Source organism: Kogia breviceps, chromosome 4 (assembly GCF_026419965.1).
Source record: "Kogia breviceps isolate mKogBre1 chromosome 4, mKogBre1 haplotype 1, whole genome shotgun sequence".
Classification (NCBI taxonomy): Eukaryota; Metazoa; Chordata; class Mammalia; order Artiodactyla; family Physeteridae; genus Kogia; species Kogia breviceps.
This window is the reverse complement of record NC_081313.1, coordinates 86,868,535-87,012,713: the sequence shown is the minus strand read 5'-3', so window position 1 is coordinate 87,012,713 and position 144,179 is coordinate 86,868,535.

Sequence of the window (144,179 nt, the reverse complement as noted above, 5' to 3'; positions counted from 1 at the left end):
TTGGTCTCCTGCAGTTTGAAAACGATATACCAAAATGTATATTTTATGGTACTTTTCCTGCTTGGTTACCCCAGAGCTTCCTGGATCTGTGGTCTGGCCTATTAATTTTCTAAAGTTCTTGGTCATTATGAAAATATTTATTTTGCTCTATTCTTCATTCTTCTCCTGGTATTCTGAATACACATATGTTATACCATTTGAATTTCTCCCACAGTTCTTGAATATTCTTTTCTGATTTTTTTTCATTCCTTTTTCTCTTTTCATTTCAGTTTGGAAAGTTTTATTAATCTATATTCAAGCTCACTGATTCTTTCCTCAGCTGTGTCCAGTCTACCGATGAATCCATCAAAGGCATTTTTCATTTCTGCTACAGTGTTTTTGATTCTACCATTTCCTTTTGATTCTTCCATAGAGTTCTCATCTCTATGCTAGAATCAGAGAAAAAGCCCCTCTCCCAGGTGGAATAAGGCTCTGGTAAAGTCTTTCTCATTGGAGAGTAGGCATTTGTTATGGAGAACACTTTGGGCATATTTCATAATGGTTACTCTACCTCTCCCTGCCCTGCCAGAGCCAAGAGAACATCTTTCTTGGCTCCTCACTTTGAGAATCTGGTGGGGCTTCTGCAGTAGAAGTGTGAGCCCCTCCTAAGATTGCAGCCTCAAGGAGTTTCTCAAACTAGTTTTCTCTCAGGTTCTAGCAATTCATCAAAATTACCATTTAGTGTTCCTATCATGTTATGGCTTTTGCTCTAGGAAAGCCAACTTCAGTTGTGACTCCCTGAACTTGTCTGTCTCTCCAGATTTGTGATGGCAGCTTGTCCTGTTGCCTCATTTCTGCCAGGGGTCTAAGAAAAAAGTTGTTGATTTTCAATTTTTTTATCTTTTTTCTTGTTTTTAAGGGTGGGAGTGATGACTTCCAAGCTCTTTCATGTCATAACTGAAACCAGGAGTTCTAATTTTCTATTCTTATGCTACCTTGTCATTCTTTGCTTTCAGGGCTATACTGTTCTGAAAAATCAAGATGAAAAGAATTCCTTCCTCTGCTATTTTCTGAAATATTTTGTGTGAGAGTGATTTCATCTTCCTTAAATGCTTAATAGAAATTGCCAAAATAAGCCAGGATTTCTTTTTGAAAATATTTTTGATTATAAATTCAATTTCTTTTATAGTTGGGCTTGTCAGACCTATTTCCTCTTTTGTCAGTTTTTTAAAAATTCAAACTGCTTTTAAGTCTCTTTTTTTCCAAGAAATGTTTTCACTTTATTGTCTAATTTACTAGCATAAAGTTGCTTACAATATTCCATTATATGAATATTTTGTAGTAATAGCCACTAATTCAATTCTGCTATTGCTAATTTTATTTTTTCTTCATTAATCTTCACATATGGTTTCTTTTAAAGAACCAACTTTTGGATCTGCTAATTTTCTCCATGTTTGTCAGTCATGGATTTCTGTTCTTTATTGCTTCCTTTTTTATACTTGCTTTGGGTATAATTTGATGTTTTTTTAACCTTCTTAAGGTGGTAAGTTAAATGATTCACTTTATAACTTTATTATTTTCTGATATTGGCACTTAAAGTTATAAATGTCCCTTTGAGAAATGCTTAATTGTATCTCATAAACTTTGATGTTTTACTTTCATTATTATTCAAATTTCCTTCTGATTTTTGACACCTACTGTTTATTTAGAAATGTATTGTTTAATTTCCTAATATTTGAGAATTTTCTAGATATCATTTCTATTCATTTCTAATTAAATTCTTTGTGGTCAGAGAACATACTCCATAGGATTTGAGTCTTTTGAAGTCTACTGAGATTTTTTGTCTATCTAGGTACATGCTTTACCTTGGTGAGTGTTCTATTGGCATTTGACAAAAATTTGTTTTTTGCAGTCTTATGTTAATGTCAATTAGCTCATAATGGTTGATGTTTTTCCCATCTTCTGTATTTGTACTGTTTTTGTGTATTTGTTCTGTTAGTAAATATGAAAGATGTGTTTAACATTCCAACTATGATTATAGACTTATCTTTTTCTCTCTTTAGTTCCATCAGTTTTGTTTCATACTTTTCAATGATTTCTCATTAGGTGCATATTTAAACTTGTTTTGTATTCTGCTGGTTGACCTGTTATTGCTATACAACATATCTCTTTATTTCTTGTAACACTTGTTGTCTTGAATTATACCTTGTCTGATAGTAAATATAGCCATAACAGTCTTTTTAATGTTTATTGCTGTATGGTATATATCTTCCATCTTTTTACTTTCAATCTCTGTGCCTGTTTTTAACGTATGCATCTTGTAGAGAGCATATGGTTGGAATTTGCTTTCTGAAAGCATATAATGTTTGCCTTTTGAGTACTTAGTCCATTTACTTTTAATATAATTATTGTTATGGCTAGGTTAAAGTCTATTATTTTAACCCATGTATTCTTTGTATCATTTGTTTTTTGTTCCTCTGTTCCTTTTTTTGTTGTCTACTTTGGGTTTAATTGAATATTTCTAGTGTTTCATTTATTTTCTCTCATACTTTTTAGTTGTACCTTTTTATATTATTTTAGTGATTTCTCTACTAAATAAAATAATATCTCACTCTCATTAGAGTCTATTTAGAATATTTTATCATTGCACAATTTGCACATCACACATCACAGATGTAAAAATCTTACAGCAGTATACTCACAGACTTCTTTTGTTCTAATTTGTCAAATATTTTCATTTTACATCAGTTATAAAGCACCTTACAATTATATTATTTTTGCTTTAATTTTTCATTTGTTTTTAAAGAGAAATTCGTAGACTAAAAAGATAATTTATTTGCTCATATGTTAAGGATGTCTTTGGCTCCAGTATTTTCTGAAAAGAAGTCAGTTTTATGCATATTCATGGTCCTCTACATGCACTGTGTTGATTTTCTTTGCCTGCTTTCATTTCATTGCCTGCCTTCTTCATGTCTGATGTATGGCAGTTTTACTATCATGTGTCTAGGCATAGTTTTCTTTGAATTTATTCTGGTTTAATGAGCTTCTTAGATCTGTAATTTTACTTTTTAAATTTTTTCATCAAATTGAGACAACTTCAACGATTTTATATCTTCATATATTTATTTCATGCCTTTTTATCTCTCTTGTCTCTTTGGGGGACCCTATTTGCAGATGTTCAACTGCTTGATATTTCCCTATAGGTCACTGAAGAACTGATCATTTTTCTTCTTCTTCTATGTATTATTCAGATTGTATGATTTCAGTGAAAGCATTTTGAAGTTTTCTGCCCCTTTCTGCCATCTCCAATCTGACATCGAGCTTATCAAAGTGAAAATTTTCATTTTAGATATTCTAATTTTTTATTCTAGATTTCAATTTGGTTCTTTTTTGTACTTTCCTTGCTCATCTGAGATTTCCTATCTCTTCACTCATTAAGGCCATATTTTCCTTTAAGTTTTTAACATCTTTATAGTAACTAACACTATCTTTTAATTCTAATATTTGGATCATCCTGGAGTCTTTTTCTATTCACTGCTTTATTTCTTTATGATGGGTCATATTTTTCTGCCTTTTCAACATGCTTATTAATTTTGTATTGTTTTTGGAAGTTTGCAGGTGATATATCATAAATAGTATAGATTATGTAGTCTATTTTTTTGTGTGTGTGTGTGGTACGTGGGCCTCTCACTGTTGTGGCCTCTCCCATTGTGGAGCACAGCCTCCAGACGCGCAGGCTCAGTGGCCATGGCTCACGGGCCCAGCCACTCCGCAGCATGTGGGATATTCCTGGGCCAGGGCATGAACCCGTGTTCCCTGCACTGGCAGGCAGATTCTCAACCACTGTGCCACCAGGGAAGCCCTGTAGCCATTTTTTAAATAGTGCTGAGTTTTGTTCTGGCAGTTTGACAATTTACCAGGGAGCTCCTAGATCCTATCAAGGCTTGGCTTAGGCTTTGTTAGGGTATGGTCCTTATTACTCTTAAGATATTAATTTTCTAGTGTTTTAGCTGAATGCCCAGGGTGCTGATGAGCTCTTTCAACTCTGGCTGGGTTAGAACTTAAGACTTCCACACTGTGTAACCTCCAGTATCTTTGTTTCACTCCCAATCCTTGTAAGCACCACTCTCTGCCAGACCTCTGAGTCTTACTCTCTAAAATCTAAAGTGAAGCCGTTGATCCAAGGGCCTTACAGAGATTATTGAGACCACTCTTTTACCAAGCAACCTTCTCTCTAACACTTTGCCCTGCAAATTCCAGCTGCTTTCTGCAGCTCTAAATTCTGGACTTTGCCTCCTCAGCCAAGTGGGACTGCCCTGTTTGGTCTTCAATTCCTTATTCTGGCTTAGGGAATTTGTCCCTAGACAAAAGCCTAGGTGATCAAGCAACTCACCTCATGTTATCCTTTTTTCAGAAGGAATTCCTGTGCTGCCTACTGTCAAATGCCAAAAAACCGTCACTTCATGTATTTTGTTCAGTTTTATGGTTACTTAACATGTTTGGACAAGTCTGGAACAAGTTAATCTTTTATATTTGGAAGTAAAAGTCCCACACTGTTATCTTTTAAAGAGGAGAATAACTTCTGGTAGGTGGTAATTCCAATCTTGTACAAGGGGATGCACTGATATTATATTTATTGCTGCTAAGCATTGCGGTACCTGAGACAACAAAGCAATGACACCTCACTGTCCTCAAATAAAGGTAGAGGTAGAGGAAGAAAAATCTCTAGTTTGGTACTATGACATATACTCTCAAAAGTGGTCCCTGACTTTGATATCTATTGTCTCAGTTTTTTGGTTAGAGCATCTAAATACAAAATGCAGACAATGAGGAGGTAAATCCAGAATGCCTATTTGGTAGGTGAGTAAATATCTGTAATTAATTTTTCCTTCATATTAAAAAAATTAAAGGCAAAACTTGAAATGGTGTAATTTAACATTATATGTTTCAACATATGATAGGAGATATAAAATGTCTAAAGTTGTGTGATATTAACATTTGCCCATTTTATTTGATTTTAAAGCTTATCTATCACCTTTTACATTATGAATAATAGTTGAAAGGATGTGGTTAAGCTAATAATAAGAGAATTTAAAATTTGGGCTTTCTTTCTTTTATTAGTTTCTAGTTTTTAGATTTCTTTTTACCTAACTGGAGATTTTCCACATGAAATATATTTCATAGTAGTTTTTATATAGTCAACAGAGTTGAAAAGACATGTGTTAAACAGAATTTTACATGGCAAAGTATTTGGCATGGATCAGATTACAGTGGCCATTTTTGAACAGAAAAAAACCCATGTTATCTCATTTCATTTTAAGTGAAGACTGAAGCAACTGGGTCCCATCCTTTTTCATTCACCCTGCAGACCCAAGAGCACTGTTTTTTAGCTGTCACTCTTAGCATTTCGTTGGGTTTTTTTGTTTGTTTTTTATTTATTTTTTAACTTACTCCATTCCTTCAAAATGTTTCTACACATTTTCTTCTTATTAATTGCACTATGTGTATATTGGAGACTGAGAATTCTCTTATCTTCTTGCCTAATATTAAACAACAAAAAAGTTTTGCCTTTAATATTAAATTTTCTTAACTGACATCCCACTTGAAAAAGAATTCCCTCTCTATTTATGTGTCCTGTGAAATTATTTGCTAATCCAATTCCTCCCTCATCTTGAGACTATGTTTCCAAAAATCCCTACAGCTGGAGATCTAGTAGAAGTTCTCTGTGCTTTGTGTGATAGTAAAACTTTGAGTCTTGTGTAGTCTGAGGAAACCATAATAGCTCATAGTAATAGTTTTTACTTTCACCAAAGTAAACCAATGAAAATGTCCTGTTTCACTGTATTTTACTTAGTAATAAAGTGTCATGTACTACTAATATATATAAATCACTTGTTTGCTAGAAACAATGGTCCTTCTCATCCTTAACCCAATCATCTGTAATTGTGTACACATTTATTCCAGTTAATGTGTGCACTAAGGAGTGTTTCTTTCTATGTTTGATACTCCATACAAATGGCTGACTTCTTTACAACTTTATAACTCCCTCTGTTCAAGTCCTCTGTGGTCCCAGTGAGCCAGAGTGACTCTTTATTGTCACATGAAAAAGTATTTTCATGTATTAACATGATCTTCCACTCATTTTCACATCCTATTTTCTGTTCCACCCTGAGTTCCTTCCCTTTTAAATTCTCTCCAGAAAAAAAAATACTTATGATTCACACATACATGATTTTCACGTAAGGATAATATGAGCTTCAGAAGGATTTGATATACTTATTTGTTCCCTTTGCTTAAAGAACTTAGAAAAACATTATGTTTTGGAATAACTCTTCAAATTTATTATTACATTGAGCATACGATAGATGATCAATGAGTTCTTGTTTTATGAGTAAGTTAAGGTTTTAGCAACTCATTTACACTGTCCATGCACTTCTAATTCAACATTTGATTTCTTTCCAGTTGTGTTTTAATAACTGCAATTATTTTCCCTAGTTCATATGCAAATCATGGTTTTTCTGGAGACTTTTCATGTGTAGAATTTGTTCTTGAAATTTAGAAAACTTTAGATATTAAAAATTGATAAAAAATGCAAGCAGCCAAGTAAAGTGGCAAAATGTAAATTAAACACTGCAATGAAGACTTCTACCAATTAATTTTTCAGAATTTATGGTTATTAATCTTGTGAAACAGAAGTTGTTTAATGATATACTGTTAGACCTGGAGGACTCCCAAAATTTAGAAGCAAGTTAAATAATTTCCCTACCTGAAACTAGTCATAACAAAAGACTAAGAAAAAAATTTTAGATCAGCTATTTGTACAGTCCTTATAGAAAATGTACCATCTGGTTACAAAACATGGGCTGAACTTACTAGGAAGTCTACTGAACCTCCAAAACTGAGTACCAATCTCTAGTATATGGTGGCTTTATCAAAGTGCAGCTACCCTGTGAAGCTAGCTTAAAATAACCTGGGAACTCTTCAAATCACTTTAAAGATGTTACCTTCATAACATTTTAGCTACTCGTAATCCTAATGGGTAGGTTTGTCAGTGAGAGGTTGACACTGGTCATTACTACAAAATTACTTAATTGAAATGATGCTGAATGGTTTTATGGGAGCTGATGTGTTCTCAGCTCCAAACTCACATACTTAATGGCCTACTCCACATGTATATCTAGCTTTTCACATTCAAAACTCTATAAGTACAAAACTGAACTCACAGTATATTCCTTGTCCCAAATCTGCACCTCCTGTGGTCTTCTCCACTTGTTTCTGTTCTCAAACATCTACATCATCCACAACTCTTTTCTTTCCCTACACCCCAAGTCCAACCAAACTGCAAAGCCTCTTGACCCTATCTATCTTCTATATGTCTAGGATCTGGTGTCTCCACTGCTACCACCATGATCTAAGTTACATCATTGTTGCCTAGGTTACTGAAATAATCTCCTATTTCTTAAATAAAGTTACTTATGGCTACTATCGTCTGCTCATTGTGCCTAGAACTTTACCTACATGATTTTGACTAGTCTTGATAATTGCATTAAAAGATGATTACTAGCCCTCTTTTATATATTAGGGAGCTGATACTTTAAAAAATATTTTCCCTAAGACCACATGTCACAGAGCTAGTATTTCAACCAAATTTATTTAATTCCAAACCTGGATTTACAACACCTCTATGATGTTTAATCTTTGTGGCAATCTTAGTTCTAGTAACTACAAAACTAAAGCAAAGTTAAGACAAAAACTAAAGGATGAGAATCTTTTTATTATAATACTTGTGAGATCTAGAAGGTAAACAAAAAACCCCCCTAAAACTCTAAAGCAATTCTGATACAATTAAAATGGCAATTTGGGGTAGAATCATTAGGGTAATTGTTCTACTTCTTTAATTCTGACTGTGCACATGGCAGGCACAGTGAGAGGTCTGTGATTTTACCCTACTTGCAAGCTAAAACGTTTGCCTACCAGAGTTTCATAAAGGCTTGCAGAAGACATGAGAATCCTCAGTCAGGGGTTATAGTAAATCATTTATCCTTTAGGCCCAGCCTGGGAGAAATCTTTCTCATATTAGTATACTAGGATATTTTAATAGCACATAAATATCTGTGGTTTAAATGCAATAAGGGCCCTAACTTCAGACTATATTTCAAAGTTACAGTAATCAAAATAGTATTTCTTACTAATAGTACAAAAACAGACACATAGATCAATGGAACAGAATAGAGAAATAAACCCATGCATTTATGGTCAAATTAATCTATGACAAAGGAGGCAAGAATATATAATGGAGAAAAGACAGTCTCTTCAACAAGTAAGTGGTGCTGAGAAAACTGGATAGCTATACTGGACAGAATAAAATTAGAACACTTTCTTACGCCATATACAAAAATAAATTCAAAATAGATTAAAGACCTACATGTAAGACCAGAAACCATAAAACTCCTCCTGGAAGAAAACACAGGCAGAAAACTCTTTGACATAAATCGTAGCAATATTTTTGGATCTGTCACCTAAGGCAATGGAAACGAAAGCAAAAATAAACAAATGGGACGTAAAATTAAACTTAAAAGCTTTTGAACAGCAAGGAAACCATTGACAAAATGAAAAGTAAACCTACTGAATGTGAGAAAATATTTGCAAATGATATGACTGACAAGGGGTTAAAACCCCAAAATATACAAACAGCTCATACAACTCAGTATCAAAAAAACCCAAAGAACCCAATTTTAAAAATGGGCAGAAGATCTAAATAGACATTTTTCCAAAGAAGACATAAATAGCCAACAAGCACATAATAAGATGCTCAACATGGATAAACATCATAGAAATGCAAGTCAAAACCACAATGAGATATCACCTCACACCTGTCAGAATAGCTATCATCAAAAAGACCACAAATAACCATTGGTGGTGAGGATATGGAGAAAAGGGAACTCTTATGCACTGCTGGTGGGAATGTAAATTGGTGCAGCCACTATGGCAAACAGTATGGAGGTTCCTTTAAAAAGCTAAAACTACCATATGATACAGCAATTCCACTCTGTGATATGTATCCGAAGAAAACAAAAACACAAAATCGAAAAGATACATGCATCCCAATGTTCACAGCAGAATTACTGACTATAGTCAAGATATGGAAGCAACATAAGTATCCATCAACAGATGAACAGATAAATATGTACACAATGGAATACTACTCAGCGACAAAGGTAATGAAATTTTGCCATTTGCAACAACATGGATGAGCCTGGAGGGTATTATGCTTGATGAAATAAGTCAGCCAGAGAAAGACAAATACTGTGTGCTATCACTTCTAAGTATAATCTAAAAAATAAAACAAACAGATGAATATAACAAAACAGAAACACAGAAAAAGAGAACAAACTAGTTGTTACCAGTGGGGAGAAGGAAAGGGGAGGAGCAAGATAGAGGTAGGTGATTAAGATGTACAAAATACTATGTATAAAACAAGCTACAAGGATACATTGTACAGCACAGGGAATGAAGCCAATATTTTATACTAATTTTAAATGGAGTATAATCTATAAAAATATTAAATCACTATGTTGTACACCTGAAATTAATATAATATTGTAAATCACATATACCTCAATAAAATTTTTTTTCAAATAAAATTAGTTACCATTGTGGGGGAAAAAAAAGACTAAAAAGTTAAATGCAGTAAGTACAATCTAATGTTAGTTTCACAGCTACACTGATCAGAACTAAGGGTAGAAGAGCATTTCATAGTTTTTACAGGTTTACAAACTCACTAAGATTCTTTGTGCTCAATTGAGTCCTCGGCAGAACTTCCCAAGGGAGAACTTCAAAATAACTGAGGGTGATAAGAAAATCAGCATGTCTGAGCTAACGATTCCAAGCATTGAAATTTTAATTTTCTCCTATTTAATAATAATTTGCTTGTTATGTAGTATACTAATAACTATTCTACTTTATAGTATTCTTTAAACACAGTTTAACTTCAGATGAATTTAACATAAATTCTATTGTTTGTGTAGATTTCAGTGTGCACGGAATAAAGAAAGAGGTGAAAACACCTCCAGTTGAGCTAAATATTAACTAACTCCAAAAGAGGCATCTTATACTACAAAGCTACAGTAATCAAGACAGTATGGTACTGGCACAAAAACAGAAATATAGATCAACTGAACAGGATAGAAAGCCCAGAGGTAAACCCATGCACATATGGTCACCTTATTTTTTTTTTTTTCATTTTTTGCGTTACGCAGGCCTCTCACTGTTGTGGCCTCTCCCGTTGTGGAGCACAGGCTCCGGACACGCAGGCTCAGCGGCCATGGCTCACAGGCCCAGCCGCTCCGCGGCATGTGGGATCTTCCCAGACGGGGGCACAAATCCATGTCCCCTGCATCAGCAGGCAGACTCTCAATCACTGCGTCACCAGGGAAGCCCCGGTCACCTTATTTTTGACAAAGGAGGCAAGAATATATAATGGAGAAAAGACAACCTCTTCAATAAGTGGTGCTGCAAAAACTGGACAGCTACAAGTAAAAGAATGAAATTAGAACACTCCCTAACACCATATACCAAAATAAACTCAAAATGGATTAAAGACCTAAATGTAAGGCCAGACACTATAAATCTCTTAGAGGAAAGCATAGGCAGAACACTCTATGACATAAATCACAGCAAGATCCTTTTTGACTCACCTCCTAGAGAAATGGAAATAAAAAGAAAAATAAACAAATGGGACCTAATGAAACTTTAAAGTTTTGCACAGTAAAGGAAACCATAAACAAGACAAAAGACAACCCTCAGAATGGGAGAAAATATTTGCAAACTAAACAACTGACAAAGGATTAATCTCCAAAATTTACAAGCAGCTCATGCAGTTCAATATTTAAAAAGCAAACAATCCAATCCAAAAATGGGAAGAAGACCTGAACAGACATTTCTCCAAAGAAGATATACATATTGCCAACAAACACATGAAAGGATGCTCAAAATCACTAATCATAAGAGAAATGCAAATCAAAATTACAATGAGCTATCACCTCAAACCAGTCAGAATGGCCATCATCAAAAATCTACAAACAATAAATGCTAGAGAGGGTGTGGAGAAAAGGGAATCCTCTTGCACTGTTGGTGGGAATGTAAATTGATACAGCCACTACGGAGAACAGTATGGAGGTTCCTTAAAAAACTAAAATCAGAACTACCACATGACCCAGCAATTCCACTATTGGGCATATACCCTGAGAAAACCATAATTCATAACAGTCATGTACCACAATGTTCACTGCAGCTCTATTTACCATAGCCAGGACATGGAAACAACCTAAGTGTCCATCGACAGATGAATGCATAAAGAAGATACGGCACATATATACAGTGGAATATTACTCAGCCATAAAATGAAACGAAATTGAATTATTTGTAGTGAGGTGGATGGACCTAGAGACTGTCATACAGAGTGAAGTAAGTCAGAAAGAGAAAAACAAATACTGTATGCTAACACATATATATGGAATCTAAAAAAAAAAGGTTCTATAGAACCTAGGGGTAGGACAGGTATAAAGACGCAGACTTAGAAAATGGACGTGAGGATATGGGGAGTGGGAAAGGTAAGCTGGGACGAAGTGAGAGAGTGGCATGGACATATATACACTACCAAATGTAAAATAGATAACTAGTGGGAAGCAGCTGCATAGCACAGGGAGATCAGCTTGGTAGTTTGTGACCACCTAGAGGGGTGGGATAGGGAGGATGGGAGCGAGACACAAGAGGGAGGAAATATGGGGATATATGTATATGTATAGCTGATTCACTTTGTTATAAAGCAGAAACTAACACACCATTGTAAAGCAATTATATTCCAATAAAGATGTTTAAAAAAAAAGGCATCTTTCTGGCACCTAGTAATATGGAATTAAGTATTTTAGAAAGATTTAAATTCAGTGTGCATGGTTGACACTTTTTAATGCTGACATCACTTTAAATAAAATGTTTTTCCTCCCCAACGATTTTTGATTATTTCTTATTTTTAAATGTATTCTTAAATTTGCTTGACAAGCAAAGATATGTTGCTCAATATTGAGAGAATTTAAAGTAATGTCCTTGTATACCTAACATACAAAGCATAAAGGATATCTAACACAGGCTTTGGGCAGGACAGGGGCAGGAGGAGAATGAGTAATGGGAGAGGAGAATATCAACTGATGGCTGTCATTTTTTTTTTTTTTTGCTAGTGAAGTTGACACAGCCCTAAGCAGATTTGGTTATCATCGCTTCAACAAAACATTTTATCCAAAGGATAATTCCAAAGCCACATTTAGGATAAATTTATTGAGTCCAACTTTTATAGACAAAACTGAAGCAGAATTTTGAAAAATTTCAATGAAAAGGTTCATTATGTGGATCTTGATTGCCATGATGTTAATCAATTCAAGAACTGTGATAAAACTTGCAACGGGATTGGCAGGCCAGCAAGAATCCTCACCCCATTTCCTACGTATAACATTAGTCTTTATGAATTGAAACAATTCCAATTTTCATTTTATGTTTTAATTAAGGAGTGTGCATCTGAAAGTCTAAGATATTAATTAGGTGATTCAAAAGGTTTTCCACAAATGATTTCTATTTTTATGCCCCACAATGTCTGATGTGACACTGTTGGACGAATGTAATTTTTATTGATTTTTTAATTGATGTATAGTTAATTTACAGTGACGTTGTGTTAGTTTCTGCTGTGCAGCAAAGTGATTCAGTTATACATATACATACATTATTTTTATATTCATTTCCACTATGGTTTCTCACAGGGTACTGAATATAGTTTCCTGTGCTATACAGCAGGACCTTGTTCTTTATCAAGAATGTAATTTTTAAATAGTGAATTTAGAAAGATTTTTCATCCTGAACCAAAACTTATGGTCTTACATTCTAAACATGGTAAGTGAAATCTATGCATTGAGCACACTGAACTATATATCATGTTAGTGACTGATCTCCATTCAATGTGTAGTCTTTCCTCTCTTTATCTCTCTTACTTACCATTAATTTAGTTTTTAAAAAACAAGAATGTAAGCATTAGTTCCATTTTAGCTTTTTCTTCAAAAGTGTATAAGCAGGATTCAAATCTGTAAATAATCTGTGCTTTCTATGCTGTTGAATTTGAAAATGTTTATTCTGTGTCTGAAAAATAGCTAATGTAGACATTCTTTGAAGATATTCTATAATTCTCTCTTTGATCTCCCAGATTGCCCAATGACAGATCATTTTTACTATCTGACAGGCTGCTATTCTTGCTGATGACTGTTCCAACTCTCCAGAAACAAAAATCCACTGTTTTCTACTTAAAAGTTCACCTGTATTATGTTTTATCTTCCATGTCCCTCTCTTTTTATGTTTGTTTGATCTGGTGGTAGTTGTCACAGTTCAGTTTATCAAACAGAATACCTTATAAGTGCTCTTTTATCTGGTCTTTATATATAGAGAGAGATATATATTAAACTGATTATTTTTTATTTTATGTATCACATATTATTTTGTTAGAGTATATCTCCTCTGAATAATACTTTAAAATTTTTAAAAAATATTTTATGTCTCCAGTGAAAAGTTATAATCATTTTGTTAAATTTTCTTAAAAATATCACAAGGAGACCATGAGTAGAATAGCATTATGCTTATGAATTAATTAAGAATTAATCATACTTTATAATACTTAGTCTTATAATTTGGAATTTTTAAAGAATATCTAATAAAGAAGATCTCACAAACCAATGAATAAATGAAATGAAATGAATTGGAAAAACTTGGAAAATTTTTGGAAAAATCAGCTGTGGGAAAACTTACATCTTTAATTCAAACATTCACATATTCCAGCTGAATTAAAGATTTAAATAATAAAAACATGTCTTGCAAGAAAAAAATTTGAAAAAAAAGGTAGATGTTAATTTTATAAACTCTCTAAAGTGGGAGACAATCTCTAAGAAGGTAAGTGCTAGAACTAGTGAAGGAAAATGTTAGTAGTTCTGAGTAACATAAAAATTAAAATACTCCTTAAATGTCATTAAGTGAATAACAAAGCCAAATTGGAAAAATACATGCAGCAAATACAAGAAAACAGAAATGTAGTATAAATATTACATAGAGAATTTATTCAAACTGATAAATAATATAATCACACTAGATAAATGGGCCAAAAGTATGAACAGATAGTTCATGATTAAAATAAATTTATTGATAATTGTTTTATGGGCTAGTATATGGTCTAACCTAAAAAATATTTAATTTGTGCTGGAAAAGAATATATATTCTGGTGTTGTCAGATATAGTGTTCTATAGTATTGGTTAGGCTGTTCAAATTGTTGCTCTAGTTGTTAAAATCTTCCATATATTTACTGATTTTATGTTTAGTAGTTTTATCAATTATTGAGAATGTGGCATTAAAATCTACAAATATAGTTGTTGAATTGTCTATCTCTCCTTTCAATATGTCAGTTTTTATTTCATGGACTTTTGGGTCACTGTTATTAGGTGCATATACATTTATAACAGTTATTTCTTTCTAATATCCCTTTATCATTATAAAGTAACTCCATTTATTTCTAATAATGTTCTTTGCCTTAATATTCATTTTGTATGGTATTATTATAGCTACACCAGTCTATACAGATCTGTTTGCTTGGTATATGTTTTTCCATCCTTTTACTTTTATCCTATTTGCGCCTTAGAAACTAAGGTATGTCTCCTGTAAATAGCATAAAGTTGAGTCTTAATTTTTATTCAGTTTAACAATCTACTTTTTGATTGGAGTATTCATTCCATTCACATTTAATGTAATTATTGCAAAAACTGATGACATTTTTAGCTTAGTAATTAAACTGTGTTGTACCTAGATATGGCTCTCTTTATGCTTTTACTACTTAGAGTTTTTGGAGCTTATTGATTCTTTTCATTAATTTTTTTCCTCAAATAGCCATTACTTCTTTGACTATTTTTTTCTACCTTTTTCTTTCTGTCTGTGACATCCATTGTACAAATATTATTATGCTAGCTGTCTCACAGTTCAATGAAGAACTTTACTTCTTCAATCTTTTCCTCCTTGTTCTTCAGACTGGATCATTTCAACTAATTTATTTTCAAGTTCATTGACTTTTCCTTCTGTCATTTAAAGTCTACTTTTGAGCACATATAGTGGGGGATGGGAGCAAGTCCAGATGGGAAGGCCTCAGACTTTCACCATTTTTTCTTGGAGGTCCTGCAATTCTTCATGAATAAGCATCTCTCCATTTGCTGCTTGGTCACTTTTCAGAGTTCTGAAAGGGTTGTTTTTGACAACACTACCCAGTTTTATAATTATTTGGGGGGGGAAGATTCGTTGACAACTTTATGTCACCATAGTCATTAAGTCCTGCCCCCCAAATCATTAAATTAAATTTCTTAACATGTATTTTTAAAATAGTTCAACTCCATTATCTAAGAAAGGTAAATTAAAGTAATAATAAGATATTGATTTGCCTGGAAAATTAGCAAAGATTGAACACTTGTGTACACTGAATCTGGCAAGAATTCAGGGATACAGCATTCCCATGTGTTTCTGATCATACTGTAACATCAAATTTTTAAATTTATTTTCTTTTATTGAGTATGTTTCCCTGAACCTAAATTTATAAAATGTTTTAAAATCATTGCTTAGATTGAAAAAACTATTAATATGAGCACATTATAACATTCAAAGAATAATTTAATAGAGTATATGGCTAAAAGTAAGTCTTTCTCCCAGGCTTTCACATCCTGTCCCTGGAGGCAAACATGGTTATGTCTTTCTTGTGAATATTTCCAGGGCTATTCCTGTATATGCAAGCTCAAGTGTCTATAATATAAGCTTTCAAAAAAAATACAGACACTTGAATATTGAATACACAATGTCCTCCAACTAGTGTTTATTATTAACAAAATATCTTTATTATCATGACCAATCAATATATGAAGATATTCTGTAACAAAATCCTTTACAATTTTCGTATCGGTAAAGTTATAGAATTTTAGTTTGTTTTTTTAACCAGTTTCTACTTTTTCATACTTAAGAAAATTCTACAATGAACATTTATTGATTTTGTAATTGTAAAATAGACTTTATTATAAAATATGCATGTTTTGACTCATTAATTTTACTTTCATAAATGTATTCTAGAAAATGATTACAAATGAAAAAATTATTATGTATAAACTAGTTTATCAGTGAATAAATATTAAAATAAGAGTTTTAACTAAACTCTAAATTTACTGACTATGTACAATACGGCTCATTCATTTGAAAGATATTTAAGCAGTTATCAAAATAATAATAGCTAACATCTTATTAAATACTATTATTCCATGCCAGGCACTGTTCTAAAAACTTTAAATCTATTACCATTTTTCACTGTAAGAATAATTCTGTGAGATAGGGGCTTTCTTCAATTTATAAATGAGAAAACTGGAGCATAGAAAAGTTAACTTGCCCAATGAAAAGTTTATAATGATATGCAAAAATACTTATGTTGTCTTAGGTCAGATTCCCCAGAGAAGGCATTTTGAAATTATGCAGGAAGAGGGGGGCAACCACGAGGATAAATACCAGAAGGGAAGCAGAGGAAATAGAGTTAAAATGTGATGCAGATGTTGTGTGGTCACAATAAAAGTCTCAGCAGAACCTGCAGGGAGCTCTGGAGCTGTGGTGGCCCTTCAGAAATGTCCTGAATTGAAGTAATGTGGCTGGGCCTTTATACCCCTGCAGTGAACATGAACTGTCATTAGTGGATGGGTGTGACAGGGTAAAAGGTGTGATTTTGGCAAGCCTGCTTTCTCTGGCTGAGGGGATCTCCCTGAGAGTGCCTCAACTGAGCTATGCCACCTGTCAACCCTCCTAGCGTTTGAGGAAACTAGTGCCTTAGTCCTGAAGGGGGATCTAGGTGGTACACACAGCAGCTGTTGCACATGAAATGAAAAATCACTGTAAATCCTTATAGGGTTAAAAATAAAAAATATTTATACATGTAAAATTTTTTTTTTTTTTTGCAGTATGAGGGCCTCTCACTGCTGTGGCCTCTCCCGTTGCTGATCGCAGGCTCTGGATGCGCAGGCTCAGCAGCCATGGCTCAAGGGCCCAGCCGCTCCGTGGCATGTGGGATCTTCCCGAACCAGGGCACAAACCCATGTCCCCCTGCATCGGCAGGCGGACTCTCAACCACTGCGCCACCAGGGAAGCCCTACATGTATAATTTTTAACCCTATATGGACATACTATGAATACACACATACACAGACATATGTATGCTTACAATGGCAAGAAAATATGCTTTCATTATGGGAAACAAAATTTTTTTCTAATTTAAATTACCTCTTTTATAAGGACAAATACTTTAAAATAAATGGTTACTCTCAAAACTTTTGTCAGCTTGGTAAATTGAAAACATCCCAGGTGTGTAAGATTTTTCTAATGTACATATTGGAGTATATAAGATGAAAGTGATATCAATGGAAAGAAACCCAGGGTTTAAAAAGACTATTAATTCCATATTTGATTAAGAAGTATAGCTACCGTTATAGGTCAAGTATAAGAATATTATAAGAATGTGTGTGCTCTTGAAAGTTTCATATAATAAAATATAACTTTCTCACTACTGTTGGGAAGTTCTGTAATTAAAATAACTCCTTTCAGTCAAAAAACTTCAAAGATAAAATCCATTCACAGTTAGGCAATATGAAGTATTTGACCATATGTAATTTGCTTGAGTTATTCTAATAGATTTTAAATTTCAGCTTTTCATTTCTTAATTTTTGCATTCTCTTTTCCATGGAAAAAGTAAAGAGTCGAGAAAGAAGAGGAATAAAAGGAACCTGGAGTCAGGAGGATAAAATCCTCTAGATTGATGATAGAAATGGCTGCCTCCAGATGTGTCAAGAGTACAATTTAGCACATCTTCTGGGCAGGTTTCAGTATTCCTGACCAGCACCAAGGTGCCAACTGCTGACTGCCTCTGGCTATTGCAGAGATGATTTCCACAAATATAAACTGGTCTTTTACAATTTTCTCATCTTTGCTCTGAGAGCTCTCTCTCGTGTGCTCTGCTCTTAGGAGACCCAATATTAAGTTGATACAGTCACTTTAGGCACTCTTTTCCTGTATTCTTTTTGGTGTTTTTAAAGCCAACTCTTCCTTCTAATGCAATTTAATTTCTCCATATAGTTGCTCTTGCTGGACACCTTTGGGAATCCAGGAAAGCAGCTAGGGCTTATTGATTTGACCCATCAGGATAATGCTTAAGCAGTAGCTTGAAGGGTCATACATGGTTAGAACACGAAAGTATCAAAAGTTACATTCCTGGGTACTAATTTTTATATTTTGCAGACATCCAGCATATAATTGTTTATGGAATTTTTATGTTTAGAAATTTCTCCACTTTAGGAATTTTGAAGGGGCAAATCTTCAAGCTCATAGGAGCTGAAAATACTACAGCACAGACATTTGACCTGAGCTCTGTTAAGCAGACTCACCTATGTCAGACTTGGACTCAGGAGGTAACGTCACAGGTAAAAATGGACTGAGAGCTTGTTGTTTCTCATTGGTGGTGACAGTAGTGGTGTAGGTTGAATGGAATTCCAGGGGTAGAGTGGTATCAGGGTGGTATTAGAGGGGCTTGCTGTGGTCATTATTGCTTCCCCTTTGGGATACAGAGTAGGATGACTCTTGCTGGCTTCTTCATCATTACATAGAGAAAGGTGACTGGTCTTGACCAATGACATGAGCAGAAGCGATAGTGTCAGTTCTGGCTCAGGTGTTTAATAGCTGGCAGGAGACGCTCTGGAGCACTTTCCCTCTGCCACAGTGAATAGCAAAACTCCAGATGTTGGCTTCTATCAGCCTGGGTCCCGGAGTGGGGACAAGGCAGAGCAGAGCCGCCTGTGACCTGTGATGGGCAAGTAGTGTGGATGGGAAACAGCCTTTGCATCATGACTGATGTAGTGGCCACAACAGCAGTGTTCCTGGTATAAAAGTGGCAGCTGAGCTGATTGGTGTTTGGCTAGAATCCTTAACCAAGAAGTTTTTAAGCAGGATTTTGGGCTAATTAAAAAAAAAAAAAGTCTTTAGCCTGATTCTTCATCCTTTTCAACATTTCTGTGAACTACCTGGCATCTTCCATAGACACCTTTTTGTCTCAGACAGTAAGATCCAGCACAACTCTGCCCAATCCAACTCCTAAACCGCTTCATTTCCTTCAGGATCCTGCTATGAATTTCTCGTCCATAAATTTGTAAAAACTATTTGGAAGCTACTGATTTTTAAAATCTAAACTTCCTCTCAAGAGTAACAAATTTTAAAAATTTGCTAAGTTTATAAAATTTGTGCAGGCTATTTTTCCCTAAATTTATCACTTTCAAGCTCCAAGGGTTTAACTTAATTCTGTACAGTAACATTTGATAAATAAATAAGCATTCACCCCTGCTTTCCGTAAGCATGCTATTAACCTCAGGAATATCCTTTCCTACTCTTTGCTGTCCAGATTAAGCCAGCTTGATCTCATTAAACTGACCATTTCAGATGGCTCCCAGGGGATTCTAGGACTGTGTTAGCCACTGAAGATCTAGTCCCTCCAATGTTCCCACTCCACCACTGCCAGCCAGGAGTGTGCAAACTGTGCAGAAGTGTGCAGCATGCCTTCTCACTGTGCCATGCTCTCTTACTCTGTTAAGTGAAGTCTGAATTGCATAACCTCTCATGTCTCTTCATACTCTAAGTTTTAGGATATCTTTCTCTCCTAAGTAACAACTGGTAGCTTAGAACTCATCTTAGCATAGTTTAGTGGGCTTCTATTCTGTAATTTTACCTTTGTTCATTTTGAAGTGCAGGTGGTTCCTTGGGCCTTGAGTGCTCCCTCAATGGAGCAGTTCCTTATTTTTGGCACTACTGACATTTGGGGCCAGGTAGTTTTTGGTTGCAGAGAAAGGGGCTTGTGTATGTTAGGATGTGTAGCAGCATCCTACCTCTACTCGCTAGATGCCAGAAGCATGCCCAAGTTGTGATGACCAAAACTGTCTCAAGACATGGCTAAACATCTCTTGGGGGGTCAAAATTACCCTAGATGAAGATCAGTGCATAAGAGTATCTACATTTGCACGGTTTCTCCATTTCACTTTCAAAAGAGCCATTTAATTTTTAAACTTGAGAATTTCATTGTTATGCCTCTTCTAGAAAATTCATAAAAATATTAATGTTACTTCCAAGTATAGGAAATAGCAATTCTATCCCTCATTTCAATTACCACTAGGCTTTTATCATTGTAGAGAGGTAGTCCTGGGCTATATACAAACATTTACAATTTTTTAAATTAATTAATTTATTTTTTTAAATTTATTATTATTTTTTTTTGTGGTACGCGGGCCTCTCACTGTTGTGGCCTCTCCCATTGCGGAGCACAGGCTCCGGACGCCCAGGCTCAGCGGCCATGGCCCACGGGCCCAGCCGCTCCGTGGCATGTGGGATCCTCCCAGATCGGGGCATGAACCCGTCCCCTGCATCGGCAGGCGGATTCTCAACCACTGCGCCACCAGGGAAGCCCCCTACAATTTTTAAAACTGGAATATCATGTTACTCTGTCTCCATTTCAAACACTCACTGTAAACTCTTTTACAGAATTTTAGCACTATCAAACTAGTTTATATTTCAGCTAACAAGGGTGAGTTAAGTCTTTTCTTTCCTTAAAAGAATACAGTATTCCAGAGGTTTAAAATGTTTTTAAGTGTCTTCTCTGTAGAGAGTAAGGAGAATTAAGCTTTTATTATTCTGTGTATTTAGTTGTCACACCATTGCTGGTGATAAAATCTCTGTGGTCAGAAGAACTTATTATTTTTCCCTGTTCTTATTCTTACACCCTTTAACCTGGTGGCCACTGATGTTCAAAGTGAAATAGCTAGCAGGGGCCCAGAGTGAGAGCTGACAGATTTGTGTGTGTGTGTGTGTGTGTGTGTCTGTGTCTGTGTCTGTGTTGCGTATATGTGATCCGTTCCCATACATCTTGCCATTCAGTGCTTTCTGGGGTTTTTTGGTGCATGAGACAGATGTCCACCCTGATAATCTTTACTGATAACCCTGTGACTGGAAATTGACTTGCTACCTATGATAAAGTGAAAACGAGGCTGGGTCAGATAAAGAGGAAATGAAACAGAGTCTGTAGAGAAGAAAATGAGCACGAAGTCAATAGGTGAGAAAGAAGGCTGTGGCACAGTGATTCAGGATTATTTGATCAATGCAGGGAAAAATGCAGGGGGAAATAGCAAGCCACCCAGTTGTTTAGTACTCTATTTACAAATCAGTCAGATAGCTGTCTGGGAAATGATTAGCTTTTTCAGCATTGAGTAGGTAATGCTATAGTGAGAAAAGCAGGAGATGTGAGGGAACCAACTCAGGTCACAAGATGGCTGTATGGGTAGATGCTGTTTGGACCAGCAATTTACTCATAATAAAAATAGTGTGAAATTATGATTTTAACATTATTAGTATCAGCACTACCCTTGAATATTATATACAGTCTGCATTCTTTTTAGAATAAACAGTACATTGAAGGGAGAGCAAAGGCAAAAGACAAAAGAGGCAGGGCTTCCTTGAAAGTACAAGCATAGGTTTAAAAATTAATGAGAAGGCAGATGCCAGAAGAAAGAGGAAGCTTGAACGGCTGGTTATTCTGAAGCAGACAGACCCCTGTGATCAGGCCTGCCTATCACTAATAGTAGCCTCTCTGAATCTTCTTAGAGTCTCTTCACTATTATCTTTTGAAAGTGGTATCTGCATTTTTTCAAGTCCGGCTCGGGAATACGTTTTAACTCAATTTATTTTTTTGCTATGTCAAACTTAAAAAGAGCTGCTTTGTTTTGGTTTCTCATGAGTTTTGAAATATTTTCATCATATGCCTGAAGATATGTTTTACACAGCAGGTGTTAAAGATCCAGTAAGGTCTGTTGGACAAATGATTCATAAATATGTGTTTGTAGGCTGTACAATAGTTGAATAGAACCACACAGATGGAGCCACCCTATTCTATTGAGGAAGTGGTATGTGTTTTTGTAAAAACTGTGATACACATGGTTTTTAGCCAAGGAGCCAGACTCTGAGAAAGTTTTTGGAATAATATACTTATGTTGTACTGATTTGTTCAGTGGGAGTGTGATGTAAATATACCCTTATTACATATTACAGAAAGGCCTGGAGGGTCTTAATAAAAGAAACTTGAGACATCTCAGGGGAACTATGATAAGAATATAGATAAAATGAATGCTACTGATGGAAAAGATATTATCTGGTATTTTTAAAGTGATGGAGATTAAGAAGTAAGCTTGAATACTTGGGTGAAAGGTAAGTTTTACACCAAACAGATGATGACTAAAGACCAGATTTTGATTCCAACACATTCCATTTTGTACAAATGTCACACTGGTGAGCAGGAGACATAACTGTTTTCTGAAGGCATGGGAGATGGGGTTATCCAGGGCCTTTCTCAATCATGTTTTAGCTAAAAACTAGTAACTGAAATGACAGGATTTTAGTACTCATACATTTCATCCTGTGAAGCAGCTTTCTAATTTTGATGGTGTATTTAAAAAGCATGAAAGACCTTGCTCCACCATTTACATGCAAACACCCTTTTACCTGTTACCACATTTCCCAGTGTGTCTCATCATCATGTAGGCATTCACAGTGATGGGAGATTACTGAAGAGACCCACAGAGCCTGATTTGAGAAGAATGCTAGGAGGAGCAGTTCAGATTTTATTCTACATGCACAGGGGACCCATCAAGAAGAGGAATAGCAGGATCACAGTTGGGTTTCGAGAAGACGATATCAGCAGAACTAAGAAGACGGGCTTTGAGGAGACAGAATAAGCGCAGTGACAGTGAAATTTCTTAGTGGTGTTCTTCCTGGCTGTGGTTAGCTAGCTGTGCACACAAGTTCACTGAACGACTGACAAAAGCATGCCATGGGTGCCACTAGGCTGTTCAGTGCATTTGCTTAGGATCTCTTTGCTCATTGTATATCTGGGCAACCCAAATTTAAATTCTTAGTTTCTGCTTCTTGCCTTTAGATTGTCTGTATCCCAATTTCAAGGGCTTTGGATAATTCTTTTCCCCAGAAGACTTTGAACTTTTCCTCTCTTAGAAGGCTACCCACCATGAAGAACCCCTTGCCTGTCACTTGGATTGTTCTTCAGCCTCAAATTCCCATGTGGTGGATAGAATTTGGATGGTTATAATGATCTTTATATTCTGGCTGAGAGGTAATGCAGGTTACAGCAGAGAGTTAAGAACTAAGGTGGATATTAGAGTCAGAGCGACTATATTTGGTGACTAATTTAGTATGACGGGTAAAATAAGTAGAAGGCAGATTTGTGATTGTGACCCTGAAGAATCTAGAGGACTATGTGGGAGCTTTAACCAAGACTGGAAGACACAAGAGCAGCAGGGTTTTTAAAAAGTGAGTTAAATATTTGACGTGTTAAGTTTGAGACACCTGGGACATATTTTGGTTGAATTGTGAGTTGTGAATGGCAGTTCTTATGGAAGACTACATTTAGATACACAGATATGCAAGTGATTTTTAGAGACGAAAGCTGAAACAAGTGGAGTGCTGATATTTGCCATAGGAAGAGGAGAGGAGGAAGACAGAAGACCAATGAGGGATACTCAAGTTTTATTCACCCTTAATTGGTTATCAGAGGGACAGAAATCAGCGAAGAAAATTGAAGGAGGATTCAGAGAACCATGAGGAAAGGCAGGAGTGTGGAGAGAAGGAGAGTGGAATGTCATATATCCTTATTCTTCTTCATAAAAAGGGTATAAAGTCTACTGTAGAGGGAGCCAACAATGAAATACATTGGCATGGCATTTTTCTGAATAACTTATTGTTTGATGGCTTTCTTTGGTTAATTGCACTTCTTCTTGGTTAACTGTGTTCTGTTCACTTGAAAGTAAAGACCAATAAAAGAATAAAGCACAGTTCCCACTGAGCACAGGTGAAGGAAAGCCTTTGATTAGTGACTATAACTCGAGCTTAAGTGTTTGTCACTACTTTTGACTTGCTTGCTGGATTCATAATTTACATGAAAATAGCGAATAGGTGTGCAGCTGTTGGGTTCCTCAGCTGGCTACTTGGTGTTTTTGGAAGCTTCATGTCAGCGAATTCTGGAAATGCTTCTTCTAGCCTCCTGACTTGTAACTTCCCACTTCAGCTCTCTATGTAATTACTTCCCTGTGACCATGTTGCTCTTTATGGTTTAAATGGTCCAAATTAGCTGATTCATATTTTGGCTGGTACTGGTGGGATTTAAATTATTAGTGATATATTTCTGTTCAGTAGGTCTTTATGTGAAAGTGATGAAATATTTAAAGAAGTTCATATGCTCTTATCTTTTGAACATAAAAGAAATACATATGTATAGGTGTGTGTGAGAGAGAGAGGGGAGGGAGAGCGCACGCGAGCGGGGGTTGGGGGAGGGTGGGAGGAGGAGTGAGAGCAGAGAACACTCCTGATGGGTTTTCAATTCAATCCTTTTGGGACTAAGACAAATTGATCAACCACCTGAGTGTTCTGATGACCTTTTAATCAGATTTTTCTTTATTTCTTCATGCTTAGTTTTATTCATTACTTCTATCCTGGAAAAGTTAATATGATTTCCAGAGGGTCTGATTTAGAAAACTGATGAATATTAGACCTTACGGGAATTATACTCAATAGTAGATGAACTTTTATCTGTTTAATATTTTTCCTTTATATATAAGAATAAGGAAACAGGGTTTGTTACTATAAATAACAAAACATTCGCATACTACCAAGAGATTACTCCCATTCTTCAAAAAAGCATCCCCAGATTTGCATGACATGTACAATTATTAGTACCAACTCTAGTTTAACAATGCTTTATGTACCAAACTATTTGATGTGGATGAAAATTATGTACCCATAAAACTACGTATTGGTCAGAGATCTTTCCATGTGTGATTAATAATCCTGCTAATTAACATCACTAATATTTTAGAATTGAAAATAATGTAAATAATCTCAACATACATGTGAAGGCAAATATATTCATGTCTTTGTAATAATGGTTCTATATAGTGTAAGACGTGGGGTAAGAGAAAAAGAATCAATGATGAAAAGAGAGTATTTGCTTGAGCAACTGGAAAAATGATATTTCTACCTAACGAAATGGGGAAATATGGTGGAGGAGAGGTTGGGGTGAGAAAAATCTGGAGTTCAGTATTGGACATTTAAATTTTGTAATAGTTATTAAATGGACATGTGAAGTTCAGCTTCATAAAAGTATGGATAGTTACATTATTTACTGTGGGATTTCCATTGCCTTGATGCAATTATTTCTTGAATAAATGACTGAACAGGGCTCAGGATAGAAGACCAGCTTGAGACATAAATTTTGCCACTGTCAGCATATAGGTTGTATTTAAAGTTGAGTCTGGAAGAGATCACTAAGGGTGAGACAATAACTAGAGAAGAGAAGAGATGCTAAGAAGTCAAGTGTCTGTGTACTGGAGCATGCTGAATTCTGGAAAATGAGGAGAATCTCTGTCTCTATCTCCATCTCTATATTTGTATGTACATCTATATCTACAGTCATATCCATGTTGTTATCTGTAGCTCTATATCTATCTGTATATCTATATCTACATCCATATCCATTTTATATCCATTTCCATTTCTAAATATATCTTTATAGACATAGATACACACATGAACATATATCTCACAATGTATATTAAAGGGAATACTCCCAATCTTTGGCTGTTTGTATTTTCAATTTAGTAATACTCCTTGAAGACTTTTCTATGTCATCATATCCTGCTCCAACTTATTCTCTTCTAGTAGCTGCATAGCATTGAACTGTTGCAAAATTCAATAGTTCCCTACTGACTGACATTCAGTTTGTTTCTATTTAGTTTATTGCCATTGCTTACAGTGTTCCAGGGCACATCCTTGTCTCTACATCAGTGCACACTTAGAGGTGTCTATCTGAAGGACATATCCCAATAGATGAATTTCTGGATAAAAATATATGCATTTTAAAGTTTGATAGACATTGTCAAATGCTTTACAGCAAGGTAGCCCTCTCACTAATAGTTTATGAGATTTTTAAAAAAGGTTATTCATAAGTTGAGTGATTATTGTGCCAAGTGATTCATTTGTGTAAAGTCAAAATAGTAACTGACACAGGTCACAGGGAATAAAGTTTTGACTGATACTAGGAGGACGGGGATTCTTCCATAGTCACAAGACGCTGGAATACCTGTCTGATTATGACTTCTGGTTCCATAGATGTCCAAACCATAGAAGAGTTTTTTACTTTTGATGTGGTAACCGTTTTATTCTAAAAAATTTTACTGTGATAAATATAAGCCAAACTCCCAAGTAAGCAGTTAGAATTTAAATGCAAGATGTACTAGTGATAACTGATTAGCTATTTGGACAAAAGTAAATTCACATATTCACACTTTATCACCTAAACCAACTTCAAATGAATGGGAGTGCTAAATATTAAAGATCATGTCATCAAAAGGATGAACATCTACCACCACTATCACCACCACAGCAAGAGCAGCAACAAAACCAAGCAATCTAGGAATGAATATTTAACTATAATATTAAGAGGAAAGAACTTTCAAAACCCCCAAAAGATAGAAAAAAAAAACCCATAAATTTTAGTAAAGGTAGAAAAAACTGATTCATTTTAGTAAAAATGAATATTTTTGCCTAAAATAGCCAAATTAAAACATTCAATACTTTAGAAAAGTATATGAGAAAATATAAAAAGGTTAATATTGGTATAAATATATCAAATCAAATAGATTATTAATAAAGAATTATACTATTAAACAAACCAACATTAAGGTTTAAGAAAATGGGTCAATGCATGAAAAACTGTGTTAAAGAGAAATAAGAACTATAAACACATATCTGGAATAATAATGTTCAATTTCACTAGAAACCAAATAAACACAAATTAAAATGATATACTACATTTAATCTATGAATTATAAAAAGATACTGAGAAAACCATGTGGCTGGCAAGAGTGAAGTGAATTGGACATTTTAATGAATTGTTAGTATCCATTGCAGAACGCAATATAGTACTAGAGACCACACTTATAGTTGTTATTATCTTTTGATCCACATATACATTATTTTCTCTCTCCTGAGAAAATAACATATATATAAAATAAAATTTAATCATTAAAATTATTAACATCAGCAGTATTATTCAAACAAAAAATTTTTATTCTACCTAAATATTCAATGATAAGGAAATAGATACCTATGAATACACATATGATGGACTATCATGCAGAATTTGGTATTGCTTAAGGGAAACAATAATAAGGACATGGCTAGTACGTAGTAAGTAAAAAAAAGACACAAAATCCAATAAAGGTTATGATTAGACCTTTATGAAGAAACATTCACTGATAGATTTAAAAAATAAAAGGAAATAAACCAAAATTTTTACAGTGGTTACGTTTGGTTGGTGGATCTTTAGGTGGTTATTTTCTAAATACATACTTCTATATATATTTGAAATGCTCTTCAGTTGGAACATACAAATTTATAGTGAAACTGTAATTTCATGAAATGAAAAATATTTTTGTTCTGCATTATAAAAATTCATTCTGATGTTTCTTTTTTTGACTTAAGAGAAATAAATAAATTTTAACTTCTGGATTTTGAGGCTTTTTCTTAAATTCCAAATGATAGGAATCTAAGCCTTACTTGAGTGAGGAATTACATACCCGAAAGCAGCAGTCTCTGTGTCATTAATTTTGCCTCCTAAAGGATTTTTCAGAGTTTCCCAGTCTTCAAAACACTCCCCTCCATCCTATTTGAGAAAGATAAACTCTGTGTTGTACCCGTATTGTGATAAGTGCCAACTTTAGCAACAGGCAGTGACTCCCTACACCCCTTCATGAACCTGTGCAAGCACATTCATTTTGAGGTTCCCAAGAGTGTAAATCTTGCTCAGTGCTTTGAATTTGCAGAGAATCTATCACCAGGGCTTGCAGACCAAACATCTGTAAGTACTGTGCCCTAGCAAAGGGAACAGAGAAAGAAAATTGAGGGTCTGAATAAGTTGCCCATGGTAGAGTAGTTGAAAATTGATACTCAAAATTCCCACTAAGTGATTTCCATATCTTAAAAATTTTTCAAATTACCATGATACACTGAAGTCTTTAGATTTATTCTATTTTATGACCACTGAGTTAGCAGAATTAAAACTCAGGAACATGAATGATGGCGTGACTGACAGTAAAGTTTCCCTTGAGGGCAACTCAAAGTAGGAGTAGATGTGCATTCCAAAGACAGGGCTTTTCTTCACCCAGCTCCAAGGTCAAAGTCTTAGCATTTTTAATAGACTGTCTCAGACTTGAATTGTGAGTAAAAATAGAGATTAATCAGTAACTTAGTGTAAATGTGCATATACATTATATGTATGTATATAGGACACAAATACCCATATTTGTACACATATATATTAAATGCAAGGCATGTTACACACTCCTTTTAGTAAATTTAAAAATTATATTTGAGCCTGTTAAATGGTAGAATGTAGTGGGTTATTTCCTGACCCAACATCAGCTCTCTCAGTTGTTATCTAATTAAACTAATTAGGAAACACCGTATTTGCTCAACTACAAACTACAGAGCTAGTAGTCTTTAATCTTCAAAGTAGTTTGCTATGTTAATTTATTCTTATATTCAGGTGTATATTTTTTATTTTTATACTAACCTCTTGAATATTTTCTACATGTCTCATTGTGAAGAATAAAAAACTATCTAATGCATTAACAAGGTAATATTTCTCACATAGGTGTTCTAACTTTTGGCACTGATTCTTCAAGGTAACAGCGGAAGTCTCACAAGACACACTTGGTTTGCCATCATCTGGAATAACTGAGCAGCTTATAAATACATTTCCCTGGAGACCTCATCAGGTTATGTATTTTTAAAAGAGACACCTATAACTACCGGCAAGTCATAGGCAGTCTCCAGCATCGCAGCTCTTCCAACTGGCCTGAGTTTTGCTGCCTCTATTTGTACATCTTCACATGAGAAACACTCTAGGAAATAAAAACTGTTCTTTCCTTCATTGTGCATGTGGAATGCGATGCAATTTACCACCTAACAGATGTCATAGCTAAGTACCCAGGATCATGTCATGATTCATTCATCTTAAGACAATCTGCTTCAGAAATGCATGGCTTTTTATAAATTGAGAGAATTTGGCTTTTGAGTAATTCTATAAAATGCTATTTATAACTTTCATTTTTTTCTTAAAACACAATTACAGGCTTCAGATTGTTTTCAGGTTAGCTGCCATTTTTTGGTTTGACTTTGAATATCTCTGCCACTAAAAAATAATAAAAAACATCAATTTATTTTTTACCAGAATGGTTATTGAGGTAACTCTGGATATTATCCTAAAATTGAGGTTTTAATGTCTAGGCAAATCTGGAGAAACATTATTTCTCTACCCTCATAAAGCAGACAAAAAATTCATGCCAAGTGATATTTTACATAATATTGTCATTAAACATGGTCTATTTTTAGCAGAAGAAGCAGACGGTAATAAGTCAAATAGGGATGAACAATTATCTGAATCTGGGAAGATACACTTGCAAATGAGTAACCGAAATTATTATTAAAAGTAGAAATATGACATCAAGATTAGTAGAGTAAAAGCTTGAAAGAAATGTTTAACTACTGGGAGTAATTATCAAAGGCTTTTTTTGTAAAACAATATGTTACGTAGTCTCCTATTTTTGGAGGCTTATTTTTTCTATGCTAGAATAAAGAACTCATAGATCCTTTGCTGCAGCTGTTTCGGTCTTGATTAACCTAAGTACTGTAACCATAAAAGGAAAACTAGCTTAATTAAAAAATGTTAAAGCAGAATAGAATACATTTACAATAATTTCCCTTATCTTTTTGGCTAAATGTAAGAAAGAACATCATCCTTTCTTTTAGAGGGAGCAAATCAATATCTGTGCCTTTGCAATTACCCTCGAGGCACAACGTTACAGAGATGGGTACACAAACAAAGGAATCATGGGTTAAAACCATATCCCTCAGCATTAAAAAAAAAGAACTATTTAAGTCTTGCTACATTTATTTGTGTTCTCCTCCAATCAAATACTATCATTGCAACTTCCAACCTTAATCCCATAAAAACGTTTTTCCCAAATGTGTAAGTTTTTTATTACTTCATTCTGTTTTTAATTTCCCCTCAAAGGGATCCAAACTGATTTCCTTATTACCTTGAGGTGCATATGTCTCATTGGGTTGATGTTTAGCTTGTTTATAAAATATATTTATCCTTTTAATATTTACACAGCTCTTGAGAAGTATGAGGTAATGCCACAGCAGGAAAGTTTCCTAGTTGGGAATTCTGTGTTTTCCTCTCCTGTGAATATAGAAATTGATTTCCTATGTGCATTTGTAGAAGCCCTATGGGAGATAGTTTTCTGATGATTGTGCTATCAGTATCCGTAATGATAAGGTATAATGGAAGAGAAAACATAGTTTAAACCAGAACAGGTGGATATTTAAAATTTTGATTGTATGTTGGTAAAAGTTTCCATTTTGATAAGTTTAAGAATACATCTAAAAATTTTCAACAGTCACAACAGGAAAAGCAAGAGTATTAGGCAGAGTTTTGTAGTATTAATCATAAAGATCTATGATTCTAATATTATTGCCTTACCTTCCTCAGCAATTATCTCAATTTCTTTACCATATAACCAACCTAGTTTCATGGTGGTTGCTTTGCATCATGGCTGAGACAGATGACAATCCTGACATTAGTTATTTTTCAGTGGGAATTCCCCAAGAAAAACTGAATTATTTGTTATGTTCAGTTCTGCCTTGTGTTTAATTTTAAAGGATTTTTTTTTACTATTCCATGTGAAAATAATAAAACATTTAAAAATAATGCCCAGTAATTCTGTTTACAGAATAAAATCAAGCACCACCCACTGCTTAGCTCCCCACAGTCCATATTAAAGGCTAAACAAAACCTACCACACAGAATTAAGGGAAGGAATTGGACCAAACTGGATTGAATGATAGGAGAGTATTTTATTTCTTTGGCTTAAGTATATCATGTGAATATAAAGATATCCATACTCCAAATATAAAGTTAAAATTATACGTTGCTTTGCAGATCCTTCAGGAATTGATAGAAGAGGCATTTTGGTTAAAACATTTTCTAATTCTTTTCCTTTTGGCTAAATTCAGATCTATAAAGTGCGTATGTTTTAAAGAACAATTGCTTTATTGTTTTTAGAAACATATGAAGGGAACCTCAATTTTTTTTACATTGTGGGACTAGTTTATAGATTCTGTTTCTTCTACACAGGTGCCTGCTATCCAGTTGCCTTCTTCAGAAGAAGGAGCTTCTTGGTATGAGCAAAAGTACTTAAGACAACGCAACTGCAAGTTGTCTTGAGTTGCCCTTGAATTGACTGAAAAAGAGACTTGATTTCAGGAATCTAGAGAGTATGAGAAGCTATCTTCTAAGGGACATATTTTGTTCAAAATTGATGACAAAGAATAGTTGCACCTGAGGTACTTGCTGAGGGAGGAGAATCTATAACCCCTGCCAAGTTATACCTAGCAAAAGACTTAGCAAGGGAGAAACAATACATATGACATTTATTCAGTCCACCCTTTGACAGATCAGGCAGTTTTCTAGTCCCCAATTCACACTCCTTCAGAGGACAGACAAATAATGTAAATGAGTGAAACATGGCAGGTGAGGCATGAGTGTTTGGAATTAACACTTGAGTTTCTAACAAAGAGAGAAAGAAAACGTACATGACATTTTCTCTGATGAAATGCACGTGCCAGACGCATACATACACAAAACTATCTGGCTCTACTGATTGGTCCCAATATGTGGCAAGTCCCAGCTTTTCCACTTTCTAGCTGTTTGACAGAGCAAGTTCCTTAAATTCTCTGTACATCAGTTTCCTCATCTGAAAATGGGAATTATAACAGTACCTATCTCATGGAATTACTCTGAAGAATAAATGATCTGATACATTTAGAGTGCTTCAAACAGTACCTGGTACATACCAAGGGTTTTATAAGCATTGTTATACATGTTTGTTCTGTGCCTCTATCTCAATTTCCCTCTGTTTTTACACATACACAGTACATACACACACATACTCTCAAACATATTCATTAATAAAAATATTATTAAAAATGGATTTGGAGGATAAGAGAGAAGCTCCAAAGACTGGATAATTCATATTTGTCCTTCAAGAACCACTCTCTGCGCTCCTTCCCCCTTTTCTGTCTTCTCTGTGCCCCAGAGGGCTGACCTCCATGAATGGCACAAACTGGCTCCCATGCCCTCAGGCTTCTAGGCAAACTTGCCTAAGGGGAGCTAACCACTGGCGACTGGACACGGTCAGGGAAATGATGTCAGGGTATTTATTTCTCTGCTTCCTCCCTGTTGGAATACTGCTGATTGGCTGTGTTCCTCTGCAAAAGGAGCTGTAGCTACTTTCATGGTTCATGACTCTCTCATTTTCCCCTTTAGACCTAGGAGGTGACCACTCCTACTCTTGCTAGTCCCGGCATGTTTATTCATACCTCACTGTGCATGCTTACGCTTGTCAATAACCTTCAACAAGCCTGTTGATTGTACCATCTCTTCCTTGCCTGGATCCTGACAGATACAAATTCTTATTTAAAATGTCTTGGGCTTCCCCGGTGGCACAGTGGTTGAGAATCCGCCTGCCAATGCAGGGGACACGGGTTCATGCCCCGGTCCGGGAAGATCCCACATGCCGCGGAACGGCTGGGCCCGTGAGCCATGGCCGCTGAGCCTGCGCGTCCGGAGCCTGTGCTCCGCAAAGGGAGAGGCCACAACAGTGAGAGGCCCGCGTACCATAAAAAAAAAAAAAAAACAAATAAATAAATTAATTAATTAAATGTCTTAATGTCTTCTCTCTTCTTTTCCTAAATCCTGCTAAAATGATAGAAGACAAAAAAATTATAATGAATCCACAGAAAGCCTGGATACCCAATGGGAGTGGTAGCAACAGAAAATACAATGAGTAAATTGACATTGAGAGTGAAAAATCAACTGAACTAAGGACCATGCCTGGCCACATAGGAGACCTTCAAAACAACTGATTCTTCCCCTGCCTCCTGGACAAACAAAAGCCTAGAATAATCTACACTAGAGAAAGCAGAAACTAGTTGAAGTAGTGGCTAATGGGATGGCCTGAAGTTACTAAGAGGGCAACACATTTGAAACAGTCCTATCCTTGGGATGGGTTCCCCAAGAACAAGCTGTGAGAATAGTTCTCTGAAGAGAATGTTTTAACCTAAGAGACATCCAGAATGCCTTTTGCAGGCCAAAGAAACAGGATCATTTCCAAGGTTACAAGTGGAATAAAGAGACATTTGCTTGGAATGGCTCTGACGACATTGTGCCTACAGGCTAAACTGTAGAAAAGACAGCCTTTGAAAAATAACAAGTCAACATAAAAATTATAGCTTTCTTGTTCCTAGTTATCAGGAAACCTAAACTCACATTGTTATTACACAGTCGAAAAGAGAATAAATGTTAAAAATACACTATTCAGATAAATATAAAATGATCTGGAAATTCAGTTCATGTGAAACTATAAAACTGGATTTGTCTCTATTTGAGCATTTATATGACATACATGTATATGTGAAAACAAAATACTGGAAAAAATGACTTTCTAGATTCATTGAAACTTTATAACACTGTCAGAGTCAAGAATGTTTTTCTTAATATAAATGCATAGTGCTCAAAGAGAGGGTAATAAAGAAGGGTGTGTGCGTGTGCACGCGTGCGTGCGTGCATGCACACACATTCTCCTCTAGGCAAGTCTGTACTGCTGAAAAGCAAAGAAATGGTGTCCACATGGTATGTTCCTTCCCTTCATTATTAGCAACCTACTTTGTATTATACTTTCCTCTGGAAAGAATGTACACAATATAAATGTTCAGTTTTATAGCTGCTTACATTCTAAGCAGATGAAATGAGGAAAAGTAACATTTTCCCTTTCATTTTCTTACATAGTAAATATGAGATATTTAATGCTACTAAAAGTGAGTCTCTTTCCAATAGTAACAACAGCAACTTATAACTACCAACAACACAACCAAAACACACCCCAGAACATTTTGTCATTTTAAAATAACTTAGATCCTGTTTATTTTTGTGGTTTGACCATCAATTCACTATAAATAGCTGAAAAACTCCTGAACATCTAAACACTTTTTAAACATGGTTTGAAGTAGCAGAATTATTATGAAATACATTTAAAACTAACTAAATCATGGTTTCCTAACTTCTTCTCCAGCTAAAGCAAAACAAATCAAAGCAAAACAAAAACAAAAACAAAGGGACATAAAAGGAAAAGAAAGAAGAATCAAAAGTGGTTAAGAGAAATAAACTTATAATGCTTTAGTGTCTGAGTCATGTGGTCTATATCAATCATACAAATGCACTTTAGACAATGTAGGCTATATACACATTCATGAGAAGTTTCTACAAAAGTATAGTTTGGTGGATGTTTACTTCATTGGATAACAGAAGCTTAGCTCTCATCTGAACCCCTACAAGTGACTCTCAGGGCATCAACAATAATATTCCCAAGACTTTTTCTAGACATGAAGATGAGCATATTATTTTTTATCCTTGATGGACATAATTCCACTATTATCCTCAAGGGGGTTCTGGTAACAGGTTTCCTGAATCTGGAATATCTAACTCATTAGGGACTCCTAAAGATGGCTTTCTTGGCACAGGCTCTGAGTAAAGTTCATATTTATTGGGTCCCAAATATCCACTGATGTTTTTAAGCTCAGAATAAAGAATTAGAATTTTAACATCCTAGATCACGAAGTTAACTAACTTTCTGGGTTAAATGGACAAAAAATTTCAAAATAATGTGAACATTTGATTTTATTTAACTTAATTTCCATTAAGAAACATTTTTTATTTTTTGAAAAGAAAATATTTTTTTCTGTGGTAAAGTATACATAACAATACAGCTCAGTGGAATTAGGTGCATTCACATTGTTGTGCAACCATCACTACGATCCCTCTCCAGAACTTTCTCATCTTCCGAAACTGAAACTCCATACCCATTAAACAATTCCCCATTGCTCAATTTTCCCAGCCCCTGGTAACCACCATTCTACTGTCTGTTTCTAAGAATTTGACTACTCTAGGTACCTCATATAAGTGGAATCATATTTGTCCTTTTGTGTCTAGCTTATTTCACTTAAAATAATATCTTCAAGGTTCATTCATGTAGTAGCATGTGTCAGAATTTCATTGCTTTTTAAGGCTGAATAATATTCCATGGAATATTCCATGCACATACATTTTTAAAAATCCATTCCTATATCAATAGACATAGAGTTAGTTCCACCTCTGAGCTATTGAGAATAACGCTGCTATGAACACTGGTGCAAATATCTGTTTGAGTCCCTGCTTTCATTAGTTTTGTGTATATACTTGAAAGTGGAATTGCTGGATCAATTGCTGGTAACTCTGTTTAATTTTCTGAAGAACTGTCATACTGGTTTCCACAGAGGCTGCACCATTTCACATATCCTCCAACAATGCACAAGGATTTCAATTTCTCAACATCTTGTCAATATTGGTTATTTTGGTTTTTTGATAATAGCCATCTTAATGGGTGTGAAGTGATCTCTCATTGTGGTTTTGATTTGTATTTCTCTAACGATTGGATATGTTGAACATCCAAAAAGAAAATAATTTTAAAGTTTGTTTTTTATTTCCAGTCAACACTAGAACCAGAGAGTTGAAATTTCTTTCTAAAATCCTTTGGGTCAATCTAATATCATTATATATTTTTTAAAGGAAAACTTAAAAATCACTGCATATTAAATTAAAATTTTAATTAAATTCATTTTATAAATAAAAACACATCACAACTATTCCTTTGAGTGAAACAATGGAAAAATATTTTCTACAACCTGTAAATTGCTAAATTTACTATCTCATTTCGAGATTATGTGAGTAGCAGATTCTCATTAGGTAAAAACGTATTCTAAAAGAAGAAGAAAATGTTTATATCAAAAGAAACAAACAAGCTATCAAACTATTGTATTGACTAAAGCAACAGTTGGACTGAGTATCAAGAAATGCCAAAGAAACAGAGTGTAAATATTTAAATTTAAATTTAAAAAAAATCTTCTTTAAGGGACAAAAGCAATTTAAAGAAGCTATGAGTTTGTGCTCTCATTTTAGAAATCTTTATTAATCTTGTAGATAAATAATGGGGAACATGGTTGGAAGGAACATGAAAAAGGATGGTTAAAGCCAAGAATATGGTCTATTTGGAAAACAGATGGCTTGTAAAAATCAAGTTTATGAACGAAGGTTTGTGGAAATTTTGCTGGTTGGATTTAAGAAGGGTTTTCCCCCACTCTGAGTATTTCAATTTGATCAGAGAAAGCTTTGTGGTGATATTTCTGAAGCTAGTGACTCTGATGCTGCCAGACAAAGAGTTTCAATGGTTTTCTCTGAAAAGTAGTTTCATACTTCCTTTTCCAAGACAGTAAATTACCCAAACAAAAGTAACATGTGTAGTTTGCTGGAGGCCATAAAAAGAAAGAGAGAAATGTGTTTGCGCAGCAACAAAAGACTGTGGCTTTATTGGCAGCACCATCAAAGCAAGTCCATTCGCTTGCCAAGGCAGTGTGACTCCACTGCAAGATATGTCGAGTCTGTTAGAAAAATAATTCTCCTGGAGCACCCACTTGCGGGACTGTAACTCTTTCTTCAAGTCCCCTGATTGAGAAGGAAGATTTTCTATGATAGTGCATAGCTACTTTTGTCTTTTGGTTTTCATCCTTTCATAAATTACAATGATTTTATAATTTTGATTCTCATCAGTCGGTAATTTTTCTATCAAACCACTGAAAAGATTTACTCTGGAATCCCTCTCCTAACTGTCTGATTAACAATCACTTCTGATCTTAATGAGTTGGAATCACTTAAGATGTGATTCCTAGAATTATTTTGAACTGTTTCAATCTACTGACTGGAAGTGTTCTTATTTTGGGAATCAATAGGGAATATTCCAAGTAAGAGAAATTTCACTTCTGTCTTATGATATAATATATACTAAATATATGAATATAGGGCAATACAAATCCACAAAATCTAATTTACTTTTAATCGAAAGATTTTTGCTCTATTTCTTAAGTTCTCTTTTAAAGACAGTGAGGGATTTCAACTAAAACCCTTTTGCTTATGAAGATAAACCTTTACCACTGCAAATCACTGAACATCTTGTTATCTGGTTGAGCCTGCAGCCAGCTGGAATGACACAAACAAGCAAAGAAAAAAAAATTACAGAACCCTGATTCACATTATAAAGGTCTTGATTTTGAAGTTTAATATAGTGGTTTAGATATTGTAAATAATTCTGTGCTGTAATTTGTTCAGTGTAATTCAGTGTCTTCTAACTTTTTTTTAAACATTATTCACTTTAGTGAATAATGTAGAAATGATCATGGTTAAGTGGAATTCACAAGACTAATACACTCTTAGATTTGGGAATTAACAATAGGCTTCAGTTTGTATATGATTTTATTTAACATATTCATATAGGAATATTTTAAGAAATGCTAGAATAGTTTTTATGATTTTGATGTGTTTATATTTGCTGTCAGGTAATAACATGCCACATTTGCTAGCATTTACTGGCTTAAATTGCTGCATCTGATTTATAAAATCTGGATAGAATACAAAACATTATGTTTGCCATGATGTTTGGTGCTACTGAATTCTATCACTGGGAGATGACATCATAAAACAATTGTGGAAATCACTCTTAAAAGCATAAAGACAGAACTAGAACTCTTGGGCCGGAAAGGACATCAGGTAGTCAGTTAGTCCTTTCCCCTTATCTAGGCCACTGGCCTCCTGGGCCAGGAGGGGAACATGAGCCATTTGAAGTGCAAGAAAAATGTTAGCCCTATTCATAGTTATTTTATTTCATCCTTAGAAAAAACCCACATTCATATTATTTTAAAAATATATCAATACATAATATGGTATCAATATCTGTAATCAGCTTATAAAAATATACATATCTTACAAAAGCACTAAATAAAAATGTTTGGAGACCACTTCCTTAGGCAATACTGAAATCAAATAATCCTGGCAAAAGACTGAGGAGAGTGTATTGAAGATGTGTTTTATAGACCCTGTACCATATTTCAAAGGTTACATGAAGCAGGTACTTAATAAACAGAATTGAATAGTTTTCCAAGGCTTAAATTATGCTTTTTGATTATCTACTTGACAAATGAGTTGGACAATTAAGTACTTTCTTCATATTCTCAATTATTTGTGTTTCAAAAACTACTTCAGTTTTCTGAGAATGTAGACAAGCTTATCTTTAAGAGGAAGCAATTGAGGGAGAGAGAGAGAATGTGTATGTGTTTAGTAAAAAATATTCACCAGATTAGAAAATATTTTTCTTCTGGAATTTTTTGTTGCTATATCTCATATCTGAGATTTTCACATTTAAACATAGTTAGAGAAGCAACAAACATTTTAAAGTTTATGTAAATATTGTGAAAATTAAAGATATATCTATGATTCTAGATCATCTAATTACATACAAACAATACACCCAAGTTTATTTTCTATTGAAGTTGCTTTGATAATAAGCAAAATATGTTGGTTCTTGTCATCAAAATTCAGTTTAACAGATTACTGCTGTTTTATTTTAGGTGCTCTGGTTCAGTAATTCACCTTGCTTTTTTCACCATCTAGGAATTATTCCCAGTGCAGTTATTGGCACAACATATTGTTTTTTACCTTATACAGAAGACTGGTTACTTAATACTGTAACACTGAGAGAGTAAAAACAGCAGCAACACATTAACAATGTGTCAGATACCTTAATTGACTACTACATTTAATCCTTACAAGAACCCTATAAGGTGGTTTTATTATTAATCTTGTTTTATATATAAGGAAACTGAAATTCAGAGGGTTAAGTACTTTCTCACATTGCTGGTAATGTGAAAATCAGATGTGAACCTCATCTTTAATGGCTCCAAAGTCTATTAGAGAGAAGCCCTTTCCTATGGCTACCGTGAAGGCCTTGGCATTAGCCGTATGTTTCATGTATACATACTACTGGTAATAAGGCTGAGCATGTAAGATGATTGTTCCTGAAAAAACAGTTTGAATTGCACATTCAAGGCAGTGATTCAGTGTATCATCTATTTAAAAAGCCAGATTTTATGGTTTAAACCAGTCCAATGCTCTAAGTTGAAGTAAAATTAATTCAAGTAACATTCTCTACTACTACTACTGCTACTACTTTTCCTCCTCCTCTTCCTTCCCTCCTCCCTCTTCCTCCCCTCCCCTCCCCACCCTCCTCCTCCACCTCATTATTATTATTACTATTATTATTGATTGATTGCAATAACATTTACAGCTTTCTTTTTCCTTTCCCCTACTTCAAATGTGATTTCCTAGCGCTGCAGGTAAAATTCTGGAAAGCTGAAGTTTGAACTTTTCAAAAGAAAAAGTTTTTCAAAACTAGATTTTAAGGAATCAGTCTTTGAGAGCAAAAACAACTTACTAATTAACTAATTAACTTAATTTCTTGGACACCCACTATAAGTACTAAAATAACTGCTTTGGGTTCATGGATAAATTATACTTTCTTCTCCTTCAAAGACAGATGTGTGCATAATTAATTACAATAACATATCACAATTCTATAACAATCGAGGCATTCACCAGATGCCATGGGTATACTGAGAAATGAGTAATGAAGAATTCCAGGGGAAATGAGAGAGGAAGGCAGATGAACTTGTCTTAAAAGAATTTTACAAAGTAGACCAGACAAGGAGGAAAGATATTTATTACACATTTTTTACTAATTTAGTTCTAATATTATATGATAGAATGATTACAGAATAAGCTTCTATTTTAACGAATGAAGAGGATTTGGGGAATTGCTATTTGAATATGTTTCACCTCTATTTATTGCTCAACTTCAATCAATGTCTCCCAAGGCAAGTGGTTTCTGGGATAGTGGACAGCTGAGTATAAGTCAGACAAAGGAGACTTAGTAGGAAGAAGCAGTCAATGACTTTCTCTCTCATGGGTCAGGCAATAACCTGGAGACTAGGACCAGAAAACCTCAAGTCAAGAGTTGGTATACAGTAGATTCTGTGAAGAGCTTGGCCTTCAGAGTTTAGAAGACACAAAGGTTAGAGTTAACAGACCCGCAGGAGTTGGCCTGGTCTTGCTGGTTGACAAGAATCTGAGGAATTGCTGAGTAGTTAGGCTGTTTTTACCCTATTCCTGAGGCAAAGAATATGTGAGAAAACTGGAAAGCAGGAAAATTTCCATCTCAATGCCTTGAGGGAAGGGCAACCTGCCTGCTGCTACAATCCCTGCCTATGGTGGCAGAGAAGGTTTTGCCTTCCTTCTCTTTTGGGAGTGTTATGACTTAGAATACTGCAACGGCCAGACCTGAGCCACAGTGAGCTGGAGAAGTCTGCCCAGAAATTAAAGAGAAGATAGGCAAAAGTGGTACCCAATGAAAAAGACTTGTATAACAAAAAGTAAGAATATGTATGAAGATATAGATACATTGCAGAAAGGACTTTTTGGAAATAGAAGCTTTCATTTTCAAAATCAAAGTTAACAGATGAAGTGAAGTCAAGTTTATTCACTGCTGAGACCTTAATTAGTCACCTAGAAGATGAAGGGAAGTAACAGCTTAAAGCACAGAGTGGAAATATAAAGAGATTAAAATCATAAGGAAACTAGACAATACATTTGGAGGATATATATTAAATATTTAACATATTAATACTAAGAATTACAGAAGGAATCAAGCACTATATGGAGAAACAATAATAAATAACATAAAATATCTCTTAAGGCCAATGAAGGACAGGAGATTGAATAATGACAGCACACACTGGGTTCCAGACAGATTTAATGAGGAAAAAGCATATACTTAGGTATATTCTAATAAAGTTTCAAAAATCCAATAATTAAAAAAAAAATTTCTAAGTTGCCTGAAATAAAGAACATGTTATTTGAAGAAAAAAAGAACTAAAAACATAATTCTGGTAGGCACCACTACAAACTAGAAAGACAGTTAATATCTAATGTCTATGAAATACTGAGAGATAAGAATAGTAACCCTAAAATCTTATAACTAGCCAAAATAGCACTTACCTTTCAGAGTCAAAAATAGGTATTTGTATTACAAAAGAATGAAAGTGTACTCTAGGTTTTATCTTGTTGGCTTTTGAGAAAAGTGTTTCTATGAAGAAACAGAGTATCTTGGCAGGAAAAATAATTCCCATATCCTTTTCTAATAATAGTACAGAAATATGCATCTTAACATACATACCAGGAAAAAATGTCTCAAAGTATTGAAAGGTAGAGTTCCCTAATTAACTAGGAGAATAAGAGAATCAAGTTTAATTTAATCAAGAAAAGAACAAATAACATAAACATACACACAAAATAAAAAGGAAGGAATAAAATAAAGTGTACTTTTTTCATCAAATGTGAATAGGCTAAATGCTCTTACTAAAAATGGTGACTCTAATACTAGGTTAAAAAAGCAAGGCCCTAAAAAACACTAAAATACTAAAGAAATATAGAAATTAAAGAGAAGGGTTAAAAAAATCATGTAAATATACACAAAAGAATAGAGAATTGATGATATTAACAGATGAGGTGGAATTTCATGAGCTAAAATTTAAACAGACTAAGAATGGATATAGTGTCATGAAACATCTCTTTCAAAACTGAATAGAGGAGCTTCCCTGGTGGCGCAGTGGCTAAGAATCTGCCTGCCAACGCAGGGGACATGGGTTCGAGCCCTGGTCTGGGAAGATCTCACATGCCACAGAGCAACTAAACCCGTGTACCACAACTACTGAGCCTGCGCGCCTAGAGCCCATGCTCCACAACAAGAGAAGTCACTGCAATGTGACTTCTAGTGCTCATGCACTGCAATGAAGAGTAGCCCCCGCTCGCTGCAACTAGAGAAAGCCTGTGCACAGCAATGAAGACCCAACACAGTGAAATATAAAATTAATTAATTAATTAAAACTGAATAGATACAGTAGAAAAAATATGGAATTATATAGAAAATTTGAATAGTACGATCAATATACTCATTTTAATAGTAACTCACATTGTTCAAAAGAAAATATAGACCTTTATTTGTCCATGAAACATTTCAAATACTGATCATATACTTGGCCATTAAGAAAACCTCAACAAGTAGAAGCACGTGAAATCACATCTACTGAAGATCACATCCTTTAATGAAATAAAGCAATAAATGCAAAAAACTCAATTGGAGATTTAAAAAAATACTCCTAGATTATTCTTAAATCAAAGAGGAAACAAAAATTGACATTACTAACTCTAGAAAGCAGGGACTATAAACCTCACGTTATTGTCTCACAAGATTTAAATGCGAAGAAAATATATCCTCTTTATCACATTCCACATTAAAAATGACAACAATATCAACAATAATGAAATAACAAATGCTTATCTTAAGGAATTGAAAAAATGGAAAAATTAGCCAAAAGGAAACAGAAAGAGAAAACTGATGAATCTGAAATTGCTAAAGTACAAAAAAATACTGGTAGCAATAAAATTCATCAAAAAGCTGGTCTTATGAAATGATAAATTAGAAATCAATCAAATTTTTTCAATTATAAAACTGATGAAAGAAAAAAGAGACAGAGGAAAATTATACAAAATTTGTTGTGGGAATGAAGTAGAATGATAGGAAAAATGAAAATAATTGTAGAAAAAAACTGCAATTCTTTGGACAAAATTTTGAGGGAACAAATAATTTTTTATAAAAAATATAGATTATAATCAAAGCAACTCAAAAGGAATACTAAGACCACTTTCTACAGAAGGGCTTAAATAGGTGAACACAGAGCAACCACTGAAAAACTTAACAAGACCAGAAGGATTCATAGATGAATTAGATCTAGCTTTTTATCAGTTTAACTTGCCATGCTATTTAACTGATGCATGCATGGAAAAAACGAAAAACTTTCTTACTAATTTTTTAGAGCTGGTATAAATTTAATCCCAAACCTGATAAAGATTATATAGAACAAATAGTCTAATCCCACTTAAATATAATCATGAAAATAGTCCAAATTAAATGGTAAAGAGAATCCAACAATATGGGAAAACAATAATGCACTTAAATGAGATATGATTTATTCTGGGAATACAGGGTGATTAAATATCAGGAATCTAGCAGCATAATCCACTACACAAACAAATTAAGAAACAACATCATCACAGAAGTAGATGAAAACAATTTGCTTAAACTTGGCAGCCAGTTTTTCAAAACCATTAGGTTAAATGGTAACAAAAGAAACCTACTTAAAGGTAATAAAGGGGGCTTCCCTAGTGACACAGTGGTTAAGAATCCGCCTGCCAATGCAGGAGACACCGGTTCAAGTCCTGGTCTGGGAAGATCCCACATGCCACGGAGCAACTAAGCCCATGCGCCACAACTACCGAGTCTGCGCTCTAGAGCCCGCAAGCCACAACTGCTGAGCCCATGCACCACAACTACTGAGCCTGCGTGCCACAACTATGGAAGCCCGCACGCCTAGAGCCCGTGCGCCCAACAAGAGAAGTCACCACAATGAGAAGCCTGCACACCACAATGAAGAGTAGCCCCCACTCGCCGCAATCAAAGAAAAGCCCGTGTGCAGCAACAAAGACCCAATGCAGCCAAAAATAAAATAAATAAATTTATAAAGGTAATAAAGATCATGAAATCTGGACCAAGATGGCAGAGTAGGAGGATGTGGAGCTCACCTCATCCAACAAACATACCAAAAATACATCTACATGTGTCACAATTCTCACGGAAAACTGATTGGAAACTGGCAGAGGAACTCCTATGCAACCAAAGCTGCAAGAAAGATCTCCATGTAACCAGGTAGGATGAAAAAAAAAGGCATCAGGTCATGATCTCTGCCCCTGGGAGGGAACTGTAAGGAGGAGAAGGTCTGCATGGTTGAGCAGGTTGAGCCACAACTGAATACCTCAGTCCTGGGGTCCTGCAAGGAGGAGATGGGCCCCCTTGCCTGCTGGAAAATGCTCTGAGACAGATAGAAGGGCTGGAGAAGCCTAGACCCTACTCCCAAGGAGTGCGCCCACACTGGCTTGCTGACAGTCAGGGTGGAGAGAGACTTGCACTGTCGACTGCCTCCTCCCTGCACTTTCCAATCTGAAAGGGTAAACACCCCAGCCCCACTAATTCCACACCACAGCCTGGTATAAGTTCTGGGAAGACTTGATCCAACTGTGCAGAGACAGACTGGGGTACACAGGGAAAGCTGCAGAGGCCACTGTTATAACATGCAAGGGGCGGTAGGTGTAGCTGCAGAATAAACTGTCAGTGTGCACGAGGGTAGAGTCACAAGAGTACATAGTGGCTAAGTGCTCAATCTCAGGCAAACAAGCCCTGGAAGAGGACTCAATCTAGCTACACAGAGACAGCCCGCAGGGCCCAGGGTATAGTCCAGGTGGGGTGGTGATGACCCATGTCACTTAGGAGTGTGCGGTGGAGTGGTTCATCTTCCAGCAATGCATCCTGGCTCCACCCACTCCACACCACAGCTTAGCAGTAGATCTAGGACAGACAGGTCCTAGGAGAAGTCTGCCACAGAGGCAACCCCGATCTCAGGTGGCAGCTCATCAACCTCAATGCTTGCAGCCACAACGCTGACTCTCAGCCATGGCCTGCTCCACAGCATAGCCTTACACTAGATCTGAGACAAATACAGAGAAAGGGGTGCAATCTTGGGCTGCTTCTAAGCAGAACTGGCAGATGCCTACACAGGCAACCCATAGGTCCTCTATGATCACATGGGACTAGCTTACTTCAGCAATCATCTCTTTTCAGGCAGGGCATGCACTCAAAGCCAGAAGAGCCTGACTAAACGCAACTCTCAGGGCTTCTACGCCAAAAACTGGGAAGCAGACTCCACCTTGACAGGGCAGTGACAGAGCAGAGAGGAAGTGCCGCCTCATGTCCATCACAGGATCTAGATACTACAACACCAACCATATCCCCTATCAATGGGAAAATGGTCAGCACACTCTGAGGAAAGATGTGCCCGGCATCCATACCAAAACTAGCCCTCAAACCAAAAACACTGGACACACACTGTCTACATAAAAAAACCCCGTCAAGACCAGAGTAGATAACTGTATCTCCTAAATTTATAGAGGCTGAGAAAGTTAAGTAAAATGAGAAGTCAGAGGAACTACTCACAGTTAAAAGAACAAGAGAAATCTGGTAAAAGAGCAAATAATGAAACAGACCTCACTAGTCTACTAGACCCCCCAAGTTCAAAAATAAGGTAATAAAAATGCTGACTTAATTAAGACAAATTATTGATAGAAATGCAGATCACTGTAACAAGGAACCAGAAACCATAAAGATGAACCAATCAAAAATAGACAAATTGCTGAGATAAAAACCAATCTAGAAGCAATAAATAGCAGACTAAATAACACAGAAGAAGGAATAAGTGATCTGGAAGATAGAATAATGGAAATCACCCAATCAGCACAGCAGAAAGACAAATTAAAAAAAGAAAAGAAAAGAAAGCAACATATGAGATATATAGGATAATATAAAGTGTGCCAGCTTATGCATATTAGGAATTCCAGAAGGAGAAGAGACAAGGGGAGCAAAAATGTATTTGAAGAAATTATGGCTGAAAACTTCCCAAACCTAAAGAAGGAAACAGATATCCAGGTAAAAGAAGCATAAAGGGTCACAAACAAACAGACCTACTCCAAGACATACCATAATTAAAATGGCAAAAGTTAAAAATAAAGGAGTCTAAAGGCAACAGGAGAAGAACAAACAGTCAGTTACAGGGGAGACCCATAAGGCTATCAGCTGATTTCTCTGCAGAAACTTTGCAGGCCAGAATGGAGTGCCGGCCAGAATGGAGTGCCATGATATAGTCAAAGTCTTGAAAGGCAAAAACCTGCAACCTAGGATACTCTACCCAGTAAGATTATCATTTAGAATAGATGGAGAGAGAAAGAATTTCTCAGATAAGCAAAAACTAAAATAATTCAGCAATACTAAACTCACCCTAAAAGAAATAATTAAAGACCTTCTCTAAATAGAAAAGCAAGAATCTACAGGAAAGGGAAAAAATCACAATAGGAAAGGCAAACATATAAAAGGATTGAAGATCACCTAAATAAGCCAGTAAGTAGATTAAGAAACAACAACAAAAAATAAAAGTGATTATAACTACAATTAACAGTTAAAAGATGAGCAAGAAGATGTAAAACAGGACAACAAAATCATAAAATGTGGGGGAGGAGTATATAAAAAATGTAGATCTTTTACAATGTGTTTGAACTTGAATGATGATAAGTTTAAAGCAAGTAGATATAGTTATGAGTCAAAATACTTGGACTCCATGGTAACCACAAATTAAAAATATGCAAAAGATTTACAAAAGCCAAAAAGAAAGGAACTCAAGTATACTATAAAAGAAGATCATCAAAACACACAAGGAGAAACAAAAAGAATAACAAATAAAGAAGAACTACAAAAACAACTGGAAAACAAGGATTAAAATGGCAACAATTACATACCTATCAATAATTACCTTAAATGTCAATGGACTAAATGCTCTGATCAAAAGACAGAGAGTAGATTGACAAAAACAAGAATGTACAATATGCTGCCTACAAGAGATTCACATCAGGGCAAAAGACACACTTAGGCTTAAAGTGAGGGATGGAAGAAGATACTTCATGCAAATGGAAACTACAAGAAAGTGTGGGTAGCAATACTTATATAAGACAAAATAGACTCTAAAACAAAAGCCTTGAAGAAAGACAAAGGAAGGCATTATATAATGATGAAGGGATCAATACAAGATGAGGATATTACACTCCTTAACATATACACACTCAATATAGGAGAACCTAGATATATGAAACAAATACTAAGAGACATAAAGGGAGAAACTGACAATAACACTATAATAGTAGGAGAATTTAACATCCCATTGACATCAATGGATGGATCACCCAAACAGAAAATCAATAAAGCAACAGAAGTTCTAAACGACACAATAAACCATTTGGACTTAATTGATAGGTATAGGATACTACATCCAAAAAACCTAGAATGCAAATTATTTTCAAGCACACAAGGAACATTTTCTAGGACAGACCAAATACTAGGTTACCAAACGTACCTCAACAAATTTAAGAGGACAGAAATTATTTCAAGCATCTTTTTTGACCACAATGGTATGAAACCAGAAATCAATCACAAACAGAAAAATGGGAAAAGAACAAACATACGGAAACTAAACAACATGCTACTAAAACATCAATGGGTCAACAATAAAATCAAAGAAGAAATCAGAAAATACCTCAAGACAAACTAAAATGAAAATACAATCATACAAAATTTATGGAGTGCAGCAAAAGCAGTTCTAAGAGGAAAGCTCAGAGTGATACAGGCCTTCCTCAAGAAACGAGAAAAATCTCAAATAAAGAACCAAGCCTACCACATAAAAAAATTATTTAAAGAACAAACAAAACCCAAAGTCAGCAGAAGGAAGGAAATAATAAAGATTAGAGAAGAAATAAAACAGAGATTAAAAGACACAAAAGGAAAGATCAATAAAACCGAGGGCTGGATTTTTTAAAAGATAAAATCCACAAAGCTCTAGCCAGGATAACCAAGTAGAAAAGAAAGAGGGCCCAAATAAACAAAATCAGAAGTGAAAGAGGAGAAATAACTGATACCACAGAAATACAAAAAAATCATGAGAAAACTAGAACAGTTATATGCCAACAAATTGGACAACCAAAAAGAAACGGACAAGTTTCTAGACATACAACCTGCCAAAACTGAGTAAAGAAGAAACAAATAATTTGAACAGACTGATCACTAGAAGTGAAATAGAATCTGTAATGAAAAAACTCCCTGCAAAAAAAAGTGCAGGACTGGATGGCTTCGTTGAAGAATTCTACCAAACATACAAAGAAACACTTACACCTATCCTTCTCAAACTATTCCAAAAGATGAACAGGAGCAAACACTCCCAAATTCTTTCTATGAAGCCAACATCACCCTGATACCAAAGTGAAGACACTATAAAAAAAAGATCACAGGCCAATATCTATGATGCATATAGATGCAAAATTCCTCCACAAAATATTAGCAAACCAAATCCAAAAATACATAAAAAGGATCATACACCATGATCAAGCTGGATTCATTCCAGGGTCCAAGGATGGCTCAATATAGGCAAATCAATCAATGTGATACACCACATTAACAAACGGAAAGACAAAAACTAAATGATCACCTCAATAGACACACAAAAAAATAACTGACAAAATTAAATATCCACTCATGATAAAAACTCTCACCATCAACACTGTGAAAATGACTATACTAACCAAAGCAATCTACAGATTCAATGCAATCCCTATCAAACTACCACTGGCATTTTTCACAGAGACAGAACAAAAAAATTGCACAATTTACGGAAACACAAAAGACCCCGAACAGCCAAAGCAATCTTGAGAGAGAAAAATGGAGCTGGAGGAATCAGGCTCCCTGACTTCAGACTATACTACAAAGCTGCAGTAATCAAGATAGTACGGTACTGGCACAAAAATAGAAATATAGATCAATGGAATAGGATAGAAAGCCCAGAGATAAAACCACACACATATGGCTAACTTAGTTTTGATAAAGGAGCCAAGAATATACAATGGAGAAAAGACAGCTTCTTCAATAAGTGGTGCTGCAAAAACTGGATAGCTACATGTAAAAGATTGAAATTAGAACACTTCCTAACACCATAGACCAAATTAAACTAAAAATGGATTAAAGACCTAAATGTAAGGCCAGACACTATAAATCTTAGAGGAAAGCATAGGCAGAACGCTCTATCACATAAATCACAGCAAGATCCTTTTTGACCCACCTCCTAGAGAAATGGAAATAAAAACAAAAATAAACAAATGGGACCTAATGAAACTTAAAAGCTTTTGCACAGCAAAGGAAACCCTAAACAAGACCAAAAGACAGCCCTCACAATGGGAGAAAATATTTGCAAACAAAGCAACTGACAAAGGATTAATCTCCAAAATATACAAGCCCCTCATGCAGCTCAATAACAAAAAAACAAACAACTCAATCCAAAAATGCGCAGAAGACTTAAACAGACATTTCTCCCAAGAAGATATACAGATTGCCAACAAACACATGAAAGGATGCTCAACATCACTAATCATTAGAGAAATGCAAATCAAAATTACAATGAGGTATCACCTCACACTGGTCAGAATGGCTATTACCAAAAAATCTACAAGCAATAAATGCTGGAGAGGGTGTGGAGAAAAGGGACCCACTTACACTGTTGGTGGGAATGTAAATTGATACAGCCACTATGGAGAACAGTATGGAGGTTCGTTAAAAAACTAAAAATAGAACTACCATATGACCCAGCAATCCCACTACTGGTCACATACCCTGAGAAACCCATAATTCAGAAAGAGTCATGTACCACACTGTTCACTGCAGCTCTATTTACAATAGCCAGGACATGGAAGCAACCTAAGTGTCCATTGACAGTGAATGGATAAAGAAGATGTGGCACATATATACAATGGAATATTACTCAGCCATAAAAAGAAACAAAATTGAGTTATTTGTAGTGAGATGGATGGACCTAGAGTGTGTCATACAGAGTGGTGTAAGTCAGAAAGAGAAAAACAAATACTGTATGCTAACACATATATATGGAATCTAAAAAAAAAAAAAAGTTTCAGAAGATCCTAGGGGCAGGACTGGAATAACGATGCAGATGTACAGAATGGACTTGAGGACACAGGGAGTGGGAAGGGTAAGCTGGGACGAAGTGAGAGAGTAGCATGGACATACATGCACTACTAAATGTAAAATAGATAGCTACTGGGAATAAGCTGCATATCACAGGGAGATCAGCTCAGTGCTTTGTGACCACCTAGAGCAGTGGGATAGGGAAGCTGAAAGGGAGATGCAAGAGGGAGGGGATATGGAGATATATGTATACATATAGCTGATTGACTCTGACATACAGCAGAAACTAACACAACAATGTAAAGCAATTATACTCCAATAAAGATAAAAAAGAATCTTACTAAAGTGGATATAGAGGGAACATATCTCAACACAATAAAAGCTATTTACAATAAACCCACAGCCAACTTAATACACCATGGTGAAAAGTTGAAACTGTTCCCACTAAATTCACGAATGAGACAACAATTCCCACTCTTACCACTTCTATTCACAATAGTGTTAGTAGTCCTAGCACAGCAATCAGACAAAGAAAAAAGAAGTAAAAGGTATCTGAATGGGAAGGGAAGAGGTAAAACTATCACTATTTGCAGATGACATGGTACTCTCTATATATAGAGAGATAGAGAATACTAAAATCTCCATACAAAAACTATCAAAACTAATAAATGAAATCCATAAAGTACAAGGATACAAGTTGAATAAACAGAAATCTGTTGTATTACCCTACCCTAATATTAAATATTATAAAGAGAAAGTAAAATAGCAATCTTGTTTTAAATAGAGTCAAAAAAAAAAAAAAAACCTAGAAAGAAACTCAACCAAGGAGTTGAAAGACTTATATGCCAAAAACTATATAACATTGATAAAGGAAACTGAATATGATTAAAAGAAATAGAAAGACATCCCATGTTCTTGGATTGGAAGAATTAATCTGGTTAAAATGTCCATACTACCCAAAGCAATTTACAGGTTTAATGTAATCTCTATCAAAATATCCATGACATCTTTCACAGAACTAGAACAAATAATCTTAAATTTTATATGGAAACACAAAAGGCCTAGAATTGCCAAAGTAATCCTGAGGAAAAAGAAAAAAGCTGGAGGCATAATCCATTCAGACTCCAGACTACACTATAAACCTACAGGAATCAAAACAGCATGGTGGTGGCACACAAAAAAAACCCCAGAAATCAAAGGAACAGAACAGAGAACCCAGAGATTAACTGACACACCTACCATCAATTAATCTACAACAAAGATGGCAAGAATATACAATGGAGAAAAGACAGTCTCTTCAACAATTGGTGCTGGGAAAGCTGGATAGCTACCTGTAAATCAGTGACGTTAGAACACTCCCTCATGCCATGTACAAAACTTAACTCAAAGTGGTTTAAAGACCTAAATATAAAACACGACACCATAAAACCCCTAAAAGAGAATATAGGAAAAACTTTCTCTGACATGAATTGTAGCAATATTTTTTACATCAGTTTCCAAAGGAAAAATAAATGAAAGCAAATATAAACAAATGGGACCAATGAGACATAAAAGCTTTTGCACAGCAAAGGAAACCATCGACAAAATGAAAGGACAACCTAAAGAATGGGAGAAAATATTTGCAAAGGATGTGACTGACAAGGGGTTAATGTCCAAAATATACAAACAGCTCATACAACTTAACATTGAAAAAAACAAATAACCCAATCAGAAATTGGGCAGAAGACCTAAATAGACATTTCTCCAAAGGAGGCATCCAGATGGTCAACAGACACATAAAAAGATGCTCAGCATCACTAATTATTAGAGAAATACAAATCAAAAGTACAATGAGGTATCACCTCACACTGGTCAGACTGGCTATCACCAAAAAATCTATAAACAATAAATGCTGGAGAGGGTGTGGAGAAAAGGGAACCCTCTCGCACTGTTGGTAGGAATGTAAATTGATACAGCCACTATGGAAAACTGTATGAAGGTTCCTCAAAAAACTAAAAATAGAGCTACCATATGATCTGGCAATCCTACTCCTGGGTAAATATCTGGAAAAAATGTAAACTCTTATTTGAAGACACATGCACTCCAATTTTCTCAGCAGCTATATTTACAATAGCCAAGACATGGAAAGAACCCAAGTGTCCCTCAACAGACAAATGGATTAAGAAAATGTGGTATATATACACAATGGAATATTACTTAGCCATAAAAAAGAATGAAATATTGCCATTTGCAGCAGCATCAATGGACCTAGAAAATATTATACTTACTGAAGTGTAAGAAAAAAGAAAGAACCTGGAGGTATAGGAAAGACAAATACTATATGACATCATTTATACATGGAATCTAAAAATAATACAAATGAATCTATACACAAAACAGAAACAGATTCACAGACATAGAGAACAAACTTATGGTTACCAAAGGGGAAAGTGAGGAAGGGACAAATTAGGAATATGGGGTTAACAGATATAAACTACAATACACAAAATAGATAAGCAACAAGGATTTACTGTATAGTACAGGGAATTACACTCAATATCTTGTAATAACCTATAATGGAATATAATCAGAAAAAAATCACTATGCTGTACATGTAAAGCTAATACAATAGTGTAAATCAAGCATACTTCAATTAAAAAATTACTGCATTTAGGCAACTCTTGAAAATCTACTACAAAATTATATTTGTAAACCCCAAGAGGGAAGGAATATGAAATAGCAGTTTATAGGAGACCAAACCAAACGGCTTGCAATTATAAGAAAAAGCTGTAAACTAACTAGTATTCAGGGAAATTTAATAATGGGATTGGGCTTATATTCACTACTTGAAGAAAAATAAAAGACCAGTAACTACCTTTGGTGCAGTGATATGAGTAAAGAATTATGGACAGAAATGTGGAATGTTTTACCATTTTGGACAGCAGTCTAGAAACACTACTCAAATCTATTTCTGTCCATCCATGATCGATCGACTATCTATCATCTATGTATCTATGTATCTATCTATCTATCTAGTTGTAACAATTCCACTCCTAACTATCTATCTATCTATCTATCTATCTATCTATCTATCTATCTATCTACCTATCTATCTATCTATCTATCTATCTAGTTGTAACAATCCCACTCCTGGAAATCTATACCATTGGGGGAATAAAACATGTGTATGGATGTATCCAAAAGGAAATGAACTTATTTTTGAATTCATCTTCACAACAAAACACGGAAACATATTAAGTCATGGGGGAACAAATGATCATACATCAAGACCCGGGTCTCTTATGCAGCCATGCCATAGAATGACATAGAACCACATGGGTTGATTTCAAATGATCTCATGAGGTGCTTTTCAGGGGAGAAAGCAAGATGGAGAAAAGTATATATACCATATCCCATTTTTGAAAGAAACCATGACCAACCTCATACATATGTTTATATATATGTATACGTACATGTATATTCATATATAATTATATGGTATGAAAACAGTATGAAAGTATACATATGTAGTAGTTCATATTCTGTACCTTATAGGGAAGGAAAGCAAGGAGGAAATAAGTGTGGGAAAAAAGAAAAATGCTGTAATAAGAAAGTCATAACATATATAATTCCATTTCTGTGTTAATGTGAAACCACATTTATGTACGTATATGGAATGTTTAAGAAAATTAGTAAAAACAAAGAGAGAAAGTTGGGAAAGATGTCTATGTTATGAGTGCCATAAATGAAGGATAAAACATGTTATGAGCATTTAAATTTCATCTTATAGGTTCTTTATCACATATATTTTGTTACTTATTTTTACTCATAGTGTTGGCAGAAATACCTTTAAAATACTATATTTACTCCTATGGATATTTAAAGGAAATTAGCATGTCCTGGGGCCCTGCTAAAACTCCATCTTCGGAACCCATACTATAGGAATAGACCTCAAGAATGCTTGAAATCCAGACCCATTAAAAATGGGAGATGGTAAATTGAAGAACATTTCTCAAAAATACAACAAACTAGGGCTTCCCTGCTGGCGCAGTGGTTGAGTCTGCCTGCCGATGCAGGGGACACGGCTTCGTGCCCGGGTCTGGGAAGATCCCACATGCCGTGAGGTGGCTAGGCTCGTGAGCCATAGTCACTGAGCCTGCACGTCCGGAGCCTGTGCTCCACAACGGGAGAGGCCACAACACTGAGAGGCCCGTGTACTAAAAAAAACAAAACAAAACAAAAAACCAACAAACTAGTGAATACAACAAAAAAGAAGCAGAATCACAGACATAGAGAATACACTCACTAGTGGTTACCAGGGGGCAAGAAAGAGAGGGGTGGGAGGGGAAAAACAGGGGTGGGGGAGCAGAAGGCACAAACTGTTGGGTGTAAGATAGGCTCAAGGATGTATTGTACAACATGGGGGGTACAGCCAATGTTTGTAATAACTGTAAATGGAAAGTAACCTTTAAAAATTGTGCTAGGGCTTCCCTGGTGGTGCAGTGGTTGAGAATCTGCCCGCCGATGCAGGGGACACAGGTTCATGCCCTGGTCCGGGAAGATCCCACATGCCGCGGAGTGGCTGGGCCCGTGAGCCATAGCCGCTGAGCCTGTGCGTCCAGAGCCTGTGCGTCCAGAGCCTGTGCTCTGCAATGGCAGAGGCCACAACAGTGAGAGGCCCGCGTACCGAAAAAAAAAAAAAAGAAAAAAAAAAAATTGTGCTGAAATAAAATTGAAAAATAAAAACAAAGAAAAAGAACACTTACTTGGATTCTTTTATTCAGGAAACAGTCAGGAATGCACTGTGGTTGTTATTAGTCACTTTTCATTTCGTGAGCAAGCAGGCACATAGACTGGGTCTCTGTAAGAGCTGAAAGGAGTCAGGAGGTTATTAAGCCCCTTAAGAATGGAAGGAAACAAGTTTTTCAGAAGAACCAGATGGAATTTTAATCTGAAATCACATTGGCAGATGGGCTCCCAAAGGGCATGGAAGTTTGTCCCTCCAATTTGAAATATGCTCCTAGTCTCCCAGCTCTGATTATTTGTCTGTATAAAAACCTAGTATTATTTCCTTACCTACATTAGTAGAACTTGTATCCTTTGCCTGCGTCTGCTCATGTCTTACCCTTGTGTCATCATTGCATATGTTAGAAAACTGTCTTCATTCATTTATTCAATATCTTTTGAATGCCTACCATGGGCCAGACACTACACTGTATGTGTAAACTTGTATTAGGGCAGTTTTTTTGTTACTTAGTACATCTATTCTCTGGAAAAACTACAAGACTTCCTTGTCTACCTTTGTATAATAGCTTCCTATAAAGAGTTCCTACAATAGCTGTGCTAGAGAAACTGCTACTTATTGTAGTATGGTGGAGTGCCTTACACTGAATTCTGTACAACAGTAAATACTATAGAAAGGTTCTAGTGCATTTGATGATATCTGGCCAGCTTACTCATAATAACTCTGACTTCACTGTGGAAGAAGGGTCTTCTAAGCAAGGCATAAAATCCAACTGATTTTTATGAAATAAGATGCTATGAAGAAGAAATGCATTAAGTATTCCATATCACAATAATTCCACTTTGTAAGCTAAATGGCTTTTGGAACATTGTTGAAAATGCTGTCACCATTCTGAGCATACATAAAAGAGCAAGATAAGGCCAATAATTTAAAAGTCAACGCTATTCCTATTCAGAGATTTCTTTCCTCAATTAATAAAGCATCTCTCCTCTGTGTCAGTTAAAAATAAAATCCAGAATAGCTTTATATGATATGATCAAAGAGCAATATGTAAGTTATGTTGATCCTACAAAGTTTCTTTATTGAATTCTGTGCTTGCTGCTATCTAACTTCCATTTAAGATACCTTATAAAATCTACTATGTATATTTTAAATGATACATTTTTGCTTGGGCCGAATTTATTATATTGTTTTAAAATTAGTTTATTTCAGAAAGCCTGCTTAAATTTTGAAAAACATTTCTAAAATAATGGTATATGAATGCAGACAGGAAAAGCAAGCCATCAGATTTCTGAGATAGAAATGTAGCTCTTTAAATCAGACAATAAATTGCAATGAGTTTGGTTAGTTACAAAAATGCCTGCAGCATTGGTTCTTAATCTTATTTCTGCCCTACACTCCTGAAAAATATAGTATACGCCTATCAATAATAGGGACATGGTGACAGTGATTATGTGATTTGGAGGAGGAGTAGAGTAGACTGAAAACCACCAGCCAACATATCAACCAACCAATCATCCCACATGAAAGAAATGATTTGTAAATTCTCTCCTGGTGGCTATATCTGAAAGTAGTTAAAACTATGGGGAAAATTCTTGAATCTAGCAATTTTTGTTTTTATTTCTGATGATCCTAAGTGAAGTGATAAACTGGTTTTGAACCTGGCATCTACATGTTCAGTGAGTATATAGTTAAACAAGAAATGAAAGAGATGCTTTTTAAAATCCTTTATTTCCCATTATGGCAAAGCAGTACATATTGCTTTGTCATTGAATATTTCCATGTTAAATGGAACTTCTCACAGGGTTTTATAAAAGCTATCTGGTAATATCTAGCATAATTAACATATATGCATATTTTTAACTTTGTATTCATTTCTGAAAATCTGTCTCATTAAAGTAAGCCCCTTAATATATCTAAAACAGAGAGGTCCATGGATGATCCTTTTAAAGTTATTTGGGAAAAACAGAAACACCCCAAATGAACATTATTTAGAAATAAAAGATTGTGTTTCTAAACTATGACATATTATTCAGCTATTAAAAAGAATCAATTATATTTAAACCAACTTACTTAGGTTTCCTCAAGACATTTTTAAAGAGAAAAAGCAATGACATAAAGAAATATCTGACAATTTTTGTGAAACCAACAGTTGCAAAATCCCCACATATCACTACAAATGATTACATATTGAGAAAAATATGCAAAAGATAAGTTCAAAACAAAACCTCCATGTGTACGATTCTATTTATGTAAAATTCTTTCTTTCCATCTATCTATCTACCTACCTACCCACCCACCCAACTAGTACAGTCATACAAGAAAGCTGAGTCACCAGAATGTTAATGTTGGTTATCAGAGTGGCACAATTGCAGTATACATTTTACTTGTTTTAACTTTTATGTGTTGTTTGACCTTTTTACATTGTTTATATTATTTGGATTTTTTTAACTTACCAAGGATAAATAAAAGTATATCCATTCTGAAAATCAAATGCTTAGGGAGAATTCCTTCCTGGCTTTCAAGGATAATAAAAATCTCCAATCTACTGACAAACCAAACACCAATCAATGAACAAAACCAATTATCTACCTATTAACTAACCAGTTTAAAAAAAAAAGAAACATAAGTATGTTTATCTTTAAGAAATATTTGTGTTTTGAAAACATGTTTTTCCAAACTAATGTTGGTCTATTTTTTTCTTTGAAGGTCATTTTGTTTTAAATATGAAAGAGGGAGAAATAACTAAATAATAGCTGCTTAAGCTATTTCCTAAAAGCTGTTCTCAACACAGAAAGAAAGAAGGGTCAGGCCAATTGTTCTCATAACTCCCTTTCCCTAGGTTTGAAGTTGAGGGAAGAAATTTACTTTTTCCCCTTAAAAATCACTTGAGAGGGGAACTAGGATCCCATGTGCCGTGCAGCACGGCCAAAAAACAAGCAAACAAACAACAACAACAACAACAAAAATTGCTTCAGGAAGTCCCTCTAAGCCAACCTGTATGGTATAGTCCCATTTTATTTAACCTCTCCTCACTGATGAGCATTGTTTTATGCTAGTAGGGGAAGATTTTTCTCTTCAGCTTTGTTAGACTGTAGAACAAATGAATATCTTAGTTATGATGATGGGATTGTTTGAAGGCTCTGACTCAGACCCACCACCCAATCCAGGGTCCTTCAAGCAATATGCAGAAGGTACCACACAGTACAGTGGAACTCCCTGTGTACTGAAATCAAGCAGGATGCATTTCACATCCCTGTGCCACCTCTCACAAGCTGTGAAACTTGGTAAGTTATTTACTGTTCCAGAGTTTCTGTTTCTTCACCTGTCAAGTGGGCACAGCAACTCTTAGTGTTAGAGGTGTAGAAAAGACTCAACGAACTGTATTTATAAGCACTCAGCCCAGTGCCTGGATGATATTTCATAATTACTCAATAAATGATAACCACTATTGTTATTATTTTATATGTTTCTGTATCTTTTCAGAGTGTGTTGGTGCCACAAAAATGATTGCTTCTATGGGTATGGGTATGGGTATGAGCATTATTTATATCAAAGGAGGACTATCCTTATTTTTTTAGCTACTTAAGTTCCATGCATCATAATATATTAAAACAATATTCTATTTTCCATGAACTAGGAGGAGTGGAGGAAGCAGAATTGATTCAGGATGATGAAATAATTATATTTAAATGCATTCTCTACCTCTATGCCATGTGATCTTAGCTGGCTCTTGCTCTTCCTTTTATAATATACATAAATATATTATATATATATAAATAATATATATTTATATATTATATATATACTTTTTTAACCAAGGATCCAGTGAAAATCATGGATGCTCAAGATGCTCTTGAGCACTGAATCATTAATCACTTGCATAGCCGAGAAAATGTTTCAGTTCTTGCCAAATGCACTGTTTACTGAAAAGAGGTCAACATTTACCACTGAAAAGACAACATACTTGGAGAAGTAAAATGAAACAGAATTAATCTTGTGTATATTAAATGTGTTTCTGGAAGCCATTTAATTTGTGATTTGAACCTTCAAATTCCTAAATTAAGGCACTGTGTATGAGGAATTGTCTTCCTTTCTAAACTATACTTGTTAAACACTTGCATTTTTTTCTGTAGAAATAATCACTAAAACAAACATCAGTTTAAGGTGGTTCTCAAATTTCTTGAAAAGCATCAGTAAAAACGGAAACGATTTCCTATGTAAGAAGAAATGTCTTAATTAAAATATGTATAATAACATACTTTTTCTTTAAAATAATTTCTATTTATTAAGATGAAAATAAAGCAAAAGAAAAGAACTAAGAGAAACAAAAATCATTGACAGTCTCATTACAAACACACAGTTAATAATTTGGTACATTTTGTTCTATTCTTGTTTTTTCCCCAAGGTTAATTTTTTGGTCTCCATAGTTGTAATCCTACTGTATGTGCATGTTGTTTGTAAACTGCTTGAAAAATTTTTATTAAGTACTTAATTAAAACAGACATAGCATTAACTCAGAGACTTTATATTTCCTCTACCCTTTGTGATCCAATGTCCTGTTTGCTGTTAGGTTTCAAAAACATTGAGTTTAAAAAATCATATAGTCAGATGGGAAAATAATTTACACATACTATGTAAACTAATTTGACCCTTTCTCTGTAAATTTGACAACCTCTTGTGCAACTGGTAAATTGGATGTTGAATTTGATTAATAACCATATTCAGGATCTCATATTTTATGTAGGAAATTTCCCATCGTTATGCTTTTAGACAAGATTAAAGAACTACTGTGTTAAATCTGTTTATTCTATGGCAATGTGAAAGGTTACAAGTGAAAAAAAGTCCAGGTTAATTCTCATATGTTTCTCTCTAGTTATGGCTTCTTTTCATTAACCATCCTGTAATGAAACATTTGGTCACTGTCACTGGTAGGCATTAATTGCCAGGAAATACATATTTAAATAGCTCATATTTTAGAGTACTTTAGTGATCACAGGATTTTAAACAGTATCTACTTTAGATTAAGATGTCAGAAGTATCAAAACTTGTGAAGTGTGATGTGAAATAGTCCATATGCTAGACAAGAATAATCTCAATAGAAAGCCATTACATAATCATCACTGTTTTCCTCACACGTGAGTGATAGTTCTTAATATTCAATTAAGCAGGCTAGTTACCAGGCTCAGATGCTGATCCAAATCTCAAAGAAAGCTTAATTTGTTCGACCCTTGTAACCTGTTAACTTTTATTTGAGCTTGTGGCTAACCCTGTTGCTGCAACCAGGGAACCTAATCTACATTTCTAATTATTATTATTATTATTATTATTATTATTATATCATCATCACCATCAACTATTGAGAGATGGTCAGGTCTTATAAAATCTGAGCTAAGTTTCTTCGGGATACTGATATTTTTTAAAAGGGAAATAAGCTCAGAGAACCTTTGACCTACATTAAATCTTTTTTATTTGCTAACATAAACAGGAACTAATCATAGGTGCAAGGGATTAAGAGACACAGGAGACTAGATTATGTATTTTAAACTTTACTTTGGAGACCTCAGGGAATGCTTTAGTGTAGAACTGGATTAACCTTTCTGACACTTTCCTTAAAATACATCTAAGTTACATGGCTTTGTTTCTCAACTCTGTAGGTACTTATCTAATGATGCAGGTTTTGAGGTTCCGAGTGAAGCACTCAAGTTTTACCAAGAAGAGGAAACTTAAAATATTTTCATCATTTGTCAGTCTGTAGTTCCCTTCATGCAGCTCTTTTCAAAAAGAAGACAGTCAACGTCGAGAGCACCACTCAGCTGCTCTGTATCTGCCAACATTGTTTTTTTACTGGATCAGTGTGGTTCTTCATAGTGCAGTCTACTCAAAGCCTTTTCCAAATCTATACATTGCAAATAGTTTTAGGTGTACTATATTTATCAAGCTTGGATAAAGAGATAACATGTCCAATATTGCTCAAGTATTTTTTTTCTTTGCCTCATCTATTCACCTCATCTTTTAACATGAAAAAGAATATTCCTCACATTAGTATTGACCTACATTTATTCACTTGGATAGATGTAAGGAAACTATTATGGTCTGTTATGAAAATTTAAAAGCACACAAAAGAACAAAGAGTCCTCCTTTCAAATTATTTAACTCAGAAAATTATATGGAACTAATATCTTTTTCTCTTTCTTGCCCTGTTTTACCTCATTCTCTTTCTCCTTTAATATTAGATATTTTATATAAATCACTATCAGCACAAGTACCATTTTAAATTGCTAGTACATGGCTGCAAAATTTTCACTTTAATTTAGACATGCTATTTTGGAATTTCAACACCACCACTGAAACACTGAAATACATTTTTCCTCAAGTAAAAGAAATTATCTCTAGGCACAGTAAATGGTCTATCTTTACAATATTTTCCATTTTAATATTTACTTCTCAGTTACTTTTTGCTATTAAAATTATTCCTTTGTGAGGTTCTTTATGCCAAAATTTTCATTCTGGCTTCAAATTTGTGATCACATCATGGAATGCTTATCTAGATTCTACTCAGCCTTTTCCTCCTGCATCTTAAGTACTCCTAGGTGTTGAATAACAGGAAGGAAAAAAGTATTTGAGCACCTTCTGTTTGCCCAGAGCTAAGTATCATGAAGAACAGAGAAAAGGCATTGATACATGGTTTCTACATTTAATCCACAGTTACAATGTGCCAAAAGTAGCACCATTGGACTACTGAAAGTATTAACCACTCCTTCTATGTGCTAATTTGCTGTATTTAATACAGGCCCTGGGAAGACAAAAAGAACCCTTTCAGTAATTGGGTTCATGGTCAAGTTTTATGTGCTCAGAGACAATATCTCTGTGAAACTGACCAAAGCCACAAGGTCCAATTAACTCTCTAGCTTCTTAGACACTGCCCTAAAGTGAGATGGGGAAATTTGGCTCTCCTTTAATATACCGTGATTCTACTATATGCCTAACTCCACAACTGCATCTCTCTTAGGTTAGGTATAGTGTTCACATTTAAACTTGTATATGTTATTCCTCCAACCTTTTTTTCATTATTTTCACATAACTTCAATTTTTTCTATCCTACATTGTAACACAGCAGTCAACACTTAATGATTTTTACAGCATCTGCTTTATGTACCTAATTATCTTCTTTTTGTGTGGTTCAGTTTCAAAAAGATTCAATTTTATTAATTGAGGTTAGAGATATAGTGAAGTGGACAGACATATAAGGAGCTAAATTAATGCAATATATGCACTCTTTCATAATGTTTCTCAGGATTTTTCTCTTTATTTTCATTTTTTGTTAAAGAGAAAACTTGTAAGACCCTTGATTTTTATCATTATATTGACATTTTTCATTCTTCCTACATGTCTATTTCAGGTAAAATATTCAGCATTGCAGTGTATTATGTAGAAATGAAATTGTTAGACTGGCTCTGAGAAAGCCATCAAAAATATAGCACAAGGTTTAGAATCATCTGTCTTTTTCATCTTTCAAAAGGAATGACAATATAAACATGATCCCCAATGAAAAAGAACCCCAAAGAATAAAAAAAAAAGTGTATAAGTAATGACCTCATCACCATTTGTGTTTAATTTTGACACCTACCTACTTGCTGTGCTGATTTCAAAATGATGTAAAAAAAAAATTCTGGGGTGATTATTCAAAATACCAATGTGGCTATGTTTGCAAGTGAGCTCATGTATCAGACTGTTTACAGATGTTCTCCTAATAGAGTACTCAAAAGTCTAAGTACAGTTTAGAAATTCCCAGGGGTATAATTTAGGTGCTATTTGACAATTTACCAAGGAGAGAGCAAAACTTGCTTAAACAAACTGTGCCCATCACGTTTCAATATTACGAATGAAAGAACTAAACAAAAATTATCTTACAAAATGTTTTCTGTATACATTTTACAAATTACCCTTTTTATTTTAGTATGAATAACAATCAATAAGAAAAATTCATCAGGAATTACACGTGCATGCATATATATATATATAGATAGATAGATAGATAGATATAGATACAGATATTATTTATTTCTTTACATAAAATAACCATAGTATTTATATATTTTCTATTTTTTCCCATTTAATATAGTGGGACCAGCATCTCTTTTCACATAATTTTGCCATATATATGAAATCCAGAAGGTATAACTTTGGTATGCTATCACTGATTAAAAGAAAAAAAAATAGTGAGAAAGAGAGAGGGAAGAAAAAAATATATACACCTCATTAATCATTTTAACCCATACATGATAAATGGTATTTATCTATTTCTACTGTGCTGAGAAAAACACTATTGAATTTCTGTTTAGTGATATCTGGCCTGTTTTAGGGACATTACCTTGGCTAACAAATTCCCTTTTAGTAAGTGCTTGAAAAAGATGGCTGTGTTTAGTCAAGGGAAAGGTAGGAATGCCCCTAGTTTGACATTTTCTACATAGGTTATTCTTAAAAATGTTGCAGCTGTTCTTAGTTTTCCATAGAACAACAGAGATACTCCTACAGTTACTTCCCACAGGAAATTTTTCCCCAGAGACTGCACTGGAGATGAGGAGAATAAGTGAAACTCCTCAGCTAAAGTTCATGTAGCTTCTTTCAAATAAGACATTAGATGAGTGAACCAAGGAAACAGGTTAAAATTCAATCTTAAAATCTATATTGAAAAATGCAAATATTGTAATAAAGTGGTTATTAAAAAATAAAATGGTTTTGGACAGAAATTTTATATATATATATATATATATATATATAAATATATATATATAAAGAGTCACTTAAGTTTGTGATTTTCCTATAAAAAGTCACACGGCCAATTTCTACAGGCAATTGCCAGTTTAAGGGTTGTGCTTTCTGGCATGATTAGATTTATTTTCTGAAATGCAAGTTCTAAGAAAAGAATCTTCTGCTTAAAAGGAGCTAACCTTAAAACTTTGTGAATTTTAGAGTGACATATGTTCAAAATGTCATATGATTGATGGATGTTTTTGTATTACAAGAGAATAGCTACACACCTTTTGTGATTAAAAATAGTCGTCAGCTTTAGTCTGGTATTTGGTGACTCTGTCATTGAGTAGGAGCTGGATGAGGTGCTAATAGGCGAGATGAGAGGTTCAAGGGGGTGTTGGTGGCCCATATGTATGGGAAGTGACCTGACACACAGGAAAATCAATTAAGCTTGACTTTGTCTTCCTGATCCTGTTTGAAGTGAATACAGATACCTGTTCAGAAAACTGAGGTAGATTTTTGAGCTATGAGCTCCTTAGGCATACCAGTTTCTCAGTGACAGAAAGGGTATATTACAGGCTTCCACGAGAGAAAAAAGGCAGTGGATATTAATTTGAATACTACCAAAATGGAAATGGGTGTTGGTTTCATTAGTGGTAACACTTGTTACTATAGAAGTGTTTAACAAATGAGGATCAGTTAAAGAAGGAGATAGCCAAAAAGGGCATATGCCTTTAACTGTCCAGTCATTTGCTGAGAAGCCGAAATAATCCTCAGGTGAATATATCTGTTGTAAGTCACTCTGTTAAATCAGCTGCTTTTACCAACTGTGACACTATTCTGGAGTTTAAAGAAAAAGGCCTTGCTTTGCCTCAGGCCATGCTTCTATTCTTTTTGCTTAATGTGGAGATGAGAGAAGAGATGGAAATCTCAGGTGAAACCTCCAGGAGAAAATGCCCTTGTGAACTACAACTTATTTTTCTGGTCTCAGAGAATCTAAAATAGATTAGTTTTGGTGTCCTCCTGATTTCGGCTTGGTTGGCCAGCTCCTTGGGAGCAAAGAGGCTGCATTAGCCTCTGAATTGAAGCATTTATGCTGTGATACACAGTTTTCTCTATGAACAATTTGCTAAGCTGTTTAAAAATCACAAAAGAAGAAAGGGATGTAAAATGTAACATTAAGTCATTTCATGAGATTTACAAAGACTTTAATGAGTTAGAAATGGATGAAAATGCCTTTTTTGATTCATTAAAGATATCCATCTGATTAGAAGATTTTCATCACCTTATCAGCTAATCCAATAAATTGACTCTCCATTTCAAAATGACTCCAGTTGGATTCATGTACATCAGAAGGATTTTCTGAAAAGCCCAGAGTATTGTATAAAATTCAAAATTATTATCAAATTGCCACTGGAAAAAAATTTACTAGATCCTGATAAATCTAGAGGATTAGGGAAAAAACCAACCTGAGCTGAAAGGTTACCACAAACCAAAGTTCAGCCTGCATAGTTCTCTTCAAGCTTATTATTTATCAGTGGAAAAAAAAAAAAACCTCTAAGATTAAAATCAGTTCTTTTGGTAGCTAAAGTAGAGTGTTTTCTAAGGAAGTTATTTGGTATGTTTCTTGCTAACCCCCTGAAGACCTTGAAAAAACGAACATGGCTTTGTATATCTGGAAAATATTTTAAAATGCCATACCAATGAGATAGCTAATGCATGGGACCAGCTAATCAAATTTCCAGTTTTTGGCTGGTGTATGCCCTAGTCTAACAAAATAAGATTAATGGGGTGTTAAAAGTCTGTATGAACTTGTCAGCTTTACACTGCAAATAGGGTTAATATCATCCAAATGTAGAAATTGAAAAAATTAATGTGAATAAACTAAAGCTTTATATTTGTCTTTGCTTTTAAGAAACCTATGTTTTGCAGGACCAGCCCTATCTATACTTGCCTGGCTATGGGAAAAGCCAAGGGAAGAAAGAAATGCCTTTCAGGGAATAGTGTCATGAGGTCAGCTACAATGGAGAAATGCCAGACATTGAAATTTAGAAGTAGATAATTTTACCTATTGGACTAGCCAAAAGCATTTATTTTGGGCCAGTATCTGATATTATGCAGGAAGACAGGCCCCCTTTATGTTTTCTCAAAATCACTTTTTAAACAGTCTCCACAGGAAAACTGGGATGAAGGTATTTTGCCCTTGTGGAATACTTTAGGTAATAAGGAGGAGTCTTCATAAACCATCTCCAGCATTTTAACAAACTGGCCATCATCCATATATTTGTCTACATAATGCCAAACACTTGGATACTTGGAAACATCCAGATGTCTGACTGCATTTTGAACTTGTCATTCAAACGGTATAGACCTAGGCTATGTCTATGTGTAGTCTGAATTGTGTGGTAGTTGAACAGGCAAGGGGCGAACAGAATTTCAACAACACCTTTTTTATTGCTATATACATTTTGTTTCCCCTGAGATAACTTCAACGTAAATAATGGAAGCATGCAGTTTTAGGATCGCCAAAAGAAGTAAAACACACTGAAACAGAAATCTACATAGCATTAAAAGTAGACATTCATTCAGGACGATGTAGGGGACTGGTATGAGATACTTAAGCAGATAATCTATGGCACCTCAGCTATTTGGCACTTAGTTTTGGCACCCTGAGGAAAAATGTAACAGACCAAGGGCTGGCTTTGTAAGAATACAGTTTATGGTGATGTGATTTAAAGAGTACCAAGAATTCTACCTCTCTTCAACTATCTCCCACATCTGGACTAAGTACCTTTTCTTCATTTTGTGTTATTTGCTACACAGTATCATAAAGAATCATTATTTATAGTAATACATACCATCTTTTAAAGTATAATTCCCTTTCTTCTACTGGAATGATTCTGAATAATGTATTTGTTAGGAAAGCATTTAATAAGACTCAATGTCCTCCTACTTGAGTCCTTTATATGGGAAAGGGGAGAAGGAAAGCAGGTGAGATTGGAGCAAAGCACTCTGCAAAACAGACCAGACCTGAATGGGGGACTAAGAAGAGAAGGAAACAAAGGCTGAATTAGGGAGTCACAGAACAGACTGGTGAAAATAGAATGAAGACGACTGTGCCTACTTTACCATTTCACTTGCCCCTTGCCCTCAAGATAATCTCCTTCTCTGTGGGAGCGTCTGCAGGGCCTTGTCTTACTGCACTGTGTTGATCACTGTGCTGCCCAGAGCTTCGCACAGAACCAAGCACATAGTAGACACTCAGCAAACATTTTTCAAGTGAATCAATAAACGAAGAAAACAACTGTGTGGTCTGAAAGTATGGGTTAAATTTCAAGGATTCTAGGCTTACAGGAAGTTCAGGAAGTCATAGAGTTCAACTTGTCTTCAGCTAGCACTTAATCCGTGCCAAGAAACCACTTTTTTTTTTTAAGATATTGGGGGTAGGAGTTTTATTAATTTTGTTTATTTATTTTTGCTGTGTTGGGTCTTCGTTTCTGTGTGAGGGCTTTCTCTAGTTGTGGCAAGCGGGGGCCACTCTTCATCGCGGTGCGTGGGCCTCTCACTATCGCGGCCTCTCTGTTGCAGAGCACAGGCTCCAGACGCGCAGGCTCAGTAGTTGTGGCTCACGGACCTAGTTGCTTCGCGGCATGTGGGATCCTCCCAGACCAGGGCTCGAACCCGTGTCCCCTGCATTAGCAGGCAGATTCTCAACCACTGCACCACCAGGGAAGCCCCCAAGAAACAGCTTTTGATAATTTTCTTTTTAGAGATTCCCACATCCTTTCCTCTAAGCATATTTCAGCATCATTTAAAAAATCTATCTTGAAACCTTCCTTCTATGATTCAAGATCATTTTCCTTCTTAATAGACAGGAACTTTTGCATACTAACACATCTTTTATCTTTTCCACGAGCTTATGCACACTCTTTTCCCTGCTCTCCAGAACAAACTGCTCAGAAAACAGGGCAGGGCTTACTGTCTTTGTTTTAGCTTAATTTATTCAAAATTTCTGCATCTTAATTTCTCATTTTTAAAATGAAAATGATTTGAGGAAGCTTCCAGCAAAGTCTGGGCAGACAGCGGTCTCCCAACTCTTCTTTCTTAAAGTTGAGAAAAACTAAGATACTTAGAGATTTGGGGATTTTCTTAGTAGTCTGCAATGAAGGCAGACCTAAAACCAGAATTCCACTTACTTCACTCTGATAACAACATTTTACATACTCCATGCAGTACCTGTTACTCATGTATGTTCACTTCAGCAACAGCTTTGTCAAGTGACCCCCACCTCTCTTAAATGACATAGGCTTTCTATGTTGAGATGGTTTTTCTTTCATCACCATGATTTTTATAAACTTTTTTCTAGTTTTCCAAAATGGCTTGGTTGTAGGATAAATGCATACTGATAATTAAAAAAGGAATATCCAATGGCTTTCTCAGTATTTATATAACTGTTAACTCTTTATGAAAAGGATGAGTTTCAAGGAAGTTGTGAAGTAAATGTGAGTAAATCAATTCTGATTTTCCTATTGCTTATTCCTTATATTACCATGGGAAATATTACTTGAAAGATTAATATGAAAATTTTGGTTTGGAAATAGTAATACTATCTATATTTTAGAAGATTCAAACTAAAGATAATTCTCTGAGTTTCAGGAAGATATAGTTTTATATAACACAGATATACCCCATGCACATTGTTTACATTATTTAGAAATTAAAGTACTAAGATAGGACAGCTAGTCCAATGATGGATTTGTTGATCTATCAGAAGGTCTGCAGATCTTCCTAGGGTGTCCCTCAAAACCTGGTTCAGAGAGAAAACAACCACAGCCACATAAGGAAGCCAGTTAATATAAGGGCAGCACAAGCTGACAGATCAAATTGCCAACTTTTCCCAGGATAGAAGAAATTGACTAGCTTGTTCTCATTTGCCAGGATAGGAGTCCCATATTAGGCTTACTCCCTTTTTCCTTTTCTTTCTGAGTGAGCTCTAAAAGAGGATACTTTATAGATAGTGTGGTCATCCAAGCTCAGGCCTTCCTCAGCCTTTGGCACTCAGCCTTGACAAGAGTTGCAGCCTTCGAAAGAATAATAGAGGTTCCAATTTATTATTCTCCTAGTTTGTCCCAACCACTGCTGAGGCACTTTTCATACAGGTACCTAATCATGACAGCCCTGAAAGGCTGCTACTTTTCCTTGTATTTTGATGAGAATGTTGAAATTCAGAGATGTTAAATAATATATTCACAGACACACAGTCAGAAAGTGGCAGAGCCAGGATATCCTGTGCTCTTGGATTGCAAGAATTAGTATTGTAAAAATGGCCATACTACCCAAAGCAAAGATTTAATGCAATCCTTACTAAAAATACCCATGACATTTTTCGTAGAACTAGAATAAATAATTCTAAAATTCATATGGAGCCACAAAAGGCCTCAAATTATCAAAGCAAGCTTGAGAAAAAAGAACAAACCTGGAGGTATAACCTCCCAGACTTCAGACTATACTACAAAGCTACTGTAGTACAAAACAGAGAGCTCAGAAAATAAACCCATGCACCTATGGTCAATTAATCTATGATTAAAGAGTCAAGAACAGACAATGGAGAAAAGACAGTCTTTTCAATAAGTGGTGCTGGGAAAATAGGACAGGTACATATAAAAGAATGAAATTAGAACATTTTTCCCACACCATATACAAAAATAAACTAAAAATGGATTAAAGATCTAAATATAAAACCTGAAACCATAAAACTCCTAGAGGAAAACATAGGCAGAATACTCTTTACCATAAATCATAGCAATTTTTTTTGGATCTGTCTCCTAATGTGAAAGAAATAAAAGCAAAAATAAACAAATGGGACCTAATTAAACTTAAAGGAAACCATCGACAAAATGAAAAAGCCTATGGAATCAGAAAAAATATTTGCAATTGATGTAACCAACAAGGAGTTAACATCCAAAATATATAAACAGCTCATACAACTCAGTGTCAAAAAAATAAACAACCCAATCAAAAAATGGGCAGAAGACCTAAAGAGACATTTTTCCAAAAAAGACATACAGATGGCCAACAGGCATATGAAAAGATGCTCAACATCACTAATTATTAGAGAAATGCAAATCAAATTTGCAACGAGATATTACCTCACACCTGTCAGAATGGCTATCATCAAACAATTTAGAAATACCAAATGTTGGAGAGGATATGGAGAAGAAGGAACCCTCCTACACTGTTGGTGGGCATGTAAATTGGTGCAGCCAGTATGGAAAACTGTATGGAGGTACCTTAAAAAGTAAAAATAGAGCTACCATATGATCTAGCAATCCCACTCCTGTGTATATGTCCAGAAAAAATGAAAACATTAATTTGAAAAGATACATGCACCCCCAATGTTCTTAGCAGCACTCTTTTAACAGCCAAGACATGAAAGCAACCTAAGTGTCCATCAACAGACGAATGGATAAAGAAGATGCAGTATATGTGTGTGTGTGTGTGTGTGTGTGTGTGTGTGTATAGTATTATATGGAATATTACTCCGCCATTAAAAAGAATGAAATTCTGCCATTTGCAGCAAGATGGATGGACCTAGAGAATATTACGCTTAGTGAAGTAAGTCAGACAGAAAAGACAAATACTGTATTACATCACTTACATGTGGAATCTAAAAAGTAACACAAATTAGTGTTTATGCAACACAGAAACAGACTCACAGATACAGAAAACAAACTTGTGTTTACCAAAGGAGAGAAGGAAGAAGGGAGGGACAAAGTAGGGGTATGGGATTAAGAGATACAAACCATTCTGTATAAAATAGTTAAGTAAGAAGGATATATTGTATTCACAGGGAATTATAGCCATTATCTTGAGATAACTTATTATGGAGTATAATCTGCAAAAATACTGAATCAATATGCTGTACACCTGAAACTAATATAGTATTTTAAATCAGAAGGGAGGGAGGGAGGAAGGAAGGAAGGAAGGAAGGAAGGAAGGAAGGAAGGAAGGAAGGAAGGAAGGAAGGAAGGAAGGAAGGAAGGGGCAGACCCAGGATTTATACCCTGATCTTCCCTGTCCCACCAGACAGCATGGTCCAAGGCATGGCAAGACTGTTTCACTTATTTTGAGGTATGGGTAGCAGCACCAGTGATACATGTCATCTAAGCAGCAACAGCAGTTACAACATTGTCTGTTCATCTTATAGGGAGCTTGCCCTCTGTTTGCTTAAAAGTGATTAACTTTATAGTCAGAATAAACAAACACTTCAGTTTTCTACTTTTCTATCTTTATAAGCTAAGTACATTGAACTCTGAAGGCAATGCTATCTATATATGTCTACAGTGTAAGAGAAAAAGCCCAAGTTTTGAATTCAGGCAGATCTGGATTTGAAACTCCACCTTGAATAAGTGACATTAGGCCAGTTACTCTCTCTGCATTTTAGTTTTCTCATTTGTAGAAAGATGGCAACACCTTCTGCACAAGGTAGTTAAGAGCAACAAGAACATTACAGGAAAAGGTCCAATGCATGGCGTAGAACAGAAACCAAATAAATTATGTCATTTTAAAATTATTATATATTTAATATTAATTTGTATTAATAATAGCAGTAATAATAATGACTCCTAAGTGGGTTTTTTGCCTATAGGATAAGACTTCCTAACTAATTCATTATTTGTAAAAGATATTATGTTTGCCTATAGGGCCAGGTATTTTATTGTTTTGTTTTTTTTGTGTGTGGTACACGGGCCTCTCACTCTTGTGGCCTCTCCCGCTGCGGAGCACAGCCTCCGGACGCGCAGGCTCAGCGGCCATGGCTCACAGACCCAGCCACTCCACAGCATGTGGGATCTTCCTGGACCGGGGCACGAACCCGCGTCCCCTGCATCAGCAGGCAGACTCTCAACCACTGCGCCACCAGGGAAGCCCAGGGCCAGGTATTTTAAAAGTATCCTTCCACCATGTCCTATAATGGCTTTTGTGTGTCTAATCCTAATCCTATTTGAAATCCTATTAGCCAGAATGTTAATTCTGTAAAACACACTAGGCTAAATTTAATTGTTAAACATAACTCTTATTTTTTTCCTAAAGAAATACCAAGTTCACGTGCAAAATAGTGACAGTGCAACTTGGTGAACATAAATTATTAGCCACATTGGATTAAAGATTTTATTAATGTTTAGTAATATTTGGAGAATGATTCTCAATGACTGCCTCTTACTACTATATATAATATTTGACTAATAATATGCCAAATGTTAAATATCAACCTTGTCAAAAAATACAAATGAATTTACAGACAACAGGGCACTGTCAGGACGTTAAAACACTGTTTCTGCTACTACGACGGGTACGTTGATGTTACACCATCTCCTTTATCTCCCCTCTTTTTGCTAGTGGGCCCCTCCTTCCCCATCACATTCACCAATGCATAATGGTCCCTTGGTTTCAGTTACAGTCCTCTTGATGGGAAACCTTGTTAAGCCCAGGAGGTATGCAAGGTAGTCTTTATCTATTCTTAAAATCTCAATACTGAAAAGTATTCTTCTAGTGCTTGCTTGTTAAGAGTGCTCATAAAATGATGTGCTGTTTCAGCAACATGTAGGCTAGTTAGAAGGTGGTATAAAACCATCAGTTATCACATGGTAATATCCTTTTATTAACCACTGAAATATATCAAGACGTTTCATGACAACGGACAATGCCAGATGCTATTACTGGCCTAATGGTTTATACATTTGCACTTTCTTCCATTGAGCTTTCTTCATGCTTACATTTCCTTTTGTGTAAAACATTTTTAAAATGTGTGGGAGCATCCTAACTTTTCAACATCTATTTTCATATCATATATTTATGGGCACTCAGTTGGCTTTCAAGTTTCCCGCATGTTATTCCTTAAAGCCCAGGCATTTCCCAAGTTACGAGCAACTGACTTGCAAACATCCTATACTTGCATTGTTTGCTTTTGAGCCCTTCTCCCCTGCCCTTCAAATACTGACCCTCTCATCCCCAGCCTACTTCTGACTTCTGAAAGAAATTTTCTTTAGAAGATACTGTTTTCCTGTGGCTGGTACATGGAATAATTTGAATCAATCTTTGCCAGTTCACAGTTATTTTGGCTTATTTTTTCTTTCTGTCCATTTCAGATCACAGTCAACACCATTATGGGCTTTTTTTTTCTTCTTATGCAGCCATATATTCATTTTAACTAAAGGGGAGTGGGCACAACACCATTAAGGAAATACATAGCCTACATTTGAAAAAAAATCAGAATTGATGTACAAAACCATGAAAGTCCTGGAAACTACCTTAAAATTTCTTTTAGAATTTTAAAAAACTCTCCATCTACCTTCCTCTCTAAATAAACCTAATTTCCCTCAAGATCAAGGGTATAATTATTTTTGTTTCATCCAATTCTGTGTTCATTGCTTGCCCTATTTTGCTCTAATTCTCATCATATGTGTAGTCTTTCAGGTAAACATTGCCTTATAGGCTTGTGTGGAGACCAAAGCAATACTTAAAAAGGAAAGATAAAGAATAACAAAATAAGAATAATGGGCAGTTTATAAGTGACAATTTACAGTTTACCATTAAGTTTTACACACCTAATCTCATGTAACTTCCCTCACATTTCTGTGAAATAGGGCAGGAATATCCTGTTCATCTCAGAGGTGAAGAAACAGAGTGCAGGAAGTTAAATTGTTCCCTCTAGTTTACATAGCTAGTAAGGTTGAACAGAGGTTGGAACTGAGGGAGTTTGAAGGTTAGAAACATGGAGAGAAGGGTGGAGAATCTATCTCAAATATTTATAAGTTGTTTTGTCTTTAGTCAAACTTAATTGAGCTTTGCCAAGGACTATGAAAACCTATATTTCTGATAATTAAATTATAAGAGCCCCACAAAAGCTCTTCAAGACATAAGTTGCTTTTGATAACATTTGAAATTCCATAAGTTGAAAGCAAGATGCAGGCCTCCAAGGTTTAAAACTTATCTCACATGTAGAACCTGTACAATCTGAGATAAATTTAGAACCATAGAGACTGGGCCATCTCCACAAAGCACCACTTTCATGTCTAGAAAAGAAAAGCTATTTTTGGAATATAAATGGTTAGAAATCAAACATGATGGAGAACGCTCTTTACCAAATGTTAAATATTCAGGTCCTCTTGATAACCCAGTGTAATTCACAGTTCGACCCAAAGGCCTAATGTCTTTTTAGTGAGACCAATGATAAACTAAAAGCATGGTTCCAGGTGAATTAAAAAAAGGACACTTTTTGTAAAGAACTAAGGTCTTTTGATAATCAGGGAAAAAATTCAGACAGAGGAGGAAAATGACATCTTTTCTGAATCTTTCCTAGAGTCTGTTCAGTCTCCTTGATGAATTCCATTATCACAAAAATGACCTTTCCAGTTCATATCTCTTTTGAGCTAAAGCAATTCTTCTCCATTCTGTTATAATGAAAGTATTACATGGATAACTATCCAGCGTTATCTTCCAGAAGGAGAACTAATTTGGGAAAGAAATGAAGTACCTGAATATAATATCAGATCTCTCTCATTTTTTTTTTAATTCTTGTAGAGGCCTGGTGCGTAGAACTAAGCAAGTTCATGTACAAGGTAAATACACTGAGCTCCCTACCTAATACAGAAGCAATTTTTATTACCACGTTTGTGAATAGTCTTATGAATGCTTAAAGAACAGAGCTTCAGATAAATTCAGACGCATAAGTCGTTGAACATGCTGCAGACACCTTTCTGTTGAATTTTCTTTTTGGAGATGTGTAAATGAAAAGTATTAAGATCCATGCACACTTCCTGGATGCACTGCAAGTTTCAAATGTGTACTGCCTGTCTCTCCCTGTGAGAAGCATCAAGATGGGCTGGATATAGCATAAACACTAATTATGTACTCTCGTTAATTGTATATTTCTTTGAAGTGGTAGCAAAATGCAAACTAGTATATGGTGGAAAGAGCTGGGAAAAACGATGGGAAGCTTCCTCAACAGGTTCATGCACATAGAAAGGTAAAGTTTTTGGTGAGCTATAGTGCTTTCCCTTGAGAAACTGAGCCTGATCTCCAGTTTTTTTCTGGGGAAATCATTTCTCTGAGAAATATAATTTATGATGGTATACTGACCAGTTAGCATATAGCACACAGATCCAAACCATGTTGCACATCCATAGCCAGGTCACATAGTTTGAGGTCAGGGCTGTCAAACCCTTTGCAGGAAGCCAATTAAATGAATAATATATAAATCCTTGCTTGTTCTGTATGATAATAAACGTCTTAGTGTAATTCCTCATAAGAGGTAAAACACTTTGTAAAAATGCCTTTATTATTACACTCCCTATGAGACAACTGGTTGGCAGAGATTTTAATTGCTATATTGTGGATGTGGAAATTGAGGCTCAGAGATTTTAAGTGGTTTACTTAGGTCATATGTGTGGGCTACAACAGTGTGAATTAAGTTAAAAATTTTGAAAGTAGAAGGCAACTGGATAGAATTTAGTTACTTAAACCTATGTGTTAAATTTAGCTATTAATTAAATTAACTTCATAGAATTAAAAATGAGTTTTTCAGTATTTTCAAAAACTAGTTTAATATAAGTAAATAAAAAGTGAAAGCCTCATTTTTGTTTTATGTAACTGTCAAAATAGCAAGGATGTCTCAGAGATTTATTTCCCAATCTGTTATTGTCATGTTAATGTCTGGGGTTATGCTGTTTTACTATGACCCAGTGAAGAAGAGCATTACTAAAAGGTAAATATTTATTTCTCAGTTTGTTGTTTCCTTTTTTAAATAAAATTGTGAATATAATTTTATTCTCCTTCTGTATATCTTTCTGCACTTTCTACCACTATGGTGGTAGTGGTGGGTTTTATTTTGTTTTGTTTTCCTTTTTAAAATTCTGCTTATACATTTTACTTCTGGGGTAATATGGTGACATTAAATTCTAACCACCTAGTAGCAATGTCTCTATGAGTACATTTCGCATCCCTTTCAAAGTGGCATATTTCCTTTGGCTGGGATGCTGCAGGTTTGGTATTTGTAGATCAGAGCCTGACTCTTAACTCAGTCCTCAGCTCTTAATAATACACTTTTCATCTATACCGTCCTTGACACCACACAGACATCCCATGTTGAAACCTTTTTCAGAGTCTTGACCTGTCTGCTAGACTAAACAGAGACAAGGAAACAGGTAATGACAGAATTGAAACATAGTTTGGGGATCTTGGGAGGAAAAAAGAAAGTAAAAAATTTTTTTTAATGTACAACATAGTCACCCAAGCTTGTGGTGTCTCATCAGAACCTCTCAATGTTTGGAAATTTTCCCAAGACTTGCCCTCGTGAGACAGCAAAGACTTATTAGATCATTGTGTCTGCTTCCCCACCTGGGCAGGAACGAGTCTCCCATACGGAGAACATATGGTGTGGTCTTAGATTAGCAACAAAGAATGTCAGTTGGCAGACAGATGGAGGAGAAGGAGAGGATTGTGTGAGCTTTGCTAGCCTGGATCTCAAATATGAATTTTAAAAATCATATTCACTTAATTCAAACACTGAACAACCTACGCAGAGGAAGAGGCGCTAACATTTACTGGACATATATTACAATCTAAGAACAGTATTTTACAGATCTTTTCTAATCCATACCTCAATTGTTTTATTGTCTCCATTTTACAGATGAAGAAAGTGAGGTTTAGAGGTGTGGGGTCCAAAGTCATACAGCCAGGCAACTGGCAAAGCCCAGAGTCCCACGCATGAGTCTGATTGGAAAGTTAAGGCTTTTTAGAGGTAGTAAGTCAGAAAACATAAAATTGACTTTATATACTAAAACTTTCTAATTACTTCTACATTGTTTTTTAACATGGATAAAAGGTATCTCCCTTTCTCTTATTTCAGCTGTGAAATTCAATGAATTTGCTTGCTATATTGCTTAATTTAATGGTATTGGGAATACAGAAGTAGACTTTGGGGAATAGAAATGAGAAGGAGGATACGTAAATAGGACAGGTATAAATACTGAATTATAAATGTTTGCAGCCATCCCCCCTCCATCACGCTCCCCAGATAAAGGAAGAGACTTACTTCTTGGTTCAGATTGAGAACTGTCCTTTGTTGACTGAATCTGAGCACTGGCAGCAGGGCAGGTATCTTTTCCTAAAGTAAAGGAAACAAGAATGGAATATTTATCTATATCATAGAGGAAGGGGGGATGAAGAGGAGAACGGCTGTGAATGTTTTTTTTTTCTTTTTTCTCCTGCACTTCTATGAATATGGTGTTTTTGTTTTTATTATATCTGTTCATATATTATTTATCTTCTTTCATAATTCACAACTTCAGAAGTAAAGTTGTTAGAGAGATAGTTTAGGAGTTGTGGAAGACAAGGAAGAGTGGTGGGGTGTGTAGGAGATAGAGTGACCGAGGTAAAAAGAAGACAGTGAAGACTTTACTCGGGGTCATGAATTGGAAATCATTTCAAGAGACTCGAGTAAAAACTTGGGGTTAAATCTACCATTTAAATATGTCATCTGTTTTTGTTCCATTTCCTTTCCTTTCTTGCCTTTTCTTGCTTTAAACAAGTGTTTTTTCCTTATTCCATTTCCCACTTCTATTAGGATTCTTTTATTATTAATTTAGTGATTACCATAGACTTTACCACAGGCATCCTTAAGCTATTAGAATCCACCTTAAATAATATGTATTTTTTTTAACTTTCTGGACATGTAGAGGACCTAGAATGTTTTAACTCCATTTCTCACTCCTCCCACCAACTGCCTTTGGATACTGTTGTTGAATATTTTAATTATCTCTGTATTTTAAACTTCACATGATAGTGTTAAAGAATTCACTTAGATTTACTCACACATTTATCCTTTTCGAGGATCTTCTTTTCTTGCTGTATTACCTGTACTTCAATCTGGTATCACTTGCTTTTATCCTAAAGAACTTCCTTTTGTATCTTTTTCAGACAGGTCTCCCACAGTGCATTCCCTTAGCTTTGGTTTGTGAGATAATTACTTAAATTCACCTTTCTTTTTTTAAAAACATTTTTTTAAATAAACCACTTAATTGATGTACAATTGACATGTAAAAAACTGTTCATATTTATTGTACACAACTCAATGAGTTTGGGATAAGTTTACACTCATGAAACCATCACCATCGTCAAAGCCATAAACTTATGTATTACCTCCCAAAGGTTCCTGACACTTCCTTTATTATGATTTTTTTGGTAAAACTGCTTAATGAGAGATCTACTCTCTTAGCAAATTTTTGTTATATAATACAGTATTCTTAGCTATAGGCACTATGCTATATAGTAGATAACCAGAACTTATTTTTCTTGTATAACTGAAACTTTGTACATTTGACCATCACCTTCCCTTTTTCCCCTTCCCCAGCTCCTGGCAACCACCATTCTACTCTTCACTTCTATCAGTCTGACTATTTTATATTCCACGTGCAAGTAAGATCTTACAGTTTATGTCTTTCTGTGTCTGGCTTATTTCACTTAGTATAGTGTTCTTCAGGTCCAGCCATGTTGTTGAAAATGGCAGGATTTCCTTTTTTAAGACTGAATAATATTCCATTGTATGTATATGCCACATTTTACTTATCCTTTCATCAATCGATGAACATTTGTTTCCATATCTTGGCTATCGTGAATAATGCTGCAATAAAAATGGGAGTGCAGGTATCTCTTTAAGATTCTGACTTCAATTTCTTAGGATAAATCCCCAAAATGAGACTGCTGGATCATATGGCAGTTCCACCTTTAATGTTTTGAGGGATTTCCATACTGTTTTCCATAATGGTTGTACATTTGGGGATGAGAGCCTTTTTTTGCAGTAAAGAGAAAAAGAGAAGTGAGGAAGTTAAATCAGAGGATATAGACAACTCTTCTCAGGAGTTTTAGAAATAATAGTAACTGAAAAATGGTGCAGAGGCTATGGAGTCAAACTTTTTTTTTTAAAGATGAAATTATTTCAGCTTACTTGCATACTAATAGAAATGATCCATGAGAGAGAGGGGAAAATGATGTTGCTTCAGGAAAGATAGGGGCTAATTATAGGAACAAAAGGTTTTTAAATAGAGGAGACTGGGCTCCAGTGAGCAAGTATAGGAACTGCACTTAGGTAAGAGTATGAACAATTCATCCACTGGAAAAGGAGGGAATTATATTATCTGGGTACACATATTTATATATTAGTCGATTTGATAATGCAAATATAAGACATATAACTTCTGATTGTTTATAAACATCTTGGAGGGTAAGAGAGTGATTTGACCAGGAGAATGCAATGTTTGAGGGTCTTTTTTGAAATTTGTGGTCATAAATTTAAAGTGCAATCAGTCAGCTTAGCATGGCTGTGGTTTTTTCCAGCTATGGTTTGTTCAGCTGCTTGGGCAAGTAAAGAATAGTGAGATGAGTTATCTCAGAATTGTTTATTGGCAGATGTGTAAGACAGAGGAGAAAGGAGCTGAGGGTATACACAGCGAGGGGACTATGGTTAAAATGATGGACCATGGGATTTCAGGCTGTTTTAGCATGGAGATATGGACAGGAGGAAGTGAGAGAGGGGGGATGATCAGAAGAATAAAAGATGACTACATCGGGGGGAAGAGGATGTTATTATCTGATGGTATGTGCTTTAGAGTAGTTAGATGACTTGATTTTTTGAAAAGGTAGGAATAATGATCTAGTTGGGGTAGAGAGGAGCAAAAATGATGTCCTCATTGTCCGCCAGGTAATAATTAAGACGGTAAGGAACTTCCGTGGAGAGATTTAGAAGAAAGGACACTTTACTAATGGCAGACTGTGAGCTCCGGGTTTCTGCAGTCATGGGGGAGTAAGAAACTGGGCTAGATGGGGCTCTATTCAGAGCCTTCTGAAGAGGAGAATCTGAGGCATAAGGAATGACCTGAGCTTTAGGGCTTCTTGTGATGGCTGAGACATGCAGGGATGAAGTCAAGGTTAAATTTAAAATATTTTTCTAATAACCAGTATGGTATGAGCCCTGAACAGTCAGAAGTGGTACCAACCTGTCATAACAGTCCAGTTATAAGCAACTGTTATTGTGTTGTAGTGCTTCCAAACCAAATCCCAGAGCTGGTGCTGGGGCTGGTCTGCTGGCAGGTTAGGGTGAGATGAAGAATCAGTCCAAGGTTCTTCCTTAGGATTGGTTTTTAAGGCAGTTTGTTAAGACAAATAATATAATGTGATGGTAGAATTTTGGAGCTCTGTGGTCCTCACCTTCAGTCCTCTGAGTGCACTGTAAATTATAAATATTTACAATATATAGCTGTAATGATTTATAAAAGAAATGGACTTGGAGATTAAAGATATACACGCAATCTTTGCTTTGTATTTACTAATTGTTTGATCTTTAGAAAGTAATGTAACTGTTCTGGGCATAGTTTCCTCACCTATAATATGCATGAGATTGGATTAAAACATTTCTAAGGGCTCTTTTGGTGTTAAGGACTTGAAATACGACTTACACCTGTTTATAGTTAAACGTTTGCTTCATCTGTATGTTTCAGCTGGGGTGCTATTTCTCTTATGTCATTTGTGCTCAGCCTTTTGCTAAACTTTCCCTACATCAACATGTCCCCAACACCAAACAAGTTATTTTCAGTTTATTATTTAGAGATTTTCTGATTCTGTAAGAAAAAATAAACTAAACTGAATTTCCATTTTCTATCTCTAAAACGTGTTCGGTTTTCCCTACTTTTTCAATTCTCCTTAAGGAAAAATAATATTTTGGTTTTTTCTCTTCTAGGAGAATTTCTTATCTTTGCTAGTTCCCACACATTTCTAAAGTACTTAAGTGGTTAAGTGCATTTAAGATATTTCTAAACTTTTTTCAGACTTTCTGTGTTTAAAGATTATCTCCTTTGCTGTTAAAATGAAGAACAAGTTAAAAAGCACTCGGGAAAATAATTCATGTTGCGTCACTTGTTTAGATACCTATAAGGCCACTAGATGTGTTACTGAGTACTTTTCTTAATGCTGCTCAATCTTCCTGCTTCTTTCTTAGCTATGAAAAAGTATTTTCAAGGTGATTGTCAGGAATCTTTTGGATGGTAGAGACAAGTCCAATTCCGAGTGACTTAAATGCGTTTTACTAGTTATATATTGCTATGTAACAGATGGTCCCCAAATTTACCTCCTTAAAAAAACAAAACAAAACACTCACTTCTTATCTCAGTTTCTGTAGGTCACGGTGTTGCGATCAAGGGGTCTGCCTAGAATCGGCAGGCTCTTTTAAGGGCCAGAATGCTGAAGGACTGTGTGTATATGTGTGCGTGTGCGCGTGCGTGCGTGCGCGTGCGTGCGTGCGCGCGCGTGCGTGCGTGCGCGTGCGTGCGTGCGTACTCAGGAAGAGAATAGGCTGGGACTAGGTAGGTAGCAGTCTCAGGAAAGAAGGCGGAAGCCGGCCAGGAAGCTGATGTGCACGCTCTTTCCAAAGGAAGCCAGATCTTGCGGGATCTCAAGGGATCTCAGGAGTTCTGCAGAGCCGTCGGAAAGTCCTGGGAGGAGAAACACCTGAGTACCCTGGTTCCCGGGAGGGTCCTTATCCCACACTTGTCAGTACAGAGTCTGGCTCACGCCACTTCACCAGCAAATTCCTATTCTCACCGAAGTCACTTCCTGCTACTCCCTCCATCCGCCCCCCACCCCCACCCAGTCCCAGTGCAAGGCAACTGCTCTAGAAGCACTGACAGGTGTGGGGGATCGAGCTCTGGCCCAGTGGCTGTGGAAGGGTGGGACTGCCTGAGGCAACTTTCAGCTCCTTGAATTGAATGTCTCAGTTCCTCCCTTGCTGTTGCCCAGAGATTGTCCTAGTTCCTCACTGCTTGACCTCATCCACATGGCAGCTTGCTTCTCCAAAGTGTGCAAACATAAGTCAGTACAGTATGCCAGTAGGACAGGAGTCACAATCTTTTGTAACCTAATCATGCAACTGACATCCCATCCCTTGTGCCTTATTATATTCCTTAGAAACAAATCATTAGCCCACCCTCAAGAGGAAGGGATGACACAAAGGCATGTATCCAGAAAGTTGGATTATTGCTAACTTCCTGAAGTTGGATTGCTAAAATTGGATTATTAAGGACCAATTTAAAAGTTGTCTGCCACATAGATTCACTTACATAATTGAAAAGGTAAGGTGCAGCTTGTCTTCAGACACAGTTGGATCCTAAAACTTAAAAGATGCCATCAAACATCAATTTCTCTTCATCACCATTGCTTCTGTTAGTTTCATTCTAAGGTAAGTTCTCCTTTCCTGGTAGCCTATAATGCTCCAGGTTTTCATCCCACCAGTTCAGCAATTCAGTGGAGAAAGTGTTTCTTTCCTAGTAGTTCAAGTAAAAGTCCTGGAAATCTCTGACCCAGTTTGGGTCACATGGTCATTCTTAAATCAATCATGTGATTGATTTAAGACCATTTTGGGGCCCTGTGCTTTCTTCTGAAGTGAGGAGTGGACATCCCCAACTGAACAGCATGGACTGAGAGTGGTGTAGGGCTACTGCTTCAAAGAACATTGGGATGCTGTTCCCCAACGAAGGGGCAAATAATTTGGAGCATAAACAAAATTACAACAGATGAGTCAGACTGTCCTACTTTAAAAGAGAGCAGATCTAAAGGGAACATGAAAGGTATAGTGGCATTTTGGGCTCTGCTCTTTAATGATAGTTCAAGGGCTCTGGGCATGCCATCATTACCACACAGGAACAAATCAGGAAACTTCATGACAGTGCCTACAACGTGTTAGATACTGTGTTAGGTGCTTTACACATGTGGTCTCATGGAATACTTGCAGCAACCCTATAAAGTTAGCATTGCTTTGTTTTTATACAGAAGGAAGTATGTTTTGGCATTTGATTTGCATCAAAGCCATACTGACTCGAAAACAGTGCTCTCATGATGATACCAAGCAGGATCCTATGGGACTCCTGGGCACAAAAGCCTTTCTGTGTCCCCCATTTCCTGATTACAGGAAATTGGCTTCATTCAACCTCCATAACCTTCCCTTGAGTTCAAATAGTTGCTAATTAGGGAAAGGAGGGGATACGGAGACAAGGGAGCAACAGTCAAAAGAAACAATATTGCAGCCTTGGGGCAGGGTCCTGGTTCCCAATTGAGGGATATACATAACAGTATGTTTGAGCTGTTTTTGATGATACTGAAGCACCCACCAGGTAGGAGAGGTTAATGGTATGGTGCCCACAAGCAGGAGATCCCACACTGGTTGGGACCAGAAGGTTGATGATGTGGACTCTGGCTTACCTTACCACCAACCAATCAGAAGAATGTCCACGAGCTGATCATACTCTCTTTCAACCATTACTGTAAAACTTCTCACTACCCCCTCCAGGTTGGGACACACAGTTTTGAGGGAATTAGCCCACTGTGGTCCCCTTTGCCTGGCAAAGCAATAAAGCTATTCTTTTCTACTTCATCCAAAACTCTCACTCTGAGATTTAGTTCAGTGTGGGGTACAGAGGCTGCATTCAGCTTCAATGATACCATAATACCTGCCAGAAGATACAAATATTTTTCATCCTGTTACATTTTACACTTATAGGAATCAGAAACTTGTGTTTATGTTTTATTTGTATTTTTTTTACAAAGTATTGATATGATTGAATATTTTGCATAGTTTATAGTTTAATAATAAAATAACTTATTGAAATAAATTTCTTACCTAAAAGAATCTGAGGTACTGAAGTATACGTATATACTAAATTTAAAAACTTGGAATAAAAATGGAAAAATAGAGTTAAGGAAAATGAAATAAAATTTTAAAACAATGCTCTAATTAAATTTGATCTTTCCAAATAATTGTCTTTTACTTTTCTCTCTTTCTGGTCATCTTTACAGCTTTTGGTATACTCCATTGATATGGTGAATATGGAAAAAATACAGTGAAGAAGGAGAAAATATATATGTGCATGGTAACACCTAGAAAGTACCAGATAAATAACTAACTGCAGAACAGAAACTACAATTCCATATGACAGTTATTTTTTATCTCTTTGAACCTTAGTTTCCTCATCTATAAAGACAATAATAATCAGAAGGATTATGTAAAGAATACAAATAATATATATAAAGCAAACTGTTTAACATATAATCTGTTCCCAATAAGTTTATCCTGCCACTATCCAAACAAATTAAAACATTATCTGACATAGACTCACAAAGTAACCACTTTACTCAAGAAAACAATTTAAATGGGTCTAGTTTAACTTTATTTATTTTTTTAAAGGCACAAACTTTTTGTGCAGGAAAATGGTCAAAAGAGTAAGACCTAAGTTGTGTAGAAGCAACATGACCCACCGAATGCCAAGAATGTTCTCTTGACACTCACGTCTTCCTGGTCCCTGTAAACTCTTCCTGAATGATTGACTAGAGCAACACTCTTTGAGACAGTAATTTTCAAGACTGATTCTTCTATTCTCTTAAGTTTTTATTATTATTTGGGTGTCTCTTCATGTACTATTACTCATTTTTTAGAAATTGCTGAATTTACCTATTATGTTGAATGGTATTTTTCTGAAGATTTTGCAGAGTTTCTTGATACCTATAATGGAAGTTTGTTAATATTTTGTCTGTTCAAGGGAATTCTGCATTTTTGGACCTTGAAGGGATGCAGAGCCAATCTCCCATATGAAAGATGAAGGCGCCAGCTACCTACTTTTCCATCTCCCCGTGGAGCTGAAGCAAGGGCATGTGGGAATATTAAGCCAAACTTGAAAGAAGAGAAGCAACTGTCCACGTGGGGATCTCAGGAAAGAGTATTCCAGGAAGTGGGAAGACCTCTCCAAAGGCCCCACAGTGGAGGTGCTTGGTGTTTTTGAGGAACAGCAAGGAGGTCAGAGTGGGTGGGGCACTGTAAACAAGGGACCAAGTAGCAGATTTGCAGACATATGTTATACACATTATTCCAAGAACCATTCAAAGATGAAGAAGTTGGAAAAAAGAGGTTGTGACTTGCCCAAGGTTGCCCAAGAAGTGGCAAAACCAGAACTCAGAAGCTCCTCTTCGGGTCCCAAGTCCTGTGTTTTTAATCAGGGTGCCATTTTGTATTCACCTCTAGATTGCCTTAACATTTTCTTTATGCCTTTGTTGTCTTCCTTTTGTTAAAGCCATCAAATGTCAAGAATCACGCCTTCTCAGGTTGCACTGAATGAATGCAGAACACAGTTCAAATAAATGCTTTCTAAATACATTTGATGAATCATTTAAACAACAGACTCTTATTTCCAATTTAATTTATTGTGGTAGACTTGGCTGAATTTCTTAATTTAGTGGAAATATTTTAGAGTAGATTTATCTGATTATCTAGCAGTTTAGCAAAAACATTTTGTACCTGTATCATATTATTTATTTTAAAGCCATTTAAAAATTTTATATGGAATATAAAATTACTTGTATATTCAAACATCCAACTAAGGAGACAAATCTTCAAATCGTATTCCATAGTTGAGATCATTCAGAGCATACTGTCATACAGATACACACACATACGTACACGTGTATTACCCATAACTAAATGAGTGCTCAAACCAAAAATATTTTTTAAATCCCTAATCAGGAATTAAAGGGCTCTTTATTGATGGTGTAGTATTATAATAGGTGATTTAATTTGTGTTATTTTAAATATGTAATGATTATTCATGACATATTATGCTTTATGAGACTTAAATACTCATACCAAAATCATATGGTGAAGATAAAATGCAGACAAAGAGTCTGGGTTCCCACAGCCACCGACCCCCAAATGACCTGCTAATAAATGCCAGATTCTCATCTTGTAAAATTCCTATGGGAGAATAATAAAGGATGAACATTTGGCTCAACATTTATATAAAACAAGTACCTTTAGTTTTCTTTCAAAAAAATCATTTTCTAGCTCTATAAAAGTCTGTAGTCCTTTATGAAAATGTGTACCTCATGTCACACAGCTAGGACCATAAATTTGGGCAGTTACACATGGAAGATCAGACATCCAGCCTAGCCAATCTAGATGATTTAAATTAAAGTTGATATTTACATTTAAGTTTTCCTAGTTCCTAGTACATTTACCAGCTAATTATATAATCCTTCATTTTTCTTGGACCATAACTTTGGTTGTGAAATTTGGGGGGAACAAATTTATGTAGATTCAAAACAGAAATACAGTGAATATAATCAGTCTTGTGATTAGTAATTGCTATAAGCCAGAATTCCCAAACTTTTTTATCCAAGGGCACTACAGAACAGATGGGTACACTAACAGCAGTGAAGAAAATAATCAGGTTGTGACTAATACAAATATAAACTAAAATAAATATATCAAACATACTTAGAAGTGAATTTAAAGTAAGAGATTGGGTATAACTATGCCACGAGGTAGGTACCAAATTCTGTGTTTGCCGCAGTCACAGCTTTCCCTTAAGAAAAGGAACTCCTGGAGTCTCTATGGTTAATACGTGCTGTGGCTCATGCCATGTAAGTCTACTCCAACTTTAGTTATTATCAGAGCAAGTGTTTGTCCTGGAGACAAAGGCCTAGCACATCTAGAGATATTTAATATTCTCTAAAGTGGTGGTGTAAGAAAATCTTGCCCCATAGATTAGATGCTCCATATTGGATAATAGCAAATCTACTCAATCACATTCGTCTGGGGAAAAAGGAGTGCTAATTACATTTTAAAAGTCAAATAATTAGCATTCCCAGATTTCCCTAGTTTTCAGATTCTCCATATGCTTTGCTGTGAATCTTAGTGTTTGAAGCCCTAGGACACAGATGTGTATGGACAATGAAAGGGTCCCAAGCTACTTGTTACTAATATAATCTTATGATGGAGTCACCATACTTACTCAGTGAGAGTCTCTTCATTTTAGGAAAAAGGTGCAGTTCTTGATGGCAAAATGTCCTAGATAGATTAGGGGTTGGAATCGGAGAGAGAGAGGGAGGCAGAGAGAGAAAGAGAGGAGGAAGAGAAAACGGAGGAGGAGGAGAGGGTAAAGGGGAGGGGAAGGGAGAAGGGAGAGTGGAGAAAGACAGAGAGAGAAAGAGAGAAGTTACAAAAACAAAAATACTTCCCAGTTCAATTTACCTAAAAAGCCCAAACTCTAAAACCCATGAAGAAAACTAATTTAGCGAGCCAATAATATAACAATCAACAACTGGAGGATAAATTCAAAGCACAGAAAATAAAAAATTACAGAGCTGATAAATGTTGAAATAAGCATAGTTTGGAGTCTAAAGAAATAAAAGAAGGAAAATATCACATAGGCAGAGATGATAAAAGAAAAAGTGGGTAATAAATAAAATAAAATAAGAAAGCTTAAATTAAAAAAATTACATTTAGCATAAACTATAATAGGGTTGGTTGTATACTCTTGGTAGTGGAAGGCTTAATGGTAGAGGAGGGTCATGAACAAAGGTGACAGAGAGCCTAGGTTTGAATATGATCTCATCATTTTTAGCTGTATAACTTTTTGCAAATGACATAGTTTCTTCATATATAGCATGGAAATATAAATATTTCCATCTCAAAAAATTATTACAAAAATTATTAAGTTAATTATTTTTGAGTACTTAGAATAGTGCTTGTGACACTGTAATTGTTCAGTAAATGTTAGCTATTACTATCTTTTCTGTATGCTTGAAATAGTTCATAATACAGTATCTTTTTAAAAAAGGAATGGATGTGTAATAAAAAACATTAAAAAGTGTAATTGGCTGAGAATATGTCTATAAAATAAATATGAATTTTAAAAGTTGTTCACAGAAGACATACAATGTGAAATATTAATTTTAACAGAAACCTAAACCTCAAATATAATATTTTATCAATTAATACTATGAGTAGGCAGAGAAGAAGTAAAAGTATTTTCTCTGTTTATGTTAAAGGAAATCAAGAGATACCATTTTAATTTAGGCAGTATTTAGAGAAATATAAAATACAGAAATATAGAAAAAGTCAAATAGTGCATACATCATAGAATAGAAAACAATGGAAAGAGCAAAGAACCCTAGGAAGATAGAAATCAAAGTACAGGATGTCAGATATAAGAATAGACATATCAATGATTTAAAAATATATCAACTGTTTAAGTGATATTATGTAAAGTTAAAACCGCAAGTGTTAGATTAAAAAGCAATATGCTGCTATATGCTAAACTAGAAAAATAAAACTAAAACACAACCCGTGTAAAAACAAAATAATTTTGAAGATTTATTAGAAAATGAAAAAACTAAAGAGTAGTTTGGTTAGTACTCAAAAAGTAAATGTGACAAAGAGGATAATTTCATATTGATAAAATACACAAGCTACAATTAAGATAGAATCATGGATTTTATGACCCATAGTGTCAAAATACATAAAGTAAAAAAGAAGATAAAACAGATTAATTTATAAAGATAAAGTTGTTACAATAGACATGAACAATCTTTTATTCCTAGTTAGGTGATGGGATAAAAAATAAAGTAATTGAAAGCTTATGTGACTGTAAATAAGTTTTGATATTTCAGATAAGCACATATGACTATGCCAAATACAAGTATTTAACACTATATATATATATTAATATACAAGCAAATTATGTAGCTTTCTTGTAAGCAGATAGATATTTGTCATGTTTATGATGGTTGAACAGAGGCTTTAAAAAAATCTTCAATTTGTCCAGAAAATAGTACTTATTTTATCAATATTTTCTGCTCATAATGTGGTATAAATGACCTTTATTAGCAAAAGATTAAACAACAAAGCAAATGACTTTTTGTTCATCTGAGCTTTTGCTAATTGATTTCTATTTAAAACCACTATGAAATTTAAAATCAGTTTTCTAAATAACTTGTGGATCAAAGAGAACATCAAAACTGCATTTGTAGAGTATTAAGGAAATATTAGCTGGATCAAAAGACAGAAAAAGGGTGGAAAGCTAACTGATAATGTTATGAATCTAGTAGTACCTTGATACCAAAACCAGAAAAAAGAAAACATCACAAAAAATTAAAGAATAGGGCTTCCCTGGTGGCGCAGTGGTTGAGAATCTTCCTGCTAATGTTGGGGACACGGGTTCAAGCCCTGGTCTGGGAGGATCCCACATGCCGCGGAGCAAAGAGTCCTGTGAGCCACAACTACTGAGCCTGTGCTCCTGGAGCCTGTTCTCCGCAACAAGAGAGGCCGCGATAGTTAGAGGCCTGCATACCGCAATGAAGAGTGGCCCCCACTTGCCACAACTAGAGAAAGCCCTCACACAGAAACGAGGACCCAACACAGCAAAAATAAATAAAATAAATTAATAAACTGCTACCCCCAACATCTAAAAAAAAAAATTAAAGAATAATCTTGCATATGAATATAGACACAAAAATCCTTACCAGAATACATGGAAACACTGGCAAAATTATTCACCAAGACCAGGCAGACTTTATCCCCAAAATGCAATTAATTTTTAGTTTTCTCTTTTTTTTAACATCTTTATTGGAGTATAATTGTTTTACAATGGTGTGTTAGTTTGTGCTTTATAACAAAGTGAATCAGTTATACATATACATATGTTCCCATATCTCTTCCCTCTTGCGTCTCCCTTCCTCCCACCCTCCCTATCCCACCCCTTTACGTGGTCACAAACCACCTAGTTGATCTCCCTGTGCTATGTGGCTGCTTCCCACTAGCTATCTGTTTTACATTTGGTAGTGTATATATGTCCATGCAACTCTCTCACTTTGTCACAGCTTACCCATCCCCCTCCCCATCTCCTCAAGTCCACGCTCCAGTAGGTCTGTGTCTTTATTCCCATCTCACCCCTAGGTTCTTCATGACACTTTTTTCCCTTAGATTCCATATATATGTATTAGCATACGGTATTTGTTTTTCTCCTTCTGACTTACTTCACTCTGTATGACAGACTCTAGGTCTATACACCTCACTACAAATAACTCAATTTCGTTTCTTTTTATGGCTGAGTAACATTCCATTGTATATACGTGCCACATCGTCTTTATCCATTCATCTGTTGATGGACACTTAGGTTGCTTCCATGTCCTGGCTATTGTAAATAGAGCTGCAATGAACATTTTGGTACATGACTCTTTTTGAATTATGGTTTTCTCAGGTTATATGCCCAGTAGTGGGATTGCTGGGTCGTATGGTAGTTCTATTTTTAGTTTTTTGTAGTCTTTTAAGGAACCTCCATACTGTTCTCCATAGTGGCTGTATCAATTTACATTCCCACCAACAGTGCAAGAGTGTTCCCTTTTCTCCACATGCTCTCCAGCATTTATCATTTCTAGATTTTTTGATGATGGCCATTCTGACTGGTGTGAGATGATGTCTTGTAGCTTTGATTTGCACTTCTCTAATGACTAATGATGTTGAGCATTCTTTCATGTGTTTGTTGGCAATATGTATATCTTCTTTAGAGAAATGTCTATTTAGGTCTTCTGCCCATTTTTGGATTGGTTTGTTTGTTTTTTTGTTATTGAGCTGCATGAGCTGCTTGTAAATTTTGGAGATTAATCCTTTGTCAGTTGCTTCATCTGCAAATATTTTCTCCCATTCTGAGGGCTGTCTTTTGGTCTTGTTTAGGGTTTCCTTTTCTGTGCAAAAGCTTTTAAGTTTAATTAGGTCCCATTTGTTTATTTGTGTTTTTATTTCCATTTCTCTAGGAGGTGGGTCAAAAAGGATCTTGCTGTGATTTCTGTCATAGAGTGTTCTGCCTATGTTTTCCTCTAAGAGTTTGATAGTGTCTGGCCTTACATTTAGGTCTTTAACCCATTTTGAGTTTATTTTTGTGTATGGTGTTAGGGAGTGTTCTAAGTTCATACTTTTACATGTACCTGTCCAGTTTTCCCAGCACCACTTATTGAAGAGGCTGTCTTTTCTCCACGGTATACTTTTGCCTCCTTTATCAAAGATAAGGTAACCATATGTGTGTGGGTTTATCTCTGGGCTTTCTATCCTGTTCCATTGATCTATATTTCTGTTTTTGTGCCAGTACCATACTGTCTTGATTACTGTAGCTTTGTAGTATAGTCTGAAGTCAGGGAGCCTGATTCCTCCAGCTCCATTTTTCGTTCTCAAGATTGCTTTGGCTATTCGGGCCTTTTGTGTTTCCATACATATTGTGAAATTTTTTGTTCTAGTTCTGTGAAAAATGCCAGTGGTAGTTTGATAGGGATTGCATTGAATCTGTAGATTGCTTTGGGTAGTTTAGTTCTCTTATGTGTGATAATTGTATCAACAGTGTAAGCAAAACAAACCATATGAGAATTTTAATAGCTGTCTCTTTAATAGAGAATTTTAATAGATTTACAGAATTTTAAAAGATATATAACCTCTCTGCACGTTAGTTTCCTCATCTGTAAAATGTACATAATAGCTGTATGCAGCTCAGAGATTTGTTGTGGAGATTAAATAAGTTAATCTAGGTAATATGCTAACAGTGCTTGAGAATGCAATATAAATATTAGCTACTATATGTAAGAATTTTTTCCCTTAAAATTTAGATAATTATGTCTATATTCATTCATATAATAATGACTATCTGTTTTATGTCCAGAGCCAACATCATAATTATAAAACAGAAGAATTATTGCCATTGAAATGAATAGAATTTTAGCATGCATAAAATTATTACTTTTTGATACTTTTCATAATAATTTTGGCCAATATAATATTATTTAAAACAAAAATAAGAGACATAATTATTGGCTGAAGAAGACAAAATATCATTTTTTTAGGATTTTATGACTCCTAGAATTCTGTAAAATTGTAAGATATGAAATGAATACACAGTCTTTCTATACACCAAAATTAGAAGATAATATTTCATAGAAGACTCCTTTCTCATTAATATAAGTAATATAAAAAGACTGGAAATAAATTTTATGCTTAGTAAGAGGAAGATATTTAAAATTTATGGTGCAATCATGCAGTAGACTATTCTGTATATATTAAGATTAAAGTTCTAAATAATTTTAGATTAGTTGGGGATGCTTTCTGCAATGGTTATACGATAAAGCAGGTGATAGGCTTGGAATTTGTGGTCTCCATCTTGTACATATTACTATAAGTAGATGTGCAAAAAAAAATCAGTGAGGAGGTATAAAATGTTGTCAAGACTGTTCATCTTCATTTGTTGGAATTCACTTTGATTCTTAATTTATTATTTCTTTTGTACTTTCTAAATTTTCTGCCTGACCATTATATATCTTCTATAATTTTTCAAAATATATTTTAAAATTATAATAACTAACATCTAGGTGCAATTTTTAAAAATTTCATTGGCTTTACAATAAACCTCAAATATTTTATATTTAAGCAACAATTTATGTGTAATCTATATTTGTGTGTTCTGAAACCTTGAGAATATGTACTAAAAAAAGAAATTTACATAACGGATTTGAATAATTTACATTTGAGATGTCATTCAGAGCTATATCAGAAACTTCTTTTTTGAGTAATGATTAGAAACTGGAGTAAACTAATATAAGTAAAATAGCACCTTCACTGTTAATCCATTGGCAAGGATGAACAAGAAGACTTTGACATACTCTCAGAGTTGAGGGAGCATAATAGTCTATCCTCTGATTTATGGTAGCACATGAGAAACTGACAGTGCTCAGGAGATAACACCCAGGTGATTGGATCCTAGGTATAGGGGTTCCCAGCATATGAAAAATTCCCATCCCAAATGCAGCACAAAAACTGTTGAGCCTTCAATTGTAAAGATACACTGGGACAACATGTTTACTAGTGGTAAATAGTATGAATAGATCCCCAAGGAGTTTTTGGGTCTCCTTGATGCTCTTGTCTGGTATTAAGAACTCATGAAGTTTGCACACTGGAGGTATTGGGAAGGAGCTCTAATAAGGACTGAATCTGAATTTCCTGCTTCCTCTTCAACTTGAAATGCTCAGTGTATCACTGCACACTATTGTGTAGTTGTGTTCTTTAAAACTTTAGGAAGCGCCATTCAGATAAGATGCCCAACCATAATCAGGAGACCCATATGCCTATTTCTTTGACTTGAAGCTGTAATTTCATTCCTCTGCCTTACATACTATGCTCCAACAACTATGACCTTCTTTCTGTTTCTTAAACATATGTTCACCTTGCAAAAGGGACTTTATATTTGCTGTCTCTACTGTGTACAATGCTTTACCATCACTTTATCATCATCCAGGTTTCAGCTCAAATACAACATATTTCCTGTCCATCTAACAGGCATCATTGCAGTCATTCTCTATCCCATTTTCCAGTTTTAATTCTTCAGAACTCTTACACCTATCTGAATTATTTTATTTGTTTATTGATTAGTTTCTATAATATAGGATCATAAGAGCAGAGCCATTATCCATAGAACCCACTGCACCAACCATAGTACTTAGAATAAAAGAGGTGTTCAATAACTATTTGTTGAATAAAAGAATGAATGAACATATGAATTATAGTAAACTTGAAACTTGAGGTTATGTCAGAGGTTTTGGATACTGTGAAAGGAATCTCCTCCTCTCCCATCACATCTATAACCACTTTCTCTTAATATATGTAAACATTATATAGAAAGTTTTTATGATGATTGCAGAGAAGATAAAGGATGATTGCAGAGAAGATAAAAGCTGGAGGTAGGGCTGGGTTTCAAATCACTATCAGCTTTGACCATTGGCATGCTATTGAAGAAACCAACATTGACAAGAGGGATGAAAAAATTTTTTGTTGTTGGAATTTTTTTAGATTTGGCATGTTTTCCATGTGCGTATATGAGTCATTGACCTTTATATTTTGAGTTCCCTTTTAACATGTACAAATTCCATGATACAAATCATAAATTGGGTGTTTGAATAAGTAATTCCATTACTATTTTTAGCCATTATCTTGTATTATAGTTTGGTAATCAATTTTGAAAGAAATTGATGTTGGCATAGTAAGTGTTCTCAGATCAAGTTAGCCATATGTCTACTACTTTATAAAACACGTGGTTTGAGATATATTCTTTGGCCATATTATGGCCTCTATATATGTTGTTGAATATTTAAAGGAATATAGATAAATTTTTAAAAATATGGATGGTTTATTTATGTCACATAATCAGTTATTTCTAACATATGATAAAATATTTGGATTTCTTGTCTTATTGATTAAACATGGTTAAAGCAAGTAATTAAACTTGACTATTAATACTAATATTTTTTCATCTTTTGGGATTTTTAGATCTGAAAGCAGGAAGTAGTTTAATTTTTAGTTTTGCATTTGCATAATCTGTCCTATACACAGTTTTAATATTAAGAAAAGTATTCATTTGAGGCTAAGATTTTTTCAAAATACTTTTAATTCTAGAAGTTACTTCTTTTAGTTGTTGAGCAACAAAGACAAGAAATTATTTATTCTTTAGTTTTAAATATTATTATAATTAATAATTTTTAATTAGGAGTTTATATTATGAAATACTTTAGAGTCCTGTTTCAACAAATAAAAGGATTTTTAATTGTGGTCAAAATATACTTTTGCACTTGTATTTATCTGTCCAACTTGTTACAATTTTTGTGTAAGTATATATTACAACAATGGGTAACTGTAAGTAAATTAGACATTCAGAATAGCTTGAAATGTACTCGTGCTAATCTAAAATACATACATCCTTTTGGAAAGAAAATAAGAGATTTGTTGCAAGAGAGGAGGACTGCTTAACAATGTTACTGATTCTTAAAACTTGTTGGAAAATGAAGCTAAACCAAGGGAAAAAGCCCTGCAGGGGTTATGAAGCCAGTTAAACTTCATGCATATGTTTGCTGACAGTTGGAAGAACGCACATTTCTCATTCCCCTTTGACTGCATTAAAAAGCATTGGAAAAGCTTGTGGATTCAGGTTTCATGCTCTTTGCAACTGAATTCTTTTCCTTTTCATATTTTAAATTTGTAACATGTTCTATATAGTCCTTTAGTGAACATCCTGTTTTCAGGACTTCTAAAACTCCATTGCTTTGAACAGTATGCCACATGGCAATACTACAAACATAAAGAGTCCAGCTGTTAGGATGGAAAATACCATATAAATCACTGTAAAAGCATCTTTTCTTACTACTTTGGAGAGCCCACTGAAGTATTTTAAAGGAAAGGGTTACTAACTTTAAAAGCCTCCAAAAAGCACTGTCATGTTTCTTTGGATTTTAGATTATAATCTCAGATTGTTTCATGAAGGGAAAATTTGCATAGCTTGTTCCCTGAGTAAAGAAATGTTTTTTTTCCCCACTAATTTTTCAAGTCTGCTCTTGTCCCTGGCCTCCTCCATGTGGTTTGTGAAATTTGACACTATATCATAATTAAATCTATTTAAATGACTATTGTAAGTAGAAAGTTCTTTGAAATAAAATTCTAGTTATTTCCACCTTGACCTTAGAAATAAAAATGAACTCTTTGGCAAGTCTTCTGGATTGCAAATATTTCTGGGAAGAGGAGCACCCTCAACCAGAACTGCCCTAGAATTTGAGCATTCTGGAAAAATACAGAGGCAGGGTAATACTTGGAGTACTCCTGCCATGGGTAGTTTTTGTTCTTTATGTTATACATTTTTAAGTTGAGCAGATATTTTATATGCTGACACAGGGAATTACAGTGAGAGAAGGAGAAAAAGTCTAAATGTTTTAGGATTTCAAGACAGATATTGAACAATCTTAAATGCTGAATAAATGTTAGCTGCCTCTCCTGTTTTAGGCCAAAATTCTAATGTGTGGAGCCCGTTAAGGTGGCCTTATTGTCTCACTTCAGTTGTCTCTTCACTTTTCATGGGACTATGGGGTCAATGCTCCAGGCAATCTCCAGGTAGTAAAAATCTCTGCGACTAAAAAAAAAAAGCAATTTGAAATAAGAGTCTTAATCCATGTCAGTTTATTTTGATTTTATGGAATCAGTTTTGCTTTCTTGACTTCCAAATAAGACTCTTAATCACTTCATTTCCTAAATGGACTATTTCAAAGAGCTTGGTTAAACTTCCTTTTCCTTGGAAGAATTGATTTTTCTTCTTTCTGATTGGGAGGCAGTAGAGAATGGAGTTATTATGGATTATTATATTGGATTCAATATACAGTTTATGGCAAACCATTTAACTTCTCTAAGTTTTCTCATCTGTAAAATGGTGGAGCGAATGATAATACCTTGCTCATAGAGTTGTTATGAGGATTAAATAAATAAATATTTTGTTAAGAATTTGCCACAGTCCCTGGCACACAAGTGCTCAGGCAGGGAAGGATGATAAACAGACCAACCACACTGGAATTTACAGTCATAGTTGATTATTTTTGTGCTTAATACCAGCTTGGAAATACAGAGTGTTAGAGATGGGAGGGCCTTAGAGATTATTTAGTAACAATTTCATATTATACATGAAGAGTTGAAATCTACAGTAAGAACATGACTTGCCCAAGGCCACATAATGAAAGATCTGGAACAAGACCATCCACATCCATTTTCTTTTCATACCACATTCTTATTATACATCTCTCTATTTTTATTTTGGCAGCTTCTCACTGGGGATGAAACACATGCTTGGCAACATATCTGCTGTGAAGATACAATGTTTTCTCACTGAACCTTTTAGACATGCCACTTTGAGTAAAAAAGATGTGCAGAGCAAAGCATGGAGGAGATTGTTTCTGATGTTTCCATTATGTAGACATGGTCATGATATATTTCAATAACCATCTTTTAAAAGAATGAACTCACTGAACTTACTATGCAAACATGAAGGTCATCTATTTATTTAACTCATAAGAATGAAACATAGAAGCAAGTTCTGTATGTACATGTTTGTAAAGTCATTTTGCAATGAAATGTAAAGACACAATATAATGCCTTTTATGGGATAAGGCTAATGCTTACTGTGCCTGGAGCTTCCACGTTTGACAAAGAAAAACTTAGATTTATCAAATGTTAAACACATGGCTTTAATGGTTCATATTAGGAGCATTCCTGAGGGATTTGCACTAGTTGTGAGGTTGTATTCACTTCACTTTATTTCTTTCCTGTGGCTCTCCTATTTCCCTTTGGGATGTGTTTCATATGTCTGTTATTGCTTTGAAGATTTTTCATTTCTATCTCATGCTTAACACCTGCCATTGACTCCTTGTATAACTTACGAGAAATGAATGGCATTCTTCCCCCTGGGTACCAGTCTTTATAAGGTAAATGTGCCTGTGCTGATTTAGAAAAAAGTGTTATTTCTCCCCTTTTGTACCAAAATAGGATTTTACATTTTGGTGTTGATAAATTTTTGGAAACTTTATATACTTTATTTTTTATCTCCTTGATTATTTGTTACATTGTAGAGGAAAGCAAAATGACAGATATCCTGTGATTTTGTTTTCAGACAACAGTAGATACATGAGAACATTGAATATAGGAATAACCTGAGACCCCAGGAAATTCCTTCTACTAGGGGATCATTTTATTCCCAGTTATCTTTAGGTTGCTGAACTGTGTTGTATGGTGGAAAATATCTTGTAGCAATTTGAACTTGAAGAGAGATTTACACATTGCTATGTCAGGAAAAGTTTTATCCAGGTCAGTGTTCAAAACCAATTCATAGGGACTTCCCTGGTGGCACAGTGGCTAAGAATCCTCCTGCCAATGCAGGAGGCATGGGTTGGACTCCTGGACCGGGAAGATCCCACATGCCACGGAGTGGCTAAGCCCGTGTGCCACAACTTCTGAGCCTGTGCTCTAGAGCCCGCAAACCACAACTACCGAGCCTGTATGCCACAGCTACTGAAGCCCGCGTGCTTAGAGCCCATGCTCCACAAGAGAAGCCACCGCAATGAGAAGCCCATGAACTGCAACGAAGAGTAGCTCCCGCTCGTGGCAACTAGAGAAAGCTCGCATGCAGCAACGAAGACCCAACACAGCCAAAAATAAATATTAAAAAAATAAATAAATTAAAAAATTCATAAATGCTTGACTGGAAATCATACAAAGAGATCATCTGTACCTTTTGGTTTGTTTCTGTCAGTGTGTAGATAGCAAGAGAAGTTTAGTTTGAGTATGAATTGGTCATCATTGATATAAATAACAGAAAAATATATTTGTGAGTGTGCTTATGGAATGAATCACTGGAAAATATTCAACTTGTATTTCTGTGGCTGTATCTGTTCTTTTTCTGTTTTCATGAGACTTGAATGATTAAATAGAAATCAGGTTAAGAGAAAAAAACATATTGTGGTTTGAACAAAACTTGCATTCAAAGAGATACTTCTTATTTTCTGAAATGAAATCTTTACATTTGCCCATCTGGCAGAGCTATTCTTTCTCATAATTTTGTAACATTTGCTCAGTTGGTAGCACTACCATATACCTTTTATGGGTATTACAGTTACCTTTATAATTTGACCCTTCATTTAAGCTTTTTTAAGTTAGAAGGAAAGAAGAACATCAATTTCTTAATCTCATCCGAATTATATTTTAATTATTAACGGGTTGTTCAATATATAAAAATAATGTTCTAAAGAGGCTTGAGTGGAGATTTTGGCAAGTAGCAAGCATGTAGTTTATAGCAGTGATGATTATTTTCAGAAACCATTCTGAAGCCAGTTTCTCGATATCCTACTTCTGATTCTCCTCCAGAGTGAGTAAAATGAATTTATAGTTACATAAATCATATTTGGAATAAATTTAGGTTTTATTCTTTGGAAGAAGAAAATCTGTGACTGTTTCTTTCCAAGATAGAATGACCATGGTTAGATCTATTAGGACAGAGGAAAGAAGTCCTGCCTTTACTACTTTCATGTACTATAAGTATTATCTCCTAGTCAAACAACTGACTGAAGTTGGTCACAGCTCCCACTTACTTGCATTTGGCCTGATGTGAAGGAAAATTTCAAGCTATTTAATCTTAAGGTTTATACCACTATAATCACATTTTCATCTTTTCCATAATTTTTTTGCCTATTATGAAATGGATTTTTTTTGCCATTTTGCCTATGAACCCTAGGTAAATGGTGAGAATGTGGGATTAAGGATTGACCAATATTTCTATAGTTTTCTTCAACAAACCATTATATAAATATCTCATTGTATAAACTTGACAATAATGACCCACTGTCCTTTGAAATAACTTTTGTTTACATTAATAGCAACATAAACCAATTTATTGATTCCTTCTCCTCTTCTTGGCCCTGATCTGCTTCTATTCTCTCTTCTCATTTCTTTGCTGCTCTCTTCTAGTCTCAGTCTTAAATACTATACATGTAATATATAATCATATATAAATATTATATACATGGTAAGTAGTATATACAGTATATAGTGTGTGTATACACATATATCTTTAATTTATACTTTGTCCTGACCTTCTGTCCTTCACTATAGATTTAGATAACAAACTGCCAACTCAATACCTTCACTTGATTATCTAATATGAATTTCATATTTTATATGTCTGAAATCAAATACCTTATTTCCCCCATATCCTCACCCAAACTCGTTTTCTAACACGCTGCCTGCCCCATCTTAGTTAACAGCTAAGGTACAAGGTACAAGGCTTAAGGCCTTCAAATCAGCCTTCACTCCTCTCTTTCTCTTATACCTCATATCCCATTTATCATCAAGTTCTATTGACTTTAGCCTTTAAATGTAATCAGAATCTAACTATTCTTACCACATTCTCTGCTAATCTCCTGGACCAAGCCACTGTCATCTTTCTCCCCAGTTACTGCAGGAGACTTCTAACATTGATTTCTCTGCTTTTTCCCTTGTCTCCTGGGCCCTTCCCTCCACCCTAATCAGTTCAGCAATAAGAGTCATCATGCTGTCATCCTTTTGAAACATAGTCAAATCATACCACTCTTCTGCATAGAATTCTCCACTTGGTTTCCAGCTCACTTAGAAAATAACCAAAGGTTTTAAAATGACCTACAAGTCTGTAAACCATCTGACTTCCCACTACCTTTGTTACTTTACCTCTTACTTTACTCCACACTCTGGTTTAGGTCCCCTGTTGTCCTTAAAAATGCCAGACAATCTCCTATGTGGGTTTACCATTCCCTGGAATGAGCTTCCTCAAGATATCCACAATAGGTCACAAGGCTAGTTTAAATTCTACAGCTTTTTACTGAGAATTTCCCTAAACACTTTATTGAGCACATTGTTAAAGTTGTAACTTCCTCATTTCCCTGGCATGCCTTCTGCTTTATTTGACTCTATACAGCATTGGCCACCATCTGAAGCCTCCATATTTTACTTAATCTTCTTTAGTGTCTATCTCTTGCTCTAGACTATATAGGATGTAAGCTCTACATTTTGAGTCTTTTTTTAAAAAAAACTACTGCATCTTGTGTACCTAGAATAATGCCTAGCACATAGTAGGTGCTCAAAAATATTATTAAAAGAACAAAATAATATGAAACTAAAAAATATATATGTACATTTTCTTCAGTGAATTGAAAGGAGATATAAAATGTTATGAAAGCAATACCTGGCTACAAATTGAACCGGCATCAGGATTTATTAGAAATGTGATCATGAGTAAATATCATAAACATTTTATATTTCAGTCATCATACATATAATTATGAAACTTAAATGAGACAATGTATGTGAAAGTGCTTGTCAACTATTGAGCATTTTACTAATGCCATTAGTGTTTTCTTCTCCTTGAGGATGAATTAATTTAATCTTATAAATGGATTACTTTATCAGTAGTAAAGTAACCTCTTCATTTTGTTTCTTTAAGTCATTTCTCTTAAGTTTTCATTATCCTTTTCCGGATTACTATAAATACATTTGATTCATTAGGAATTAAGCATTTACCATGTATTTAATATTGGTACGTGATTAAAAAAAGCTATGGACTAATGGGGTTAGACATATTTAATGTACTTTAAAAAGTTGATTTATATATAGTTATTTAATTTCTATTGCTTACTATATTCCATGTTTTCTCCTAGGTGCTCTACAATTATGAACTTATTTAATCCTTGTATAACCTTATGAAGTCAGTATTATTATCTCGATTTTGCTGATGAGAAAACAGATACAGACAGGTTACCACGTTCAAAGTGATAATTTATATTACATGTGTATGTGTTAAATGTTCAACAGGGAAACAATTTTAAGATTAATAATACAGTTTTAAAAATATAAACATGACATTTGCATACTAAAATAGGAGTATGACTAAACTAGATTTTCAGAACTCAAGTGTTGGCTGACCTTTACTCATTCATATAATATGGCCTATGTATGCATTAAGCCACTAAGATCTTCAGATTCTTTCTAAAGCATCATTGTATTAGTCCTTAGTACTGATTTTTAAAAGTAGTATATTATGTAATTTCAATATCCAAAGAAATACTGGCTTATGGAAATATTTCCACTTCTCATCTACATCTTCGTGGGATGCTAACGTATGATTAGTGATAGAAGGCTTTTTGTTTCTAGTCATATAGAAAACCATGGTCTTGACCTTGCTTCTTTCTAGGCTTTATTCCCCAATATTTTTTCCTAGTTAACGGTGTTAACTTTCACTAAAAATATAAGACCATCACTTTTAAAATTAATCAGAAGAGTTCCTTAGACAGTTTTCCACTTTTTTTTTTTTTTTTACCATGGTTATTCAATGCCATACTTGGTTAAATATTTACTGGAGGAATTTTCTGAAAAAAATTAATACAAATTCATTGGTCATTATATATGGCTATTCATGGTGAAAATACGATTTGAGAATTTACTATGTGCCAAGAGGTAGGTAAGACAGGCAAAATCCTCATTCTTAAATATCTAGTTCAGGAGGGGAATGTTGGACAGATAATGAATTGTTGGTTGGTGGTAAGTCTGGGAAGAAAATCAAGGACAGTGATTGGTTGGCCTATGGTATTGGCCCTTAGCTGTGCAAGATCTAACCATGTTCAAGATCAGAAAGCCTAGCATGACCTTAGCACAGGGAGTGAAGGGGAAGGTGGTACAACATGAATTCAGAGTGGTGGGCAGGAGCCAGATGTATTGATCCTTATGGGCAGAAAAAAAAAAAAAGTTATGTTTATTTTCAGTGTGACTGAAAGACATCTGAGGATTTTAAGTCAGGGAATAATGTGGAAAAAATCTGTGCTGGCCTCAGTGTGAAGGATGGTAACAGGAGCCAAGGGGAAGACCATGTGTGCTTCATGGGCTCACTGAGTTGACCTCTGGCAGGTACACACAAGGGAGTACCTTTACCTCTATCCATCCTTTCCTGTGAAAGAATAGAACACTTTTCCAGAAATCTTTGACTCATGTACCATGTTAATTACATTTTTCAAAGATTTAATCTAGGCAAAATAAACACTCATTTCTGCCCAACTTAGAGATATTTCGACTTGGACAATTATTTGTTAGATTCATACTGAAATGACAAAGATTTTCAATACATCTAGTATTACATGATATAATAGCAAATTATTTTTCAGGGGGCATTTTGGTATGGTAAAGTCATTGAACCTCTTTAATGTAACATGCGTTTGAATTGTTCCTAATAATAGTATACAGTGGTTCCACAGGACAGGGCAATTTCCTGCCATCTTATGAAGCACTGTACTGGTGGAACATGAGATCATGTCATGAAATCCAGGAGTGTAATTTGTAAGACCCTTTGCTCAATTTTGCCTGATGTCATATAGTAGACTTGCCTGAAGTACTGTGTAGGAAGTGAGGTATGATTTCTCTAATCCCAATTTGTTTTCATTTATTTTAATTAAAATAAAAGAGAGTAAAAAGATATTTTTGCCTAATCTGAAAATGACTCTACGCTTTACTTGATCTTGTTTTCTTTTAAGAAATCTGTTTTCCTTTAGGGATATTATTACTGACATAACTCTTTAGTTTTATGAAAATGTTCCAGTAACTTTGTGGTTTTTTTCTTTACCCTTTATTCATAGTAGTTACAATAAAGAATAAAACAGCTATAGTTTTTAAGGTCCAGTAGGAATATATTGATTGATAGAAAAAAATTGCAAAGGACAGCATGCAGAAATTTTTATATAAAGTAGTCCCAAGTGATATTGATAGAAATTATTTTGATGCCTTATATTTCAAAATATGCCGTAGAAAAACAGAAAAAAGTGATGCAATTGAATTGTTTTTACATGTATCACAGAATATCACTTTGGCCTGTTCTGTTCATTACAATGGAAAATAGAACATTTGGCAACACAGAAAGCCAGGCCTCATAATGAAGTGACATCTATTTGATTTCTGGGCCCATAGTCAAGGAGTAGAAAATTTATTCTGTAAACTTTACTTTAAAAAAATGGGTGATTAAAGGATATCATCTCTTTTCCTCAATGTATATGTCTGGATTCAGTAACAAAAGGAAAAGTAGTATATCTGCTTTCTATATTTAAATTTCATTCTACAGAAGACTAAGGTTTGGTGCAATGACTAGGCTATTGCCTAAAGAAGACACCAGACTCGCTGCATTTGATATCTGCACCTAGAACCTAGTACAAGAATGCCTTGTGCTGTCATGGGTCACACATATGCAGATGAGGCCTAGACAACTGCTGTTCTCTTCTCTCACTCTCCTACCTGGTGCCTAACAGGCCTTACTTGCAATTTTCAAGACTAGTAGAACTGAAGCCACTACAGGCCTGTTTAGGGTCAGAGCAATGATTCCTTTTGGAAAAATGGCTCATGACTGCCACTGCAGTGTGGCTCTGTGACAGCAGCTTTTCATTTGCTGACTGTGTCTTTGCAGCATCACCAATATTCCCCCCAGGACCACAAATAAGACAGAGGAAACTGGGGAGTCTGGGTGTGGACAGTAGGCCCCCAAATCATGAGCTTGACCATGTAATAGCATGCAGGAATGGAGAGGCTGCAGAGACTATCTAAAGCAAATCTTACTTATGACAGATGTCACTTGAAAGGCAGATAAATAGTTTAAAAAGAACATTCTTAAATTCCACATGCCCATGCACCTATTAAACCATTTCTTTGTGTTAGACAAATTCCAAATGGATAGAAATGATTCTGAAATTACATAAAGGTAATTATATGTGTATCTGACAATAAACTTAATTTTCACATAATTTATATAAAAGAGATACATTTAAATAAAATTTGAAAAACAAAAGCCCTCAGAAAAAATAAAAACCATCCATGATATTAACATTTAGGAAAATAACTGTTAACTATTTGGAAACACTTATGACCAGTAGTTTCTATGATATATAAATATGAATAACATATACACAGTTCCAAATAGAGAATTATATTTTTCATGTAATTTAAGAAACACTGAAACAGGCAATATTCTAAATATACAAATATTAATTAATTAATACTCATAAGAACCCTCTAAGATAAGGACTACAATCTTAATATCCCCATTAAAGAGATTAACCCAAATGTCCATCAACAGATGAATGGGTAAATAAACCCATTCATGAAAACATCATGCTAAGTGAAAGAAGCCTGGCAAAAAATTCACATACATAACTCTTTTATATAAAATATCCAGAATAGGCAAAAAGAGACAAAAGTCAGATTAGTAATTGCCAGGAGGTAAGTGTAGGGGTAAATGTGGAATGATAACTTAATGGGTATGCAGTGTTTTTCTAGGGTAATGAAAAAGTTTAGAAACTAGAAAGATGTGATGTGATGATTACATAGCATTGTGAATGCACTAAACGTCACTGAATTGTACACTTTAAAATGGTTACAGTATGTTATATGAATTTCACCTCAATAATAAATAAATAAAAGAAAGCTGAAGCACAGAGAGGTTAAATAATTTACCCAAGTTTACAAGCCAAGTTGTAGATCTAAGATTTAAACTCAGGTAGCCTATGTCCATTTACTATGTGTTTAAATATAATGAGCAACTGAAAATAGAATAGAATAATAGAATAATATTTCTTGCTTTTAACTTTATATTATTGTAAGTAACTTTTCTTAATATTAAGAAAACACTCCTAAAAATGTCCTTTTTTAAATATAAAATAAATACAACCTGACACTTCTGCACTTAAAATCTGGGCTCTAATATGTAAATGTTTTTTGTTCAGTGCATCATTCCCTGAAAATCTGGCAATATGACCAGAGGGCAGAGGAAGTCCCTTCAGGTGTTGTTAACTCCTTGCTTAGAAGGAGGAAAATCAAGATGGAAGGAAGAGCACCTGGCTTCGCACACAGCTCTTTCTTCAGGCAGAAGAGCCTTACATTTTAAAAGAATCCAATGAGGCCAGAAATTCTCTTCCATATGAGGTAGAAGAGTTTGGGGTACATTCTAGAGATCTGGCTGATTCCACAAAACGGGCTGTTCAGGTCAGGCGTGGCATTTCCTACTGGGACAAACGGGTGTGTCAAGAAACTGGAGAATTCTCTTTCTCCATTGTCAGACACCATAGTCTTAGCAGTGGGGGCAGGTCTGGGGGCAAAAGAGTTTAGGAAGTGCTAGGATAAAGGGTTAATGAATTCCTCCAAATTATTCGGAGCTAAAATAAGTGACCTGGAAATATTACTTAGTGAAAGCGATACTTTGTTTTTTTAGTAAATGTGTGCCATATTGAAAATGGAGAAATGGAAAGAACATGTAATTGCATGTAGTTGATTTTTAAAGACAGGGAGGAAAAAAGGCAGAAAAATTTGACTAGTGAAGTTTTCAGGATGTGTATCAAATGTTAGTCATAATTATTCTTTGGGAGGTGACAGCATTGATTTCACTTCTACTTTTGTGTACTTTTAAGATTTCTAAAAATGTTATATTGCTTGTTCAATAGACAGAACTATTGAAAATTAATTACAAGAGTGCACCCGATTCTCCATTTCACTAGGTTTTGAAAATTTTAAACAAATGAATATATATTTATCAAGTGCCTATTGTTTATAGGGCACTGAACTAGGCTCTGAGTGTTCAATGAAGGGAAAAATAGACATGGCCTAGTACTCAGAAAACTTACCATTTGAGAAACAGACAGGACACAGATCTTTCCTCAAATATTTCTCTCTAACATTCCCTCTATCCTCTCCTACTTAATAATTCTCTTTCTCCTTAACGCCCCCCCCCCTTTCCTCTTCCTTCTTCCTCCTATTTTTTTTTTTTGAAGAACACTCCCTCTCCCCGCCAAAAAATGCACATGGAGAGCCAGGTTAGGATGGGATGCAAGGAGGTTGAGAGAGAGGTGCGGCCCAGACTATGCATGCCACATCCTTCCTGTGGCCCATGAAAGGATATAAGGACAATGGCAAAGTAATCGAAGGACTTAAGCAGATTCAATTTATATTTTAGACAGATAATTGTGATTGCAGGGGAATAATGAATTAGAGACAGAAAGTTTTGGAAGCAGGGAGACAGAGAGAAGACTATTGCAGTGGTTCAGGTAATGGATGGTAGGACTTGGAATGGCTAGAGAAGGAGGGAAGAGGAGAGTTTGCAAGAAGTTTTCATGGTTTGGGGTAAGATGAGGCAAGTCCTCCATGATTCTTCCTTTGACCTAAGGCACAGCACCTTCATGACCTAACAAATTTGCCCTTGGAAAGAAGAACTTGGACAAAGATTTGCTTTTTTTCTGATCCCCATTCCTTCTGACTGGAGATACATGTTGTTACTTAAAGAGTTTTATTAATAGAATGACAATGATGTTTTGTTGTAATTTAAAGCATTGCCCAAATATCTTATTTCCCCTTGTTTTTTCTAATATTTCTAAGCCTAGCAACCAACAGCTTGCATGCTTACAGATACATGCTATCCTCTTCCCTGTAGTAATATTTCTAAAAATTAAAGAATTACAAAATTTTCTCTTCTGCTGTTGAACAACAAATATATTTAGCATTTCCTATGCTTTCTTATAGCCCTAAAGAATTATAACATCTAAATTTAAAAATTTTTGATGTATTTAAGTGATCTCCACCTATGTATAAATATATTTAAGTTCATTAACAGTTACTATGATCTCAAAATGGTGGGTTTAACGGAGAAAAAAACCACTATTTTAGATCAGTTAATATTACATGTATCCAGTCATTATATTTAATTGCAAATCTTTCGTCAAAGCCATATAATTTACAAGAAATTCTGTTCACATGGATTTCACCCAAGGCTTAGTTTTATTTACATTTGGCCCTGCAGAATATACAAGTTATCAAAATCAGAGGTTAGCAACCTATTTTGGTTTAGTTCCACAAATTTACTTCAAAAGTCTTAAAGCAATGTAGAAGTAAAGGAATATATTCAGCTTTTCATATTTTTAAATGGTGAAATTGATAGCTTTGTCTGGAGCCATCATTTTTTTCTTATTAGTTTCCTTTTTAGGCCCCCCCCCACAATACTATGACAATCTTTGCCTACTCCCCCCCCCCACAAGCTCTGTACTGTTTTACACTTGGAGACCACTTGATTTCCTACCTGAAATGAGCTGAGATTGGAAAAGTTAAAAGGAAACATACTTTTTTGTTTGCTATATTTCAGAGTGCTGAAAGAATGAAATTGACACATGTCAGCCCAAAGATATTCAATAGAAAGCAGGGGAGAAGCCACCTCATGTGCATAAGCATGTCTAGAAAACAACTGCTAAGGAAAAGAGGGCATTAAAAAAAAGCAGGGGAAAAAAAACCCTTCAAAGCAAATGAAAAGAAACAGTTCTGCAAAACAAGAGAGGAAATTGGAAAAAGATCATTTGGAAGGGAAAAAGCATGTGGGATTTTTCTAAATAGAAGGTACAAACCCAACTCTTAAAAGTAAGAATACGGCAGAGCAGGAGATGGGGTGAGGTGAAGATTATTAGAGGCATAAGGAAGAGCCTGTGCAAAGGCTTAAGAGAGATAGATTATTCGTTGTTCTGGAAGTCAGAAGGTTCCTGTGACGAAGAAAATGAGGGGGCAAGTAGATGGAGAGGGGCTGAAGAGGAGGTTGGTGCCAGAATATGTACAGCAGAGTTTCTCAAACTATTTGTGCAGAAGTGCTATTCATTAAAAAAAAAAAAAAAAAAAAAAAAAAATTTCTAGTCCATAGCAAACAAACACTGGATTCTATTGTCTAAAACTCATAAGCACACTGAGCCGCATACAACTCACCACGTGATTTCTGGCAACATGAGCTGGTCTACGCCTTTGCAACAAAACAAGTTCACTGATCATATATATATGTGTCACAGCACTGTCACATGAGTATAAACATTTCTAAATACTTACTCTTCATATTTCCACTTATGTCACAAACTGGCACCACATTTTAAGTTGCACTGATGCAAGGAGTTTTGATTTTATTCTAGGTCCAATGGGAACTTGTGGAAGAGTTTTCAAAAGCTGAGTAAGATTAGATGATTTGTGTTTTAAATCACAAAAAAATAGCCTTTAAAGAAGTAGGGCAGGGGTAGAAATAGGGAGTGTGGGAGACTGTAATAATGAGGTCTAAACGATAGGTAGTGACTATGAAGGTGGATAGATGGATTCAAGATCTATTTTGGGGATGCTTCCAACAGTGTTAATAGGTTGGGTTTGAAAATTGAGAGTGCGGGAAGAATCAAGAATGATTCAGGGATTCTATCTGAAGCAACTGGGTGGATATCACACATTGAAATGGGAAGATAAGAGGAATGGTTTGAGATGGACATGCAGATAGTGGAACTAGGAGTCCTGTTTTGACTATGCTAAACTTAAACTTGTTACAAGAGACTCAAATGGATGAAGAGTCTCATTTATTTAAAAGATGATTTCTCTCCTTAAAACAAGATATTTACATTCCGGATCCGAGAATTCTGAGCAATCATCCTAATAGTGCTTTTGATGACTAGTGAAGTGGTCTGACAATAATACGACTAAACAATAGTTAAGCCTCTGTGCACAGTGAGCAGTTACCTGTGGAAAGATAAATTACCGGCCTATAAGCAGAAAAAGTTCCCAATATGTGTACACCATGTTAAAAATGTGTTGTTAGTCTTTTTATGACTGAAATCAGGTTCACTTCGGTGTGGGGTTAGAAAAAATAGATTCGTATTTGGAGTTTCATTACATGTATAGATTTATAATTGAATTTAAATGGTGAAAATGGAAAAAAAAAAAGTCTTGTAAAATGCCTTAGCTTCTAAGAAAGAGTGCCAGAAAGGAGAAATAGAGACTAGTCAGCAACTTCCTTAGAGTTCCAGAGAATAACCTTTGAATTCATACTAATTAGCTTCAAAGGTCCTGGAAAATTTGACCCCAGTAACTGCCCTGTTGAACTTTGCTAAGCACGAATAGCAATTTAATTCTCTGGTAGGCTGGTAAGGACACGACAAGCTATGTGAAGAATTTCTCATTTACTACGAAATTTCCTTATGGTACAAAATAAGGAAATTTGTCAATCTTTTAAAATATTATGCTTGATGTTATCAAAACAAGACACACTGCGTCATGTCATTTTTTTTTTTTTTTTTTTTTTGCATTTTAGGGTTAATTCTTCGATAGGGCTTCTCTTTATGAGTTTATTTGCATTCTGGTGACATGCAAAGTTCATTGTATAAATCTGTCTCTAGAATTACCTTTTCTCTCAGACCACAGGTTTAAGCATATTCCTTCAACCTTAAGCTTCAGTGGAAATGAACACACAGTACAAATGGTATATCTAATGTCAAAGACAGTAGAAATAATGTCAAACTGTGGTCATTGACTATTTTATGTTTTTGTTCATATTACTCCAAGGGAAGGAATTTACCTCAATCTCTCTAGTTTCTATTTTCTACAGAAGTTCTTAGAGTATAAAGCAAAAGTTAGTTGTTTTATTGGAAAAAGACCATTAAAAAATATCATTTATTCTGCTGGCCCACAGATTTTCTCAGAATATTCAGTAGCAGAAACACATATCCTTGTGGCTTACATTTAGTCATGGTTGAAAAATTTAAATATGACAAATTCTTCATTTAGAAGACTAACGGTTGATAGAAGGCCAACTACTTCAACTTCAAAGACAATGACAACAGCCAGTAGTAACTGTTGCTAAACACATGAGATGTATCTCTTATCCCAAGTGAGTCATATCTGCCTGGTAGGGGATTTCTCAGGGATGTTATTATAGAACAATGTATTGAATTCTTTATTCTGATTTATCCCAGGGAACACAGTTATACCGATGAGACTTTGATCAGGGCATCAGCTAGTAGCCTCACTAGCTATTAGGTTCTAATGCCCATGGGTTACCCACTTAACAATTGAAATAGTATTTTTTACTTTTATCTGTGGAACAAATTCCCTCCAAGTATATATTGTGGACTTTTTATGGCTTTGAAAAAACTTATATACCAAATATAAATATTCCTCTCTGGGCAAGATTAGATTTTGCTGAGCTGGTGTCTATAACTATACAGGTTCTGCACAGCTATTATCCCTAATGCACCAAGTGGTAATAACTCAGTCAGCTCTGTGCTTTCTAAACCAATCCTCAAACCCACTCTATCAATTTTTGTGTGTGACTGTTGTTTGTTCCTCTTGCTTGCTAAAATCACATGCTTTTCACTGCATCTAGGTCCCAAAGCAGTAGGTACTGTTTGTTAAATCTGCAGAGAGATTTAAATTATTGGTTATCAATACTCCACAGTTGTTATTGCTAAGGAATGAGATTTTTTTATTGTCAGGTTAGTTCTCCTCCAGACATCAACCAGCAAATTTTGAAGAAGTTGCTATACAGTTCAGCGCTCTAGGGCCTTTCTTCTCTCTCTAATCAACATACCACTATATAACCAAAAACACCTCTGGAACTCTACCTAATATTTACACTGTGAAAGTGGACTTTTTAAAGAAAAATAGCATCAGTAGCTCTTGATTTTTTTTGATTAACCTCGCCAGGAAACATCATAAAGATAAGGATAAACTCTTACCCCTAAAACTTTACCCCTCTATACATCTTCATTTTCTCAATATTTAGTAGTTAAGCACATAAAGTGGGCTAGGCAGGTAAATTATTGAATCTTTGCTGTGTTCTGGGAATTAAAAGGATAACAAAGAAAGATGTCTGGACTTTTGTTAGAGGAAACTGGCATGTAAACAAGACAATTCCATATCTGTGTTAACTACTGTGAGAGAGAAATGTAAGAGACACAGTGAGTTGTTGGTGGTGGTCGTGGTGTTTTGTTTTTAACACATGGAATAATCCATTTTACCTGGGGATAGTGGAAGGATCAACAGAAGTTATTAGAAAAGGTGTTTGACTTAGACCTTGAAGAATTTTGCCAGGTGGAGGAGATGGAGAAATACTCTAGCCAAAGGGAAATTGATTTGAAAAGGCACAGAGTCAGGAGAAAACATGTTTTTTTTTCCTTCATGTTAGTAAAACTTCTCTTTCCGTGTGATTTAATCTTCAGGGTAACAAATGTCATTTAGAATCCCCCATTGGGTATATAGGTTAGGTTATAAAGGTGAAGCGTACTGTTGTTGCTAAAAAAAAAAAAAAATTAAAAGAGGCATGTTGAGATTGAATTTTATGCCTGGATTGTAATGTACTCTAAAGAGTATTTTTATGCTAGGAAAAAATATATAGCCAATATTTCTGAAGTAGGGATAGATATTTTGGGGAGTGAGGGGTCACAACTTCTATTAATCGATAAATTAAAAAAATCGGAATGGTCCCGTTAGTCCATAAGAAACATTATTCACTCAAAAAATTTCCCAGATTTTGTTTTTTATAGCTGTAACAAGGTAGATAAATAATAAATACCCATTCCCTGGAAAAAATATTAGATCACCATTTTGATAACATGTTTGAGATGTCCTCCATCAATATGGCAAGAATTGAAATAATGTAAAATGTTCCATTTTTTGTAATATGAACTGGGTAGCTGAGGTGGTTGGTGTGTGGAGAACAACATGACTATATAAAAATAATTTTATTATTTGTCTTAATTTCTATACCAATAAGGGAATTGTCATTGCATTGTTGTTATAATTATAGCCTTTTTGAAGAGGAAAGGTTTTGAAAAGAAATGTAATGTGATGAATAAATGCCTGAAAAAAGCCAAAGCCTGTGGGCATGTACCTTGTTGATTACTCTTGAGATTTATGTTTATGAAGAGGTACTTTACAATTGTAACATCAATGCAATAGTTTCTAGTAGGCTCAAATTCTTATGAGGTTAATTACTCAACAAAAATGTCCTTTTCCTGTTCATAAGCTTGTATCTTCATTTCTGTCCACAAGCCCTTTCTTATTTCTTCCATGTTGTTAAAACTGATTTTCTTTAACATTCTCCTATGACACAGATCAACAAGGGAATCAGTTCTATTAAAGGAGATCTGTAGAATGAAATCAACTGTGGAATGTTTTACAAATGTGGTTCAATAAACTCCATATAATTTCAAAAGAAAATGATGCATACAAGAGCATCTTGGGAATTAGCATAAAAAACACTGTTTCACTTAGACTCATGCAAGAAGGACCTTTGGGAGAATAGGACTACTTTTAAATAGCCTGATGGAAAAAAAAAAAATCTCTTACTGGGGTTCTAAAGAACAAAATTTGCATATTAATAGAAGATTAAAGTGCCTATCAAGTATTCTGAAGCAGTTACTTTCTCTTGTCTATTTTGTTCTTCGCATAAACATCTTTCATAATAAAAAGAAACGTGTGCCTTTGCTGCTATTTCAATGAGTCTCCAAGATTTCCTATTGGAATAGGACAGATTTTTAAAATGTCTAAAACCCTCGAATAAAGCTCTTTGTATTTTTATTTACTAACACAATGAAAGGGTTACTTTTAGGAAAAAAAAAAAAAATTGAACACTAGAAGAAAGGACATATCAGAAAATGTTCTTTAAGGAAGACTCCCTGCACACACAAAAAAGAAAAAAATACACATAACTAAAAAGCAAAGTAAAAACTCAAAACCTCTTGTAGTGAATAATATATACTCCAAAAATGAATTTTAGGTGTAGTGACAGCAGAAAGGATAAAATATGTAAAAAGAGACTTTTATGTGTGGAAAAAAGTTTTGTGGCAATTCTGAGTCTACTGTGCCCAAAATCCAATTATTGCTACATATTTCCCATGTTCATTCCTGATAATGTTGTGGGGTACTCTGTAATGAAAGGTAGGTGTCGTTCCACATAATACTTCATAACATTTCAAATTTAGAAATATACTCGACATAGAAAATATAGATCAAAATCAAGGTAAAAATTCATAATGTAAGAGAATTGTTGTGTGTGCCAAGTTTTAGGCAGGAAACAAATAGAATATTTATTTAACAAGGGAGGTGGGGAGTGAGAATATAATCCTTCCCCTCCCCCCCAAGCCTCTTCTGCTTATTTTGGTTTCAGAGCTGCCTTCAAGTTGAAAGACTTGAGAGTATGCCTTTCTACGGCTTTATCTGTAGTTTGACAAGGAGCAGTCATACGGAACACAGATTTTTTTTTCATTGATTTTAATATAAACGACTGCTATTTTTCAGATATAGTTTCTAAGCCGGACAATTTATTTTTTAAAGAATAGCATCTTTCTGTCTCTTCAATTAAGAATGTGTGGGATAAAAATGAATCATAGGTAGATTAGATTTTCACACTCTCTCAGGGTCTTAAATGTGAAATAACCATTTCCATTATGATTAGGCTGGTATTCCTTTTCTATGCATGTATTATATGCACCCTCAGCTTGAAAATGATACATTTGACAATGGACTTTTGTGTGCCTTTTTGGTCTAGCTGTCCTGCTTTCTGTTCCTAGGCCTTTCTAACCCCAATGACAAAGAAGCACAGAAAAGTATGGGGACTTACAGCTATGAGAGCTTTGGAAAACTCATCTCACATAAAGTGCTCCTTTCTCTCACTTTGAAGATGCTCAGCTTTGCTTGAAGCCAGAGCCAGGACATTCCCCAGCCCCGACCTTAGCAACTTGTCACCACTGTACATGGGCTATCGACACTGAGCAGCAGCTCCAAGTTTTGGCTGAATCTCAAGGTTCCCAGGTATCTTTTTTTTTTTTTTTATTGTTGTTTCTTTGTTCTTGCTTATCTAGTTTTAGTCCTTGAACTCTCCTATCCTACCTTAAGTATCCTAGTATGTTCTCTGGTTTTGTGACATTTTTCTCTTAAGCCCTTTTTGATGCAAGCTGTTTCCAACTATGCTGCCTTAAAAAATAAAATAAAATAAAAATTAAGACACCTGAAGGAAGAAGTTTCCTGAAGAGATATTTTTTCCTGTTTCTTTCTTTCTCACCATGAGTCTGTTAAGAGATGGATATAGTAGAGGCTATATCAGTATTTTTAAGAGAAACCTTTCTATGACAAGTGTTTCTTGCCAAGAATTCTGAAGACTTGGAAACCATTGTAAATCCCTATTGAAAAGGAGATTTTGCCAGTATTATTAGATGGAAGGAAAACAAAATGACACACCAAAGGTGATCCTTACTCTTTCATAATCCTCAGTGGCAGATTTTGTTTTATTTTAATATATTCATAAATTTTACTTTCAAAACAATCCCCATTATTTCTTTATGAATTTGGTGAGTGAATTACAAAATGAAATGTCAAGAAATAGTAATAACTTGAAGGGGGTCAAAAAGTACAAACTTCCAGTTATAAAATAAATAAGTCATGGGGATATAATGACCAGCATGGTGACTATAGTTAATAGTACTGCATTGCATATTTACAAGTTGCTAAGAGAGTAGACCTTAAAAGTTCTCATCACAAGAAAATAAATTGTAACTATGTGTGGTGACAGATGTTAACTAGTTTTATAGTGAATGATCATTTTGCAATACATACAAATATTGAATCATTATGTTATATACCTGAAACTAATATAACACCAGAAGTCAGCTATACCTCAAATTTAAAAAAAGGAAATAGTATTAACTCTATTGTGAAAAGAAAAATATGATTACAAGCCTGATATAATTATTTTTGCAAACATCTCAGATGACCTCCTAAATACCAAGGCCATTAGATTTGATTTGCATCTTAATGTGGATTTAATTCTATTGACCATTGCCATTGGCTTGAAATTCTCCTTCTTTGCCTTTTGAGACATCTTTTATCCTGATAAGTTTTCCCTTTCTGGTTGCTCCTTATTTTTCTTGACTTTTACACCTACTATCACTAAGAGGACAATGACTACTGCTAACGTTAGCTATTGTTTTTTATTGAGCATTTCCTGCCATTGTGAAGACTTTCTAGAACCTTATGAAGCAGGTATTAGTTCTTAAAAAAAATGTGGAAACTGCATGGTAGAGAGTTTGAATAACTTACCAAAGACCACATAGGTGGTGACTGACAGATTTTCACTTAGTTCTGCCTGACTCCAAAGTTCACCTGTTGACTAACATGCAGCAATTCCTACCATGTCACCTGCAGGCTTTCTGGTAACTGCCGGAGGTTCTCCAGGGCTCTCTTCTAGGCTTTCTTATTTTCTTACACTACATTATCCTTAGGTAATTTCATGCAGTCATTGATTTAAACTTTCTCCAGTATGTTGCTGGATTTTAAATCTAGAGTTCTACCAGACTTACCATATTCCCCCTGTACCATTTTTCTTGCCCATTGGGCATATCCATCTAGATGTTCCAAAAAACTACAAAACAAAAAATAAAAACCCTGGAGTTTAAAATCTTGTCTTTAAAGTCTGCTACTTTGCCTGAATCTCCCAATTTAAAAAATAATGATAATGTTTACCCAAGTAAATTCCTTCATTTTTTCCAGCCCAATAGATTATGGAATCCTATAAATTCTCTTTACCATTTCCTCCTAAGTATTATCTGGCTTTCCTCCCCACATCTACTCCCCTGGTTCTGATTCTCTTTATTGCAGGACTAGACTTCTTAATAGTTTTATTGCTATAATATAAAGCAAAGTAGTATAATTGTAGAAAATCTTGGAAACAAAAAAAATCAAAGAAAAGAAATCTAAAATTACTTATAATCATCTTGTCCATAGAAAACTACCATGCATATTCAGTACAGTTCCTCCTAGCCCTTTCTGTTGTTGCACATTAAAAATATTGGTTCTTCAGACTTGTGGTTGCCAGGGGAAAGTGAGGGTAGGGGACAGATGAATTGGGAGGAGTTTGGGATTAGCAGATGCAAACTATTGTATATAGAATGGATAAACAACAAGATCCCACTGTAAAGCACAGGGAACTATATTCAATATCCTGTGATAAACCATAATGGAAAAGAATATGAAAAAGAATTTTTATATATGCGTAACTGAATCACTTTGCTGTACAGCAGAAATTAACACATTGTAAATCAACTCTACTTCAATAAAATAAATTTTAAAAATATACAGGTTCTTACTCTACATACTACGTTATAATTTCCTTTTACTCAATGTCATTAAAAGTTTCCCACATGGGCTTCCCTGGTGGCGCAGTGGTTGAGAGTCCGCCTGCCGATGCAGGGGACACGGGTTCGTGCCCCAGTCCGGGAGGATCGCACATGCTGCGGAGCAGCTGGGCCCGTGAGCCATGGCCGCTGAGCCTGCGCATACCGCAAAAAAAGAAAAAAAAAGTTTCCCACATAATGATATTTTTCTACTATATGATATCTAATATCTGCTTGGGATTTCTGTATGATATCTAGTATCTGCTTGGGATTTCTGATCAGTCCTCTATTGTCAGATAAACAAAGTGTCGATTAATCTTACATGCATTTAAATCAGAGTGCACACTTCTTATTGACTTCTTAGGATACATTTCCAAAGGAATAAGCAAATTTATGCTTTGTTTTTTTAAAATAAAATATTTTCTTATAATCAAATCAATAGGCATTGATTTTAACTAAATCAGAAAATATATACAGTTGAAAAAAGAGAATAGCCTATTGTCACAAAATCCAAGTAAAAGGTCACTTTGACTTTTCCTCCACTATAATTCTCTGAAACAGGTCATAAAAACCTCATGTGAGAGTTATATGCAAAACTTGGTACATATAGTTTTGCAAACTTTGTCTACATCTGTATATATGACAAATGAAATCATTCTGTATATACTGTTTTTTAAAATTCTTTTTCACTTCTATATATAATTTCATTAAAAACATTAGTAGGATGATTCTTAATGGCTAAAGCATACATAATTGTGTGGCTATAGCTTATTCTTTAATAAACTCCTTACTGTTGAACATTAATGATGTTTGCAAATTTGAATTGTTATAATTAATATTTTTAATACCTAGATCTTTCCAGAAAACTTTGTGCTCATTTTCTTCATTATTTCTTTAACATGATTTCTGAAATTGGAATCACTAAGTCAAAAGGTAAAAATATTTTTTGAGACTTTTGATAAATATTTCCAATTTTACCTCCAAAATGTTTGAAATAATTTATGTCAGCAATACTAAGGACTATTTTTCTGTTCCCTTAACAAAACTGATTAATTTCCTTTCTTTTAGTTCTTTTTTCTTTTTTTAGCAAAACATACGGAATATTTCAGTAATTTTAAATATGAATTAATTTTTTACTAATTAGGTTGAACATTTTCCACATGGTAATTGGAAAATATTTCTTTTGTTCTAATGTGTTATATTTATCCTTAAAAAAATTGTATTTGTTGGGCTTCCCTGGTGGTGCAGTGGTTGAGAGTCTGCCTGCCGATGCAGTGGACGTGAGTTCATGCCCCAGTTTGGGAAGATCCCACATGCCGCGGAGCGGCTGGGCCCGTGAGCCATGGCCACTGAGCCTGCGCGTCCTGAGCCTGTGCTCCGCAACGGGAGAGACCACAACAGTGAGAGGCCCGCGTACCGCAAAAAAAAAAAAAAAAAATTGTATTTGCAAGTGCTCTTGAAATATTAAGTAAGTGCTATTAAAAATAATACAAATACTTTTTTCCAAAGTTTGTCTTGATGGAGTTCAGGACACGCAACCCCAAAATATGGCACACTGGCATATTGAATATTTTAAACTGAAGGAGTTGGAGAAAATGGCAGAAGCAGGAAGGCTTTGCCATTTCCCCCATCATTCTCCACTGAAACAGGTCATAAAACCCTCATGTGAAAGTTTCCTTCAGTTTACCCCTCTTACCTCATACTCCTTAAGCTATTATATATCTACACAACTGCCCGCTCTACATCAAATCTAGCAAAGAACAGTTTAGTTTCTTTGGTCTGTTTCTTTGGGTCTTCATTTTCTTATGAAAGCTCCTGTGTCATATAAAACTCATACAGAATAAATGTATATGCTATTCTTCTGTTAATTGGTCTTTGTTAAATTTTCAGACCCAAACAGGGACCCTAAGAGTGTCAAGGAAAACTTTTTTTTCTCTCCTACAGTCTCAAGTTTCTTAATTCTGTTGATTGTGTTTGATAATGTAGATTAAGTAAAAATATTATCAATCAATTCAAATTTATTTTCATTTCTGTTTTCCTTTTTAAAAAAATCCATAGGAAGTCTTCTTTCTACAAACTGAGATAGATAAGTGATCACATTTTAATTTTTGGCTTAAAATGTATAAAGTATTCATAAAGTATTATAAGAATATAAAAGACTATGAATAGCCAGATATTTTACTTTATTTACAAGCTAACAAGTTAGCCTACCACAGTTTGATGGATAATGTCGGAAGACACAAGACACCTTGGGTCAGAAATGAAAACACTATATGAATCACAGCAATGGCAGAAGCCAAGATACCAGCATTATTTTTGTGCCAGATATTTGAACCTTAATGCCCACAGGGCAACACAAAGAGAGGGAGATGATACCTATGTATGCAGTTGGCTGCATTACAGGAAAAGAAATCTGAGTTTAGGGATTCTGAGTCTTTTATAATGGGCAGTAAATGGGCTTGCCCCTTTACTGTGGAGGCAGACATATATTCCAAGGCTATAAGCAAAACTCTCCTTTAGAGAGGAGATACTATCTCTATATTCCAAAGCTATTTGTTATACAAATATATTTTACAAAACAGTTTGGAACAAAGGTCAGCTGGAGCCTTGCTTGAAAGATGAGTTAAAATGAACAACCAATGTCGTTCGACATTTGGTCGAATGACCAAATTATCTCCCAATGAAAGAAAGTGGTTAATAATCAGCAGAGACATAACAGCATGGAATGAAAAATAAAATCCATTCCTCTACCTCTTTTGTCCCCAGATCTCAATCTTCAAACAAAATCATTTTGGTCATTTAGACTTTTAGTTTTTCTAATAGTTACTTCCATATTTCTAAATAATATCTTTATATTGTGTATTAATTATAATAGTCCAGGTTATGCTGCAGTTACAAACTGACAAATCCAAATGGATTAAAAAAAAAAGTCTGGGCATATCGTCTGTAAAGGAAGGCAGCTTTATTTTTCCCTTTTAATATTTTTATGTCTTTTATTTCTTTTTGTTGCTTTATTACAGTGACTATAACCTCCACTACAATGTTAAATAGATGGTGTAAGAATGGATATCTTTGTTTTGTGCCCAAACACAGGATGGGAATGTTCAAGATATCAACATTTTTATACGAAGCAAGCTGTAGCGAATAGGTTTTAAATATGTCAAATGCTTTTCTGCATCTGTGGAAAAGATAGTATGATTGCTTTTCTTTGTTATTTTTTTAAACAATGGAGAATTATATTGATTTTCAAATGTGGAATCTTACATTCCACGGCTAAATCTTCATCTAAGTTTTTTATTTTATTTGCATGAAAAAATTATTTATAACATGTTATTTTAATCCATTTATTTTAATACTGGTAATCTGTGTTTTCTCTATTGTTTTTCTGTTTATATTTTATCATGTGGGTTTTTCTTTTTCTGTCCCTCTCTGTATGTGTATGTGTGAGTTTATATTCGAAAAATATTTTCACCTTTGTTAGGTTTGCCAGATTTAGCAAATAGTATACAGAATGCTTGGTTAAATTTTGAATTCAGATAAAAAATGAAATTTGTTTTAGTATAAGTATGTCACATGTAAATTTTTCTTTCATCTTAGTGTAGTTTTCTCTTTCCACATTCAATATTTTGAATATATTCATCCATTGTTTATCTAAACTTCATAGATAACTGGGCATCCCTGTATTTTATCTGGCAACCCTCTAGAGTTGTTTTGTGAGGATTGGGTGTAAGAGTGTCCTTACAGAGAAGTTTTATATTGGATACTATATTGATTGAGATGTATGGGATTCAAAAGTCCTGGTTTAGTTTTTAATCTTAGTTTCTTAGGTTGGGGTTCCTGAACAAAGATGGTTTAAGTTGGTATCCCACAATCATATTTGAACTATGCATTGGTTATTATATTTCTCACAGATTATTTTTTTCTTTTTTACTTTCCACACGTGGCTTTGCCATCTTCCTGGCCATTTTCCCTTGATTGGTGAACTATGGTCTATTTATGGGACTTAACTACAGTACCCTGATACATGCTTCCAGAGTCTATGTCCCCTGCCTCTGAATGGGTTTTGGAGCTCAAGCTGCCAACACTCAGCCTTATTCTGTGTGGAGACTTGGCCTGTACTCCTGTAGCATCATTGCACAGTCTGTCTTCTACCTTATTTTTGCCTTCATCTCTGACTCCTGAGTATTTACCTTTATTTCTTTCAAAAGTTTGTTTTCTATTAAGCATTCCTATGTATTTAGTAAAAGAAAAAACCTGTCAATGCCAGCCTACCATATGCTGTGGTATTTTTTTCCTAAGCCTTGGTTTTCTCATTATTATTGAACATAATAATAGTACTTCCTTTATAAAGTTGCCAAAATTCACAAGATAATTAATACAGGGAAGTCATATAATGTCTGGCACATAGAATGTAACTGATAAATTAATCAGGTTTCTCTTACATTCTTAAACTTTTCTTCTATTTCAGTGTAGTTTTTCCTTTTCAATACCTTTCACAACTTTTTTTTTTTTTTTGGCCACACCTTGCAGCACGCGGGATCTTAGTTCCCTGACCAGGGATTGAACACGTGACCCCTGCAGTGGAAGTGTGGAGTCTTAACCACTGTACAGCCAGGCAAATCCCGTCTTTTGCAATTTTTAATTCTGCTTTGGCAATATTAGTTTTCTTACATTCTTGCCACATTTCATTCCTCTCTTTTTTCAAAAAATTCACCTTGCCCTTCAGCCTGTTATCTTTCTATATTTTATAGTTAATCTTTGTTTCAGAGGGCAAATATTTTCTTGAATTTAAAAGAGAGCATTTGTTCTCTTTAATTCCTTAGTAAATGTTTTCCCAAAGAAGATTTTCTTTGTTTTTAGTGCTATACTTTTTTCTTTTATTTTTTGCTTCTTTGTTATAAACATCTTTACCCAGTTGTGTGTGGATTTCATTTCTGTTAATTTATTTTTGATTTGCTTTGTGCAAACTTCCTTCCTAATTGCTGAAGCACAATGGCCAGATCTTCATAGTCAGTTTTCTGCTGGCTTGATCTTCTTTCTCTCTAGGCTTCTATCTTGCAATGCCAATAAAAAGCTCCACTGTGGTTTTGTTTTGTTTTTGTGTAGTAGGTATAGTCACCACTACCTATCTATTCAGGTAACTTTGCCTGCATTGTTTTCCTATACAAAAAAGGAGATACTGTGCGCTCAAAGTCAGCTTTTAGAATTCACTGGACATCTATGAAGTATAGACCACACAGAGAGAGAAAACACATTTTTTTTCTATTGGTTATACTCTTTAGTTTCATTAATGTGTTAATGTGACAAGTTGAATTCATATAAAATACTAACATAAACTATGTAATTTCTGTCAAACTATCTCATCCTATTTACTTTGACTTTCTATCTCTCTGGCCCATAAAACTGAAAGTATCCAAAAACAGGGAAAACGGGTGAACAATGCTATGACTTTCTATCTTAATTCCCATGTGGTTATCTTCAGTCTTTAATTTCCCATGTAACAGTTTAGATGGAGAAATGCTATATTCTTCTTTTGGCACCTCTTTATATATTTCTTGATTTACATTTAATTTTTCTTCTTTTCTGTCACTTTTTCTAGACATACGTTAAACTGTGCCATTAAAGGAGATTAGTGCCATTATTTAAACATTTAAAAATAACATTTAAATCAGTTCCATATCTGAACTATACCAGTTTTATTTCATTATTTTGATCATGCCAAGTAATACTGTTAGCTAAACAACTATGGAAGTAGAGATACAAAAAGGTTTAGCTTCTACAGTTCACTTGTATTTTCTTTGTTAAAATTTATTTTTTAGAAGCCTGAGAAGATGGCGTTATTGTAAGACGTGGAGATCACCTTCCTCCCCACAGATACATCAGAAATACATCTACACGTGGAACTGCTCCTATAGAACACCCACTGAACGCTGGCAGAAAACCTCAGACCTCCCAAAAGGCAAGAAACACCCCCCACGTACCTGGGTAGGGCAAAAGAAAAAAGAATAAACAGAGACAAAAGAATTGGGACGGGACCTGCACCAGTGGGAGGGAGCTGTGAAGGAGGAAAGGTTCCCACACACTAGGAGCCCCTTCACGGGCGGAGACTGCGGGTGGCAGAGGGGGAAGCTTCAGAGCCATGGAGGAGAGCGCAGTAATGGGTGTGGAGGGCAAAGTGGAGAGATTCCTGCACAGAGGATTGGTGCCGACCAGCACTCACCAGCCCGAGAGGCTTGTCTGCTCACCCGCCAGGAAGGGCGGGGGCTGGGAGCTGAGGCTCGGGCTTCGGTTGGATCCCAGGGAGAGGTCTGGGGTTGGCAGCGTGAAAACAGCCTGAAGGGGTTAGTGCACCATGGCTAGCCGGGAGGGAGTCCGGGAGAAGTCTGGAGCTGCCGAAGAGGCAAGAGACCTTTCCTTCCCTCTTTGCTTCCTGGTGCGCGAGGAGAGGGGTTTAAGCGCGCCGCTTAAAGGAGCTCCAGAAACCGGCGCAGAGCAGCCGAAGAGACAGGAGACTTTTTCTTGCCTTTCTGTTTCCTGGGGCGCGAGGAGAGGGGTTTACGCGCGCTGCTTAAAGGAGCTCCAGAAACGGGCGCGAGTCGTGGCTGTCGGCATGGACACCAGTGACGGGCGAGGGACGCTAGGGCTGCTGCTGCCACCACCAAGAGGCCTGTGTGCAAGCACAGGTCACTCTCCACACCTCCCCTCCCGGGAGCCTGTGCAGCCCGCCACTCTTGGGGTCCCGGGATCCAGGGACAGCTTCTCCGGGAGAACGCGCGGCGCGCCTTGCGCTGGTGCAACGTCATGATGGCCTCTGCCGTCGCAGGCTCGCCCCGCATCCGTGCCCCTCCCTTCCCCCAGCCTGAGCCAGAGCCCCTGAATCAGCTGCCCCTTTAACCCTGTCCTGTCTGAGCGAAGAGCAGATGCCATCAGACGACCTACGCGCAGAGGCGGGGCCAAGTCCAAAGCTGAACCCCAGGAGCTGTGCGAACAAAGTGGAGAGGTTTCTCCCAGCAGCCTCAGAAGCAGCAGATTAAAGCTTCACAATCAACTTGAAGTGCCCTGCATCTGTGGAATACCTGAATAGACAGCAAATCATCCCAAGTTGAGGAGGTGGACTTTGGGAGCAAGATATATTATTATTTCCCCCTTTTTCTCTTTTTGTGAGTGTGTATGTGTGTGCTACTGTGTGAGATTTTGTCTGTATAGCTTTGCTTTCACCATTTGTCCTAGGGTTCTGAACAACCCTTTTTTTTAAAATAAAATTTTTCTTCTTAATGATTATTTTTTATTTTAATAACTTTACTTTATCCTACTTTATTTTATCTTCTTCCTTTCTTCCTTCCTTTCTTCCCTCCTTTCTTCCTTCCTTCATTTCTTCCTCTCTTCCTTCCTTTCTTTCTTTCTTTCCTTTCGACTTTTTCTCCCTTTTATTTTGAGCTGTGTGGATTAAAGGCTCTTGGTGCTCCAGCCAGGCGTCAGGGCTGTGTCTCTGAGGTGGGAGAACCAACTTCAGGACACTGGTCCACAAGAGACCTCCCAGCTCCGTGCAATACCAAACAGTGAAAATCTCCCAGAGATCTCCATCTCAACACCAAAACCCAGCTTCACTCAACGACCAGCAACGTACAGTGCTGGACACCCTATGCCCAACAAATAGCAAGACAGGACTACAGCCTGATCCATTAGCAGAGAGGCTGCCTAAAATCATAATAAGGCTACCAACATCCCAAAACACACCACCAGACTTGGACCTGCCCACCAGAAAGACAAGATCCAGCCTCATCTACCAGAACATAGGCACTAGTCCCCCCAAACAGGAAACCTACTCAACCCACTGAACCAACCTTAGCCACTGGGGACAGTAACCAAAAACAATGGGAACTACGAACCTGCAACCTGCAAAAAGGAGATCCCAAACACAGTAAACAAAATAAAAAGACAGAAAAACACACAGCAGATGAAGGAGCAAGTAAAAACCCACCAGACCTAACAAATGAAGACGAAATAGGCAGCCTACCTGAAAAAGAACTCAGAATAATGATAGTAAAGATGATCCAAAATCTTGAAAATAGAATAGACAAATTGCAAGAAACATTTAACAAGGACCCAGAAGAAATAAAGAGGAACCAAGCAATGATGAGCAACACAATAAATGAAATGAAAAATACTCTAGATGGGCTCAATAGCAGAATAACTGAGGCAGAGGAATGGATAAGTGACCTGGAAGATAAAATAGTGGAAATAACTACTGAAGAGCAAAATAAAGAAAAAAGAATGAAAAGAACTGAGGACCGTCTCAGAGACCTCTGGGACATCATTAAATGCACCAACATTCGAATTATAGGGGTCCCAGAAGAAGAAGAGAAAAAGAAAGGGACTGAGAAAATATTTGAAGAGATTATGGTTGAAAAATTCCCTAATATAGGAAAGGAAATAGTCAATCAAGTCCAGGAAGCACAGAGAGTCCCATACAGGATAAATTCAAGGAGAAACATGACAAGACACATATTAATCAAACTATCAAAAATTAAATACAAAGAAAACATATTAAAGCAGCAAGGGAAAAACAACAAATAACACACAAGGGAATCCCCATAAGGTTAACATCTGATCTTTCAGCAGAAACTCTGCAAGCCAGGAGGGAGTGGCAGGACATATTTAAAGTGATGAAGGAGAAAAACCTACAACCAAGATTACTCTACCCAGCAAGGATCTCATTTAGATTTGATGGAGAAATTAAAACCTTTAGAGACAAGCAAGAGCTGAGAGAATTCAGTACCACCAAACCAGCTTTACAACAAATGCTAAAGGAACTTCTCTAGGCAAGAAACACAAGAGAAGGAAAAGACCTACAAGAACAATACCCAAACAATTAAGTAAATGGTAATAGGAGCATACATATCAATAATTACCTTAAATGTAAATGGATTAAATGCTCCCACCAAAAGACACAGACTGGCTGAATGGATACAAAAACAGGACCCATATATATGCTGTCTACAAGAGACCCACTTCAGACCTTGGGACACATACAGACTGAAAGTGAGGGGATGGAAAAAGATATTCCATGCAAATGGAAATCAGAAGAAAGCTGGAGTAGCAATTTTCGTATCAGACAAAATAGACTTTAAAATAAAAACTATTGCAAGAGACAAAGGAGGACACTACATAATGATCAAGGGATCGATCCATGAAGAAGTTATAACAATTGTAAATATTTATGCACCCAACATAGGAGCCCCTCAATACATAAGGCAAATACTCACAGCCATAAAAGGGGAAATCGACAGTAACACAATCACTGAGGGGACTTTAACACCCCACTTTTACCAATGGACAGATCATCCAAAATGAAAATAAATAAGGAAACACAAGTTTTAAATGATACATTGCACAAGATGGACTTAATTAATATTTATAGGACATTCCATCCAAAAACAACAGAATACACGTTTTTCTCAAGTGCTCATGGAACATTCTCCAGGATAGATCATATCTTGGGTCACAAATCTAGCCTTGGCAAATTTAAGAAAATTGAAATCGTATCAAGTATCTTTTCTGACCACAATGCTATGAGACTAGATATCAATTACAGGAAAAGATCTGTAAAAAATACAAACACATGGAGGCTAAACAATACACTAGTTAATAACGAAGTGATCACTGAAGAAATCAAAGAGGAAATCAAGAAATACTTAGAAACAAATTACAATGGAGACATGATGACCCAAAACCTATGGGATGCAGCAAAAGCAGTTCTAAGAGGGAAGTTTATAGCAATACAATCCTACCTTAAGAAATCGGAAACATCTCAAATAAACAAGCTAACTTTGCACCTAAAGCAATTAGAGAAAGAAGAACAAAAATACCCCAAATTTAGCAGAAGGAAAGAAATCATAAAGATCAGATCAGAAATAAATGAAAAAGAAATGAAGGAAACGATAGCAAAGATCAATAAAACTAAAAGCTGGTTCTTTGAGAAGATAAATAAAATTGATAAACCATTAGCCAGACCCATCAAGAAAAAAATGGAGAAGACTCAAATCAATAGAATTAGAAATGAAAAAGGAGACGTAACAACTGACACTGCAGAAATACAAAAGATTATTAGAGGTTACTACAAGCAACTGTATGCCAATAAAATGGACAACCTGGAGGAAATGGAAAAAATCTTAGAAATGCACAACGTGCCGAGACTGAAACAGGAAGAAATAGAAAATACGAACAGACCAATCACAAGCACTGAAATTGAAACTGTGATTAAAAATCTTCCAACAAACAAAAGCCCAGGACCAGATGGCTTCACAGGCGAATTCTATGAAACATTTAGAGAAGAGCTAACACCTATCCTTCTCAAACTCTTCCAAAAGATAGCAGAGGGAGGAACACTCCCAAACTCATTCTATGAGGCCACCATAACCCTGATACTAAAACCAGATAAAGATGTCACAAAGGAAGAAAACTACAGGCCAATATCACTGATGAACATGGATGCAAAAATCCTCAATAAAATACTAGCAAACAGAATCCAACAGCACATTGAAAGGATCATACACCATGATCAAGTGGGGTTTATCCCAGGAATGCAAGGATTCTCCAATATATGCAAATCAATCAATGTGATACACCATATCAACAAACTGAAGGAGAAAAACCATATGATCATCTCAATAGATGCAGAGAAAGCTTTTGACAAAATTCAACACCCATTTATGATAAAAACCCTGCAGAAAGTAGGCATAGAGGGAACTTTCCTCAACATAATAAAAGCCATATATGACAAACCCACAGCCAGCATCGTTCTCAATGGTGAAAAACTGAAACCATTTCCACTAAGATCAGGAACAAGACAAGGTTGCCCACTCTCACCACTCTTATTCAACATAGTTTTGGAAGCTCTAGCCACAGCAATCAGAGAAGATAAAGAAATAAAAGGAATCCAAATTGGAAAAGAAGAAGGTAAGCTGTCACTGTTTGCAGATGACATGATACTATACATAGAGAATCCAAAGGATGCTACCAGAAAACTACTAGAGCTAATCAATGAATTTGTTAAAGTAGCAGGATACAAAGTTAGTGCACAGAAATCTCTGGTATTCTTATACACTAGTGAGGAAAAATCTGAGAGTGAAATTAAGAAAACACTCCCATTTACCACTGCAACAAAAAGAATAAAATATCTAGGAATAAACCTACCTAAGGAGACAGAAGACCTGTATGCAGAAAATTATAAAACACTGATGAAAGAAATTAAACATGATACAAATAGATGGAGAGATATACCATGTTCTTGCATTGGAAGAATCAACATTGTGAAAATGACTCTACTCCCCAAAGCAATCTACAGATTCAATGCAATCCCTATCAAACTACCACTGGCATTTTTTACAGAACTAGAACAAAAAATTTCACAATTTGTATGGAAACACAAAAGACCCCGAATAGCCAAAGCAATCTTGAGAACGAAAAATGGAGCTGGAGGAATCAGGCTCCCTGACTTCCGACTATACTACAAAGCTACAGTAATCAAGACAGTATGGTACTGGCACAAAAACAGAAATATAGATCAATGGAACAGGATAGAAAGCCCAGAGATAAACCCACACACATATGGTCACCTTATCTTTGATAAAGGAGGCAAGAATATACAGTGGAGAAAAGACAGCCTCGTCAATAAGTGGTGCTGGGAAAACTGGACAGGTACATGTAAAAGTATGAAATTAGAACACTCCCTAACACCATACACAAAAATAAACTCAAAATGGGTTAAAGACCTAAATGTAAGGCCAGACACTATCAAACTCTTAGAGGAAAACATAGGCAGAACACTCTATGACAGAAATCACAGCAAGATCCTTTTTGACCCACCTCCTAGAGAAATGGAAATAAAAACACAAATAAACAAATGGGACCTAATGAAACTTAAAAGCTTTTGCACAGAAAAGGATACAATAAAGAAGACCAAAGGCAGCCCTCAGAATGGGAGAAAATATTTGCAAATGAAGCAACCGACAAAGGATTAATCTCCAAAATTTATAAGCAACTCATGCAGCTCAATAATAGAAAAACAAACAATCCAATCCAAAAATGGGCAGAAGAACTAAACAGACATATCTCCAAAGAAGATATACAGATTGCCAACAAACACATGAAAGAATGCTCAACATCATTAGTCATTAGAGAAGTGCAAATCAAAACTACAATGAGATATCATCTCACACCAGTCAGAATGGCCATCATCAAAAAATCTACAAACAATAAATGCTGGAGAGGGTGTGGAGAAAAGGGAACCCTCTTACAGTGTTGGTGGGAATGTAACTTGATACAGCCACTATGGAGAACAGTATGGAGGTTCCTTAAAAAACTAAAAATAGAACTACCATACGACCCAGCAATCCCACTACTGGGCATATACCCTGAGCAAACCATAATTCAAAAAGAGTCATGTACCAAAATGTTCATTGCAGCTCTATTTATGATAGCTAGGACATGGAAGCAACTTAAGTGTCCATCAACAGATGAATGGATAAAGAAGATGTGGCACATATATACAATGGAATATTACTCAGCCATAAAAGGAAATGAAACTGAGTTATTTATAATGAGGTGGATGGACCTGGAGTCTGTCATACAGAGTGAAATAAGTCAGAAGGGGAAAAACTAATACCATATGCTAACACATATATATATGGAATCTAAGAAAAATAAAATGTCATGAAGAGACTAAGGGTAGGATGGGAATAAAACACAGACCTACTAGAGCATGGACTTGAGGATATGGGAAGGGTGAAGGGTAAGCTGTGACGAAGTGAGAGAGTGTCGTGGACATACACACACTACCAAATGTAAAATAGATAGCTAGTGGGAAGCAGCTGCATAGCACAGGGAGTTCAGCTTGGTACTTTGTGACTACCTAGAGTGGTGGGATAGGGAGGGTGGGAGGGAGGGAGACGCAAGAGGGAAGAGATATGGGAACATATGTATATGTATAACTGATTCACTTTGTTGTAAAGCAGAAACTAACACACCATTGTAAAACAGTTGTACTCCAATAAAGATGTTAAAAAAATTATTTTTTAGGTATCTTAGTGCCAGTGTAGAAAGTAAAAAAAAAATACAGAATTTGGAATTTACAGAATATCACAAAGAAGAAAATTTCCATCCATAATTCTTCATGCCAGAAGTTATCTCCATATAGCCATTTCATCTATTTCCATGAACTAGCATACATTTATATTTCTGCAAAAAATTAGAACATTATATGATATTTTTATATAACTGCTTCTTACACTAATAAGATACTACAAAAATTTTCAATGTCATTAAGTGCTTCTTTTTTGACATTATTTTAAATGGAGGCATGGTATTTCATTTAACCAATTTCATATTGAGGATATTTTAGGCTCTTTCCATATTTTTTGCCATTTTAAACAAAACTATCATGGACATTGTTTTTTAAACACAGCTGTAATTATTTCTTTATGTCAAATTTTGAGAAATGGAATTGCTGGATCAAAGGAGATGTACACATATAAGACTTTCGCTATGTACTGCTTTATTGTCCTATTGGAGGGTGCATCAACCTCTACTCCCACAAGCAACTTAGTGCTAACTTTGAAAAGTACACTGTAACGTTTTCAACGTAGATAATGGTGCTGGTGACTTTAGAGCTACTCTTTAGTAGATTCACAAGGAAAATCTCAGTTGGATATAAAGAAGTTCCTCTTTTCCAACTACATTTCCAGTTCTAGCAAGAATGGGATGGGTAAGCGTGTTTACTCCTTACTTTATTTTTCTTGCTATGTGTAGCTCACAGTCCTTGCAGTTGGGAGGTATACAAAGTATATTATATTGTCGCTTTCCTTACAAGCTCACTCAATAGAATAAATGTACACATGTAAAATGTTAGACAGAAATTTAGATCAATATTTGATTAGAGCCTACTTTTTTTCTAACAATAACACTATATGAATTCTAAAATATTGAAAGATTCTTGTGGCCCAAAGTGAATGGACAAAGGGAGAGGGGTCATCTTATGGGGTTTAATTGCTTCTTGAAAGCTGAATTTATTTCAGGCTTGGTGGAGGTAGGTCCAGAGATGGGCTTAGTATGAGCAAATCTTCAAAAATGGGAAATGGGTAGGGCAGATTGGTAAGGAAAGAAGGAAAGGAACTAACAATTACAGATTTCCTATTATGTGCTGAGGTCTATGCCAGGCAATTCATTCAAAACCACCACCATATTAGTACTATTATTCCCATTTTACTGGATCGCAGTGAGTTTCGATTATTTTTTTTGCCCAGGCATATCTGCTTATGACTCACAAAGGGTTATCTATTCAGATAAATGGTTTGCCTTAACTACTTCCCAGTTTGTATGTGATTAGGTACTGGTTTTATTACTGGGTTTCTTCTTCAGAGCCATCTGGGTTGAGTTTTTCTGTTCATGGCAAAGTTCAATAATCCCAATTTTGTGACACTTAAATAAGAGGGCACATAATTTAAAGTATGAAATATTACATGAGACATGTTGTATCCATTATATGAATGTAAGATACCAGCTGTGGCCTTGGGGAGTTTTGTGTTTCTTGGAGCAGTTAATTCTTCTTGTGTCATAATTGCATGGTCATCATGAGTCTGGCATCCTGGCACATGAATGGGGCCAAGTGTAGGAAATTAGAAATTGGTGCTGTAATGCTGAGGTGACATACCTCTACAGAACTAGGAGATAATAATGAGGTTCTTTATTTGAGTCACATTTATAGTTTTGGCAAAACTGGAAGGTTGTCACTTAATATGACCAGTAGCAAAGTAAGCATTGACCGATCTAAGCATGTGATATAATTATGCCTCTCATCAGGAGGAAGAAGTGAGGTGGAAGGAGAGTCAGCAGCTGGCTTGACTCCAGGCAGCAGGGCAAGTCTAGTTTAGTTGTCTTAACTGCTATAAGAGCCAGGACATTTTCCCCAGTTGAAATGTCAAGTGCAGGGTGGATGTCCTAGCTATTACTCATAGCCAAACCCATATGTGTGGAAACAAGCTAGGTTAATAATGATGCCAGAATCACAAAACTATTTTTGGTATAAGCCAGGATTCAAATCAAAGTATATTTATGGTAGTGCCATACTTTTTTCATCCATTGTACTTTCTGTGAGTAGAGCAGCCTGGCTGTCACAAAATAACTTTGTTTGAGAATTTAGGGAGATAATGTAGGAAGGTTAAGCTAGGGCCAAATTAAGGAGATCTTAAAATGTTAAGTTGGAATTTTGTAGACTCCTCTCTTCTTATTGTGATGCTCCCAGTTTAATATCACATTGTTCTATTTCCCAACTTGCTTGATCATAAAAATCACATAGGGCGTTTGTTAAACAGATTTCCTGGCTCTTCTGAAAATTCTGATTTGGAGTGTTTGGGGAGGACCCTGGAACCTAAATCTTTAAAGTGAGCTTTAAGTTATTCTTTGGAGAGTATGTTTGAACAACTGCCAAGTGTCTCTCTTCCTAGTGGGAATATGCTCCATCTTTTTTTTGGATAAGGAATCATTTATTGAGCAGTTCCTGAGAGGAAGGTGCTGTGGAGGTTCAGAGAGGAATAAACTTGGATCTCTGCCTTTAAGAAGTTTCCCTTAGTAATTGAAAGATATCTCTAGCATCTCTCTGAACTACTTGTAATTACATAGCCATCTTATTAAGAGACCTCCTTATGATTCGATTCTCTGGTTTTATGAAAAAATACATTTAAAAGTACTGATTACTGGGCTTCCCTGGTGGCGCAGTGGTTGAGAGTCCGCCTGCCGATGCAGGGGACACGGGTTCGTGCCCCGGTCCGGGAAGATCCCACATGCCGCGGAGTGGCTGGGCCCATGGGCCGTGGCCACTGGGCCTGCGTGTCCGGAGCCTCTGCTCCACAACGGGAGAGGCCACAACAGTGAGAGGCCCGCGTACCACAAAACAAAAACAAACAAACAAAAGTACTGATTACTAAACACTTGGTTTTAAAAAAAAATTACGATGTCTTTTTCCTTGGCTTTGCGTGTTTTCTATATTTAATCTCGATTTACATTGTTCTGAATATAAAATTATTTTTATTAAATGTGTAATCATAATATTCATGCTTCTATGTTAGTTTTTGATTTGAGATACATAATTCTCTGAATTACTAAAGAAAGGCCAAATTTCACTCGGAAATGGAAAGTTTCTATTGCTTATCTTTGTAACCAAGCTACTTGATATTCAAAATCTCAGTTTGGGAAGTATTTTAAAAAGTGAGGAATATTTGAATTTTAAATTGAAAACCTTGGCACCAAAGCTCGTAACCCTTGATCATACAGAAAATATATAGCCCTCAAACCTTTGTGTTTCCATGCTAGCCCAACCCTGTAAGTGTATCACAGCCTCAGGTTTCCACAGAATGCATTCATTGGGGAAATTCCCACTGAGCTAAAAGAGTCCCCAGATGGAATACAAATCACCATTAAGATTGTGTCCACACATGCAAAATTAAATGAAAAATTGTGGTAATTACATGAATATTCCAAGGCCCAAACAGCCTTGCTTGAAATAGTCAGATAATTGAGGCAATAAACATAGATTCTAGTAATTAGAAGAGACTCACAAATCCTCTAATCTGCTTCATTTCATAGAGGAAAAGCTGACAGCTCCCTTTTCTTAAAAACCATAAGCCAAAAATGTACCTTTGCCTGAATTTATGCCTACTTCACGCAAAACCTTATTTTTAACCTAACTTATCTGGATAAATTTCTCATGTTTTACTTCATTTTGTTTAAGGTCTTGGCCCTAACTCCCTCTTTTATATCTGACATCAACAGCTTCTCTTGGGTATCTGCAGCCTGAATTGGGAACACTGTTTTTCTATCTTGAGAAATGTGAAGCTTAGATTGGGCACGACTGAATATAGTGTGTCATGTGATTCGGATCCCTGGGTGTTAAACATCCTACCTTTGAAACTTGTTATGTTCTCGGCATTCACCTTCATTCTCTTGATTTGAGCACCTTCCAGTTTATTCTTGACTACTAGCTTCTCTGTTCTATTTAGTTCAATCTAATGTTCTTTTTTTTTTTTTTTTTTTCCAAAGGACAAGAACTAATGCTCTAATTTAGAGGACTCAAGTACCATTTTTTGCCCATTCTTCATCAGAGATTGCACTATTCAAGCACTTTGCTTTTTTTAGATGAATGCCCTAATTTGTTCCTGTTATACAGATGGAGAAATCTTAGTTCTATATTAAAAGGTCTCATCACCATCCTCAGACACCTTAGAATATGGAATAGAAAGAAAGTAGCATTATATGAACAAATAGTCTCTGACTTTATAAATGAAAGCCCATAAAAGAGGGGGTTGAAATTAGCTTTTTTTGAATAGATAATCATAGGCAACCTCCAAAGGTAACCTAAATCATACCTCTGTGTCCATATATGGCTAAATATGAAATCACAATTTGCTAATTTTTTGCAAATAATGATATGAAGGAGTATTTGGAAAACAAAAGGTGCTGATAAGTAAATGCAGTCAATGTTTAAGGTACCCTTAGTAAACAGATAACCAAAGAAGTTCAGAAGCATGCAAAACATATTTTAAATGATTAAAATCTATTTTCTTGGCATCAAATTTAGCATGAGGATGAAATTTTTGTTTAGCATTAGAACATAATGTGAAAACTAGGACATGTTTGGCTAAAAACAAATTAAAATATATTTCACCTGATAACAAGCTAGGTTTGTTTCATTAAATCTAGATAGGAACTGAGAACATTTAGAGCTCTTCTCAGTAGTTTCCAGTCTTAGAGGCAGATCACTGAATGGCAATGAAGGACCAATTATACTTCATATGAGGGGAGGAAAACAGGCTGAATAAAAATTTACTGCTCTTTTTTATTTGTTTAATATATGTTTAGAAGATGTGAGCTATTAAAATGAGATCTCTAATATTCATCAAGGTTTATTTTTCCCTTATTTCATTTTTAAGTTGGAACATATTTGACATAAAGCAAAATGTATAAGTTTGGGCAAATGCAGACATCTATGTAAGCCACATCGCTATCAAGGTATAGTATATTTTTATCACTCAAGAAAATTCTTATGTCTCCTTGCTAGTCAGTCCCCCTCCCCAGCCCAAATACTAAATTGCTGTTTTGATTTTTATCACCATAGTTTAGTTATCTGCTCTAAAACGTTCTATAAATGGAATTACATGGTACATACTCTTTTGTGTCTGGCTTCATCCAGTGGTTGTGAGAACCGACCTGTACATTGTTATTTCTGAGTAGTAGTCCATTGTTTGAATACACCACAATTTGTTTGTGATGGACATTAAAAAAACAAAAACAAAAACCTTTTGCCCTTATGAATGAAACTGCTATGATCATTTTTTATGTGCCTTGTTTGGTTATGGATATTAGCTTTATTTCTTTGGGGTAAATTACTAGGAGTGAAATTACTAGGGTAGGTGCATTTTAACCATATAAAAAACTTTCAAATAGTTTTTTAACGTGGTTGCATTGTTTTACATGTCTACCAACAATATTTAAGAGTTCCATTTCCTCTTCATTTGTCATTCTCAATATTTTAATAGCCATTCTAGTGAGTATATAGGGGTATCTTAGTGTGGTTTAAATTTCTATTCTCTGATGTGTAATAATGTTGAGGTTTTATTGTTTGTTTACTGAACTGTAAAGTGTTAAGTCTTTTATTCATTTTTTAATTGGCTTCTTTCTTTGTCTTTAATTATTATTAAGTTGTTGAAATTCTTTATATATTCTGGATAAGAGCCCTTTTCCAAATAACTTTCCTAATCTGTGACTTGCCATTTATTTCGATGAGCAGATTTTAACTTTTGGTGTAGTCAATTTCATCAGTTGTTTTCTTTTATGGTTAGTATTTTCTGTGCTTTGTATTAGAAAAAAACTTTGTATAGCCAAGGTTTTGAAGATATTTTCTTTTGTTTCCTTCCCCGAGGTATTAGAGTTTTAGCTTTTATATTTACATCTGTATTTTCCATTGAATTAATAACTTGCATGAGATGGGGTCATTTCACTTTTTTCCCAGCACTATTCGTCATAAAATTTTCTTTCCCCATTAAATTGCTTTGGCACATTTGTCAAAAATCAAGTAGTCTCCTAAGTGTAGGTCCATTTCTAGAGTTTGTATTTGGTTCCTTTTATCTGTTCGTCTATCCATCCTTAGGCCAATACTACACTGATCTGATAACTATAGCTTTGTTTCAGTAAACACTGAAATCAGGTTGTGTAAATCCTCCAATTTATTCTTCTTTTTCAAGATTGATTTTTTTTCCCTCTAGGTCCTTTACATTTCCTAATATATTTTAGAAATAGCTTGTCAGTTATGCAAAAATGGCAAAGCAATCATGAATGAAAAAAAGGAAAACACTACTCTTTCTGCTATTATGAGTGATTTCTAGACTGTTTCCATTTTAATAGAAATTGGTCAGAAAAGTCAAAATTAGTCAGCATGGGTTTTTTTTTTCCTGTGTCTTTAATGAATGTTCTTACTAAAATTTTATTGCCCAAAAGGAAAGAAAATTCTTGTAATAACTTCCTACAGCTTCCATATATAATCTAGAAAAATGGCCAGTTAATGAAAAAGAGCTCATTTAAACATAGATAATTGATTTGAAGTTAAAAACCTCCTGATACTACATCTATTTAGAACCACTGTTAGGTACGTTTCATTTTATATTTTAATTTTATCAAAGAAATTTTTTTCTTACTTGTAGGAAATAATCTTAAAAATAATTTGATATTTTTCAAAAATATCATTTGTAAAGGACTGTAAATTCAAATGTTGTTAGACTTAGTGTAGCTCTATATAACCAATATAAAACAAATTTAGGATAGCCCATACTGTAAGCTTTGACCAAGTTGTAAAGATTATTTTATCATTTTTTCTGTATTGTGTGACTATGCAGGTTTGCCTGGAAAAGCCTAAGTAGCAGGCACATTGGAACATCAATTTGGAATCCGATGAGCTTTATCTGTTCATGTTCTCATTCATAAGGACATGGACTTGTAATAATAGTACACAGTTATATAAATAAAATCATTAAAATAGATTTTAGAGACTGTAATTTTCTTATTCACTGCTATATCTCACAGCGCCAGACATAACAGGAGCATGATGAGTGCCTGTGGAATGAAAATATGAAATATCTGTCTTTACTGTTAATGTTCAGAGCTTAATCATTACTTGAAACTTATGAAGTAGTAGTTGGCATTATTATTGTTGTTACTGCCATTCTGTTAATCTTGTTCAATCTAATTTTTCACAGTTATCAGTACCCTGCAGAAATTTATGGTTCAACTTGGGAGAGGAGGCTTTGGAGGGCAGAAGAAGACGTAGAATGATGTCTGTATTGTCTGTCTGGTTCTGGATCAGTGTGTGACTAGGGGTAAATAATTTAACATGCTTGGATCTCTGTTTCTTCCCTTTATAACAGAATGTGTGGATGTCTTAGGTAATTTCTGGACTTAATATTTTATGGGACTATGTTCTGGACCTATTATTTTATGTGTCTATAAATATTTCTCTGGAATTCCTGCAGGTGAACCATTGTAGTACCTCCATAGAACCATCCAACTTTGAGATTTATAATGAATAAAGGAGGAGGTGAACATTGACCATGATCATGCAAGCAGATTGCTTTTTAGTTGATATTTAGAGACCTTTAAAATTCCCTTAGTACTATTTGTTGCAGGTTGGAGCGCATGATGGAACTAACAACATGCGTTTGTCATACCTGGAATGAATAGCAGTTCTCTGTCAAGTCTGAAAGTCAGTGAACTCACTTCAGGAGAAGCGTGTGTGATTGCAGAGTAAACACTACCCTGGTTGGTGCTGATAGCGGCTCACCCTCCTGGAAGAACACAGCTGCACTGCCTGTGAAGTTCTATAGAGAAACCAGAGCATTTGCTAGAGACCAGAGATGGAGAGTAGTGGCTGTGGAGTGTTCTTTACTACAATTTGATGAAAGTGAGGATTTTAACTGGATAAGGTGGTATTTAGCTACTAGGCAAATTCTTTGCTAGTATTATTATTTCAGAGCTTTATTAAGTACCTTAATTAGGGCCATCAACAATCCTGTCACTGGAATAAAAATGCATGACAAAATGCTGATTTCAATTTTGTGTGTCCTATACTGAAAATTGCTACTAATGTGTTTTTTTTTTGTGCAAATTTCCTGGGGATTCCAATTTAAAAATGTTTCTAAGACCCAACTTTTTTTTTTTTTTTTTTCGCGGTACACGGACCTCCCACTGTTGTGGCCTCTCCCGTTAGAGCACAGGCTCCGGATGCACAGGCTCAGCGGCCATGGCTCACAGGCCCAGCAGCTCCGCGGCATGTGGGATCTTCCCGGACCGGGGCACGAACCCGTGTCTCCTGCATCGGCAGGCAGACTCTCAATCACTGCGCCACCAGGGAAGCCCAGACCCAACATTTTTGGAGATATTTTCTCGCACTTGCCTAATTATTTTATATACATTAACTCATTGAGTTCTCATAACATTGATACAAGTTAGGTAAGAACTGAGAAAGTTTAGAGGAAGTAACTTATTCAAAGTCTCACAGAGGAGTACACTGATTTCCTACCCAAAGACCTCTGAGTCCAGAACCTGAGTTATGAATTACTAAGTTTTATTTCTCTCTGTGGCTTCCTTCCATATGGTGCCCTTGTTTGAGGCATATAACATGTGTGATTATAGCAGCTGCTCATGTGTGACATTCTGTGTCCCCACATGGTTTCAGTTCAGCTGTGGTTATAAAGTGCCGTTGCTAGTGTTGCACTTCAGGTTTGCACCCCTGAGTCCCTCTGCTTTTTTGCTGAGGGTGTTCTCCAAGGCAGAAGTGGCTGTTCAACCCATAGGTAGGTCCAATTCAGAAGTATGGGGCAGATGATACTAGTGGGAGCAACTCTCCACCAATGGTACAGAAGTCAGTGGATAAATTCATTAGCCTCCTTAGCTTCTTGTGGGACAATTCTGAAACATGCTAGTCCTGGTGTCTTTGAAGGTACCCAACAGGATTGAGCCCTACATTTGTTCACATTGCTAACCAGCCCACTAAAGGTTCCCTTTACTAGCTCTTCTCCCTTCCCTGCCTCTCTCTCCCCATTTCCTCACTTTTCCTTCCTGGGAATTTCTCCCCAATAAATGACTTATATCCATGCCCTTGTCACAGGAGAGTGCCTTCAGGGGAATACAAACTAGGACAGTGGTTATTATGTTTTATGAGTGCTTGGCTATTAACTCTTGTAATATATATTCTAAGTAATAATCACTCTCTACTATTTACACTTAGTTATGAAAACCTATCAATTTTTCCTTCCAAATGTCAATTTTCTATTCCTACAACTTACCTCATAGCCCAGGCCTTTATCATATTGTCCCTGAGGTATGAGGTTAAGCTTCTAGTTACATACCTTCTTCTATCATCTAAGACGTCCTGCATACTGATACCACGTAAATTTTCCTCCACTGTCGGTTTCATCTGTCACTCTCTGCTCAAAAACCTACAGTTACTCTGAACAATTTATCACAACTTAAGATGCACTTCCTTTACAAATTCTCCAACCCTGATAAATTCTATCGATTTTCCATTTCTCATGTCTCCGATTTCTTAGAACACCTATGATCTTGCCACAGAATTGAACACATATTTATTATCTTGCATTATTCTCACATTTTCATATGTTACCTTAGCCCACTAAACTACAGGGTCCTTGAGGCCACAAGCTATGCCTTGTGGTTATTTTGCATTTTTCACAACCTAGCATAGTCACAGGCACAAAAGTACTAGTCAATAAATACTTTTTGACTGAATGATAATTCATCCTTGGAGACTTCCTAATGGGGGAAATTCATATGTGATTTTTCAGGTATATTTTCTGAAAATGACAAAATTTGGGAGGGATTTTTAATTGCCCAAATCCTCAAATAAGCAACAAATAAAAACCAGTTCTTTTAACTTGTAGTTCTAGAAAATCTAAGTGGCAAAAGTTAGCTACAAAAAAGTGCAAGATTTGTATGTGTTTTTAAATCTAGAGTATTGTTAAATAATTAACCACAAGGCAGTGATAGACAGGAAAATGAAAGCTTTCTTATGGACCCTCTGATAATGTTTACACCTGGCAGGAAATTATTTTTCACCAGGATGTCACTATTATTTTGTCTCATTTTAAAGCCATCTCTCAGTAAGTCTGAGGAACCCCATCTTGAATAATATAAGAGATTCTGGAGAAGGAATGATTTCACATTTTTAAACATCTCCAATATTCCCAAAGACACATTTTATTTTGGTTTAATTGTTTTCAAATGTAAGCTCTTTTAGGGGTTTATGTCTTTCTAGAAGCACATAAGATGTGAAAAATTCTATAACTCATCCTATTTAATATACTACTTTGCTATATACAAGGGAGGTGTGTGTGTGTGTGTGTGTGTGTGTGTGTGTGTGTGTGCGTGTGTATTTTCAGAAATTAGATGGGGAAATACTTCCATAAAGTATCCAAAACCTGAAACCCAAAGATTTAATTCCCTTGGGAGTCTGTCCAGGTGTTTTTCCAGGATGAATCTTTATAATTACTTAAGTATGTTCCATAGCAAAGGTCCTAATAGAAGCATCTAAATCTTACTGTACAACCTCAGGAACAAAGATATTCTCTTAAAAACTTGATTGCTTTTCTATGGAAGTAGTTAGCTTTGATTTATATCACTTCTGAAAGGAGCTTCGCTGAGGCTTTGAGTAATCCAATAAGGATCATATAATATACTCCCCTTTACATCTCATACAGTCACTGTGTATGGAGCTCTTTGTTTATGATTCAGGAAATGGGCTAAAAGCTTCCTAGGTTCCTCTCTGTTCACAAAATTTGTTCTGGGGGAAGTAATGGCCTTTTGCATTTTAATAAGCAGTAAATCTCAAGTATTGCAATGCTCTAGTAACAAACTATCTTTGGCAGTGTGGGCCTTCCTCTGTTTTTGGAGCTTGTTCTTATTCGGCAGTTTGGATATGAAGATAGTTCTTATCTCATCACTATGTTCTCATTTGGAGACACTGAATTGGAGGATGCTGCCCACGTTTCTTTCTGAAAATAGTCTGAGCCTCTTTCCAGAGTGCCTAAGGGTGATATGAAAAATTAAGAGAAGCCTTATGAATGTCCAAAAGTTTCATCAAAGTTATGTAACTTCATCTAAAAAACAATTGTATGTTATTTTACTTCATTTGCCTTTTAAATATTGATTTCTTAAATATTTGTAGCTTATCTAGTATTCAATGTAATGTTGTAGATCCTGGGGAAGATATAGATATGAATATGACAAAACCCTGGCTTACAACTGCCTCAGAAAATCTTCATGTGAATGAACTATGTGGAGTCTTCCCAGACTCGACTCTTTCTGATTGTTGTGACTTGGATGCCTTACCAAGTAGGTTCCTTCGAGAATTTACTTCTCTTAAGTAGACTGTCTCCTAAGAAGACCTGATATATAAAAGCCTAGCTATGTAAACCTGTTCTCTTTGAACAAACAAGGGTGTAGTTTCCATACTTAGAAATTTCTAACAGTTCTCATCAGGATAGGGTTGTTTTCACCTGGCTTTTTGGCTATATGCACGTGACTCGACATGCCTACAGCAGAATAATGTAAAGGTCTTGTTTAATTTGATCTGATCAATTGCTTAATAATCAATTATGTTGTGGTTAATTTGATATATTCATGTAAATGTGTCCCTAAATTCTGATTTAATGACTAGCTTAGTTTCTTTATAGCAAAACTTTCTCTAATATAATGTGATTAAACTTGCTTTTAAAAATTTTACTTCATGAACACTTAGGCAGCTTAAGACCGTACAATGTAATGATGATTTAAGGTACAGCTAAAATATTCACAGAATATTCACATAATAAGAAAGGATACATGAACAGGTACTTTCTAGATATATTAAGAGAGCTGAATATTCCTCTTAGGTTCAATACCTTCATAAGTACACAGATTTCGGAACTGTAAGAAATCTTTTAACTTTAGTCTTAATTCCTTCTTTTATAAATAAGATGGAGGCTCTTAGAAACAAAATGATATATCCAAGACAGAATCAGAGATGGAATATTAGCACTGGACTTTAAATTTAGTTCAAAATGAATTTACTAAATTCATTATTGTATTTATATTAGGTGCTTACATTTTATTTCTGTGAGATGTTTTCTTCTAAATATTAATGTGTTGGAATTGATACATACTATAAACAGTAACAGATTTCCCCTCCTGACCTCCTTCCTTCCACAAGTATTTTTTGATACTTGCCAAATGTAAGTCTAGGTAAGTGATACAGCTGTGAACAAAAGACAGATGAAGTCTCAGTGCCATAAAACCTAAATTCTGGTAGGCGAGACAGACAACAAACAAACAAAAAATGACCAAGAGAAATAAGAAATAGTTACAAATGCAATGCAGAAATTTAAATTAGGTCATATAAATGGAGTACCTGGGTGGTGCTTTTAGACTCAGTGGTCTAGGAAGATGACTGTCTTAGCCAGCTTGGGCTGCTATAACAAATTATCATAAACTGGGGGGCTTAAACAACAAATATTTATTTCTCACAGTTATGGAGGTTGGGAAGTCCAAAGACAAAGTACCAGCAGTTTCAGTGTCTGGTGAGAACACTTTTCCTGGTTAGCAAATGTTGCCTTCTTAGTGTATCCTCGCATGGTGGAGAGAGATCTTCTCTCTGCCTTTTTATAAGAGCACTAATCCCTTCATGAGAGCTCCACTCATGACCTAATTAGCTCCCAAAGCCTCCACCTCTAAATACCATCACATTGGAGATTAGGGCTTCCACATACGAATATTGCAGGGCTACAAATATTCAGACTATAGCAATGACATTTACACTGAGATATAAGTGAAAAGGAACTATACAGACACACTGGGATAGAACAATCCATGGAGAAGGAAGAGCAAGGACAAAGACTTTGTTTTGGGAACACAAGTGGCATATTCAGGAAATAGGGGGAAAAACTAGTTTGTCTAGAGTAGCATTGTCCAATAGAACTTTCTGAGATTATAGAAATCTCTGAGCTGTCCAGTATGGTAGCTACTAACCACTTATGATTGCTAGACACTTGGAATGTAACTAGAGTAAATGAAGAAATGAGTTTTTAATTTTATTTAAGTTTAATGGATTTGAACTGAAGTTGAAATAGCCACATGTAACTAGTGGTTACAGTGTTGAACAGCACAGGTCTAAAGTGTAGTGAGTAAGAGGTGAGCAGTATGGTGAGTCTGAGGCCATGGGTCAGAGGGATAGGTACAGACTAGATCATGTAGGGCTTCATAAGACAAAGAAAGAAACTTGGTTGTTATTCAAAGTGGCTATGGAATTATTGGGATCTTTTAAGCAAGGCAGTGGCATGATCTAATTTTTTTCTTAAAAATACTATTTTGGCTGCTGGGTAAAGAATGGAACATAGGCAGCAAGAATAGAAAAGGGTCTGTTAGAATGCCATTGTACCAATCCATGGAAAAGATGACAGTGGCTTGGGTTAGAACTGGACCCTTTCAGAAGTAGCTTTCTAAATGTGGAATTTTAGTATTTGACTATGGACTAGATGAAGGGGAGAGAAGGATAACAGGAAAGAATCAAGGAAAATACCTAAATTTTTATTTCAGCAATTGAGTGGACAGTGGTGCCATTTACTATGTGGGGATGATTAGGAGAAGAGCAAGTATTCGGGGATAAGTAAGTTTTATTTATTTATTCTTGAATTTATATACTTTTGGCCATATTAAGTTTGAGATACATCTGATACGTCTAAGCAGATATGTTACATAGGGAGTTGAATATAGTATTATTCTAGTCTGGAGGTCTAATGAGGGAATAGGGCTGGAGATGAGATATAAAGGATCATTATATATATATATATATATATATATATATATATATACACACACACACACACACACACATATATAAAACTGAGCAGATAAATGGCAAATGGAATTAAAAAAAACATGAATGTAGAATATTTATTATAGCAAGACATAAAACAAATATAACTTTAAATGTTCATAACCACACTAGGCATTATCACTACTGATGGTGTTATCTAGTTTGCTCAAATTTGGGGGAATAGTTATATATAATTCTTGAAATTCACTGACCATTTTCATAAAAACATTATGAATTGGGAAGTTTGAGTATGGTATTGAAAAGCATGTACATGTTTTTCTTAAGCAAATTTAAATATATATAATGTGTGTATATGTATACATACACACTCATAAAATCTGAGCAAAACAGAGAAAAGTAATGGAACTGCTCTTTTCAGCATAGCTGCTGGACCAAGTATTTTTTGCAAGTCAAAAAAAACACCAAAAACCAATAGCACTTACTATTGTATTTACCACATCAATGAAGAAAGCTCCTAATAAGAAATATGGTGCTCTAGTATCATGCTCCCTGACTTCAGATTATACTAAAAAGCTACAGTAATCAAACCAGTATGATACTGGCACAAAAACAGGCACATAGATCAGTGGAACAGAATAGAAAGCCCAGAAATAAACTGACATACCTATGGTCAATTAATCTAAAAGAGGCAAGAATATACAATGGAGAAAGACAGTCTCTTCAATATTTGTGCTGGAAAAACTGGGCAGTTACACATAAGAAAATAGAATTAAAACATTTTCTCACACCATGTACAAAAATAAATTGAAAAGCGATTAAAGACCTAACTTTAAGACTAGAAACCATAACACTCCTAGAAGAAAGCATAGGTAGAACACTCTTTGACATAAATCATAGCAAAATTTTTTTGCATCTGTATCCTTTAGCAAAAGAAATGAAAGCAAAAATAAACATATGGGACCTAATTAAACTTAAAAGCATTTGCACAACAAAGGAGACCACTGCCAAAAAAAAAAAAAAAAGACAACCTACTGAATGGGAGAAAATATTTACAAATAATATGACTGACAAGGGGTTAATATTCAAAATATATAAACAGCTCATACAACTCAATATCAAAAAAACAAACAACCAATTAAAAAATGGGCAGAAGGCCTGAATAAACATTTTACCAAAGAAGTTTCACAAATGATCAATAAGCATATGAAAAGGTGCTCAACATTGCTAATCATGAGAGAAATGCAAATTAAAACCACAATGAGATATCACCTCACACCTGTCAGAATGGCTAGCATCAAAATGTCTACACATAAAAAATGTTGGCGAGGATATGGAGAAAAGGGAACCCTAGTAAGATGTTGGTGGGAATGTAAATTGGTGCAGCCAGCATAGAAAACAGAATGGAGGTTCTTCAGAAAACAAAAAATAAAACTGCTGTATGATCCAGCAATTCCACTCCTCATTGTATATCTGAAGAAAATGAAAACATTGATTCAAAAA